We start from the raw sequence: 144179 nt of genomic DNA on the forward strand, positions 1-144179 counted from the left end.
TGTAGGAAGTATATCATCAACTATTACACGAGAAAATAAATATACCAAAACATCCACTACATCCAAATCATCTATTGATTTGAGAAATATTCTAAAACCTTTGTTAACTTTCTCAAGTTCAAATGGATCAACATAATAGAACATACATGCACCTAGTTTGGGTCATTGATCAACATGACATACAATTTGTTCTGCTTCACTCCATGCCCACAGTTTTGAACATATTATAGTTGAAGCATCCCTCAATTTTGGAACTTCTAGAATGATGAGAGTCATGGTGGGTCAAGATGCTCTATCACCCCTCTCACAAATCCTATCATGCAACCAACAATCAACTTGGAAAGAAAAGTGTGGAGTTAGAATTAGAATCATATACACACAATTTTTTTTTTTTTTAAATAGCATCAATCTTTCTCAATATATAAGACTCTTTTCTCAACATCATATTGGAGATGAGAATCTCTTATATTTTCCAAACTGGTCACAAAAAGTACCATATGTCAAAACCCTAGGCCATATGCAGCAAGCATTATAGTAACATATCGACGTAGATCCAAGTGCCAAAATTGCTATAGGTGCTTTTGTCCTCTTGCAATTTTTTTTTTCTTCAAATTGTAAAAAAAATTGACTAACATAAAATTCACAAACTTACATGCCTATTTTTATTGTAAAAAGAGCAACACTCCCATTGAAACCTTAATCTGAAATAGAAAAATGACCTTTATAGACCTAGTTTATACATTCTCTTCACGACCACCAGATTTTTGTTTTGATTTGATTCTTTAGAAAATGTACCTTGGTCTTGTGATATTTTATACATCCAATATTATTTAGTCTAGAGTTCGATAGGTGTTGTGATGTGATCATGAAAATTATGGTTTGAATTTGTTCCAAGAGGATACAATACAAACATGTGACTATGATAGGCTTCACCATGGATTTTACATCTAAAATACCAATCTCATTGATATCTCATACAATCTCTATAAAAATTTGCAAGCCCTTCAAAACTCACACAAACCTGAATTTCATATTGTAACTATCTTAGACTACCACTAACCAATTCCCTCCTTTTTTACCCATTGGCATGCCTTAAAACACTTTCATGCACATGGCCCAATTCACTCAAGGAATCCATGGAGAAGGAATCTTACTTTGCTTTAAAGTATTTTACCCATAAATTGTATGGGAGCAAGTCCCTTTTTCATGACCTTCAATTTGCATGATTTCCTATACCAATATGATCGATGTTTTTTCCAAGTATGTACTACCTCAAATCAACATTTCTGCCCATATTTGATATTTTTTTATGAACGACCCCGCATCATGATTCTTGAAGTGGTTTCTCCTTATCACAAATAATACATGATGACAAGTGGTTTTTGGATGACCAAAAACCTTCACTACAAAGTGGCTTTTAGACTTCATGAAATTTATGGGGTTACACTTCACCTCATCAAGCAAACAACAACATATCACTCAAGTACATAAAATTTCAACTTTTCATTTCCTTAATGAACACATGACCAAAACTATTTTCTATCCATTAAAAGCATTATCAAGGAGGAGGAATAAACTTTTAGAGATGTTATGCTTCTTGGATTTATTGTATCTACATCTCAAAAAGCACACAATACTTTTATTTATACCTTGCTTCACTTTTCTTTCTTCTTTCACTTTTTCTTTGTGTCATTCTCTTTGTTGTTGCATCATTCTCTCCTTCCTTTTATCCTTTTTATATTTTTCCTTTTTTTTCTTTAAATCCTCTTTCTCATCCTTTTTTCTTAAATTTATTTTTAATTTGTTTCTCTTTCCTTTTCTTCATTTTTTCAAATCTAGGAGTATTCATTATACTTTCTTTTCAACTCATTTTTCCTACATCATCTCTATCACATTATGCTTCTTTTTTCACCTTTTTTTATGGAATTTTCCTTCTACTAAGACGTTTATTAGTCCCTTCCTTGCCAAGGATTATAATATTCACCTCACGATCAAATTTCATTGACCGTGCATTATTTTGTGGTTTTTTTGCAATTTTAACCAAAGTTTCAGGAAAATGCTGAATATTTATATTTTCCATAAATTCAAAAATAATTTTCTAATTTTATGGAAATCTTATTTCTAATTTTTGATTGGCCTAGAAACTTCCACTAGGACATAATTCCCCTGGTGGGGAGCGATTTACTTTTTGTATTTGTCAGTGCCTAACAATCGATGTAAAAATTAAAAAAAAAAGTTAATTTTTTGAGTGGCCATTTCGTCTGTGAGTGCTCTGACACTAACACTGGCACATACTTTGTTATGTTATTTATCTTCCCAATGATGATAGAGCTAAAATGGTTTCATGTTATTTTTGTAGGTGGGGTGGGGGTGTTAAAATTGGCAACTAGGGCCAAACTCCATGTGATAAGCTTATTTATGGTAGCTGTTATTTTTATTGGATCCCTCTTGTAAAGAGGTGTAGGATTGATCTAAAGATCATCCGATTCCGATAAGTATTTATGAAGTTATGAATTTTTTTTATGTTATGGACAAATTGTTAAGTCGGCCAGCATCTTACGTAGGCTCAGAAGCCCAATAGACGTGTCTATTCATCATCTATGTTTTTAGTATAAATAGGTGTGGACTTGAAGTCATTTGGAGACACATTCTTGAAGTGATCTCCTCCTCTCCACGTCTTGGGTTTTTGGAGAAGGAGAGACACCAAAAGAATACGTTGGCCTAGCTGCAGATAATGCCCTAACCTTATCCACTGTAAATGAAGACATACGCAGGTCATGAAGGTCCCTACACGCAGTCAATGGAACAGTCCTGATCACAGTCAAGTGATGCCCTAAAAATGATGTCTAGATGTCTTATATGGAGACCCTATTATGCTGTGCAGATGCCTTATACGGAAGCCCTAAATACATTGTCCATATGTCTTATATGGAGGCCCTAAATATGCTGTCCAGATGTCTTATACGGAGACCCTAAATACACTGACCAATAGCCTTATATGTAGGCCCTAATACGCAGTCTAATGCAATCCATCTTCGCTGACCAAAGGAGGCCCTAACCACAGATAAGAGAGGCCTAATACACACTCCAAGGATAGACACTATCACAGCTAAACGAAGCCTGTTGACAACATAAAAGAAGAAGGAAAGTTCGAGTTGCTGTAGGTGACAACACCGTCATAGAGACAGGATTGTTTGCGTATCCTTTTGTGACTACATGAAGTTGTTCTCTTCTTGTAGGAGAACCGAGTTAGAGGAGCTAAGGGATAGATCTGTTGGGATCTCATTGGAAGGACAAGGAGCAAGGTTTATGCTGCCTGGAAGCTACAAAAAGACTGTGTGTTAGGTCGCAGGCCATAACACCACAGTCAAGGATTGTGTATGAGTATTTGAGGACTTGTATATATGCCCAGATCAATAGCATAACCAAAGAAGTGTCCTAGGTTGTTTGAAGGACTGTTTCAATAGTGCTTGGTACCCTAACCAGTCATCATGATGACAACAGCAAAATATGTGCAGCATGATGATGGAGAGCAGTAAAGTTGTGTACAAAAACTCAGCAGTGGAGTAGTATGATGCAAAATGATGGGCATGCATAATGATGATTGAGGCAACATGATGATGATGATGAATGATGCAGCATGATGGGCATGCATAATTATGATTGAGACAACATGATCATCATGAATAATGCAGCATGGTGATGGGAGCAGCGTAGTGATGAGGGCAGCTCAGTGACCAGGTGTAGCACAATGACGGGTGCAACAGGAGTATGAGTTAGAACACCATAATAGGTGAAGCAGTCACCTTGGAGAATCAGTTGAAGAAATATGTCTTCAACTGATCACATGTAGATATCATAAAGTCAAAATGTTGACTTCTATTGTAAATGTACTATCTCTTTCTCAGTTGAAATTTGAAGAACATAAAGGAAGAATTGATCAAGGGTTTCCCCACATTGGGGTTTGTCCCTGGCTGGCGCCACATCTTGTGTCCTCTTGTCTTGGCTTGTCTTCTGCGATTTGTATTTATGTTCTATCTACAGTTTACTTTAATGCTGATGTGATTGCTAACTGTGAAAATTTAAATAAATTGCTCTAGCATATAACATACCTAAAATTAACATGGTATCAGAGCTGAGGGAAGACAATTCTCGAGCAAGAGTGAAAGAGAAATCACCAAAGACAGTTGGGACAAGATAAAAGGATCAATGGGTTCCTCATCCCTCTTCAAATTCACCTTGGGTGAAGTCGAGGTAGAGAATATTATCAGAATAGCGCAGCAGAAAGTTCTGATAGCCTACCTAAAGATCACTTCTTTGGGAAGTTCTGATCTAAGGGTGGAAGGAAAGACAGATGCCTTGGTTACAATAAGTTAGGCCATTATGCAAAGGAGTGTCTAAATGGCCGAGACATTTCTCTTGATGAAGATAAACAAATCATTCCAGGGTTAAGGGAATGATAGTTAATATAGTTCATCAAGGAGAAATGGTCAACTCTTCAAAGAAAGCAAGGAACCCCAGGCACTTCATCGGATAGATAATTGTGGGATTATACTTGGAGCCGATACCACCTATCCCGAAAAGGGTGCGGGGAATGTTACCCCTCAATGGAACGGGGATAACTCGATTCATTTACAGAATCTCTTTTATGTATCTGAACACAAGAAGAACCTACTGTCCATGTCAGCAATAGAAGTCAAAGGTTACAGGGTGGTGTTGATGCCTCGAAAATCGCTGCATCAACATCGGGGAAAACCACCCAGTCCGGACCTTAAAAGAAGCTCCTTTTCCGTTTGGTGTGGTGGCTCTGACTGGATATAATGGGACCAGTTTCCCAATGATTTATAAATGGGATGGATAAGTGATTGATTTTCTAATATCTAATGGGAATGATGGATGATTTATTCTAATATGCAACAATATAAATAACTAATCTATCCTAGGAAGTCTTTCTCTTAGTGCAATTTTTGATGATTCTTATTGACAAGTAGGCATATAGATGACTCTACTTATAAACAAAAATATTTATTCATATGATAATTACTTTGTTCAAGTAGTTGAACAAAGTAATGATTAAAACGTTATCACACTAATCTTTATATATTACTGATACAAATATAATGAAAAATAACAACTCTTAAACATTCAATAATGATAAGTGAAAGAATTACTGTAAGAGCATATACATATATCAATAATAGCAAAATTAAATAAATGTTGGTTCACATAAAAGCATGAAACAAAAACATAGATAATAGTACCATATGTGTTTGAGTCTCCTCCAATATGAATTGCATTCAGATCTCGCCTTTCAACTTGGAAACACTTTTACAAGAAGCAATAGTGCATATCACATAAAAGTATTCTTCATCAAAACTCAGAATTCAGGTCCAGTTTTTATAAAAATAAATATATCAGAAGTACAGTAGTGCAACTTCCAATCCAAGTCTTAATACAAAAATTTGAGGACCCTTTCTAAAAACATGAAAGGGTCTATAAATACTATCTAAATAACAAACTATGAAATAAAAATGCTATGTGCTGGTATAACCAAATCACAAATATGTGAAGATCTTCTCGAAATAGGTGTACTGCAGTCAGTCAGAATGATTCACTGTATTGGCTGCTTATCTTGTGACTTGAGTTGACAAATGGAAAACATCGGTTGAATTCTGGTGGATGACTCATTCGTGAGTGTAACTGAGCTGTGTAGATGGCATCAAAAATTTTGGGAATCATATGGCCGATTGCATCGGTGAGGCATTTCATCGTTGTTCGCTGACTGTGTGGTTTAACAAGGAAAAACCAAAAGGTTTCCCATGTTAAAGTTTGAATACCTGCAATCAATCTTTCCCTCTGTTCCATCTCCTGTTTCCATGTCTGTTCCAATGCTTTTATTGATGGAAGTTTCCCCGGAGAACACTCTGTAATTAAATTTGACAAATAAAGTGTATCATTAATCAATTCAACTAGATTATTCGTTGTCGATTGGCATCTTGAAGTCACTCTTTCTGCCTTCATTAGTTGAGATTTCCATTCAATGAATAGGATTTCTTTATGCGATTCCAGAATTTGGGGTAGATTAGCAGCTTTTCCTTCTTTGGTTTCTTGCCAGGAGAGAAAATCTGTTAATCTTTCATCTGCTTGCTCCAAATTTAGTCTTGCATCAACTGATTTATCAATCATAGATGAGGAAATTTCACATAGAGGAAGAGCGAGTGAGATATTATGACACAATAGGCTCAATTGTTTAGACAATGCCTTGGTAATTTGTAGAGCCTCTGATCTGAATTCTCCCACTTGGGGATATTCTTTGAATCTTTCAATCTGGAGTGATAGTTGAGCGATCTGTTCTTCTTTTGATTTTCTCAACTGTTTGTTTATTGATTGCAACTTTCTCAATGCTTGGGATAATTCATGTTGCTTCTGAATTGCATGTTGATCAATCCTTTGTTTTTCTTTGAGCAATTGCTCGTTCAATTGGTTATTTAACTGCCTCTGGACTGCTAACTGTTGTTCGAACTGCTCTATATTTTGTTGTTTCTCTTGTGCCTGTGTTTCTAGCAAAATGATCGCTTGATCTTTTTCATTGAGCAAGTTACTGACCTCCGATGCTTTTTCCATTGTTGCTGCTATGTATGCTCCAGCATACTGAGAAAGTTTAGTGAGATCTTCACAAGAGTTAACTTCTTCTCTCCATACCACTTTTGTTATCTGCATTTGTGAAGTTAAAAGAAGAGAATGATCAACATTCCTCTTTTTCCTGTCTTTCGACTACAACCCTATGCTTAGGGCTGTAGAAGACATCCAGTGGTGGTATTTCTTCTACATGCAAAACAATTTCATCAGAGCGGTTTTCAGGGATTATTTCTACATCCTTGTGAGTTATGGGTAGGCCGCTAGTTCCTTCAATCAGAACTGTATTGATTACTGATTTTTGACCAGTTGTCACCTCAGGTGTGCTGAATTCTTGAAAGCTCTCAATATTGCTAATAATGGAATCAAACTGATGCCATTTCTTGATCAGTTTTGGATCAACATAGATACTTGAATCAATGAGTTCATCACTTTTTCCTTGTCTTTGTTCCTGCTCTGGCAATTTTTATTTTTCAGGGATCTTCTTCCCTACAGGAGTCTTGTCGGTAGCTTTCTCTTCACTTTGACTCTGTGGCTGATCAATCGGGGCTGTAGCTAATAGGTCCAAAGGCAGAGTTTGCAACCTCTGGGCTCTGAGCCTATTGAATGTTTCTAACCCTTCTTCTCCATATTTGATCCTAGCCAATCCTTTAACCTGAAAAAATATTTCGGCTGAAGCAAATAAATCATCAAAAACATCTGCTTCATGATTGAATTTAGCAAGTTTAGCTTGAGAGGTGACATTATAGGCAACCTTCCTTGGGTCATATTGCCTATTCGGAATGGTGGCAAGATTCAGCATTTGAATCTTCTCTGCATGCTTGTAATCATGCAAAGTAAAAATGCCACATCGTAGGGGGAATATAGGCCACATTTGTTTCTTGGAATCCTTAAGGGTTCTTGATGTTCTTGAAACTGTTATCTGATATGCCAATTCTCAGGCTAACAATTTATCAGGGACATATAGAGGAAGAACATGAGGATTAGTGAGACTGTCGAAAAGCCTCACATAGGTAAATTTCTCCTCCCTGAACAAGCTACCTACTACTGTCAGGTTAATTACTGCTTCTTGGGATATCGTGGGGGCAGGCTTATTGAAAATAGAATAATATACAGGTGAAACAAAACCATTGAAAATTCTGTATAGGTGATTTTTATAGTGTGCCTTCCACAACTGCTTGTGATAGATATGAATAGGGTTGGGATCTTGGGAAGTCCACTTCCATCTGAGTATCGGGAATTCAGAATTAAAACAAATAATATCCAGAATATATGCACTGTAGTAGAAAGGGGGAATGATCCGGGAAGTTGTAAATGATTTCCTTCTGTATTCTAATATCTCAGTGGCTAGTTTATCAGACAAAATATTTGCCCAATCCATAACATAACCATTAATTGCAGCTTCCATTAACGGGACCATATCTATAGAAAATTTTGCAGAATCATGTTGTCCCCACAGTCTACACATCATAGCTCCAGCATAGCAATAAGGAGAAGCTAGTGAGTCGACAGAATACTTACCCGATGAATCATGCTTATGTTTTTCTGGGAAATGCCTCCATTGCTTGATTGGGTCTGATTCCAAGTCATTTTCCTTTGCAAACGCTTCCAAGAATGCCTTGTTATAGTGCTTCTTGGGCTGAGGTAGATGGTACATTTGCCTGAGATCTTCAGGTTTGAATGACCCGAATATCCTTCCATCAGCCATGGAAAATGTTCTATCTGAAGTTGGGATTTTCTCAACAACCCATCTAACCACATCAGTGTATGGCAAAATTTTGGCCCGCGCTGCTATTCTGTGAAGGTATGAACAGGCCAATTCTTTGAGAGTCCCCTCTGACTTGTTGGTTGAATCGGTTGTGGCTTCCTCTGATAATTCTTTGGGTTCCTCTGCTTCTATCAGATTATAGATGCTTTCCCAGCTTGTATTTCCTAGACCGAGACATGTTGTATATGAAATTAATCCCTTCTTGCTTGGTCCTGGTTCTTTGGCTACAGGGGTTGCTTTTGCTACAGGGGTTGCTTTGGCCTTCTTAGATTTCTTCCCCATCTTCTCTGGATTCATGAGTTCTGAGAAACTCTGCACAGACAATTTCAAACCGTAATATAGGGATTTGCCGCTGAAAGCTACTATGAAAATGAACAAAATTAAGGTGATTGTCGTATGATAAATCGGATGTACAAAATTACCACGAATGAAATCTTTTGAAGGACACACTCTTAACTGTAAAATTTAATAGCCGTTCGAGCCACCAATCATGATGAATTAATACCATAAATGCCCATCTCATTGATTATTATCTCAAGCATGTCTTCAGATTTCCCCGATCGGTGATCGGCTATAAATTGCAAATCACAATCGGGAGTTTCAAAGGGATAGGCTTCTTTATTTGCAACGAATATATCCGATTGCCGATAAAGTAATATTATAATAAAGCAGAGTATCATGCATGCAAACCGTTTAAGTGTATGTTTTCCTCTTGAGATGCGCGCCCTATTAATTGATCACAATCGGGGGTTTGGTTTACGCTTTTATCCCCTTGTCATGTGATATCCCCGATTGCCAATTGTGATTACTTTATCGGATCGGGGGATTTGTTGAGGCCTTTCTTTTGTGTGAGTCCCTTTGTCTTTGATATCTCCGATTTCCGATTGCGATTTCCTTTATCAGATCGGAGAATATGTTGAGGCCCTATTTGTGTGTGTACCTTTGATATCTCCGATTTCTGATTGCGATTTCCTTTATCAGATCGGAGAATATGTTGAGGCCTTGTTTGTGTATGTCCCTTTGTCATTGCGATATGCGATCTCTGATCGCTTTATCGCAATGTAGAATTATTCATAATGTTTTTTAAAGGAACACTTTGTATTTTTCAAAAGGCTTTACAAAATGAATCATTTACATCGGGTTTTTGATAAATATTTTTCTTGTAAAGAGGTCAATACCAGTTTTATTTATCAACTCACAAATCTTAACTAAGTTTATTTAAAAAGGGACCCATTTCTTATTAAAAATTTTATGTAAAAGTTTTTTAGAAATGGGGGGTTGTTGTACAACACAACAATTGGCGATTCACTGGGAGAAACAGTTATCTCTGAGAAAATAATATAATATTTTAACCTTCTTAATCTGAAAACCTTAATGGATAGAGAAAATCTAATATAACTAGGTAATCATAAACTCTGAATATAATGAAAACTATTTTTGTTATTTCTTTCTCATCTCAAAATTAAATACATCCTAAGTTTAAGTAAACCTTAATTGGTTGATAATGATAAAACAAGAGACTTCTCCAACTTAGCTTGTATAATGACTCCTTTGTCACAGGTAGAGCCACTGCTGCCAGCAAACGTTCATAGTCTCGGCAGGGTTACCTTTTAACCATTTGATCATTCATTGTCCCATCCATTTCAGAGTATAATTTAAAAGAATGAATCCAAAAGATATGTTTCCACATTTTTTGTATTGCATTTTTTTTTTCTTTATTTCTTTATTTTGTAAGATAAAAAGCCATTGTCCTGGTTTGGTGGCCAGCTGTTGACAATGCCATTCATTGGTTGTAATTTAACTGAACAAGTTGGCTGGTGATGAGACCCCTTGTCTTATAGTTATAAACCATTACCTTGTTTCGGTATGCAGTGTTGGTAATGTAAGTTGAAATAGTCCCCTATGATTATGGTAAGTAGGCTCGTGATGAGACCTCTTATCTTTTATATCAAATATATTTTGGAATTACACTTTGAAAAATCATAAACTTTGATGGATGGGGTGAATAATTTTCTCCTTAAGAGAACATGGATGACAGTTTTGAGAGTTGAAGATGCTAAGATTGGATCAGTCTTTGCTTTGTATTGATAACCTTTTTAAGCTTCTAAAACTTAGAATGATTTACAGTATTTTCAAGTTTTGAGAAGATTTCACAAAAATAAAAAGGGTTTTCAGAGTTTACTTATACCTAATTTCCTAGAATTTTCCTTTTCCTTCAAGGCTTCCATCTATCAAAAGTAAATATTAAGACTATTTTCTTTTAAGTAACCTTTTCAAAATAGTAAAGACCAATAGAAGACTATTTACAACTTTATTTTCTAAGAAAGAAAATAAATAATTATTTACACAAATATAGCTAAAAATTGAATATTTACAAAGTGAGAAGGGGTTACCTCCTCAGTTGAAGAATTTTTTCAAAATAAGCCCATTGACAGGAAGAAAATCTCTCTTTCCTGATAGATCTTGCAATATGAATGTTGATGGGCCTATCTTTTCACTGATCTGAAATGGTCCGAGCCACATTTTCTGGAATTTAGTGTGTTTTCCTTTATCCTTGTGGGCTTTGTCCCATTTCAAAACAAGATCACCAACTTGTAAATGTTTTGAGCCGCTTGAAGTTGTATCAAAAGAAGACTTAATAATTTGTTGATGCTTTGCATGTGTTATTTGGGCTTTCTCCCTTTCTTCCTCTAATTTCAGAATCTAATTATGTCTCAATTGAATAGAAGATGAGGGGTTTTCTTCAATAAACTACACTACGGCTAGTGATGGAAGTACTAAGTTTGCTGGTATGACAGCCTCCTTTCCATACACTAGATTAAATGGAGAAGTGCCTATTGAGGTTTTATGTGTTATACGGTCTTCCCATAATGCAAATATCAAAGACTTGTGCCAATTCTTATGATTCTGATCAATAGTTCTCTTAATGATTTTGATAAAAATTTTATTGGTGGATTCTACTAAACCATTATCCTGAGGGTAGTATTTTGTAGAATATTTCAATTTGAATCCTCTTTTGATAGCAAATTTAAGTATAGAAATACCAGAGAAATAAGATGCATTATAAAAAATAAGAGCATTTGGGACACCAAACCTGGTAATGATTAACTGATCTATGAATTCAATGATTGCCTTAGAGTTTCTGTCTTCAAAGGAATTGCTTCTACGCACTTAGTAAAATAATCGGTAGCTATAAGGATATACTTATGCTGTTTGGATGAATGTGGAATAACTTCTCCAATGATATCCAATCCCCATTGTTCAAAGCGTTGTTCAATGTTGACTGGTTGCAGAGGAAAAGCTGGCTTCCTTTGTCTTCCATTGGTGGTTTGACATGTCTTGCATTTCCTTACATATTCATGAGTGTCTTTAAATAAGGTGGGCTAATAATACCCAGCATGAATAATTTTTTGCGCTGTTGTATCAGCTCCAAAATGTTCTCCTGCTGGACCATCATGTAGTTCTTGCAAGACCTTTTGCACTTCATGTTTTTCTAAGCATCTTAACAAAATTGAATCATAATTCTGTTTAAACAACACATCATCAACAATCATGAAGTTTTTTTCTTTCAGTCTTATTGCACGTTTATTTTTATAGGAAAGATTAGAAGGAGCATATCCATTTTTCAAATAGAATATCAAATCTACATATTGGGATTCAGGATTAATGGTACTTAACTCATTGATTTCTTCGATATTTTTTGTACCTTCATGTTCCTGAATATTAGAAGCCTTGGCCTTTGACAATCTTTGCTGGTCTAATGTCCAAATCATATTCTTGTAATGCTGTGACCCAGTTTGCCCTTTTTTCTCCCAATTCCCTTTGAATTAGTAACTGTCTTACTGCTGAAAAAGGGACTATAACTTTTGTGTGAGCCTTTAAGAGAAAGGGCCTAAAGTGTTTGATGGATTTGTATACAACAAAGGCTTGCTTTCAAATTCGGAGTAATTAAGTTCAACACCTTGAAGATTTGAACTATAAAATGAAATTGGTGCTTCCAAGTTTTGTTCATTGATTTGTGTGAGTACTGCTGCATAAGATGAATAAGATGCAAGAGTATATAAAATGAAATGTTTTGAAAAATTGTAAGTGTTTAATGCGGGAGCATTTATGATTGCCTGCTTGATTGAATTAAAAGCCTCCCTTTCTATATGCCCCCATTTAAACACTGAGTTTTTCTTGATCATGGTTTGTAATGGTAAAACAATCTATGAAAAATCTGGAACAAATCTTTTTACAAAGTTAATTTGACCTAAAAATGATTGCATTGATTTTTTATTATGTGGAAATGGTATATCAGAAATCTCTTTGATTCTATTTGGATCAATATAAATACCATCTTTCGAAACAATGAATCCCAAGAGTTTACCTTGGTCAAGAGAAAAAAAGGACTTCTTAGGATTGAGTGAAATGCCATACCTTTTACAGCGTTCAAAGATTTGTTTCAAATCACGTAAATGACTTGATATTTTATTAGAGAAGACAATGATGTCATCCAAATAGACAACTACCGATTTATTGATTAGACCTTTGAATGTTATGTCCATCGCTCTTTGGAATGTAGCTCCAGCATTGATTAATCCGAAAGGCATTTTTTGATAGGCATAAGTTCCCCACTTAGTTCTGAAAGTAGTCTTAAGTTTGTCATCGGGGTGCACCAAAATTTGGTTATACCCTAAAAAACTGTCTAAGAAAGACATTAGTTCAGAACTAGCTACTGAATGGAGAGTTTGCTCCATTGTTGGTAGAGGAAAATTATCCTTTTGACTTGCTTTGTTAAGATTTCTGAAATCAATACAAATTCTAATGTCACCATTTTTCTTTCTTACTGGCACCAAGTTGGACACCCAATTTGAATGTCTAACAGGGAAAATTATCTTAGCCTTCAAGAGTTTGTTTAACTCAACTTTTATCTGACTTTCAAGGTTGGGATGAATTTTCCTTAATTTCTGCTATACTGGTTTTTCTTTAGTTATCATTGGAATGGTATGCTGTATGATAGAGGTATCATATGTTTTCAAGTCATCAAGCGAAGACATTTTTATATCTATTCAATAATCTATAATAAATGCAATTCTTTCTTCTGAAGTAAGTCCTAATCCAAAATTGATGTTTTGTGGCTTGTCCTCTGTACCAAAGTTTATTAATTCAAATCTCAAAGTAGAACTTTGGAGCTTTGAATTAGTAACATGTTTAAACCTATCTTTGATGTCATAAAGATCTTCAAGTTTGACCACTAGTTTAGGTATTGAATTTTCTTCAAAATTTTCCTTCATTTGAAGATCATGCTCACTTTCATCAATAATTTGATCATCATAGGACTTATCAGAAGTTAAGAAATTTAAAATGTCATCATCATGATTGAATACTCGCCAGTTAGTGACATTATTGGGAATTGATGGTCTGAAAATTAACTCTACTGAAAATCTATCGAGACTGTAATCTTCAAATGGAAGGAGCTTAGAAGCAACATTGGCTAGCAAATCTGCTGCTGCATTCTGAGTTCTAGGAATGGGAGAAATATTAAATGCTAGAAAATGAGATACAAGGTCTTGTACCAAGGATTGATAATGTTTAAGGTGACTAGAAAGACAATGTATAGTATTTCTGACTTGTTTTATAACAATTTCAGAGTCACCAAACACTTTCAAATATTGTACCTTAAGACCAATTGCTTTGTAAAGTCCTTGAATCAAGGCTTCGTATTCAACAGTATTGTTTGTGCACTCAAATTCTAATCTACATGATAGCATGGTCTTTTCTCCCTCAAGACTAACTAAAATACATCCTGCTCCTGCACCTTCATTAGATTTAGACCCATCAAAATATAATGACCAAAATAAAGGTTTATCTACAGTTTTATTTACAATTTCCTCAGCAATTTTAACACACCTTGATGTATCTGTTTGGGAAAAATTTTCAATTTGAGATGTGAAATTATTAACTGAGAAAGGTGATGATTGAGCAGTAAAATTACCAAAGAATGATTCAGATGAGTAGTTACCAAGAATGTTATTGTTGAATGCTATAGGCTGGTTTTCTTGTTCAAACTCTGTTACAGTATGAGTCATATGCTTCTCCCGATCAATCTTAATCTGATTTGGCTTTCCTTTATAGGGCAGCCACATGTGAGACCAATCGGTAGAAATGTAACCATGAAGTTTCTCAGACCAGTCTCTACTTAAAATCAAACCATAGAACTCAGGAATATCAGCAATTAATATGTCAATTCTCTGAACCACTCTTGGATCAGCTGATAACCTGATGGTAACCAAGTTGATTTCTCCTAATACTTGGACCTTAGTTCTATCCAACTGGACAATATGCACTGCAGACTTTTGGGGCTCAATATTCAATTTAGAACAAACCGAGGTCGGCATTATATTCGATGAAGCCCAGAGTCTATTAAGCAATTGTGCAGATTTCTATTATAAATTTCGTAGGTCAAGAGAAAAGGAGGAGTATGGGAATTTGATCTATCTCCGATTAGAATAGTATCAGTAGCTTCTATTCTACCCGGTGGTGGTTTACCTGCCTCATTAGCAGCTTTGGACAGTACAACATTCGGAAGGGGAGAAGAAGGTACTGCATCCAATTCCTTGAGCAACAATTTTTGTTGATGTTTGAGTTTACTAAGCTCAAACATAGTGATATTTGCTTTCGTTTTCTTCATGTCTTCAATGATGTTGTAATCCATAGAGTCTGTAACTACTAATGTTTTAGATGTTGAAGGTGGATTGGAAGCTGATGGCTGATTTTGAGTAGGAGTGACTGTAGACTTCTTTGTGGGAGTCTTTTCCTTAGTAGTAGTACCCGTGTTCTTTTTCTTCTGAGTTACTTGAATAGGTTCTGGAGTGCCTTTACTCCTGGTACTTACTGGGAAAGCTTCCTGTTCATTTTCAGTATCAGAATTGGGCAAAATGAAGTCCCACATCCCATGACATTCTACTGTTACCTCTTCTTCTGGTTCTTCAAATGATAACACTGTATCTTCTTCTTCATCGTCTTCGATGTCTGACTCTGTGTTGGATATAGCATTAGGAGGTTTTGATTCTGGATTTTTAAAGTTTCTAAATGGCTTTCTAGTTGAAGTCTCAGCTACTTGTTTCTTGATTTCTATCATTTCATTTGACATAGTCTTAAGAACTTTTTGGAGACCTTCCATATCGTATGGATCTTTAGCCATTTTCTTCTTTGACTCATCTTTGAAGGAGACTTTTTTAGATTTTCTATCTTCAAGAGCAGATTTCTTTTCTAAAGCGATGATACATTTTTCCATAGCAATTGCCTCTTTCATATTTTCTTCTGGAGTAGGTTTTCCAGCTCTATCTACAAAGATATCTATGTTTGAAGGTAAATCTGTTATATACCATTCACTTCTAACTTGTTCAATAGGCTTAAAGGTAGTAGGAATCTTATTTAAGAGTTTATTAAATTGTGAATTGAACTCTTTAATAGGTTCTCTAGATTCTGCTTTAAGATTTGAAAGATCATTGATTAATGTTGCTACAGATCTGTCATCACCGTATTTAGTTAAGAACTGTTCTTGAAAAATATTCCAACTAGTAATGGATCCTGATGGTAGGGAAAAGTACCAAGACCCAGCTGATCCTTGTAGGGTATAAGGGAAAAGTTTGACAACCACATCTTCCTCAGTAACTCCTTTTAAGTTGACTGACAACATAAAGTTGTTTATGTGTTCGTCTGCCTGTATGCCTGCATCTGGATTGAATTTTGGCAACCATTTTTCAGGATGAGCTGGCAATGCATTCAAAGGTGCAGGCATGGCGACTGCACCAGGACTACTCCATGGGTTCTGTGCCATTGTCAAGCTACTAATGGATGATAGCACAGATGAAGTTCTAGATGGTTGGGAAATAGATATCGAAGTTTGAGATGGCTGAGAAACAGATGTTGAAGTTGCAGTTCCCTGTTGAACGACAATCTAGAGTGGAGGAGTGGATGGTTGACTTCGCAATGGAGAAGATGAAATGGATGATGATGATGAGAAGGTTTCACTATCATATCCTTCAGTTGTTTTCCTTGCTCTTTTCCTTTTAGGCAAAGGTAACTCAGTAGGTTCAATACCAAGCTTTTCACTCTGAAGTCTGGTGAGGGGGTGAGAAGGAACGAATTGCGAAGTCACACTGCCTTGAGATGACTTAGATTTCTGTGGTGATATCAAGAATCCTTGAAGTTTGTGGATTAGAGACTGTACTTTAGGAGATTCTAGAGTCGATTTATCTGAGATGTTTTGGGGTTGAGTAGTGGTTGTTGTTTCCTCAACCTCTCGCTTGAACACTAAAGTTTTAGCATGCAAGGGAGAAGTCGGAGGTGAGGTGGAGGGATATTTACTCTTAGAATGGATTGTAGATTTGGATTTTCTCGCCATTCACAGTTCATGCCCTCCTTCTAGCACCAAAAATGTTGATGCCTCGAAAATCGCTGCATCAACATCGGGGAAAACCACCCGATTCGGACCTTAAAAGCAGCTCCTTTTCCGTTTGGTGTGGTGGCTTCGACTGGATATAATGGGACCAGTTTCCTAATGATTTATAAATGGGATGGATAAGTGATCGATTTCATAATATCTAATGGGAATGATGGATGATTTATTCTAATATGCAACTGTTATCTCAAAATCAAGCTCTGGAAGGCTGCAACCCAGGAAGACTTCAAGTAACTATTTCACACCAATCTTTTGACTAAGGCTTAGCCTCCTTAGCCTGAGAGGGCTCTCTCAAAGGATTATTGATTTTGACTATCAGTAAGATGGCTAACTCTTGTGAATAACATTGACAAATAATGAAGGCTGGACAAATATTACATAAGTTTCCATTGGGCCTATGGAGTCAAACATACTACAGCAAACAATGATGATGCCTTACATAGAAATCAGGGCACTTAGCATTTGGATGTTCAGAAAACCACTTATATAAAACCACAGTTTACAAAGGCATACAGGAAGTCAGAGCATGATCAATGAATTCTGAGTGATTATGCATTTGTACAACTGTAAAAGAACACTAAAGAAAATATACCATCACACATTCTGAACAAGTAAATCCCTTATGAATCCTGAGAAGTAAAACTATCATTTATATTACTGAACTCTGTTTTTTACATAAGCCAGAACAGTCCTCTATTTTATAAAATATCCAACCCTAAGTAAGAAACATACAACGAAAACAATTTGCCACAGACTTTCGACATTGAACCAGGACAAAGGATTATATGCAAATTTTTTTTTTTTTTTTTTAAATTCTAAGTGATAACAGTAAAAAGGAATGTCTATGGAAGCTTTCCCAGTGAAATGTAAAAGCAGCTTGAAGTGATAAGAGTAGACCTTATTGTATCTTCCTTCACAGGTCAAGTATTTCTGAATACAGGTGAGAAGAAGGGCATAATGCTCCTTGACATAGTTTCTGGGCACTGCTTTTGTTAGGTCTTCATTCACATATGCCTCTTTTAAAAACTCTTTGCATGGATTCATATCAAACTTAAAGTTCTTAAACCATTCTTGCCGCCCTCTTGGAATCTCTGTTACAGCAGCTATTGCCTCCGGAGACACTTGAACTTCCAACATAGCTATTTTTGAATTTAAACCGGTGAAGTTTAAAGCAAACTCTTTGGTTGCCTGCGCATGTCCTCCTTGCAGCTTTTTACAAAAGTTCCAGCATCCGGCATCTTTGAATGCTTTCTTCACACCTTCATCTCTCAATGCTATATCCAAACCTTCGGGTTCGGTTCTCTGGCATTTTCCAGTTCATGCCCTCCTAGCACCAAAAATGTTGATGCCTCGAAAATCGCTGCATCAACATCGGGGAAAACCACCCGGTCCGGACCTTAAAAGCAGCTCCTTTTCTGTTTGGTGTGGTGGCTTCGACTGGATATAATGGGACCAGTTTCCTAATGATTTATAAATGGGATGGATAAGTGATCGATTTTATAATATCTAATGGGAATGATGGATGATTTATTCTAATATGCAACAATATAAACAACTAATCTATCCCGGGAAGTCTTTCTCTTAGTGCAATTTTTGATGATTCTTATTGACAAGTAGGCATATAGATGACTCTACTTATAAACAAAAATATTTATTCATATGATAATTACTTTGTTCAAGTAGTTGAACAAAGTAATGATTAAAATGTTATCACACTAATATTTATATATTACTGATACACATATATATGAAAAATAACAACTCTTAAACATTCAATAGTGATAAGTGAAAGAATTGTTGTAAGAGCATATACATATATCAATAATAGCAAAATTAAATAAATGTTGGTTCACATAAAAGCATGAAACAAAAACATAGATAATAGTACCATATGTGTTTGAGTCTCCTCCAATATGAATTGCATTCAGATCCTGCCTTTCAACTTGGAAACACTTTTACAAGAAGCAATAGCGCATATCACATAAAAGTATTCTTCATCAAAACTCAGAATTCAAGTCTAGTTTTTATAAAAATAAATATATCATAAATACCGTAGTGCAACTTCCAATCCAAGTCTTAACACAAAAATTTGAGGACCCTTTCTAAAAACATGAAAGGGTCTATAAATACTATCTAAATAAAAAACTATGAAATAAAAATGCTATGTGCTGGTATAACCAAATCACAAATATGTGAAGATCTTCTCGAAATAGGCATGCTGCAGTCAGTCAGAATGATTCACTGTATTGGCTGCTTATCTTGTGACTTGAGCTGACAAATGGAAAGCATCGGTTGAAGTTCTGGTGGATGACTCATTCGTGAGTGTAACTGAGCTGTGTAGGTGGCATCAGAAATTTCAGGAATCATATGGCCGATTGCATCGGTGAGGAATTTCATCGCTGTCCGCTAACTGTGTGGTTTAACAAGGAAAAACCAAAAGGTTTCCCATGTTAAAGTTTGAATACCTGCAATCAATCTTTCCCTCTGCTCCAGCTCCTGTTTCCATGTTTGTTCCAATGCTTTTATTGATGGAAGTTTCCCTGGAGAACACTCTGTAATTAAATTTGACAAATAAAGAGTATCATTAATCAATTCAACTAGATTATTTGTTGCCGATCTGCATCTTGAAGTCGCTCTTTCTGCCTTCATTAGTTGAGATTGCCATTCAGTGAATAGGATTTCTTTATGTGATTCCAGAATTTGGGGTAGATTAGTAGCTTTTCCTTCTTCGGTTTCTTGCCAGGAGAGAAAATCTGTTAATCTTTCATCTGCTTGCTCCAAATTTAGTCTTGCATCAACTGATTTATCAATCATAGATGAGGAAATTTCACATAGAGGAAGAGCGAGTGAGATATTATGACACAATAGGCTCAACTGTTTAGAAAATGCCTTGGTAATTTGTAGAGCCTCCGATCTGAATTCTCCCACTTGGGGATATTCTTTGAATCTTTCAATCTGGAGTGATAGTTGAGCGATCTATTCTTCTTTTGATTTTCTCAACTGTTCGTTTATTGATTGCAACTTGCTCAATGCTTGGGATAATTCCTGTTGCTTTTGAATTGCATGTTGATCAATCCTTTGTTTTTCTTTGAGCAATTGCTCGTTCAATTGGTTATTTAACTACCTCTGGACTGCTAACTGTTGTTCCAACTGCTCTATCTTTTGTTGTTTCTCTTGTGCCTGTGTTTCTAGCAAAATGATCGCTTGATCTTTTTCTTTGAGCAAGTTACTGACCTCTGATGCTTTGTCCATTGTTGCTGCTGTGTATGCTCCAACATACTGAGAAAGTTTAGTGAGATCTTCAGAAGGGTTAACTTCTTCTCTCCATACCATGTTTGTTATCTCCATTTGTGAAGTTAAAAGAGGAGATTGATCAAATTTCCTCTTTTTCCTTTGTCTTTTTACTACAACCCTATGCTTAGGGCTGTAGAAGACATCCAGTGGTGGTATTTCTTCTACATGCAAAACAATTTCATCAGAGGGGTTTTCGGGGATTATTTCTACATCCTTGTGAGTTATGGGTGGGCTGCTAGTTCCTTCTGTCGGAATTGTATTGATTATTGATTTTTGACCAGTTGTCACCTTAGGTGTTGTTTAGTCAATTTAGTGTTCCTAAATTGATGTCATTAATTGTCAACCCGGGGCTCGTAAGCTGATGAAGTGAAGGTGTACTATATGTACTTAAGCAACCTCTTAGGACTTTTTGTCGTTTGGGGGTGTTGTTTGTGGTTAATTTATCTTCCTAAGATGGAGTGATGATTTTATAAATAGATGAGTGATAGTGTGTGTAAGGTGAATTCTAGATGAGTGAGGGTGTGTGATTGGTGGTTTCTAACTACTTGCTGAAAAGGAAAAGCTTGAAAGAAATAAATAAATTGAAATGAACTGAAAGCAAAGAACCACTTTCTAATGGCACTAGACACCATTCATGCTGCTGCAAATAAAAGGTAAGAAAATCACTTTAAAAACCAATGATAATGTTTATCTCTTCCTAACTCTCTGCTTCCAACACATAGTACTGTGTAAAACACGATTAGGAAGTAGCTAAAGATGAGTTTAAAAAGTGATCAAAAATGAGAAAAATCTACTTTAAAGACTAGTTATAATGTTCAGCTCTTCCTAACTCTCTACTTCTAACATATGGTACTATGTAAAGCACGATTAGAAAGTAGTTAAAGATTAGTCTAAAAAGTACTCAAAGCCAGCTGAAATTTATTAGTATTCTGATCTCTAAAAGATGAACAATTTGTGATAAAGAGACCATCAATATGTTAGCAGACAACTTTGAGAAACTAAACTAGAAATCAGCTATGAAAATAAAGTAAAGGCAGCAACTTTGAATCTGTCAACTGAAAATGCCATCAGATATAAAGCAAATACATAAAGACAAAAACAATCCCGGGTTAAAAACCTGCAAAAGAACAATACTGATCAGTTTAAGTGAATGCTGCAAATGAAATGACAATGAAAGTGAATCAAGCTGTACATGTTTCAAAGAAAAGGAAATGTTGAATGGAAAATAAGGAAATAGCAAGAATATGAACATAAAATACTATACAAGGGCGGTCATGAACGGGGGCCCTCCATTCATACAACCCAAAGAAGACTCAAGGATTTGAAAACGTCAGAACAGCACTGTCTTCTATTACTCCATATGCAGAAAATTACAGTCAAGAGTGCTAGAACAGCACTATCAAAACAGAGTCTTGAAATGCACTAAAATTATAACAAGTTCATAAAACACAGCAACTAAAAGTAACATTAAGCATACACAGACGCAAGTTTTTATAGGCATCTAAACGATTGCCTAATGCGTAAAGCTAGAAACTGAAAATTAACTAATCTGTCATGCGTAATAAAGGTTCAGCAACACGTCATAAGCCTCGTGGATGAGCTGGAGGTTCTGGTCGTTATGGGAATTGAATCCAGAGTTGGATTATGTTTCCCACAACATGCGTAACATGGACAAATCACCAGTTGCATTGACGTGACCCAACAGCTTACGTAACACCGTTTAAGCTGCCTTTGTTGACCGTGGCTTGACCCTCATTGACCGGAGGTGTAGATGATGTGGCTGACCGAACCAATAGCACAGGAACCTTGAGCACCTTTATTCCCACGTGCCCATGTGGCTCGTTTTGCAAAATGACACGTGGAACCTTGAGATTAACAAAAAGGCTGCGGAATCATCAGATGGCTGCGGAATCGCTGAATGGCTGCGGAATTGCCAGACAGCTGCGGAATCTCTGCAAATATGTCAAAATCTAAAAAAAACAGTCACACATTAGCAAAGTTCACTTAATCATGCTTAAAGACATCAAATGTAATGATCTGGGTAGGTTTGCAAGGAAAATGAGGCAAAAGAGAGAGATGAGTGAGGGAAAACTGTAGGTAATGATGGATAATCAAGTGCAAGTTAGAGGCTCTACAGGTGTGCTAAATTCTTGAAGGCTCTCAGTATTGCTAATAATGGAATCAAACTGCTGTCATTCCTTGATTAGTTTTGGATCAACATAGATGCTTGAGTCAATGAGTTCACCACTTTTTCCTTGTCCCTGTTCCTGCTTTGGGAATTTTCTTTTTCAGGGATCTTCTCCTCTACAGGAGTCTTGTCGGCAGTTTTCTCTTCACTTTGACTTTGTGGCTGATCAATCGGGGCTGTACCTAATAGGTCCAAAGGCAAAGTTTGCAACCTCTGGGCTCTGAGCCTATTGAATGTTTCTAACCCTTCTTCTCCATATTTGATCCTAGCCAATCCTTTAACCTGAAAAATATTTCGGCTGAAGCAAATAAATCATCAAAAACATATGCTTCATGATTGAATTTAGCAAGTTTAGCTTGAGAGGTGACGTTATAGGCAACCTTCCTTGGGTCATATTGCCTATTCGGAATGGTGGCAAGATTTAGCATCTGAATCTTCTCTACATGCTTGTAATCATGCAAGGTAAAAATGCCACATCGTAGGGGGAATATAGGCCACATTTATTTCTTGGAATCCTTAAGGGTTCTTGATGTTCCTGAAACTGTTATCTGATATGCCAATTCTCGGGCTAACAATTTATCAGGGACATATAGAGGAAGAACATGAGGATTAGTGAGACTACCGAAAAACCTCACATAGGCAAATTTCTCCTCCCTGAACCAGCTACCTACTGCTGTTAGGTTAATTACTGCTTCTTGGGATATCCTGGGGGCAAGCTTATTGAAAATAGAATAATATACAAGTGAAACAAAACCATTGCAAATTATGTACAAGTGATTTTTATAGTGTGCCTTCCACAACTGCTTGTGATAGATATGAATAGGGTTGGGATCTTGGGAAGTCCACTTCCATCCGAGTATCGAGAATTTAGAATTAAAACAAATAATATCCAGAATATATGCACTATAGTAGAAAGGGGGAATGATCTGGGAAGTTGTAAATAATTTCCTTCTGTATTTTAATATCTCAATGGATAGTTTATTAGACAAAATATTTTCCCAATCCATAACATAACCATTAATTGCAGCTTCCATTAACGGGACCATATCTATAGAAAATTTTGCAGAATCATGTTGTCCCCACAGTCTACACATCATAGCTCCAGCATAGCAATAAGGAGAAGCTAGTGAGTCGACAGAATACTTACCTGATGAATCATGCTTATGTTTTTCTGGGAAATGCCTCCAGTGCTTGATCGGGTCTGATTCCAAGTCATTTTCCTTTGCAAATGCTTCCAAGAATGCCTTGTTATAGCGCTTCTCGGGCTGAGGTAGATGGTACATTTGCCTGAGATCTTCAGGTTTGAATGACCTGAATATCCTTCCATCGGCCATGGAAAATGTTCTATCTGAAGTTGGGATTTTCTCAACAACCCATCTAACCACATCAGTGTATGGCAATATTTTGGCCCGCGTTGCTATTCTGTGAAGGTATGAACAGGCCAATTCTTTGAGAGTCCCCTTTGACTTGTTGGTTGAATCAGCTGTGGCTTCCTCTGATAATTCTTCGGGTTCCTCTGCTTCTATCAGATTATAGATGCTTTCCCAGCTCGTATTTCCCAGACCGAGACATGTTGTATCTGAAATTAATCCCTTCTTGCTCGGTCCTGGTTCTTTAGCTACGGGGGTTGCTTTTGCTATAGGGGTTTCTTTGGCCTTCTTAGATTTCTTCCCCATCTTCTCTAGATTCATGAGTTCTGAGAAACTCTGCACAGACAATTTCAAACCGTAATACAGGGATTTGTCGCTGAAAGCTACTATGAAAATGAATAGAATTAAGGTGATTGTCGTATGATAAATCAGATGTACAAAATTACCACGAATGAAATCTTTTGAAGGACACACTCTTAACTGTAAAATTTAATAGCCGTTCGAGCCACCAATCATGATGAATTAATACCATAAATGCCCATCTCATCGATTATTATCTCAAGCGTGTCTTCAGATTTCCCTGATCGGTGATCGGCGATAAATCGCAAATCGCAATCGGGAGTTTCAAAGGGATAGGGTTTTTTACTTGCAACGAATATCTCCGATTGCTGATAAAGTAATATTATAATAAAGCGGAGTATCATGCATGCAAACTGTTTAAGTGTATGTTTTCCTCTTGAGATGCGTGCCCTATTAATTGATCGCAATCGGGGGTTTGGTTTGTGCTTTTATCCCTTTGTCATGTGATATCCCCGATTGCCAATTGCGATTACCTTTATCGGATCGGGGGATTTGTTGAGGCCTTTCTTTTGCATGAGTCCCTTTGTCATTGATATCTCCGATTGGCGATTGCGATTTCCTTTATCGGATCGGAGAATATGTTGAGGCCCTATTTTTGTGTACCTTTGATATCTCTGATTGCCGATTGTGATTTCCTTTATCGGATCAGAGAATATGTTGAGGCCTTGTTTATGTATGTCCCTTTGTCATTGCGATATGTGATGTCCGATCACTTTATCGCAATGTAGAATTATTCATAATGTTCTTTAAAGGAACATTTAGTATTTTTCAAAAGGATTTACAAAATGAATCATTTACATCAGGTTTTTGAAAAAGAGTTTTCATGTAAAGGGGTCAATACCAGTTTTATTTATCAACTCACAAATCTTAACTAAGTTTCTTTAAAAAGGGATCCATTTCTTATTCAAAATTTTATGTAAAAGTTTTTTTTTTTTTTAGAAATGGGGGGGTTGTTGTACAACACAACAGGTGGCACTCATCGATGGAAAGTTACGTGCTTGAAAATAGATTTTTCAAATATGTTTTTAAGTTCAGGGTTGTATCAAGTTGTAGGAAGTCCAGTGGGAACCATGTCCATTGACACAGCGCCAGAGGTCTGTGAGTCAAATGGTGACAGGGATGCCTGAATTCAAAAAGAGCATGAAGGTACATGTCTGAGATGTACCGAAGGAAAATATTATAAGGGGACCATTCCCCTTATGCCACAGGTCCACAGGTTTGGAACAATCCAAGGAGTTTGAGATTCATGATTGGGAATCTCATGTATGCAGGTGGTAGAAAGCCCTCTATGGCTTGAAGCAAATCACCCCGGACATAGTATGAGAGGATCAACAGCTGTCTAATGAAGTTGAGATTCACTAGGAGTGAAATCGATCCAAACCATTACTCGAAGGTTGTGGATGATAGACCTCTCATACCAGCACCTATGTCTGACAGGTACAGACCCTCTCATTTGTAGGAGACAGAGGGAGTTGGATTCCGGACATATGTTTTGCAATTAGCATGGTGAGATCATATTTGGTTGAGCCTCACTGGATTGGTGCCAAGAATATTCTGAGATATCTTCGGGGCACAATCTCTCATGGATTGAGATACACTATCAAAAATATGAAAATTATATGATTATTCAAATGCTGATTGGGCAGGCAGTGTAGAGGATCACTAGGGCACTCTTCAATGCTGGTTCTCTATGGATTCTGGTTCGATATCATGGATGAGCAGAAAGCAGAAGTCAATTGTTATAAGTACCACTGAGACCGGATACATAACTACGAGTATGACCTCGTATGAAGTTGTTTGGTTGTGGAAACTCTTCAGTGAGTACACATGATGAATACCATTTTGATTCTTTGTGACAACCAGAGGTGGGATTCGATTATTGAGGAATCCTATATTCAATGATTGCTCCAGCAGATAGACATCAGATACTGCCTTATCTGGGATATGGTAAGTCGATGAGCAAGGTGGCTCCATCGCACTAAGATGATGTACATGTCGCTACACTTTGTCAGAGCCCTGGGAAAAGATCAAATTTGTGATTTTCCCGAATGACTTGAAGTCATCGAGAGACCCTTGTAAAAGGGTCCTGCATGTTGCATACATTGAGCTCTGAGAGCTCTGGGGGCTTGTAGTTCTTACTGGAGCAACATATGACCACAAGGTGACTCACCCTCCCCTGGTGGTGCACTGGGACAAGATGATTTGCTCTCTTGTGGGACAGGATGATTCGCTCTCCTGTGGATAGGATGATTCGCTCTCTTGTGAACAAGATGATTCACTCTCTTGTGGGACAGGATGGTTCACTCTCCTGTGGATAGGATGATTCACTCTCCTGTGAACAAGCTGATTCACTCTCTTGTGGAGCAAGATGATTCGCTCTCTTATGGGATAGGATGATTCTCTCTCCTGAGTAGCAGGATGATTAGTTCTCCTGTGAGGTCTGGCTGATGTGTTCTCCATGACGATTGTGTAGCAGGATGATTAGTTCTCTTGTGAGGTCTAGATGATGTGTTCTCCATGACGATTGTGTAGCAGGATGATTAGTTCTCCTGTGAGAACAGGATTGATTAGTTCTCCTGTCAAGGCATCCTACCCATGCAGTCTGGGACTCATGGGAAGTACATCTCATCTTATCAATGAGCAGGGAAATGAGGATAGGGACCATAGTAGTACCGATGGACACATCGTTGTATCTACTATACTCCTTATGCTAGGATGACCTTCATTGATCTGGGATCAATGATATTGGCCTGGGACCAGTTGTAGGAGTTGTACCTACTATGACGTTGACTTCGGGTCAGTTGAGACTGGTCTGGGACCAGTGGTACATACTCTGAGACTGATTCGGGTTAGTGTAGGATTGGTTTGGGACCAGTGAGAGTGGTACATACTATGACGCTGACTTCGGGTCGGTTGAGACTGGTCTGGGACCAGTGTTAGGAGTGGTACCCCCTATGAAGCTGACTTTGGGTCGGTTGAGACTGGTATGGGACTAGTGGTATACACTCTAAGACTGACTTCGGGTTAGTGGAGAATAGTATGAGACATTCTCGATCAATTTTTCTTCTTCATGGTTCAACAGAGAGTAAGCTGAGCAGAGCTTAGCAAAGCCAGCAGAGCTGAGTAGAGCCAACAGAGTTGAGCAGAGCTGAGCAGAGCCAGCAAAGCAGAGAAGAGCCAGTAGAGCTAGCAGAGCTGAGCAGAGTAGTGTAGGGCACTGATCGCAGAGACAGTACAGTCGTACATATGGATCAACAGATGGAGTTCTCCCTATTTGAGAGGGAGTGTTAAAATTGGCAACTAGGGCCAAACTCCATGTGGGTTAGCTTATTTATGGCAGCTGATATTTTTATTGTATCCCTCTCATTGAGAGGTGTAGGATTGATCTAAAGATCATCCGATTCCGATAAGTATTTATGAAGTTATAAATTTATTTATGTTATTGACAAATTGTTAAGTCACCCAGCATCTTACGTAGGCTCAGAAGCCCAATAGATGTGTCTATTCATCATCTACGTTTTTAGTATAAATAGGTGTGGACTTGAAGTCATTTGGAGACATATTCTTGGAGTGATCTCCTCCTCTCTACATCTTGGGTTTTTGGAGAAGGAGAGACACCAAAAGAATACGTTGGCCTAGCTGCAAATAATGCCCTAACCTTATCCACTGTAAATGAAGACATACGCAGGTCAGAAGGTCCCTACATGCAGTCAATGGAACAACCCTGATCACAGTCAAGTGATGCCCTAAATATGATGTCCAGATGTCTTATATGGAGACCCTATTATGCTGTCTAGATGCCTTATATGGAGGCCCTAAATACACTGTCCAGATGTATTATATGGAGGCCCTAAATATGCTGTCCAGATGTCTTATACGGAGACCATAAATATGCTGACCAGTAGCCTTATACGTAGGCAGTAATACGTAGTCTGATGCAGTGCATCTTCGTTGACAAAAGGAGGTCCTAACCACAGATAAGAGAGGCCTAATACGTACTCCAAAGATAGACATTATCATAGCTAAACAAAGCCTGTTGACAGCGTAAAAGAAGAAGGAAAGTTCGAGTTGCTGTAGGTGACAACACCATCATAGAGACAAGATTGTCTGCATATCCTTTTGTGACCACATGAAGCTATTCTCTTCTTGTAGGAGAACCGATTTAGAGGAGCTAAGGAATAGATCCATTAGGATCTCGTTGGAAGGACAAGGAACAAGGTTTATGTTGTCTGGAAACTACAAAAAGATTGTGTGTTAGGTCGCAGGCCATAACACCAAAGTCAAGGATTATGTATAAGTTTTTGAGGACTTTTATATATGCCCAGATCAACAACATAACCAAAGAAGTGTCCTAAGTTGTTTGAAGGACTGTTTCAATAGTGCTTGGTTCCCTAACCAGTCATCATGATGACAACAACAAGATATATGCAACATGATGATGGAGAGCAGTAAAGTTGTGTACAGCAACTCAGCAGTGGAGCAATATGATGCAACATGATGAGCATGCATAATGATGATTGAGACAACATGATGATGATGAATGATGCAGCATGATGGGCATGCATAATGATGATTGAGACATCATGATCATCATGAATAATGCAGCATGGTGATGGGAGCAGCATAGTGATGAGGGCAGCTCAGTGACCAGGTGTAGCACAATGACAGGTGCAACATGAGTACGAGTTACAACACCATAATAGGTGAAGCAGTCACCTTGGAGAAACAGTTGAAGCAATATGTCTTCAACTGATCACATGCAAATATCATAAAGTCAAAATGTTGACTTCTATTGTAAATGTACTATCTCTCTCTCTCTCTCTCTTTCTCTGTTGAACTTTGAAGAACATAAAAGAAGAATTGATCAAGGGTTTCCCCACATTGGGGTTTGTCCTTGGCTAGCGCCACATCTTGTGTCCTCTTGTCTTGGCTTGTCTTCTGCGATTTATATTTATTTTCTATCTGCAGTTTACTTTAATGTTGATGTGATTGCTAACTGTGAAAATTTAAATAAATTTCTCTAGCATAGAACATACCTAAAATTAACATGATATCAGAGCTGAGGGAAGACGATTCCCAAGCAAGAGTGAAAGAGAAATCATCGAAGATAGTTGGGACAAGATAAAAGGAACAATGGGTTCCTCATACCTCTTCAAATTCACCCTGGGTGAAGTTGAAGCAGAGAATATTATCAGAATGGCGCAGCGGAAAGTTCTGATAGCCTACCTAAAGATCACTTCATTGGGAAGTTCGGATCTAAGGGTGGAAGGAAAGACAGATGCCTTGGTTACAATAAGTTTGGCCATTATGTGAAGGAGTGTCTGGATGGCCGAGACACTTCTTTTGATGAAGATAAACAAATCATTCCAGGGTTAAGGGAATGACACGTAATACAGTTCATCAAGGAGAAATGGTCGACTCTTCAAACAAAGCAAGGAACCCTAGGCACTTCATCGGATAGATAATCATGGGATTATACTTGGAGCCAATACCACCTATCCCAAAAAGGGTGCAGGGAATGTTACCCCTCAATTGAATGAGGGTAACTCGATTCATTTACAGAATCTCTTTTATGTACCTGATCGCAAGAAGAACCTGGTGTCCATGTCAGCAATGGAAGTCAAAAGTTATAGGGTGGCACTCATCAATGGAAAGGTATGTGCTTGAAAATATATTTTTCAAAGATGTTTTTGAGTTCAGGGTTGTATCAAGTTGCAGGAAGTCCACTGGGAACCATGTCCATTGACACAGCACTGGAGGTCTGTGAGTCAGATGGTGACAGGGATGCCTGAATTCAAAAAGAGCATGAAGGTACATGTTTGAGATGTACCAAAGGAAAATATTATAAGGGGACCATTCCCCTCATGCCATAGGTCCACAGGTTTGGAACAACCTAAGGAGTTTGAGATTCATGATCGGGAATCTCATGTATGCAGGTGGTAGAAAGCCCTCTATGGCTTGAAGCAAATCACCCCGGGCATAGTATGAGAGGATCAACAACTGTCTGATGAAGCTGAGATTCACTAGGAGTGAAATCGATCCAAACCATTACTCGAAGGTTGTGGATGATAGACCTCTCATACCGGCACCTATGTCTGATAGGTGCAGACCCTCTCATTTGTAGGAGACAGAGGGAGTTGCATTTTGGAAATATGTTTTACAATTAGCATGGTGAGCTCATATTTGGTTGAGCCTCACTAGATTGGTGCCAAGAATCTTCTGAGATATCTTCGAGGCACAATCTCTCATGGATTGAGATACACTGCCGGAAATATGAAAACTGTATGATTATTCGAATGCTGACTGGGCAAGCAGTGTGGAGGATCACTAGGGCACTCTTCAGTGCTGGTTCTCTTTGGATTCTGGTTCGATATCATGGATGAGCAGAAAGCAGAAGTCGATTGTTATAAGTACCGCCGAGACTGGATACATAACTACAAGTATGACCTCGTATGAAGTTTCCTGGTTGTGCAAACTCTTTAGTGAGTACACATGATGAATACCATTGTGATTCTCTGTGACAACCAGAGGTGGGATTTGATTATTGAGGAATATTGTATTCAATGATTGCTCCAGCAGATAGACATCAGATACTACCTTATCTGGGATATGGTAAGTCGATGAGCAAGGAGGCTTCATCACACTGAGATGATGTACATGTCACTACACTTTGTCAGAGCCCCGAGGAAGATAAAATTTGTGATTTTCCTGAACGACTTGGAGTCGTCGAGAGACCCTTGTAAAATGGTCCTGCATGTTTCATACATTGAGCTCTAGGGGCTTGTAGTTCTTGTTGGAGCAACATACGACCACAAGGTGACTCACCCTCCCATGGTGGTGCACTGGGACAAGATGATTCGCTCTCTTATGGGACAGGATGATTCACTCTCCTATGGATAGGATGATTCGCTCTCTTGTGAACAAGATGATTTGCTCTCTTGTGGGACAAGATGATTCGCTCTCTTGTGGGACAGGATGATTCACTTTTCCTTTGGACAGGATGATTCGCTCTCCTGTGAACAAGATGATTCACTCTCTTGTGGAACAAGATGATTCACTCTCTTATGGGACAGGATGATTCGCTCTCCTGGGTAGCAGGATGATTAGTTCTCTTGTGAGGTTTGGATGATGTGTTCTCCATGACGATTGTGTAGCAGGGTGATTAGTTCTATTGTGAGGATAGGATTTATTAGTTCTCCTGTCAAGGCATCCTACCCATGCAGTCTGAGACTCATGGGAAGTACCTCTCATCTGATCAATAAGCAGGGAAATGAGGATAGGGACCATAGTAGTACCGATGGACGCATCGCTGTATCTACCGTACTCCCTATGCTAGGATGACCTTCATTGATCTGGGATCAATGATACTGGTCTGGGACCAGTTGTAGGAGTTGTACCTACTATGACGCTGACTTCAGGTCGATTGAGACTGGTCTGGGACCAGTGGTACATACTTTGAGACTGACTTCGGGTCAGTGTAGGACTGGTCTGGGACCAGTGAGAGTGGTACATACTATGACGCTGACTTCGGGTCGGTTGAGACTAGTTTGGGACTAGTGGTACACACTCTGAGACTGATGATACTGGTCTGGGACCAGTGTTAGGAGTGGTACCCCGTATAATGTTGACTTTGGGTCGGTTGAAACTGGTTTGGGACCAGTGGTACGCACTCTAAGACTGACTTCGAGTCAGTGGAGAATGGTATGAGACATTATCGATCAATTCTTCTTCTTCATGGTTCAGCAGAGAGTAAGCTGAGTAGAGCTGAGCAAAGGCAGCAGAGCTGAGTAGAGCAGAGCAGAGCCAACAGAGTTGAGCAGAGCCAGCAGAGCAGAGTAGAGCCAATAGAGCAGAGTAGAGCCAGCAGAGCTGAGTAGAGCCAGCAGAGCTGAGCGGAGCTAGCAGAGCTGAGTAGAGCAGTGCAAGGCACTGATGGCAGAGACAATACAGTCAAACATATGGATCAACGGATGGAGTTCTCCCTATTTTAGAGGGAGTGTTAAAATTGGCAACTAGGGCCAAACTCCATGTGAGTCAGCTTATTTATGGCATCTGATATTGGATCCCTCTCGTCGAGAGGTGTAGGATTGATCTAAAGATCATCCGATTCCGATAAGTATTTATGAAGTTATGAATTTATTTATGCTATGGACAAATTGTTAAGTCGACCAACATCTTACATAGGCTCAGAAGCCCAATAGATGTGTCTATTCATCATCTACATTTTTAGTATAAATAGGTGTGGAATTGAAGTCATTTGGAGACAGATTCTTGGAGTGATCTCCTCCTCTCCACGTCTTGGGTTTTTGGAGAAGGAGAGACACCAAAAGAATATGTTGGCCTAGATGAAAATAATGCCCTAACCTTATCCACTGTAAATGAAGACATACGCAGGTCATGAAGGTCCCTACACGTAGTCAATGGAACAACCCTGATCACAGTCAAGTGATGCCCTAAATATGATGTCCAGATGTCTTATACGAAGACCCTATTATGCTGTCCATATGCCTTATACGAAGGCCCTAAATACATTGTCCAGATGTATTATACGGAGGCCCTAAATATGTTGTCTAGATGTCTTATACGGAGACCATAAATATGCTGACTAGTAGCCTTATACGCAAGCCCTAATACGCAGTCTAATGCAGTCCATCTTCGCTGACCAAAGGAGGCCCTAACCATAGATAAGAAAGGCCTAATACGCACTCCAAGGATAGACACTATCACAACTAAACGAAGCCTGTTGACAGCGTAAAAGAAGAAGGAAAGTTCGAGTTGCTGTAGGTGACAACACCATCATAGAGACAGGACTATCTACATATCCTTTTGTGACTACATGAAGTTGTTCTCTTCTTGTAGGAGAACCGAGTTAGAGGAGCTAAGGGATAGATCCGTTGGGATCTCGTTGGAAGGATAAGGAGCAATGTTTATGCTGCTTGGAAGCTACAGAAAGACTGTGTGTTAGGTCGCAGGCCATAACACCACAGTCAAGGATTGTGTATGAGTTTTTGAGGACTTGTATATATGCCCAGATCAACAATATAACCAAAGAAGTGTCCTAAGTTGTTTGAAGGACTGTTTCAATAGTGCTTGGTACCCTAACCAATCATCATGATGACAACAACAAAATATGTGCAGCATGATGATGGAGAGCAGTAAAGTTGTATACAACAACTTAGCAGTGGAGTAGTATGATGCAACATGATGGGCATGCATAATGATGATTGAGACAACATAATGATGATGAATGATGCAGCATGATGGGCATGCATAATGATGATTGAGACATCATGATCATCATGAATAATGCAGCATGGTGATGGGAGCAGCATAGTGATGAGGGCAGCTCAGTGACCAAGTGTAGCACAATGACGGGTGCAACATGAATATGAGTTACAACACAATAATAGGTGAAGCAGTCACCTTGGGGAATCAGTTGAAGCAATATGTCTTCAACTGATCTCATGCAAATATCATAAAGTCAAAATGTCGACTTCTATTGTAAATGTACTCTCTCTCTCTCTCTCTATTTCTCTCCTGAACTTTAAAGAACGTAAAGGAAGAATTGATCAAGGGTTTCCCCACATTGGGGTTTGTCCCTGGTTGGCGCCACATCTTGTGTCCTCTTGTCTTGGCTTGTATTCTGTGATTTATATTTATGTTCTATCTATAGTTTACTTTAATGCTGATGTAATTTCTAACTGTGAAAATTTAAATAAATTGCTCTAGCATAGAACATACCTAAAATTAACAGGGGGGCTACATAATTCTCCACTTAATATTTCATTGTGCGAAGATACTTTTACAAATTTCCACATCTTATATCATATGAATGTTTATTGAGGATGGGGTATGTGTAGGAGAAAGGGGAATATTATTATCTTTTATTGTGCACAAGGATGGGGTATATGCGGGAGAATGAGCGTGCATAGGGAAATTTATTCGGCAATGACGAAATTAATGTTAAATGCTTTCCTTGTGCGGAAATTTTACTGTGCAGAGGACGAAGTATGTGTGCGAGAGCAGTTGTGTAGAGCTATGATTTTAGATCTATGAATATTTGCGGAGGACGGGGTATGTGCGGGAGGAAATAATAATTAATATTGTTTATATGTTTCAATGTGTGGATCTTTTACCGTGTGTAGGATGGGGTTTATGCAGGAGAACAGGTGGTGCATAACGAAATTAATGTTAAACTATTAATGTTAATCTATGCGATTTTTGCACATAATGGATTTTCTATGACATCATGCACATATGCATTCATTTTATATTGGAAGTATACAAGTTTCCTATTTATCAGATGAAAAACATCAGGTTGGTAAAAATATGGAAAATGGGGTATGTGCGGGAGAACGAGGGGTTTCACGAGTGCTCTGACAATTTGTTATTGCTCTAAGCATTGGTGTTAGCATTGAATCTTTGTGGAGGATGAGGCATGTGCAAGAGAACATAATAATTAATATTATTGTTTTTCTTTGTGCAAATATTTTATTGTGTTGAGATTTTATATTCGGAACTTTATTTAGCTAGGACAAAATTAGGATGGGGTATTTTTGGGAGAACGGGGGTGTATAGAGAAATTAATGTTAAACTATTAATGTTAATATGTTATTATTATTATGTTTCATTATGAAAAGCTTTGATTGTGAGGAAGATGAGGTATGCATATCGATTTCCTGAATGCTCTTCCCAATGATGACAGATCTAATGCAGTTGCAAGTGATTTGCATAGGTCGGGGGGGTTGTGCTACACAAATATCCACTTAATATTTCATTGTGTGGAGATAATTTTACAAATTTATACATCGTACATGATATGAATGTTTAAAGAGGGTAGGGTATGTGTGGGAGAACAAAGAATATTATTATGTTTTTTTGTGTGGAGCTTTTATTGTTTGTAAGGATGGGGTATGTGCGGGGGAATGGGGGTGCATTTTATTCAGAAAGGTGGAAATTAATGTAAAAATCATTTCTTATGTGGAGAGATGGGTTATGTGCAGGAGAACGGGGGTGCATAGGGAACTTTAAGTACAAGGAAAATACCTTCTAGTGGAGGTTATAATGGAGGTTTTTAGTGTTATATATTTAGCAAAAATTGTCAAAAAAACCTCCACTACAACATCCAATTGTGGTAGCAGATGTTTTTGCGGAGTTGATAACTGAACTTCATCACAACTAAAAAATCTGGGCGACCAGAGGTTTTCAGATATTTTCGTAATGGTGCACTTACGAGACAAATCACATCAGTGCGCTACTAATATAAAAGCACAGGTGCTATAAATTTAAATAAAATCACCAAGACTATAAAAAAATGCATTGAATCGTACAATCTATGATACCATGCATTGGGCCAATGAATGCAAACAACATTAGTGCCTGAAAAGTATACCACCTTAGTGCTTATGTATTCTGAAAGTGCCTTGGGCAGTAATTTTTAGGAAGGGCACTAGGGCAGGCAAAAAAATCTTGCAACCCCAGTGGTTTTATCTTCTCCAACACACCGAGTAGTTATGTGTAACAATGCACCGGTGCTGATGAGTTTCATAAAAAACACAGGTGCTTCAAAAGTATAATGCCTCGGTGCTTATGTGCTTGTAAAAGCCTCGATGTTGTACATTTCACAAAAGGCACCGGGGTAGGAAACAAATTATTGCAGTACCGGTGCTTTTACATAATCTAATGCACTGATGCGTTAAAAGTAATGATGCACTAATGCGTTAAACATGAATCACACTGGTGCATGAAATGTATCTTCCCGGTGTGTATTTATTTTACAAACACACTGGGATACTACTTTTTATTATTCTATGTAGATTTTTACTTGTAGATTCAACAACTTATGTGATATGCTAAAACACAAGACAAGAATATACTCTACTCTTCAGTAGAAACCAAAATTGATCGATGAAAACAATAAGAAGAAAGGATGAATATCAATCACACATAACACAATATTTCTCTGGGGAAATCAACTACTAAAAACCCCGACTATCTATATTGCATTAACTAGAAGATCTGAGAAGAAAATACAATGCATGTTGAACCCAAACAATTCATGCACTAGTACAATCTACCTCTCTGCCTTACAAGTCAGCTCAAGCCAACACTTAGCCAATTATGTTTCCTGCCAACCCCCTACTTCCTTGTGCATTTCCTGGTAGAACTATCCAATATTTAATTGGTAAATCGACTCTCCATAACTGTGCAATCCAAACATAGGTCCTCAACTGATTGCATGCACTATCTATATAACTCATAAAATTATACAGTTGATAGTACATTGTCCCTAAAATCTAATCTCAACTGGGTCTTCCTCTGAAATGACATGGATGAGTTATTTATGAGTGAATTTTCAGTTAATTGGTGTGGCACTGAGGATGCACTGGTGCACTTCCCCACTACTAGACTCCTACTAGTTCCTCCAACATTTAGAACTAGTTTAATTGACTATAACTCTGTTAGACCGAGTTATCTAATTGCAACTCAAAAGAACTCAACCTGGGCACCTAAAATTTAGGGATCACTCTACATGACTCTAAATAGACTTCCAACTTGAATTTTCTAAGTCAATTAAGTCATTTTAACTTAATTAACTATTACAAGTTGCTATGAGAATAGAATTTCACTTTAATTCACAATTTAATTCAAGGAAAAATTAAATTGGAATTTCTTGTTGCTATTTTTAACACTTCCTCTCAACCAGAAAGGGATTATCAACTACCCCGATCCCTTCTCTATGAAACTTGAATTTTCATCTTGACAAAGCCTTTATCAAAATATTTGCATCCTGCTCCTTTGTGGGAATGTACTCCAACAACATAATTCTCCTCTACACACAATCTCGAAGATGATGATACCAGATATCAATATGCTTGGACTGATCATGAAAAACTAGATTTTCATAGAGTTTGATACAACTTTGATTGTCACAGTAAATCACAGTTAGATCCATCTACTGACCAAACAAACCAACCATAATCTTCCTCATCCAGATAGCCTCACAAGATTCTTGACTAGCAACCATGTACTCTGCCTCTATTGAACTGAGTGCAATTGATCTCTATTTCCTGTTGTACCAAGAAACAACTACTAACCCAATACTGAATATCCCTCATGATGTGCTCTTCCTGTCGGATGGAATCCCTCCCCAATCTACATCGATGAATCCTTGAAGCTTCACTCCCTCTATCCATTTGTACCATAAACCATACTGAGTAGTGCCTTTGAGGTATCTCAATGCATGCTTGGTTTCCTTCCAATACATCTTGGTAAGCTTAACCATCACTTTACTAAGTTGGTTAACTGCATAGCACATGTCTGGTGAACCCACAAGCTACCTGTAAATAGTAGCTTCCACTACTTCACTGGAAGTAGCATCCTCCTTCCTCCAATTACCTGCTAGAGAAGTCTCCATGGGTTTACTTCTCTCCATGTGGAACCTTTTCAGTATCTCGTTGGCATACTTTCCCTAAGAGACAAAAATTTCCTCATCACCTTGCCATACTTCCATGCCTAGAAATTAGTGCATGAGCCCCAAGTCCTTCATTTCGAACTCTCTTGCAAGATCCTCTTTGCAAGACTAGATCATCTTATCATCACCTGTCAAAATCAAATCGTCAACATATAAAACAATAATCAACAATTTACCTTCAACCACAATTTGGTAAAGGTTCACATCTGCTTCACTTTTGGTGAAGCCCAACCCAATGAAGAAGCTATCGATCCTAGTGTACCAAGCACGAGGTGCTTTCTTAAGCCCATACAATTCTTTCTTGAGTTGGCACACATGCGACTCTCAGTCAAAGGTCTCAAAACCTTTAGGACGCTAAATATACACAGTCTTCCTCAATCATGTCATTGAGGAATGTTTTCTTTACATCCACTGATGTATCTTCCATCCCATTTATGCTGACAGTGCCAAAATGGATCTGATTGATGAGTACCTTGCAACAAGAGAAAAAGTCTCATTGTAATAAATCCCCTCCACCTGAGAAAATCCTCAAGCCACAAACTTGGCCTTGTGTTTCTCGTAAAGCCATCGAGAACTCACCACTGACTTGTCCGCCGGCCTTGGGACCACATCCCAAACATTGTTCCTGACAATGGAGTTGTATTCCTCAACCATGGCATCAACCCAAACTGGTTGCTGCACTACTTCCTCAAAAGAAGATGATTCAGTCTCTACACATCCACTCACAAGAGCCATGTATCTAGTGTACCTCACAGGTGACCTCCTCTACCTACACTGTGATGTGGGTTCTCCCACATTATCTCTAGCATCATGCAATAACCTATCATCCTCTCTAGTGCGCTTTCTCCCATCTCTAGAAGAATCTGCAAGAGTGGGTGTCTCAACCTCCTGCTCATTTATATGTGGCTGCTCCACATCATCATGATGTTCCTCCTTAGGAGCTAAGAGCTCCTCAACCTCATGTAGTTGTAGCTCCCTCTCAAGGGAACATCTCATGGCCTTCTCTTCATCAAATTTTACATCCCTGTGAACCATTGTCATCTTGTTGGTCAATAGGTACACCCGATAGTTATGAGGTGTATCAGTGTACTCCACAAATATCCACAACTCTGTTGTTGGCTCAATATTCTTCCATGCATCTTTGGTTACAGGGTAGTAGAATGATGAACCAAAAATCCTGAAGTGTCCCACATCTGGTTTCTTCCCTGAAAAATATTCTTCCGGTGTACTCATCCCAAGAATTCAATGAGTTGTTATGTTCTACAAATAAACAACTATGTTGCATGCCTCAGACCACAAGTGTAGTGGTAGGCCCTAATCATGCAACATCACCCATTTTGATCCCACAATACTCCTGTTCTTCCTCCTAGACTCCCCATTATGTTGTGGGTTATGAGGTGCTATCAACTACCGTTGAATTCCTTCTAATGCATAGAATTTTTTAAACTCATTCGAAACATACTCTCCACCATTATCACTCCTGAGAGATTTAACCTTCCTGCCAGTATCTTTATCGAACAATGCTTTAAATTCACAAAACTTTGCAAAAGTCTGATCTTTCTTCTGCATGAATAATATCCAACAATTACGAGAAAAATCATCGACAAATATAACATAATACATGTGCTTGGTCATGGATGCTTTCGAGAATGGTCCACACACATCTGAGTGGACTTGATCGAGGATCATTTGTTCTCGACTGTCTTTGTCATCATGAAAGGAAGCCTTGGTGTACTTTCCCAATGAACACCCTTTTCATGTGTCAACCTACTCAAGTCTACCCTTGGGAAGACCGATAGAAATTTGTTGCATGATATGCGACGAATGCGATATTTCTTTAGGATGTATTATAATGATGTAGCTGGTCCACATACTGATATTGCAATTAGGGTTTTAATGTGACATCCATTTATGAATTGTGTTATGAAGGTTCCGATACATGCAGATGCGATATTACAATAGGGCTATTACCATAAATTGTTCGAGTTAGTGTATTATATCGCAATCGGGGATTTTAGTGTAACAACAACTTCAATACTTGCGACACGACGGATGCAATATTTTATAGGGTTGTTGCCATAACATGTTTCGGGTCCACAGTACATATCGCATCGGGGGTTTTGGGTAGTGGCACATAATAGAACGGTCTGCCGATATTATATACGGTTTGCGGGACTTCAACTGGCACTTGGATTACAACCGCCCTTAACCCCCACAGTTGACCATGATCTGAGGGTTGACTATTAGATCGACGGCTAGGATCGAGTGTGGGACTTCAACCACGATCAAGGAAGTTCATACTTTCCTATCCCCGCTCTTCCGATAGCTGTCTTCTTTACTCTTCTGATAGGTTAACTCCTCTGATGTTTCTCCGGTATTTCATGTGATATTACTGTTAACTCCTCCATTAACACTGTTTATGCACCTCCACCGATGTGTTCCTCTTTGTGGCTCTTTCCTCGCTGAGTGTTCCTCTTTGCTCCTTCTGATATTTCATGCGATATTTCTGATATGGCTCTTACTCTTGGCACATGCGATAGATCTGCTTTGTCTTGGCTTGTCACTCCTATGGCTTCTCTTCACTCCTATGACTTCTGATACATTGCTCTGATAGCTCTGTTTATGACTTCCGATGGCTTCCTGATGGCTTTCAATGAACTCTTCCCCTCACTTTTTGGCTTCACAATGGCTTCTCAATGACCTCTTCCTCTTACGATTTGGCTTCATGATGGCTTCCAATAGACTGCTTCTTAGACTACTCCTGTTCTTCACAGATCTGCTCTGCTTCTCCTTGGCTTCATATCATAATTTAGTATCTTAGAATATTGCCATATTGACATCAATGACAATCTAGATCAACAATCTTCCCCTTTGTCATTGATGGCAATATTCTTCTTCTCTCCCCCTTTGACATTAATGGCAAAGGAGTGCTCAAGGACTCCCCCTATTATAGTGCTCTTCTTTTTACTCAAGATACAAGCATTGTTGCCTTATCATCAACTAGAACATTATCCCTTATTCATGTCTCAAAAAAGAAACTACTTTATCATGGCTTCAACAATGCTTTAGTTTTGTTAGATGCTGCCAGCTGCTCTTGCTTCAAGCTTCATTTCCAGATGTATCTGTTTGTTTGAAGGTTACCTCTATTTGTGTCCATAATTTACCTGTTCTCACATTAAATCCCTGATTTGAGACATAAACTTCTGTAATAAAAACAACATAGTTAATTTCCCTATTTCTCTAGTATTAGATGACCTTCTCCGCTGCTCCAATTTTTACTTAGTGATCAAGTGGAAAAACATCTTCAACAACAGTCCAAATAATAGTTAAGAGATCATGTTCTTCAATGTAGTGCTCCTGAGTAATGATCTTTATCAAAGAATTATTGTTAATATAGTTCAACAAGGATTTCATAAGGACCCTTTCACGAATAGCTTCTACAATAATGATCAAGAATCATAGGCTCCCCCCTAACTGTATGCATGATTTTCCTTTTGGCAGAATCCCATCATCAAACACTCGAAATACCAAGAATATCTTCATCAAGTCAACAACATGTGTTGTTGGTTGGAGGGTTCAGGAGACTTTCGAATTGTATTTGCTTCCTTCTCCATACTTGTGTAACTTTCTTATCTGACATAGTTCTAGCTTGAGAAGGTGCCCAAGTCAAGTTACAATTATGTGTCATATGACCAATGTTATGACACTTGAAGCATTCTATGTTGTTCATGAATAAGAATTCATGACTTATTCTTGCAAAATTGTTCCTCAGAGATTGTTGGGGACCATAATATCTATCTTTATGATATTCCCTATAATCTTTTGCCATGTGTCCAAAGTTTGTACAAGCATAACAATAACCAAGAAATAAACTTTGGTACCTAGGAGATGGAGATTTTCTTGATGTACTTCTGAAGTCTTTCTGCCTTGAGATCCTTTGATGATAACCGTTGCTTCTCACATTCTTGACATCATCCATATTTCTTCTTGGAGCAGGATTTCTTCCATTGTTTCCTTGACTCTTCTCCTTGCCTTTGTTGGAACTAGGAGCATCAACATTTCTTTATAGCTTCCTCACATCCTTTTTGTTTGAAGCATTATCATTCTTGTTTGAGGATTCACCTTCATAGCCAAGACTTGATTTATCAAATGGGAATCTTTGATGGCTAAGCATGTCATCTAAGGCTTGATAACTCTTCAAGATTTTGTCCATCCCTTCAACCTTTTCCTTGAGGGAGACAATCTCTTCTTCCAATCTTTCACAATCATTATTCTTCTTAGCAAGTTGTTTCTCAGTTTCTTCCTTGATACGAGTAGCTTCATTTGCTTCTAATTTAAGGGAGATGATATCTGGCTTCATTTGAAGATTTCTTCATTTTCCTTTACTAGACTACTCTCCATTTCTTCCTTGATCCTTGTAGCTTTACATGTTTAGGCCTTGAGAAGGTTGATGTTATATTTTAATTTGAATATTTCTTCATCCTTTGCTTTTAGTTGACATATCATGGTGTTTCTCTCCTTTTCTGCTTCATCAACCTGTCCTTCTATGATTTCCAATGCTTCCATTGTCTTCTCAGCTCCTTGTGCTAACTTTCTTTCTTCTTGTAGTTGAGATTTGAGAGAGGAGACCTCTACCTTGTACTGGCCAATCTCTTCTTCAAGTTTGTTCAAGCTCTTGTGCCTTTGTTCAAGTTGACTTGACAAGGTATCTTCTTGTTTATTTGCTTTATCCAATTGATTTGTCATGGATATGACTTCTTCATGATGTTTTCATTTGCTTTGATGAAATTCCTTCTTAAGCTTGGCAAACTCTTCATCCCTTTCTTGTACTTGAAGCTTGACAAGGTCAACTTTCTTCCTTGTTTGGTCTTGGTCACCAGCTAGTGCTTTCTTCTTAAGTTCCTTGTTTTCCTTTTTCAAATTGATAATATATTTCATGACAGCCATAAGTTTAGCAAGGAGATCTTCTACATAATCTTTTTCATTCTCTTCATCTTCTAGGTCTTCTTTAGCCTTGATGTCATCATTCTCATCTTCAGCTTCCTTGATGGGCTCTTTTCATGACTAGAGATCATTGTCAACGCTCTTTCTGAGTGAAGATCATGAAGTTTCTCCCATATACCCTTCGCTGATGAACATTTTCCTAAATTGTTATTTATAGAATCTGGTAGCCCATTCAAGATTGTCTTCATTGCTTTTGCATTGTACTCCTTGGATTCTCCATCCATCATGTTATCAACAATCACTGATTTCTAGATTTCAATGCCTTGAGTTTGTAATAAATTTCTCATTCTTGCTTTCCATATATCAAAGTTTCCATTGAACCATGGAGACTTCTCAAATTGATTTTCTTCTATTTCAGTTGTTGAGGGAGACACTTCTTTAGGAGGATTGGAGACTTTCTTTCTTGGATTCGCCATTTGTGTTCTAAATATCAACCTTCAGGCTGTTAAGCTTTGAGTGAAGGTACTGGCTTTGATACCAATTGTTGGAAATACTGAGAGGGGGGGTGAATCAATATTTCTTTTCGATTGTTATTTTTACCAGTTAAATCATTTATATTTAGAACATAGAAATGAACAATAGGAATAAATCCTCCTATTCATATAATCTTTACAATAAATCAGATACAATATATATAAGGCTTCAATATGTTTCCAAGCACCAACTTGGACTTTTTGTGAGGCTCCAACCTCCAGAGCACCAACCCTGTCTTGTCAAGGCACCAACCTTAGATTTAGGAGCACCAACTCCCAGGAAACCAATCCTTCCAATTTTGAGGCACCAACCCCAAGGGCTCCGACCCTATCTTGTCAAGGCATGTCTGATAGTAATTATCTACTCCCAAAAACTTCTTTGCTGAATTCTGTCAATTTACAACTTCACCATAGTCTCCATGCTACAGCATTAATGACAACCTGTCTTCATATGAAAGAGCCTTCACAACTCTTCATACTGTCTACACAGAGTCTGTAAAGTTACCTCATGATGATATCAAATAGCCATCATGATCTCCAATAATGTCTCCACCCAACTTCAGTGTGTCTACAATGATCCGCACTAAGCTCTGCACAAAAACCAACTCTCTGTTTCAAGCCTCTATTCTCACTGTCACAGTGAATGATTTCGGCGTGATTGCTTCTCACTGTCACAATCTCTTACTTCCCAGAAACAAATTCACATACGCTTCAATGCTGGTGCTGGCTACTGCTCCCTTCAAGCGATGTCAGATGAAACTTTATTTTTCCCTTCACATAAGTGTTCTTCAGGTTGCGTGCATTCTCTCTTTCTTCCATTTCACCCTTTTTGAACTTTCCTTGTTTTCTGTTATAGATGTATGATACACCTGACCTTTGGCTTCCTTTTCGTTCGCTTGATCTTCGACTTCCTCTGCGCTCACTCAACCTTTTGGCTTCCTTCTTCAATTGCTTGATCTTCAACTTCCTCTATGCTCACTCAACCTTCTTCACTCACTTGATATTCGGCTTCCTGATATTCGACTTCCTTTGTCTCTTTGAGTTGACTAATACTCAAAAGACACGTTCATTCAGAAGAGAGGTCGAATTACAAAAGTGTTGCATATGAAAATTATATCAGAGAGGCCCTTTTTAATATTCATACAATAGACTCATTATTTAATGGAGGATTTCATATGGGAGGCTATACCCACAGTGGAGATCCCACGTGCCACATCATTCCTTTAATCACAATCGTAACTTCCAGAGGTCTTGTACAAGTCATGCCCATAACATACTCTGTCCTCCGATAACAACATCATCGATCTTCACATATTAACATATGTAAAACCATATAATGGGTGGTCCCACCATCCACATCATCACCTTAAATGCAATCGCAATTTTTCGGAGATTTGCACATAACAAAGTGATTCCACTACTGCCGACAGAGAAAACGCGATGCGATCTTAAGCAATTTTTAATAAACCCGTCGGGTCCACGGTCTTATCGCAATCGGCGGTTTTCCATTGTTACATCTCTTCAAGACTTGTGATATGCAATGGATGCGATATTTCTTTAGGACATATTATAATGGTGTAGCGGGTCCGCATACTTATATCGCAATCGGGGTTTTAATGTGACATCCATTTATGAATTGCGATGTGAAGGTTCCGATACACGCGGATGCGATATTACAATAGGGCTGTTACCATAAACTGTTCGGGTTCGTGTATTATATCACAATTAGGGATTTCAGTGTAACAACAACTTCAATACTTGCGACGCGACGGATGCGATATTGTATAGGGCTGTTGCCATAACATGTTTCGGGTCCACAGTACATATCGCGTCGGGGGTTTTGGGTAGTGGCACATAATAGAACAGTCTGCCGATATTATATACAGTTTGCGGGACTTCAACTGGCACTTGGATTACAACCGGCCTTAGCCCCCACAGTTGACCGTGATCTGAGGGTTGACTATTAGATCGATGGCTAGTATCGAGTGTGGGACTTCAGCCACGATCAAGGAAGTCTGTACTTTCGTACCCACGCTCTTCTGATAGTTGTCTTCTTTTTTCTTCTGATAAGTTAACTCCTCTGATGTTTCTCTAGTATTTCATGCGATATTACTGTTAAATCCTCTGTTAACACTATTTATGCACCTCCGTCGATGTGTTCCTCTTTGTGTCTCTTTCCTCGCTGAGTGTTCCTCTTCGCTGAGTTCTCCTCTTTTCTCCTTTAGCTATTTCATGTCATATTTCTGATATGGCTCTTACTCTTGGCATGTGTGATAGATCTACTTTGTCTTGGCTTGTCGCTCCTATGGCTTCTCATCACTCTTATGACTTCTGATACATTGCTCCGATAGCTCTATTTATGACTTCTGATGGCTTCCTGATGGCTTTTGATGAACTCTTCCTCTCACTTTTTGGCTTCATGATGGTTTCTCAATGACCTCTTCCTCTTACGCTTTGGCTTCATGATGGCTTCCAATAGACTGCTTCTTGGACTACTCCTATTTTTCACGGATCTACTTTGCTTCTCCTTGGCTTCATATCATCATTTAGTATCCTAGCATATTGCCATATTGACATCAATGAAAATCTAGATCAACATGGAGATCCTTCTCCTCCAATTTACTAAAGAGCTCTTTGCTACCAGTCATGTGGAAAGAAGCTCCACTATCTAGGTACCATACATTATCCATCATCAATGACACCATACAAGTGATGAGGGTAAAGTCTAGTTCGAATTGTGAGGGCTTCTTATCGGCCTTCCTGAGTGGAATCTTTGTGGCAAAATGTCCCAGCTCGTGATAGTGAAAGAAATTGACTTTCAACTTGCCTTTCTTCTTGTTTCCATGACAAGAATTTGATTTAGAATGGGATGACTTCCCCTTCCCTTTATTTGCCTTACCTGCTAAGGCACAATTCTCCTCATCATCACCATTTGATGAGGATTTGTCTCTGGTGTTCCTGAGAATCTCTTCTTGCACCAAATACGACCACAGTTGCTCCCAATCTGGTAGCTTCTCCCTCCCATTAACAGAGTCTTGGTAACTATTCAAGCTCTTGGGAAGTCCTAGAAGATCTAGGCTCACCATATCATCTTCGCCAATAGTAATCCCGACACTTCCAAGCTCATCCCGACAATGAGTGAACTTAGTCAAGTACTTAATAATTGAGTCACCCTTCTCCATCTTGATCTTTCTAAGTTTTTCCTTCAGTGCCACCTTCCTATGGTCACTTCTATTTTGAAATAGGTTTTTCAATGTCTTCCACATTTCATAGGGAGTATCCTTACCATGGAGGCTCGAGACAATGTGATCTCAAACTCCTTCAGGGATAATCCTTCTCACCTTTTCCACACACTTTCTCCATTCATCCAGACCTTTAGCATTTGATGTTCGAGGCTTAGGAATGTCATGATCTATGAATTCCTTGAGACCATTGTCTTCCAGCAATACCTCCATCATGTCCTTCCAAGCTATGTAATTCGAGCTGCCCTCCAAGGCACACTCAAGTCTCAAACCGCAGAAAGCCATATTTCTAATTTTGAAGTATGAAGTGCAAATTCAATTTCACCTGCATAAAAAACTCAAATTATCCTCTTCTATATTGTCTTCAGCTCTGATACCATGCAAATATTTACTTGTAGATTCAATAGCTTATGTGATATGCTAAAACACAAGACAAGAATCTACTCTACTCTTCAGCAGAAACCAAAATTCATCGATGAAAAAAATAAGAAGAAAAGGAATAATATCAATCATAGATAACACAATATTTCTCTGGGAAAGGCAATTTCTAAAAACCCTCACTATCTATATTACATTAACCAAAAGATCTGAGAATAAAATACAATACTTGTTCAACCCAAGCAATTCCTGCACCAGTACAATCTATCTCTCTGCCTTACAAGCCAGCTCAAGCCAACACTTAGCCAATTATTCCACCTTCCAAACCCGTACTTCCTTACACAATTTCTAAGAGAAATAACCCATATTTAATTGGGAAATCCACTCTCCATAACTGCACAATCCAAACATAGGTCCTTAATTGATTGCATGCACCATCTGTACGACTCAGAAAATTATACAACTGATAGTACACTGTCCCTGAACTCTAATATCAAATTGGTCTTCCTCTGAACTGACATGCATGAGTTATTTATGAGTGAATATTCAGTTAACTGATGTGGCACTAAGGATGCACCGGTGCACTTCCCCACTACTAGACTCCTACTAGTTCCTCCAACAGTTAGAACTAGTTTAACTGACAATAACTCAGTTAGACTGAGTTATCTAATTACAACTCAAAAGAACTCAACCTGGGCCCCTAAAATTTAGGGATCACTCTACATGACTCTAGATAGACTTCCAACTCAAATTTTCTAAGTCAATTTAGTCAATTTAACTTAATTAATTATTACAAGTTGTTATGAGAATAGAATTTTGATTTAATTCACAATTTAATTCAAGGACAAATTAAATTGGAATTTCTTGTTGCTATTTTTAACATTCTAAATATCATTGTTGAAAAAATCGTATTCGGAGTGACACACATTAATATAGGATGCCCCCGTATTCGTTTTCTATTTTTTAGAAACATCGAACTATGAGAGTGCAATTATTGTGATATTTTAAATCCGTTATTCATCGAAAAATCGACATATATCTTATAACAACATTCTTATAAATTAAATTTTGATTAGTGCATTTGTATATGTTGTTGGGATTAATTTGTTATATCATCAGATTTCACATCTCTTCATTATGATATTTAATCATCCATATATTTAATTAGTGTTGTAACATTTCACAGTGACATTAGACAATGCAATAGAATAAATTAAAATGTATTTTATTATATATGAATAATAGGCTCTTGTCATACAAAATGGGATAGTTATTGGTAACCCCTTGTCTTTCAATTGGGACATTATGTCCATTATATTAAACAAAATGTCTGATTTTCACAAACAATTATTTCAAAAAATACAACAGCTTGCATTGATATCCAAATAGATCATCATCCTTCACTGGAATTGCTATCAGTCCTCGAGTTGCTTCCATGACTTGGGTTATTTGGATGAATGTTTTGTTGATTGCATTGATTGTTTTCATCTTCTTCAAGTTCCATCTACAAACATAAAAATAAAGTGTAATGAGTGTTTCTACATTGGTGAGAATAATGAAAATTGAAATAAATAATATACATCAATGTAAATCGAAAAGCAAAGTACCATAACAAGAAGTAAGTCCTGAATTATACACATTCTTTCAAAACCAAATCTCATTCCTTCTTTCAACAACTCTTCTGTTGGCTTAGTTCCATACTTTGTTTCTTGCAAGTTTTATATCCCATAATAAATCATAGATTTAATATAAAGGATTTTTTTTTCTATTAATTATAAAATCATAGAAGTAATACAACATAAATACTTACAAGTTCTACAATTAATTTTCGATATGCCAACATATACTCACAACCCATATTTAACCCAATGTCAATCAACTCTTCTGATGACTCTTCTTTGTATGTTAGCACCTATTTGAAGAAATTCAAGGATGGTTGGTGTAAAACAACTTAAAATATACAAAAATGAAATCTTAAGTTGTTACAAGGAAATATTAACAATTGCTCACAAACTTTGATATCAACCCTTTTCTTCCTTGTCATCTTGTTTTATGTGCTTAATGAGTTCCATTTTGTTTTCTTTTCTGCAAGGAAATACTTGAAAATTAATATTTAATGCTAAATTATTTGTTTATATGTACCTAATACAAAAAATCAATGATTACATACATTTGAAGCATGTTGTTGTTGAGATGACTCCTCTTATGATGTAATTATGTCCATTTCTTTGGCCATCTCTTTGTACACCTTTTTGGACATTCCTACTAGCATGTTTCAAATATCAGCTCGTCGATTCTTTGGGATTTTCATAATCTTCATGAAAAAGTAATAAACTATTTTTATATTGATATATGAAAACTAAATATAACAAAATTGATATTAATAAATGAATTCTTTGTAGTAATATATACATATAATTCTAGAAAATATTTTTAATTAGGAATATTACTTTTTGAATGAATTTTTGTTGTTGTTGTATGTTTTTTCTAATACAAGTTTGACACGTCTCATTGACAATTGCTCTGGAAACACTTCCTATAGTTTAAATATAACTTGGTTCTTGGAATCATTGGATTGATTTCTATATTGTAAGTGGAAAGTAGTCTATATGTTTGTTCCACTATATCCCTCATATTTATGTAAAATATTTCCCCCCTTTCATTAACCTCTAGCACCACTCCAAATGAGCTAAAGACCAATTCATCATCATTTACATGTTCTATAATTTGTTTTTTCTTAGAACGACAATCTTTTCCTTCGTCGTTGGTCCCTATAGAACATTAAACATATGTGAATTAATAGATTGTTTGAAACATGCTATCTAATATTCTTAATTATACTATTAATGAAAATTCAGATTAAAAAAAAATTGATATTGAATAATATTTTTTCATTCACCTCATTCATCCTTCTGCAATTTTTCTATCAGGATTTTACACTTTTCTGCACATAGATCAGAAAGAATCTTATCGAGCTTCCTCATTTTGTGGCTCTAAATGACACACACTAACCAACACATATTAGTTAAACTTACATATAGTTCAAATATATTAATTTTGTAAAGAATTTACAAAGAACTTGTCTTTTCTATATTTTTGTTACTTGACAACTTCTTGGACATTTTCTTATCAATATACAACTTGTACCATTCAATACAAAAGATATTAAATATATTTTATAAATGAATCACATAATTTTTAGCCAAAAAGAGGTTTGGTAACCAGTGCGGTTATATTCATAAATGCACCAGTGCATTTAATTTAGTAAATGAACCAGGGCATTTAATTGTTGAGCACCGACAAAGACAATTAATTTTTTTAAATAACTTTAAATTATGACGGTGTGATATGTAACACCATCATAGTAAAAAACGAAAACATAAAATATTAAACACAAGTTTTTTGGATTTAAGAGTGCTACTTGGTAGAGACAAACTAGTGTATTATATTACACAGGGCACACCGATAAATAGAAATCATTTTAAAAAAAAACAGATAGGGATGACAATGTTTGGATCCAATTCAATAAGTAGTCCCCCTGCCTTACATGTCAAATGCCATATATATAGTAACACAAACTCATTAAATATAAAATGCCTAAAATAAAAAGCCCTAATTATGAAGTGATAGAGGGAGTTGAACCCTAGGGTGAAATTTTTCAGTCACATAAGAAAAAAGAAGCAAGGGTTTAAGGTAAGTATTGATTTTTTTCAATTTTAATTAAATTTAAATAGGAAAAAATATTATTAGTAAAATCAATAGTAATTTTTTTACTATGCAGGGTTTTTAGTGAATCACCATACCTTTCAATTTCTAACCTTCTGAATAATTATGTTGTTCCAAACTATTCTGTTGCTCCATAGTGCTCCCAATATGTCTCTCTTGCAAATATTTTCCTTGAAATTTTGGGAAAAATAATGAAATTGTGAATAGCTTCTTACTATTTATAAGACTTTATGAAATTAGGTTTCGAAAAATAAATTACCACTTTTTTTAAATTAAAAATAAAATAAAATCGCACCTTTTTTAAATCTATTTTTCAGTTTTTCAGAACATCGGTGTGTTTCATAGTAAAAAGCATCAGTGTGTTTAAGAGTAACGTGCACCAATTAAGATAACTTATTAGTGTGCTAATTTTTTTAACACATTGATATAATATAATTCCTTTTTTATTTTCGAAATCCTAGAAACCAGTGCGGTTATTATTTTGACGCATTTTTGTGGTTATTATTTAAACCCATCGATGTAGTTAGTTTTACAAGAGAACCGATATGCTTTAAAAGTTGTCTGAATTTTTATTTTCACATAAAATGACATATTCATCTCAAATTATCCTTTAGGATCCATCCACATGAGTTACAGTAGTTCATAGTATACATTTTCTACTTAAAGTCGTGTTATTCATGAAAATGGTTTGAAAACTATATTGAAATTCAAATTGTGGTTATACGGTTCTCGAAATTAATTTTAGGTATATATACACAAAAATTTATTGTTGATTTTTCTCAAATGCAAGGAGAAAATCTCATAATATGAAATGGCCAATGCTTCAAATTCCAGCTCGTTCCATATTGCTCAAATTCCTTCGCGGAGTTCTCCCTTTCCATCTTCAGTAAGTTCGGATTTTATTTATATTTTGATTATCTAATTGATTTTTTTTTAATCCATATCAATTTGGATAAAATTACATCTAAATTTGTAGGAACCTGATTCAGAATCGAGTTCAAATGAAAAAAATATTCCACTAGTTCAAAAACGCCAGAAGCTCTTATTAGGAGCAACATACCGCAAGCAGTTGGTAAATGAAAATGGACAACCACTTTACCTTGCCAATTGTAACATGCCATCTTCTAGTTGCAATCATAGATCAACGATAGTAATTGTTGTTTGGTATAATGTAATTTCAACAAACCAATTGCATTTTGCTTACTAATATCATTGATGTACTAATGTTCAATATTTTTTGAAATTAGGATTCTAGTGATGATGAGTGACCCACCTACCATATTCAAGTGCACCCCACTACAATGTCAAATTGAGAGAAGGCTACATTAAGAGAAAAACTTGGAGAGGAAGCATAAAAATAATGGTTGAATCAACCACCTATTCAGTTCCATCAATGTCCAAATTCACCAATTAGGAATGACTGTAACAATAGTAGTTCTTCATCAATAATTGGCAATGGAGGAAATGAAATAGAGGTTGGTATGGATGATTACTTATGGGATATGAATGTCATGGAGACAATGTTGTTAGATGCATTTCAGAACTATGAGCTAGGGGACGATGCTCATATCACTGATACCTTTTTCGAAAGCCTAAAATCTGCTTCTACCACCCCTCTCTTTGAACTTGGTAGCCAATCAAATTCTACCTAGATGGGGAAAATGATGTTATTGTACAACTCGAAAGAAAATTTTGGCATGTCTAATGCATGTTTCTCGACAATATTGAGGTAATTGACCATGATCAAGTCCCTTATATTTTGAAAAATCTTGTCACACAATCAACATTAAAAATGGTCAATTTTATGAACATTAAATATTAACATTTACATTTATATTTCCCACCAAATATAGGTTGTTCAAAGATAATTTTCTTCTGACTGATAATGTCTTTCTCAGTAGCTACAAAGAGGCAAATCAGTTGTTGAAAATGTTGGGTTTTGGGTACATATCATATCATGTATGTCTGAATGATTGTATACTATATAGAGGAGAATATGCAGACAAAGAGATGTGTCTGAAATATGGGCATGGAAGGTACCATAAAACAGAAAAAATGGTAAATCACATGGTCCTCCTCATAAGATATTGAGGCACATGCCTATAATCCCAAGGATTCAAAGTCTCTTTCATTGCAAAGAATTAGCTATGTTGCAGGGATGGTATGCCTCACACAGAAGTGATTTAAGGAGTTATGTGAATCCCAACAGATTTGATAACCATGAAGCATATAGAGGATACATGGCCCAAAAAATTCAAGGATGTGTAAGAAGTCTATGACTCAGCATATCCATGGATGGCATCAATCCATATTCCCCCCACAACAACAACTATTCTATTTTTCCTGTAGTAGTGATCAATAAAAATATCCCCCCATGGGTGTCCATGAAGAATTAACATCTTATGTTGGATCTCATAGTCCCTAGTAGAAGACAAGTGAAGAATATGGATGTCTATTTACAACCATTGGTAGATGAATTGAAGGAATTATGGGAAGGGATACATGTACATGATGTATCAAGACCCATCACAATAGAGAGGAGTTTTATGTTGTATGGCATATGTGCTTACACGACACATGATTATTCAGGCTTAGGAGTTTTCTCTATTAAATTACATGTTTATTGATTTTTTATATACGTAACAATATTGTTTTCATATTAATTTAATTCACTGCAATTGTTCTGATCTTCATGATTGCTAACGTGCCTTGTATACAATAATTTCATAGGTCTTGTAACAAAAGGGTATCATAGATGTAATTTTTTTGGACATTCTCTGAAGGCTAGGTGGTCCAACCACCTACGAGAGCCAGCACATGACTCCTCCAAGGTATTCCTCCCAGCAAAACACCCTTACAAAAGAGCAACATATGTTTTTAATGGTAAACCAGAGAGAACCCAAAGGCCTCCAATAATGACACTAGCTAAATGGCTTAGAGCATATGAGAGAGAGAAGGAGAAGGAGACTACATAAACTTTCAATTAAAATGGAGAGCCTATGTTCGATGATCCATAATTGTTCGACACCTATGTTAATAAATTTCAGATTGGGATGGTAAGGAAAATTGTCTTTTATGAGCTCCCATATTGGGAGAATATTAAGATTGCACACTTACTATATCCCATGCATTTATTGAAAAATGTTTCATCTTCTTTATGGACGCACATATCATCGAAAGAAAATGACACATTAGCTGTTAGGAGAGATCTTATTTCTTCAAAAACTGAAAAGAAACATTGGCAAAGATAAGAAAGTAGAGGAGAGGTTGGTCCCTCTTGGTCTTCCAAAGAAGGTGATGTCCCATGTATTTTAAATAAAGATGACCTTTCTTTGGAAAATGAAGTTATAATGGATGTGAGGGTGCCTTATTTATATGGGTCTTCACTACGATGTTGCTTCATTGTGGAAGACCATTTGTCAGGGTTGAAATTGCATGACCATTTGAACATTCTAAGAGTACATATGTCAAAAACATGATTTTATTATTTGTTATTATTTTTATGTCATGGGATAAAATATAATTAATTTTTGTATGTGTTTACTTTGTAGTGTCATTATCCTTTGCTTGTGCATGGATATGTGAACCATGACTTCCCCCAAGACCTATGACATGCCATATCTTAATTATCTACATTTGTAAGTTGGATCACATCAAAGGAGATCCATATGGCTAACATTCCATGGTGGCATCAAGAGATAGCTGAGATTGTTTGTATGTTTGAGAAGGAACTTCCGATTATTTTCATGGACTTGCAAGTTCATCTTCTAATTTACCTAGTAGATGAGGTTGAATTATTTGGGTTGGTTTCTTGTCATTGGATGTTCTTCTTAGAGAGGTACATGAAGAAATTGAAAGGTTTTGTTTGAAAAAGGACAAAACCCAAGGGGTCTATGGAATAAGGGTACATATCATATGAGTCTTTCTATTATGCCAATGAGTACATCAAGTAGATCGACAACACACCAAGTGTGGTGATTTGGGATGATGAAAGGGATGAAGACAAAAGAGAAGGGGAGATTCTCGAAACGAATGGAAAAAGGCACATGATAAAGAGTAAGTAACTTATCATTTGTTAAATTTCTAGACAATAACTATTCACACTGAAATTCATAATGTATATATTGATCTCGTACGTACTATATATGTCAGTTTGATTTCATTAGCGAATTCAAAAAGTGAAGCCATCAACAAATTCATTCTTTACAATTTGGAAGCGACATAGCTGTGGGTAACATTGTATGTACAAAAGAGGGAAAAATGGGATAGTGACAAGAATGAATTCATATAGTTGAATTGTAGAAGCATTCCTTATCCTAATCATTTAAAAGAAAATATGCCAATGATATGCCCCAATAATTGGGTTGTTGACTAAGTCAGAGAGAAATACGGTGCATCTGGTGGTTACCTGCATGCTGAAGAGGATATGTTAAACATAGGGATTGGGTGCAACAACTCAGTAATAATATCTTTTTGTACATTTTTAATTTCATAATGCACCTTTGAATTGTAAAATATATTTTATATTTTAATTATGTTCAGGTTATTAGACACATGACAGTTTTTTATAAGTTCATTTGTTCCCATCTATATGGACATATGGACATAATTTTCATTCGGAGGATGTCGATGATGGACGCATGACACAACACTGTGGAGTGGAAGTTGAGTTCGACCAATCTAGTCGTGCTAGCCACCGCGATCAAAACTTAATATAAGGGATGTTAAGTTAAGTATGAAATATACAAGAGATCATTGAAGTGGACATATATTCATCCAATGTGTTATTTTTAGGTGAAAATGGTGGGACACCTTTGATCGGAATAATGTAAAGGAATATCGCGATAGTGGGTTGATATCTATCAACTCTAGAAAGATGTGGCATGAAGATAGGGAGCCTTATGTTTTCCCCAAACACTGCAACAAAGAGTTTTTTTACCCATATGTGTTGGATAGGGATTGGTGTGTCATATTAAGACACAATCCTAAATCAAAACATGTTTTTAGAACCTATGACATAGCATGTGTGTTTATGGCATACTAAACAATACCCTTAATTTGACTACATATTGGAAAATACCTCTAAAAGTCACATTATTTAACCCCATACCAATACAAACCCAATACACCTTCCCCACTTAAAAAAACCCTAATTTCACTAGATATTGTAGGTATCCATATTTTCATTAAAAAAAATTATACCCCTTCATATTTTTTCATTAACTTTGAGCTCCATTTTTTATACCTCCCAATATAAAAACCCTTTACCCCTTATTATATGCTCAATATATTATGTCATTTTTTCCTCAATATATATCCCCCAATATGAATGCACGTGGTATGGTATTTCTCCCCCAATGAAGCCCCCGTGGACACATTATACAATTAACAATGCCATATGAAAAAGGGAAGATAGATGGTGACATTTTTGTTTATGACTAGATACGATATATATTGAACATAACTATATGCATATGGTTTGCTGACATTCTAGTTATTGTGTTTGAATTTCATGGGTTCGAGAAAGACATAACGATATTCCATATTATGCAATTTGGTACTAGTGTAGGTCATTTTCATTATGAACCTCTCAAATAGATACTACAACAAAAAAAAATTTCATGTCCTATTGAAGCAGTTAATGAAAAGCAATGTATAGAAGAATCCAATAAAAAAAGCAGTGCATTAATATGCATCAATTTGAAAACATGGACATGAATGAAAATGGCATACAAAATGACAAAAAAATTATGAATGCAAACAAGAGATCATTACTATCAATGCATTGAATCAAAAACATATAATAAACACAGACATTTTTGAAACAAGTGCTCTTAGAAAATTATGCAAGCCATTAAATTCTAGATCTAAGAACCTGGACATTAATGAAGATAGTATGGAACTTACTACAAGGCCTATCAATGTAAGAATAATACCATGTTCTTTGTTGCATGAAAATAAAAAAATGCATAAGAAAAAAAAATCATTGAAACAAGTCGAATTACAAGACGATCGAAACGATGAAAGTCAATATAGGATAGCATATTTGCTAAAGAACATAAAGAATTGTTATAGATTTTTTATTATACATCTGAAACAATGGATGAAAAATAATACTTTAAGAAAATATAAGATGTTCTTGTTTATGAATGTGTGATTTGCAATCAAACTTGGTTTAAAAGAGATGTCATATAAAAACAAGCCAACAATTTGTCCAAAATTGAGTGCATATTCAAAAAATGTAGAAAGGCACTAGACAATGACAAAGTTATCAAATTTGCAGTAATAAACAACTTTCCATAGTGAAAAAAGATTATGAATGGGAGGAATGACTGATATCATTGTGATTACCATTTTTGCAAATACGGGAACTTATACAATGATTTAGAAAACCACAATTAGCATTGACTGGTGGACTAATCAATGTACCTGCTGACATATCTTGAATTCAAATTGCACTTCCTCATGACATAAATGAATATAGTATTGTGGCCATGGTAATTAAAGGATGTTTAGTGTTTAAAATAATATTTTTTGTTAGGCGAATATGTGTTCATGATGTCATGAGGGCATTGAGACGATTGTGTAAAAATCCACTCTATAGACTAAAGAATGTCAAAATAAATGAAAACTGGAAACAAGTCTTTGATCAAAACAAAGATGCATATGCATGTGAGATAGATGCAGATACAAAAATCAGTGATGATAATGATTACTGTGATCAAGAGGTGGTAACAAAAAATGCAATTACATGGATTTAGTGATTCATATAGTATTTATGATCTTCGTAATAATCAAATGAACATTGCTCTAGGTGAAGGCTATAAGCCTTTAGGCATATTTAGAGATAATTATTCAGAAGAGATGAGCTTTCCCACATTGTTTTACAGAAAAAAATGATTAGAAAGTGTTACGAGAAACTTTACATATAAGGATATTTCTAAGTGGGAAGTTTTGCATCACGATCATGATTTTGTGTATCATATAACGAATTTATTTTACAAAATAGTGTGAATTATCCTCAATCAAGTATTCAGTTGTATTTGGATTCATATAAGAAAATGACAATTAAAAGGAAAAAAACTAATAGCTAAGGAAGTTAAAACAACGACAAATTTGAAACACATTCTTGCATCGAACATTTCCTATATGGATTTTAAATGAATACGAACATCATCGAACTATTTTTAACATTTGCGCAAGAACTTATATGCAATGATTTGAAAGTTAGGTCCACCCACTTTCTTTGTTTCATTTAGCAGTGTTAAACATATCTAGGAGCCTTTAGTAAAGACTTTGAAACAAATACATCGAGAAAAAATAAATCATGTACTGAAAATGATGTAGATGAAGATGATATTGATAGCAAGTGATAAGAAATGACCATGTTAGATGTGTATGATATTACAGAAGAAAAATGAATGATTTACGTTAGTTAATTTCACATGAATCCAAGTACTTTGGTGATGTTGTTGACTATTTCTTTGTAACAAAATTCCAAAATCGAGGAAGCCAACATGAACATGGATTGATATGGATTAAAAATGCTCCCATATATGGAACAAGTACAAATACTAAAATCGAAAACTTTGTTGACAAGTACTTGTCATGCGATTCAACTGTACTACCTACAAATCTAAAAAATATTCAACATCATTGTCACACAAGCACTTGTAGGAAAGGAAAACAGATGCATCGCAGGTTCAATTTTCCAATACCACCAATGCCAAGAACACAAATACTTGAGCCTATGGGATTCGACAATGAAAAAATAAAGGTGAATGCAAGAGCGATATTTGATTCACTAAAGCATATGGAACATGATGAGACATATACATTTGATAGTTTTCTAGAAAAAATAGGTATAATTGAATATGTTTATATCCATGCAATTCAATTTACTCTGAAATGAAAAATAATTTTGTTGAAAAGAAAAACAAGAGAGATTTGGACTAATAGCTTTTCTCGACATATTTTGTTAATCTGGGGTGAAAATATTGATGCTCAATTTGTACTTGACTCATATGCTACAACTAGTTATTGTAGTTCATATATGATAAAGCTAGATAAAACAATGACATTGATTTAAACATGTGCGAAGTGAGTGTAAAAAAAGATGGTGATATCATAGAAACAATTGCAATACTTGGAAAAGATTTAGTGAACTTACAATAAATTTTTTCACAACAAGTCGCATGTATGTTGATGCCACTGAAAACTAGTTCAAGAAAATGTATATTTATTAATACTTCAACAATATATGATAGAACGTTTTTACTAAAGAAACTAAAAGGCCTAAAACGTGAACTGGATGATTTAGAAAACATAACATGTTTATGAATTATGGATCACTATGTTCAATGACCATAAAACATTGAACATGTATGTTTAGTGGAATTTGCATCATGTTATACACTACTGGGAAAAAAGAGAGGTGTTGAGAGATCATATGTTATAATGTACGTAAAGTATAATAAACATATTGATGTTTATAACTATTACATAGAATGATTAATGTTATATGTCCCATATCGTATTGACGATAACATATTTAAACAATGATATTCGAGTTGGGAGAATGCATATTTCTTAGTTAAGAAAATCATAAAATGTAATGAGCAAAAATTCACGAAGGAAACAATGACAATGTGGAATGATATTGATAGCATAATTGTTGAGCTTGAAAACAAAGAGAGCAAATTGTTTGAAAGAAATTTACCTCCATGTGAAGAAATATAGAGTGAATAATGTTATTAAGAATATGATATCGAATTAGATATTCAATTTTTACAAAAGACTAAAAATGAAAAATCAATTGTTGAGAGACCTTACCAACTTATAAAGCAGCCACAAGTACTAGAAGAAATGAAATTCTATGAAATTATGAGAATGCTTAACCAAGAACATGAAAAGATAGTGAAATAAATAGTGGATGAGAAAAAAAAATCCAAATGACCCATTGTATGTACTTGTAATAGGTGGTGCAGGCATTGGAAAAATGTTTACTATTATAGCAATATTCCAATCTCTAATTCACTTGTACAACATGTTTGGATATGACCCAACTCAATTAAAACGAATCATCACAACATATACAGGGAAGGAAATGTTCAATTTCGGTATTATAACATTGCATTCTAAATTCCATTTACGATTTAACAAATCAGAATATATTTCACTTAAAGGTGAAAAATTATACACATTAACAAAATATTGTGGACAAATTTGTGTTATGTTGATTATTGAGGCATATTTGATAGGTTCAACATTATTATACCATGTTGACATATTCTTACATAAAATTAAGCATACTCCATTGACTTATTTTGGAAATATTGATGTAATATTTTTAGGTGACTTGTTCCAAGCGTAACTGATCAAAGATTCTTTGATTTTTGAGCAACCGATTTTATCAGATGAAAAACAAGGAACTATAATACAAAAGATGGCTTTGTTAATGGCATTGATGGAATATGAAAAAAATATATGAAAATAGAAATAATATTGATGTGTTATGGATAAATTTCATAAATCCAGATATCAATAAACTTCAAAGAAACAAGTATCCTAAATTGTATTGTTGAAATATGAAACTAGGTTCGATCTTCATAATGACATATGTAATCATGATTTTTTGTATTTGATGTAAAGATAAAATAAATTTATCATTGTCATTCTTGAGGCATGGGTTTCACGCTTAAGGGAAATTTATTTATAGGTCAAGAACCCATTGAATGCTTCTATGGCTTTTCATTGAGTTTACAAGTCAATTGATTCATTGTCATGTATGGGCGACCCTTTTGGGCATGTTACATATTGTAAAGAAAAAATTATTTGTGTCAAAATAGAGTCAAATACCCTCCAAGACCTTGTCATAATGCTACAACAAGTCGACCTTCAAAAGATGAATAGTTGGCCTAGGAACAGTGACAAGTCAGCTTACAAGTTGTGACAGGAAGCCTATATATATAGAGCTCGACCTCATTTGTAAAGGGCATCAATCAAGTTCATTGGAAGCATAAGACGCACAAATATATCCAGAAAAGAAGAGAAAATAAAAAGAGGAAGAAAACCAAATCTTTGAGGACTATTTTGGGGCTAATTCCTTTCACACATGCAAAGAGGCTAGGGTAGAATTTGTTGCAGTAGAGCTGAAGTACAGTCACCATATAGAAGCCGAATTCAAGATCAAAAGAAAACTAATTTAAGAAGTTGAATTATCAAGGAAGGAAGTACTTCCCAAGTGAAGAAAAGGAAAGATCAAAATTGCCTCAAAATTTGTCACACGTGCGAAGTGTAATAATTGCAGGAGGTTGAAAGTTACAGGTAAGAGAGGTTGAAATTACAGTTAAAATTGCAAGTCGAAATTCTTGGTCAAAAGAGAAGTGGAGGTGGCTATAAGACAAGATTAATTTGGTTTGACTTGGTAAGAAGGAAGTGCTTCAAGGAGAAGTTTAACTTGGCCATGGAGGGGTCTCTGTCAAGGGTCATAGGTCTTGTAATTCATCATTTGAAGTTCTATAAGAAGAGAATAGTTCTTGTGGGTTTTCCTCTCAAGAGGAGAGGTTTTGGCCCTATCTGATAGCCTATATCTTGTGTCCTCTTGTCTCATTGTTATTTATTTTTTTGGTAGTTGTTTTATGATAAGAACACTAATTATAATCAAGTGAAAGAAGAAGCTAATCATGTTAAGTAAAATACATCACAAGTAGTTATCAAATTAAGAGAAATCACTTAATCTAGTTGCCCCTAGATTTATCAACATACATGACGGAAACATTTCATCTAATTAGACTCCAATATTGTGTGTTTCAAAACAATTGACATGTAATAGAAATATCTTTACAACTATAGTGTGCAAGCAATTTTTGATACAACTAGCTTGTACTAGAACAATTCACCAATCACAAGGTGTAACATTGAATGGACTTGCATTTGATCCAAGTGGCATATCGACACATGGACTAGTTTACACAACACTATCAAGTGTTAAAACGATTCCATCATTTTATCTTATTCAGAACCTAATACAAAAGAATTTTTATGTGAATAAAAAAGTATTAGAAGAAATGAAATTCTTAAGAACTAAAGCATCATGGAAATCAGTGTACATAGAGAAGACTATAGCAAGTGCAAATACTTTAATGATTGCAAGTTTGAATATGTGAAACCTACATGCTCATGTGAATGACATTGTGCGCAATGAATATTTAATGAATGTTATGATCCTCTGCATCTAGGAAACACATTGAAAATTGCCACTGTCCAATACTGAATTTCATAAATTCAATTTGAACATATCAAATTGTCTTCATGGAGTACTTACTTGCATACAAGAAAACATAGAAATCGTATCAACGAAAAACATTTTCAATAGTATAATTGAACTTTTTTTGTTGGAAGTATATGTCCAATGTTGGATATGCATAATAAATCTATATGTTGATCCATTTGTATCTGTTTCTGCAATCATTGTTGAAGAAATAGAAATAGCAAGGGCACAATTCAACTTGGTGATTCATTAGAGAAATTCTGAGGTAAAAAATGGGCCTCAAAACAAAAATGTACAATAAAAACCAACTTTATAAGAACCAATAGGATTCAATATGATGATGTTAACCAAGGGGGATGATTCACCATTTTTAAAGTAAAAATGTAAAAAGATTTAAAAAAAATACTACTTTTTCAACTCATATTTTCAACTTATCTCCCTACAATTTTACTCAAATTTCAAGTGGGAGCACTCGTTGGATGCACAATTCAATTTTGCATCCAAGGAGTACCCATGTTGCATACTTCTAATGGACCCTAATTCAAAAAAAATGTGAAATACATGAAAAAAAGTGATTGCAATCACGTTTTTTTATGTATTTCACATTTTTCGTGTAGTAGGGTCCATCGAAGGTATGCAATATGGGTACTCTGATCCAGGTGGATATTGGTGGCCACTCGCCTATTCCACTTGTACCCCCAACATTCTCTCTTTTGGTTTTTCGGTTTCCTTAATTGTAGCAAAGTTTACTATTTTTGGCAGTTTTTTGGGCACTGAACTTTCGAAGCCATTTTGAGGCCCTAAACGACATTTTTAGGAAAATCTTAGAGACCGAAAATGTCCCAAACTGACTTGCAAGTTTGTTTTCAACATTCTTTTTGAGATCTTCGAAACGAGGTATTATGATAGCCAAACGGAGATCATATTCCAAAGTTACGATCTCGGGAAGTTGATGTACCAATTTACCCAAACAGAGCCCACAGTTTTGGCACTTCATCTCCTAGGGTTAGGTTTGTGGATTTTTAGGGTTTTCCATTGTTTCTCAATAATAAATAGGCCTTTGAGCCTCATTATAACACAATTCAGAGGATGTAGCCACCACATCTCGTCTCATAGATAAGCTACCATCGCTCAAGCTAGTCTCATTTTCATTTTGTTTGTAAGCATATCTCATTATTTGATATTAATGAAAGGAAGTGTTATTTTTGTTGCATCTCTGTATTTATGGTTATATATGTAATTTGTTGCGTTCTTGTTTAAATTCGGATCAGTGGTATCAGAGCGGTCTACTCTTTCTTTGTTTTTCTTTGCATGTCCCCAACGAGGTCGGGATATAAGGAGATAGGGCTCGATCTGGTTGAACCTTTGCAAGATCAACCTCGCAAATCCCGATGGCCTCCCATTGCGGATGAAAAGAAAGACGAGGGGGCAGAGGATCCTATCAAAATGTTGCTCGAAGAAGCCCTCGAGCGACAAAGGAACGCGATGATGGACAACTTTGCCTAGATTCTTCAGCAGCTACCCAGGGGCGATGCATCTACTTCCATCAGCTACTCTGGAAGAGCCACACCCTTTAAGGTACATGTTAATTTTAACATTCTCATATTTGAGGGTCAGATAGATGCGGATGTCGTAGATAAATGGTTAAATCTTCTAGAAGGATATTTTTCTGTTCATGACTTTTCCACCCGAGAAAAGATACTTTCATACTTCTCAAAGTCGCCCCCCACGTCAAGGATTGGTGGGAAACCCACTGCGAGCAAAAGGATGAAAGTACAACCTCACTATTTTCAGCTCCACCCACTTGGAATTCATTCTGGGATGCCATCAAGGAGCAATACTACCCTGTCAGAAGCTATGAGGATAAATACATAAAGTGGACCACACTACGGCAGGGAAGGGATCAAGACGTGCCGAAGTTTACCAATATTTTTCATACCCTCCACACAAAGTTGGGTATCAAGGATTCAGAGCGGCATTTGGTACTCAAATATCCCGGATACCTACATAGGTACATCTAGGAGGAGATGGATTTCTTGGACATCTCCTTGCTTGGCACGATGTACCGACACGCTGTCAAGATCGAGCATAAGTTTAAACAAAAGAAGAGAGACTTTGGATCTACAAATATGAGGAACAAAGAACAAAGCCAAGGCGGGGTGACTGAAGACAACCCATCGAAGTTGCAAGAAAAGAATTCCACCATGAATTCAAAGAACGACACAGGAAAGTGGTGTGAGTTCCATAAGAGCCCCACTCACAGCAAAAGTGAGTGTTAGACCAGGCAGTCGTTGGTCACTGAGTTGAGGGATTCAGAATCAGATGCATGTTTTGACCCTGAGTTAGAACATGATAAGAGGAATGACAAAGGGAAGCAGATTATTGATGGCGAGCCCAGCACCACTATTGCCACCACCAAGATCTTGAAGAACGAGCCCAACAATCGAGAGGAGGGGGAGTGTATTTTCCACTCACAAATGTGGGTGAAGGGTTTGCCGCTGCAATTCATTGTCGACAGTGGCAGCCAAACGAACATCATTTCAATAGAGGTCGTGAAGCAGCTAGGCCTACTGACCATACCACACCAGAAGTCGTACAAGATCGAGTGGCTTCACCATGGACAAGATCTCCGAGTCAGCCCACAGTGTCGCCTTCCCTATAGCATCAAGCCCTTCACAGATGAGGTATTGTGTGATGTTGCTCCTCTCGAAGTTTGTGATGTATTATTAGGACAACCATACTTATGGAAGCAACATGTTGTATATGAGTCTATACCTTGCTCTGTGATTACTTCTTTGGGTGATACGTTATACAGGATACCAGAGGTAACCCCACCTCCCGCCACCTCTTTGATCTCTACCAAAAAATGCAGTAAGATCATCTCCCAGACTAGGAACTTTATTTTCTTTCTGGTTCTCTCTCAAAGTAAGGGGAATATCATAGCCACATCCACGACCCCTGAGAAGGGTTCCTCCACGCAGCAGAATGAGGTGGATATGGTCATGAAAGAATATAGGGACATCTTCTCCTCACCCATAGGGGTATCGTTGCACCAGCAGGTCAAGCCTTCATTCGATATGATTCTTGGAGCACCTCTACCCAATGGGCCAATATATCACCACTCCAGTGTGGAAAATTCCAAGTACAAGAAGCGACATGATCAACATCAAGTGCAACACAGGTTTTAGGTAGGAGACAAAGTCTCGTTACATTTGCATAAAGAACGCCTTACAAGAGCCCATCGGAAACTCAGACCACTCCGATATGGTCCTTACACCATTACCAAGGCTGAGGGAAACAATGCTTTGCAACACATCGTTCATCCATTCCTTGGCTTGCACTGAGTGTTCAATGTGGACCGCCCTCGACCATGCTTCCCACCATTACTAGACACATCATAGATTGCAGAACATCTCACCGGGGACCAAGTTCAGCAGAAGTTTCCCCATCTCATGGAGGCACTTGATGCAATGGGGACCATTACTTACTAAGGGGGGGTGGAATGATCCAAGTGGATATTAGTGGCCACTCGCCTATTCCACTTGGACCCCCAACATTGTCTCTTTCGATTTTCAGTTTCCTTAATTGTAGCATAGTTTACTATTTATGGCAGTTTTTCGGGTTCTGAACTTCTGGAGCCGTTTTGAGGCCCTAAACGACGTTTTTAGGGAAAATTGAGAAACTAAAAATGTTCCAAATTCGTGAGCCAATTTATTTTTGGCCTTCTATTCGAGATCTTCGAAATGAGGTATTATGCTAGCCAAACAAAGATCGTATGCCAAAGTTACGACCCCGGGAAGTTGATGTACCCATTTACCCAAACATGGCCCACAGTTTTGGTGCTTTGTCTCCTAGGGTTAGGTTTTTGGATGTGTTATGGTTTTCCATTGTTTCTCAATAATAAATAGGTCTTTGAGCCTCATTGTAACACAGTTCAGAGGATGTAGCCGCCAAATCTCTTCTCATAGATAAGCTACCATCACTTGAGCTAGTCTCATTTCCATTCTGTTTGTAAGCATATGTAATTATTTGATATTAATTAAAGGAAGTGTTATTTCTCTTGCATCTCTATATTTATAGTTATATTTTTAAATTGTTGCATTCCTGTTTAAATTCGGATCATACTCGGATGCAAAATTAAATATTGCATCTAATGAGTGATCCCACTTGAAATTTGAGTAAAATCATAGGGAGATAGGTTGAAAATACAAGTTGAAAAAGTAGTCTTTTCTTTTTTCCCTCCAAAACTTGATGAGGTAATCTAATCTTATTTTATTATTTCCACTACTATTCTATAATATTCCTTAGGAGGCCTAATTTATACCTCAAATTTTCACTAATTCCATTTTTATACTTATTGGAGATTCCAATATGTACATTAATTCAAATAACAAAAAAAGTAAACAATTATTAGAATAAATGTGGTGTGAGCAGTTGCAAGAAATAAAAAGAAATTTATTTCTGGGAATAAGACAATTATTGACCACATTTGGATAAATTTCCCTCTTCAGCAATGCCATGTTCATGTTTCACATTCATACTAGAGTGATCATGATGCAATTCATGCTTCGTAATACTTTGAGTAATTGTAAGACTGCAAAAGCTATACATTTTTGTTTTGAAGCAATAAAGTTCATAGGCAATTATAAATGCAATACAACACATTTTTGTAAATTTTAGCTATTTTCATATAAGTTGTAACAATAGATTTGTTTATTCATTTACATGCAGAGTACAAAATGAATAGGTAATTAATTTAATTGTTGGAAGACAATAACAATTTCATATTTATTAATTGTATTATTATAACTTAAGCCAATTACTAATTGCAAAATTGTAGAAGATAGGAAAAATGTACAAATGTTGTGTGGAACTTGCAAATATGCAAATTTAAGTGTTTTTTTAATTGCATCTTCCTTTCTCCATACATACTCGCTACTTTGCATATTTTATCCATATATTCTCATTTTTCATGACATTTATTCTTTACGATTATGGACTTTTTAAACAATTCCATTAATTTTTGAACCGACCTTTATTTAGGTTAGCATATAAGAGAGCGAAGAAATTTGCAATGATTGGTCAAACTGCATGCATCTCTAAGTTTTTTTCAAATGTGTGTGTTAGGTTATTTGTAATTCAAAGACAATAATGATTAAGTAGTGGCCACTTGCCATGCGGCCCTGTAGTTTCGTAATAGGCATAACTTGGCACATTTTTTTTGCAGTGGGAATTATTATCGACAGTCTATGAGATAGATGCCATTATTGTAAAGAATTTATAATAACAAAGAAGTTATATACATAATAAATGGGCGAGATGGTTTTTTAGCTTCGAGGTATATTTTCACTGGTTTCCCTAAATGTTAGCTTTGGTATCTTCAATTGTTGTTTATTGAAAAATGTTCTATGTAACAAATTTCATAGTTGCAATAGTTGGAGCTAATTTTGCATTTGAAAAAGTAAGATCTACTAAATATATACAAAATCGAAAAAAAAAAAGTGTGTAGCTCAACGATGTTGAGAATATTATTAATTCAGAAAGTGTTTTCAGCTACAAATTGAACATGGTCAACAGACAAAGAAGATAAGCTATTTGCACTGATACCGTTAATTTACTTGGTGTTGTCGATGAGAACTTCCATTGGTCAATTGCATATGAGTGTTATGCTAATCTGCTAATGGAAGAGAAGAATAGTAACAAGATTTGGACTAGTGGATTAGTGAATGTTGCATGTGTGCCAAAAGTATTTTTTTCAGGGATATTTTTTGTTTGTTCATAAAAAAATTGATTTAGAAACGAGAACAACTATGCTACTAGAAAAGAGGATTCCTTTGAATGCGAAGAAATTTGGATGAATATTCAAGTTACCAGAGGCTAATATTAGCTTGGCATTTTCTGAAGCAAATAGTTTTGTGATATCAGAAGCAGGTGAGGCTAATTCGTTGGGGATTTCTTTAGGCCAAGTTACCAAGATCATTACGATATTTTTGTTCTAGAAATCTCTTTGTTTAAATAACCATTTAGGGAATTTTTTTGGCTTTATCCAAGTGTCATGGGCTAAGAAACTACAAGAAGTGTTCCAAAATGCATTCTTTATATGCTTTATCACACATACAAAAAGGATTGTGTATTCGACTGGGATGATATCATTTCTAATGAATTATCTTATTAGTTCACAAATTTATCCAAGGCTAATCGGTTCTTCATGGTGGCGTATCTCATAATAGATTTGATTTTTAGCAATGGATTTAGTGGTTTTCCATGTAATCTTAAATTCAGTGTGAATCAAGAACCAATGCAATTCTAGTATCCTATACTGTGGAAGAATAATTCTTCTTTAAAAAAAATTCTAATTCAAGATGTTTTTGTAAGGAAAATCAATTACATCATAACTAGACAAGAACCTCATTGTATATCTAGAAAAGAACAAGTTTTTCTATGGGGCAAAGGTATGCATGAAGAAAGAGAAATTAATATGCTAATTCGAATATATGGATTTCAAGGTAAGCCATTACTATTGCCAAAACTTGTTATCGACAGGTACTTTGTTTTTTAAGTCCTTAGGCAATACCTCGACTCGATAAAGATATTTCAAAGAAAAAAGAGAAATCATAGTGAAAATCATGGCTCAATGTACAGAGCTCGCAAAGACTTTGCATCATTTTAACTTAAGTGAAGCTGAACCAGTTAAAGTCTTTGATGAGGAGGGTCTCTTTGGCACACAATTGGAAACAATTGGATACGAAAACTTGTTTCCAGAAATTAGAGAGTTTAGCAAAGAATGTCAAAACGTAGCGACAAAAATTATGTGGCTAATCATAGATGCTGAAGAAATCATGGAAAAATCAAGTATCAGTACTTCCAAAGATCAATCTGTAGGTTGCATAAACGATACTCATCGAAATCAAAGGTTAATAATAGATGTTGAAACAATCACCAAAGAATCAGGTATCAATACCTTTGTAGAGAATTCTATATGTTGGATAAATGATACTGATGTGAGTTCATCGTCAAGTGAAAATAGAACAAAAGATACTCCAAATATGAAACGGATTCATGACAAGCTATTAGGTAGCGAGAAGCATAAAGGGCATGATTGAAGTTTTATTTTAGAATAAGTGTATACTAGTGAATCAACTAATTCCATAATTTCTATTAAAACAAGAAGTGTTGAATAAGCTATAAATGTAGAAGTTGACAATGTTATGCTACTCAATTGGATTAATGTTTGTTTTGTAGAAAATCAGGAAATAATGGTGAAAATTGCCAAGGAATCTATTATTTTTTATGATCGTTCTGTCATATTGAAAAATGAAATGTATGATAGCAGCAGTAAAAAAATGATGATCGAGAAGGTAAATCTTCACAAAAATAATTTTTTAGACCAAATAGAAATGCACAGTAATCTGTCTAGAGTTGCAACCACATCGGGCATGGAGTTGCATCAAGTTACCAGTAACGTGTTTCCAGACTCCCTTAGTCAACAGGTAACATAGAATTTGAGACCAAAAAAAAAGAATAAAGGATTGTTAAGATGCTTTAAATATGGGTCATTTGTTGATGAATTCATTGGAAATACTAATAGCAGTACCGAAAATTACTACTCGTCGCACATCATATACATTTGCTAAATCTATCAATTTCTTTAATGCGGTGAAAGCATATATTATTAACAATATATGTCAATGATTAAGAATCATTTAAAATGCATGGCAAGAAGCTTCCAATCAGGAGAATTTAGGACAATGAACTAAGTCATTTTTTATTGCATTCAACGTGATCTCGAAGGAGACAACTATTTCATGAACAACGACTTATTTTCTTTCAACCCGAGACTTGGATTACTTTCTGATGCAAAGAAAAAATGGTAGAAATTTTCAAATGATAATCGAATGAAGCAACTCAAAGTTCCATGGTCTCAAGGAATCGGAAAAATGGAGAACAATATTTTTTAATATGGAAACATAAATAATCGAAGAGAGAATGCATATGTCAAAGTTGAATATATTGTGCAGAATCTAAACAGTCCACGTATCACATGTGACTCTGGATTAATTTCAAGACTAACATTAGTAGTTGAATTAGATAAGTTGAAACAATCAAACACAATAGAATTCATGATATATCTTATTTTAGTACACATGAAAACAAGGAATGACTAGTTAGCTTTGCTAATATTAATGAATAGAACTCTACTTTAGCTACTGAATTGCAAAGAGAAACTAGGGTCATTGAGAAGGAGATATTCATTCAAGGTGTCAAAATACATATTAAATTTTCTCCTGTGAAGGATTGCATACATGAAAAGTTAAAGAAGTTGCCTCAAGAAGCCACAAAATATGAAAATATTTAACATTTAAATAATTAGGACATATGCTTTTACATACTATTCTTAAATATTGGAATATTTGTTTTTCCATTTACTAGTGATTAAATGTTCAATTTTATATATATGTTATTATTAATTGAGTCAATCTCTGGATGTAGTTTTTCGCTTTTCATTGAAAATTTCTTTTTCATAGAATGGTCATGGGAGTCTAATTCATTTACTTTTGCAGCTAGGTATAAATATTTTGAAAAACTCATTAGAAATAAAATGTTATTTTTTGTACCCAAAATTTCCAAGGTGGTTTACAATTGCACATGGATATTTTTCCCCACATATCTTTGTTTCAAAGTTACATTATCATTTATTATATGTATTTAATTGATTTTGGAATAATTATTACTATTTTGTTGAAATGCAAGAGCACAAAGTTAAAGAGACACAAAAACCGAAATGGTAGTCGTGAATATGCTAGTGAACTGGGATATCAGGAGAAGTCTTACCATGGACAAAATAGCTATTATGAGTAGAAATAGAGTATTATTATTACTCGAATAGTATACGTTATTATTAAAATTTGATTGCTTTGTGCAAATTTTGACAATGTTTACTAATTTTGTGAACAATTCAAAGATGATTGATCTTTTGTTGATTAAAATGAAAACGAATATTCAATAACTATTTTTTATTGTCGGAAATTTGTTTTCTATTTGATGTTTATTTTAATCATAACTATGGTAAATTTGCATACAATTCTTGTTGCTGTAACTATTTTCATTATTCTTGTTACTCATTCGTAGTATGTTTTGCATATTCATTTTACCACAAAACACTTCTTTGCCACACAAATTGAAAACAAAATTTATTTAATGATAAACACATATAACAAAGTCCAATTTTAGTTTGAATATGTCCATGTATCATTGGCCAATCTTTGCAAATTGCTTTGTTCTCTTATCTGTAGACTATATAAGATGAACATTAAAAAATTGGTTTCACAAACAATAGGAATTGACATCTAATGTCTAAAATAATTTTATACTCCATATAATGAAAGTTTTGCTTTCAACCCCTGCTCCATTTTTTCAAAGAACCTGCAATTGCCTTAATCCTGCCATAATTGAGCATAACATATATGAAATGAAATTTAACTATTATCAATTTTAATGGTATTCATTAACTAGTGATATTCATCAATTTTGCTAGTATTGATTTGCATGTTCTTTGATCTAAGTATACTACTATAAAATCACTTTAAATCATATTCATTTTACCTAAATTCCAATTGGAAGTAGTCCAATCGATACAATTATATTTGATGATAGCTAAGTTTTTCATGCTTTAGAAATCAATAACAGGATACTATTTTATTAATATCCTTAATCACATTCTATTTTGATTAACTAGAGTTCTCCTATCAATAAATACAAGTTTTTTTTCCATTTATTCACTAAACTAATGCGTATTCAGGACATTCACTATGTAAAATTGTTTTATATTTGCTAATTCTCGATTAGATAATTGCACATTTAGTGATTTTACTCATATTATTCAATATTAAAAAAACTTAGTTCTTCATATTAATAATAATAATTTCATTCTGTAAAGGTTATTTTCACAAAGTAGAAAGGCACTTCCGATTGTGGAATTTCAACCTATCATATTCTCTTCTTTGCAGCTTTTTTGATGTCCTCCAATATAAGTGCAATGAGAATAAGAGCTCCAACTCGTAGTCCCAACAACTAAAAAAATTCATACGTCAATAGTCTGATCATGTTCAAGCTCTGCAGTAAACCATCCAAGCAAAGGGATAAATAATAATAATTTCATTTTGTAAAGGTTGCAATGAGAGATTTGTAGAATGAAGCTCTCATATAAAAAAGAATGAGTATCAAAATAAAATTGTAAAAGGTTTCTATTCCAAATGGTTTAGATATTAGCAATTGTAAAACTGAACATTATAGCTTTTTTGAATTGTGGCGTATATAAAACTCTTTATGTTTATGCACATGCATTTGTTCTCCACGCATGTTTCATCTAGAGAACCAAGTCCACAAAACCACTCCCGCATAGCTTTCTTCACATGTCTATTTTCATAGTTGTGAAATATGTTCATAAATAATAATTAAAAAAAACATAACACAAATGCATATGTGCAAAACTGCAGAGAAAATTCATAGTATGCAGAATTATCTTGAGCATTCATTGTACTAACCTCTGCACTTCACACATTCTATTAATAATAAAATAACCATTGGTCTTGTACAAATACAACCACTTCCACACAGTTTTTTTCAACGAGATAACACCAAATAGTACTCCACAACTGACAACTCAAGAAAAATGACCATCCATATCCATATTGCATCTTCATATTAGAACAACATAATAGAAATGAGTCTCAAACAATGTTTAGTTGAAAAATAATATGGGAAATGGGCTTAATATGTGATGCAAGGAATGAAAGTAGGCTCATTCACGTAAACACTATTTAGTCTCCATCCTAATCTCTAATTCGTTTATTATACTTTCTCTACATGTACTCCATTAATGAATTGCTTCTCTAACTAGTCATGTATAGATACATGCTACTCATTAGTACACTAACAACACTAGCACCAGCTACCCCAACAAGTGGCACACCAACACTAGCACCAACAACACTTCAAACCGAAACTCATAGATTTTTCTCTAATTCAGGATGACTCAATTGAATGCTAAATACTAGTCTTTTAAAAGTGTTATATATACTTGAATTCACCGAATACATATAGAAAAGAGTATTTTATAATATTGATAGATATGGCCTCATTAATATATTTTCAACTAGATGTGATAACGTGATTGCATGTGGATTTACTGAACGGATATTAATAGTAGTACTTACAATTGATAAGTGTGAATACCAAGTTTATGTATTAGGAATGCAGAGAATTCTTTTAATACTTTGTACGTTGTATGTTATAATTATAATGATTATGAGATATAATATAGTATTAAAATGAATATTAGTTTCACTAAAATTCACTACAATACACAACACTAAGATTGATAAATGAGATTTGATATTGTGTATGTCTTTGACATTTCTGCACTTACTCTTTGCATCCAAACAAAGTTCAACACTTTTGTACGTGTTTGGATAAAAAAAAGACAGAGTGCATAGTACTTGGTGCAGAAGAATATGATTTTGTGAGAATGTAGAAAAATCATTATTGCGCAGTTCCATCGATTTGGACATTACTGATTATAAAATTAAACCAGATTTTAATGATTCAATAAACCAAAAAAATTATTCAATAATAGGCATTTCCATAGATTCATACATTGTTGATTATAACCTTAAATCAGCTTTTAAGAATTCAATAAACCAGAAAAGCTATTCGATAATAGTCAAATTCTTCAACCAAATAACAAAGGGTCATTAGAGGAAATTTCAGCCTAAAGGTGGCCTCCTAAGGAAAAATAATTAAATAATAGTTAAAATAATAAAATAAGAGTTATGAATTTTAGAGGGAAAAGAAAAAAACTTCTTTTCTAATTATATTTTTGGCTTATCTTTTTATAGGTTTACTCAAATTTCAAGTGTAGACACTTGTTGGATGTGGAATTAAATTTCGCATCCAATGAGTACCCATCGTGCATACTTTTGAGAAGACCCACACTGACAACAATTGAAGATACATTTTTAATGTATCTTCAATTTTTGTCAATGTGGGTCTTCTCAAAAGTATGCATGATGGAAACTTGTTGGATGCAGAATTTAATTCTGCATCCAATGAGTGTCTACACTTGAAATTTGAGTAAACCCATAAGAATATAAACCAAAAATACAATTAAGAAAAATAGTTTTTCTTCTTTTCCTTCCAAAATATTTACATGTACCTTTTTTAAAATTTAAAGGATTTTGAATTGTTTATATATTGACATTGAAATTACATGAAAATTTCATGGGCAATTTTAGGCTACAAATTTCCTCTAATGAATGTTAAGATTACTTCTCTTGGTTTGCTTTGTGTGTGCTTTTGTCCTTTTCCATACCCATCTTTCTAATTTTAACGTTAAAAATCATATTGGCACAAGAGCTTTAGTTAACCAAAATAGAATGAGTTTTAGGATATCAATAAAATACTATGCTGATATCGATTTCTAAAGCATCTTAAACCAAGCAATCGTATCTAGTATTCATGCAGTTTTAAACATTTTGATCTGATCTATTCTCTCATTAATAAAAAATAATTTGATTATTATAAAAAATTGTCGTCATTAAATACCAACCCTAATTTTATTGTGCAGAGATGGCTTTATTCTGCAGACACAAAATTAATTTTAAACATATGCAAGAGACGAGATATGTGCAAGAGAACATGAAGGTTGTACAAAAGGATATTTTAATAGTAATGCGTTTTAAATTTGAGACTAAAGAAATAAATTTATTGTGTAGAAACAAAATTAATTTTAATCTGGTTGTTGAAAACTGGGGGTTCTACGTTGGGAGGAGAAAGCGCAGAGCTAGGGTTTGCAGCAGAAGTTCAGTGTTGGGGGCCATGGAGAGGCGAGATGGAGGGAGTTCCGCAACCTCCTACAGTCAGGCAGTTTCTAATCGATTCAAGAAACCTCTGGAGGCTGAAACCAGAGTTTTAGGAGGAGGGAAACAGGAAAACAGAAGCTCACAGGGGAAGGAAACTACGCAAGAGGAAGTCAGAAGAGAAAAGCGATTAGAAGGAGAAAATTAGAAGGTTGACACCAGAAATAGGACTAGACCTTGTAAGCCTAGGGCAACAGTGTTAAGCGATCCAACGCTACAGGCACATAGGGAACACATGGCGACTTATGCAGTCTGTTAGAGTCGGTCTTGAGCCCTCCATCAGCGATCAAAACTTTTTACATTTGCATAGGTAGGTGTCTCATCAGTGTTAATTTTTGCATCCCATTAGGCATGCCATAACCCTGATGGAGGAGCTGGTGTGTTTATACCCCTCTTGGCATTGCTGGTTCAGGTCATTTCAGTCATTAGGCTCTCTCAAAGCTTGTCTTGTTTTGTCATAAGGTCAAATTCCTAGGTCTAGGGTTTTGGTCAAGATGGATTACAAGGTCATGTCTCTGAAGGTCAAATGGTGCCCAGCAAGCCAGAGGGATGATTTTAAAAAGTGTTTCTTCACAAATTTCAATATTGTACAGTTAATTTTCACCTTGGATTTAAAAACTCTGTTTTTAAAGCCAAGGTCATTTTAAATTTTTGTAAAAAGTGATGAAATTTCAAAAGTGTTCAGCGGACAAAATGCAACCCTGGTCCCCTTGCCTAGATCCCTCAGATGATCTACCTGCAAAAAGAATCAAGTCAAAGCACTAAATGAGTCAATTTCAGGACAAAGGAAGCCAAAAAGTCAGTTTTGTAAAGTGTCAATGAGAAACTTTAGAAAGTGGGTTTGAGCATGAAATTTTTTCAAATGGAGTTTATAAAAACCCAATCTCCCTCCTTTTACTCTAATTATGCATCCAAGGCATTGGCAAGTGCGAGTGAGCAAGTATCCAAGAGCTTTGGGCAAAATTTGGTCAAATTCGGGCTCAAGACAGGCGCGTGACCTGTCAGGGTAGGCGCGCGACCCATCAGGTGCGCGCGACCCGTCAGCGAGCATCCAGCAATGTTGTTTTGTAACGGGCGCGACCCGTCAAGCGCGCGCGACCCGTTGGGTAAGGCGCGCGACCCGTCAACGTTTCCCCTGCAAACTCAACTCAAAATCGCTCAAACTCCCTCCAAATCTTCAAGTTGTTTGAGGTAGGCCCTCTACACTTCAATTTGGTTGTTGGTTATGATTGAAGGCCCTCATGCTTGTGTTTAAGAATCAAATTGTGCAAGTGGAAGAGGCTTCATATGACTGCAATATTAATGGTTAAAATGTGCTAGGGTTTGTGTTGTTTCAAGGTTTTTTCCCTTTGTAATTGTTTCCCTCCTTCCCCTTTCCACTCACATTTGTATTTTCCCATACTATTTTATAAATAAAATGCAAACCCTCCCTTCTCCCTAATCACTAAAAATGCAAACCCTACCCCTCTCCCAAAGCATCAAAAAACTCAAACCCTAATCTTGCTGCACCATATGCATGTGTAAACACAAGAATTTGTTGGTGAATATGTAAAGAGTTTTGTAAATATGTTTCCCTATCTTCCCCTGTTAATGCATGTATTCATATTCCCATATGTTCACTTTCTATACATGTATTCCCATATGCAGTGACTTTTGCAAATGATTTCCCAATATTCCTGATTATAAACATGTATTCCTATATGCAATAATTGTTTGCAATGTTTTCCTTAAATTCCCTGTTATATTCATATATTCCCAATTCCTTGTAAAAAGGTCCCTCCCCTAACATTTCCCTCATGTCCTTGTCCCCTTGAAACAGCATAGAAATCAGCATTTTATAAAGCAGAAGCAACAATACATTTTGTCCACTTTGCTCTTTTAAACATGTCAGAAACCGAAACCTATGAGCAAAGTGATGACTAGTCATCAGCTTCAGAGATTTAGGTACAGAGGAGCCCTCATAAGGGTGGTAAGGGTGGACATCATAAGAGAGAGGAGCCCACTTCTTTAGCAGAGTTACAGGCTTGTCCTATGGCAGTCACATGTTTTCAGTATATGTCTTGCTATGAGTTTTGTGAGAGGATCTCACGGATTCAACACCATAGAGAGTTGGCTCGCCTATTTGTCTTACACTTGCATGATGGACATGTCAACCTTGCAGGGGTAAACTTTACATTGACACCTGAGGTGATCTCACATGCCACAGGGATACCTAATGTTGGGGAGGTGTGGAACAAGCGCAAGGTGCTAGATTATGTTCATTTTGAGCCTTTTGTCCGGCCACCATTCATGAGACATTTGGCAGGTGTGTTTCCGTTCAGGTTTCTCAGGAGCGAGTATGATCCCATGATGAGGCTCATTATGCACTATTTTACCTGTGAGGGCAGATTTTCATAGGTATATTCATATCATATTCGCCTCATGATGCACTTCACCTGAGTGAGGATGATGAACATCCCGGTTTTCTTCTATCAGAACATTCAGAGGATGGTGCCCATGTTGCAGAGGAAGAGCCTGGCACAGGAGTATAGGAGCCTATACCATTATGGTTTGATTCAGCTTGTAGTATTGCATCAGTTGACTCAGCAGGGTATCTCATGGGAGGAGTTCATCTCTCGGGAGTTTTTCACAGCACCACCCTCGCCACATCCCGAGGTTGTTCACGAGGAGGGAGGACCATCTCAGCAGCATGACATCCCTGTCACTAGACATGTCAGCTCCTCACCTCTGATTACCTATCAGAAAGGCCCAAGGGCCTTATTTGCAGCAGCTCGGCGAGTACTATCTCCACAGCAGGTGGAAGGGGTCTCGCCTTCATCATCAGCTCAGCGAGTGTTATCTCCACATCAGGTGGAAGGGGCCTCGCTTTCTTCACCAGCACAGGTACCAGGGAGGGGCAAGCAACCCATGAGTCATGAGGGGCCATCAGGAGTTCCAGATATTGAGCTTGTGGATCTTGAGACCAGTTCTCCTAGCCAAGAGGCAAAGGAGATCATTCAGCATCTCAGAGCTGAAAATGATGCCTTGCAGAGGAAGTTAGAGGGAGCACAATGGACAATCTCATACCTGGAGCAGCGCAACAAACAGTTGGAGGATGAGAAAGTCCTTGATGAGCTATGGAGGATTAGAGGAGACCGAAACTTGAACAGAAGGAGGCCCAGTGACTTATTGCCTGCTGAGAGGGAGTCCATGCTCATCCGGGTCAATGCACACTTGGAGAGGCTATTGGCTAAGGCCAACCAAGAGAAGAGATTGCTAAGGAACATGAAGAACCATTACTGGGCAAGAATGCATGTGTGCAAGGCAAAGATGAAAATGTTTCAAAGGCAGTTGACCGAGGCACTGAAAAGGACAAAGAGGCCAAATCCCCTCCGTATCTTGGCTGAGGCTTCACTCAAGGATCAAGGCACTAAATAGCCCAGCCACAGCACAAATCCCAAATTTTTTTGAGAATTTTGGGTGAATTTTGGCATTTTTAGGCAATTTGCAGGTTTTTCCCATTAACGGGTCTCACCCCCCGCGCGACCCTACATTAGGGAAACTTCTTTTGACCAAAACTCAGCATTTCCAGATTTGTCATGCAAAGTTACATATGCTCATGGATGGAATTGAGATTTGGTGAAGTTTTAGGCCTCCAGAAAGTCAAAATACATGCAAAAATTGACTTTCTGCCACTTTTTTGAATTGCAGAAAGCAGTCTTGGGAGATTTGAGTTTTGACACGGCAAATGAACTCCAAATTCAGAAATTCCAGTTGGGTTGGAAAGTAGACTCACAGACCTTTCCAACAAGCCCACTTTTTAAGTATGGGGGTTCACGCAGTGCATTATATTAGATATCATTTTGGGATTCAACTGCGTTAAGTAAGTCATTCATGTATGACCATTTCCATGAACTATTCAAAAAATCATGAGAAATTAGTCAGTTACGACTACCTCTCATGGAAATGGTCATACATGAATGACTTACTTAACGCAGTTGAAGCCCACTTTTGCTCAATTTGGCCACCTGCAAGTGCCCCAAACATGGCTCCAAAGGCGCGCGACCCGTCAGGCAGGGGCGCGCGACCTGTCAGGCAGTTTTGTCCAGAAATGCACTGTACAGCCCAGAAAACGCAGATTTGACTCAGTTTGACTTTTTGAGATGAAATGTGATCCTCTTTGATGTAATTATTGTACTTTTTAGACACTTTTACTCTTATGTAACACTTCTAGAACATTCATTCATGAAAAGGGTAAATATTAAATGAATGAATTGGTTTCCAAGTTTATAGAGGCAAGTTGTTTTGACTGCCTAGTTTGTAGTGCTTAGTTTAGAAGTGGTTGAAACAGCTCCTAGGATAGTGTGCTCGACCCATGGAGGCAGGGAAAGAGGTTAGATCATCTATATTATGTACTTTCTTGCTCATTTTCATGGTTTGGCTCTTGAGGGAGAAGCTATCATTGTATTTTCACTGTATCTCTGCAATTTTTGGCTAAGGAAGACCAGGGTTTTGCAGTCCTCTTTGGGATTCTTGTGGACTCATGTGTTGATGGTGTGTTTCTCAATGTACTTGTAAGCTTGTTATGTGATTCATTTCCTTTTTTTTACTTCTGCACATTAAACAAATGAAGTGTTAAAGTAAGAATTCATGCTTGCCATGCTCTGCTTTTAAGTTTGTTTAATTTCAATGTTTTCTTTTGTCTAAAGAGAATTCAAAGTTATTGTTTGCTCTCTTTAGCTCTTCATCTTTCATTCCTGACCTTCCATCTCAATTTAAGGCATCAATACTATTTCCTACCTCGCCCCAAGGAACCCCCTGCAGAAACTGTGTCCAATCCCTGCACCCGAAATTGCCCTCTCCTCAATTTGCCACCAAAAACTCAAAAAACCCCAAATCAAACTCTTTGTTAAGTTTACTAGCCTAATATCAATGTTACCTTATTGGTCATCTCATCTATTGAAGATTTTACCGAGATAGACCGGAGAGAGCCTTCTCCTGCCCCATAGGGCTAGCTACGAGGCTAAATGGTTTGATGTTGCCTTGAGGTTTACCTTTCTCAGCCTAAGGTGAAATTTCAAGCGCTAACATACTAGCGACCATACTGGGGAGAACAAACTAATTGTTTGCTCATTGACGTGTTATTTCATAAGTCTTAGACGGAGCCTGAAGTTATGCAAGGTAGCCTTCGAAAACGCTCTTGTTTTACATCAACGTTAGTAGATAAACGCTGCTTCAGTCAATCTTCGTGAGCTTGTGAACGTAGCGCTTCATTGACACTTTATCCCAGTATAATTGTTAACTCTGAGCCGTGGATGATAGGTTGAGAGTTTTCACAGGCTGAATGGTTTTTCTTTCCTAGTCTTTTTGAGAAAACAAGCTGGCTACAGATCCTAGACCCATTTTCAGATCTCATTCATGCCCAGCTATTTTTGATTATCTTGAAGATTTAGATTTTGACGAAAGCTTTGAGTTGTCTCTGTTTAAAGCCAAGTCTAAAAGTGTGCTCGAGTCTCTAGTCCTTGACCCTGATTTTGCAGCTGCTATTGAATTTGAGAAACATAACAAATTGGTCGAAAATTTCATCTTGAGACATCTCTAGACACATATTCAAGCTACTACCCTTGCTGATTTTGTTGAGAATATCTCTAATCATATTGGATCCACTATCACGGCTCACGAAGAATCTTACCCTCCTTATGTTTCAGTTTCGCCTATAATCACATATCCCGAATCCACAGTCGGTTCTCCTCCTACACCCCATACTCCTCTTACTTCTCCTACCCCTCCGACTCCCCCAACTCCACAAAATACACCTCTGCTTATTATAGTCCCTGCTATCACAGCTCCTCCTCTTCATACTCATCCTACTCCTCCTCCTAGAGCAATGGCTGCTCGGTTTGCCCCACTTGTTTTGCCTGCAAACCTTCATGATATGCCAGCTGATTATCAAAGTAAAATTCCTATGTTCAATGGCACTCCGCAAAGTATTGCCGCTCAGCAACATATCGACAAAATGACCACCTTCTTCGATCTATATGAGTTAGATGAAGAAGATGTTACCATGCGGTTGTTCGTGCAAACATTTGCAGGAGAAGTTAGAAAATGGTTCAGAGGGTTGACAACTAACAGCATTGCCACTTTGGAAGCACTTCAGAATCAGTTTTTAGATCGATGGGAAATCAGAAAAGATCCGCTTCAGATTAATGCCGAATACAACAACCTCAAGCGTAATCCGGGTGAGTCAGTTCAAGATTACATAATCAGATTCAATACAGTTTACAATGCTATTCCCGATGACTTGAGGCCATCTAGAAAATCTGCACTTCTTAAGTTCCCGGATGGTTTTGATCCGGAGATGGCTTATTCATTGAGAGATAGAGATCCTCCTACCTTGGAGGATATGCAGAAGATTGTTGTCAGCGTTGAGGCAAATTTGAATGACAAAAGAGCAAGGATGAAGGCAGAAAAGCGAGTCACAATCAAAGAGGAAGCATCCACTTCAAATCAGCTACTTCGTGATGTTGAACAGATAAAGAGGGCACTTGAAAAGGTTACTATTGATAAGCCGGAGCCTCAGATTCGTAATCCCAATTTCAGAGGTCAACAACAGCAACAATATAGGATCAAACAACGTGAAACAAAGGCACAAGAGGCAGCAGTTCAGCAGCAAATGAAACCTCCTTTCCAGCAGAATTTTGTTAGCCAAGAATCAGAGGATGAAGGTGATAATGTTGGAGAGGAAAATCACTTCTTCACGCCTGATGATATGCCCACTTATATTACAGAAGAAGATGAGTTGGTGAGTAATTCTATCATTCCCCAAGATGAGCATTATATTTTGTCAAATGATGCAATACTTGAAGAAGAATCCGAGGAGTATCAAAGAGGATATTTGCATGCTTTATCAGCCCAGCAAGGCCAGCAAAGGCAGTTGAGAAACCGAGCTATTCCCATAAATCCCATTCAGAAAAGGAAAGATACTTCAGCAAAGAATGATTCGGCTTCCTCACACGCAAAAGGAAAAGACATAGTCGGTCCTTCAACAAGTCAATCATCACCAGCAGCTAAGACAGATCAGCCATCAAATCCACCAAGGGATAGAGTTGAAAAAAGAGACACTCCGGCTAAAGAAGGTGAGAAGGTTTCAGTTTTCAGTTTGGAGAATGAGATTGCAAAGTTGAAAGTGCCCATTCCTTTGACAGAAATCATGAAGAATAGCACCTACCGAGGCCAGCTCTCCAAGATGTTGAATTTTGATCCAATGCTAGACACGGTGAATGTACAAGATGATCAGCCGGAATTGATTTTTGGGCCAGCTTTAAATGGTGAGTCTCCTGAAAGTGATGTTCCCCCATTCTATATCAGTTTGCGATTACATGAGTATGTGCTGCACAATGCCATGTTTGACTCGGGAGCTTCGCACAATTTGATGCCGAAAGCGATTATGGAGAAGTTGGGACTTGACATCACAAGAAAGTATCATGATTTGTATTCGTTTGATTCCAGCCGCGTGAAATGTATTGGCTTGATCAAAGACTTGGTGGTGAGTCTTGATCAAATTCCAGCGAAGAATGTTTTGATGGATGTGGTAGTGGCGGATATCCCTCCGCGGTTCAGCATGTTGCTTTCGAGATCATGGGGAGCTAAGCTAAAAGGTACACTTCAGCTTGATTTTTCATATGCCACAATTCCAGTTTTCGGTCAAATGAGGAAGTTATATCGGGAACAAAAAATGAAATACATGATCACTAGTAAGGAAAAGCCCGTCAATCATCCTGTAAATTATGTACAAACAGATTTAGAATCTTTTGTTTTGTTTGCGGATAATTTCAATGAGGTAGATAGTCAGTTAGTTAAAGTAGAAGATATACCAGGCATGTCAAAAAATTTCAGAGAAGTTTTGACAAAGGAAAATGAAGAAAGGTCTGTTGTCATAAGGCCAATTGCTGAAACAAATGGACAGCAAACAGAGAATGCATCAACATCAGATTTTCAGCACTTAGATGATGATGAGGATGGTCTTTGGACCATGGATTTTGATGGCACAGTGGGCAGCGATGGTGCTGGTATAGGTGTGTGGATTCGAAGCCCGTTTTCAGTCCAAAACCAAGTTCCAAGCAAGGTACGGGTATGTTCTTATAAATTGGCATTTGATTGTTCAAATAATGAGGCGGAATATGAAGCTCTTATTGCTGGTCTGAAAATCCTTCGGAAGTTGAAGGCAAAGAAGATAGCGGTATATGGCGACTCCGAGTTGGTTATCAAGCAAGTGAAAGGTGAATTTCAGGCCAAACATCCTCGTATGCGAGCATATAGGAATGTTGTCCTAGATATTTTAAAGCAGTTTTCAAAACATACTTTGACATGTGTGCCCCGGATTCAAAATGGTGTTGCGGATGCATTGGCAAAGGCAGCAAGTAATCTAAAAATACCCATGAATTCCAGCAATAAGTTTGAGATATATGTGAAGCATCGTCCTACAGTTCCAGATAATCAAAGGTGTTGGCAAGTTTTCCAAGATGACGAAGAAATCAAAGATTTTCTGCAAATTGAGGGTAAATTCGAAGACATTTCAATAGACACGGAAGCTGAAGGAGTAAATCATATGGATGTTTTGCAGCTCAAGGACAATTACATTCCTAAAGGATTAATTCCTTTAGAAGAATTGTTCGATCAAGATGATGTGGCCCGCAAGCCAACTTTGAGGCCAACGGACGAAGGTGTTGAAGATGTGAACCTTGGGACAGCCGAAAATCCAAAGATGGTGAAGCTCTCGAAAGCATTGCCGCCCAAGGTAAAGAAGGAATATATCAGATTGTTGTCTTCGTTTTCTAATGTTTTTGCATGGGATTATTCAGATTTGAAAACTTATGACACAAGTATCATTCAGCATACCATTCCCATAAAGCCAAATCAAAAGCCTTTCCGACAAAAGTTGAGAAGAATTAATCCTAAATTGCTACCATTAATCGAGAAGGAAGTCAACAGGTTGTATAAGTCTGGAATCATAGTGCCAATCCGATTTTCTGATTGGATTTCTAACTTGGTGCCCGTGAGAAAGAAGACCGGCGAGATTTGCTTGTGCATAGACTTCAGAAATCTGAACAAGGTGTCATTAAAGGACAATTATCCGCTGCCCAAAATGGATCATATATTGCAGCGGGTAGTAGGGGCATCAAGGATGTCATTGCTTGATGGTTATTCCGGATATAATCAGATTTTGGTGCATGAAGATGACCGTGACAAGACAACATTTATTACTCCATGGGGTACATTCCATTATGCCAAGATGCCGTTTGGATTGAAGAACGCGGGTGCCACATTTCAGCGGGCAATGGACATGGCCTTTGCAAATGAGAAGGATGTCTTTTTAGTTGTTTATCTTGATGATCTGATCGTGTTTTCTAAATCAGATGAAGAGCATTTGTTTCATTTGACTAAGGTGTTTCAAAAGTGCAGAAAATATGGTATCTTATTGAATCCGAAGAAGAGTCTTTTTGCTATGAGCGAAGGCAAGCTGCTGGGCCACATCATTTCTAAAGATGGCATTTGTATAGATCCTGCACGAGTGGAAGCAATTCAGCAATTAGAGCAGCCCCGTAGCAAGAAAGAAATTCATTCCTTCAATGGTAAATTGAACTTTCTGCGTCGCTTCATCCCCAATCTTGCTGAACATCTTAGAGAGATAACCAATATGCTCAAGAAGGACAGCGAGCTCAAATGGACCAAAGAGGCGGTAAAATATTTTAATTTGATAAAGGTAATCTTATCTTCAGCCCCAACTTTGATCAGCCCAGATTATACACAGGATTTTATTTTATTTTCATTTGCTTCTGAGCATACGTTGGCAGCCGTATTGATGCAAAAGAGAGATGGGGTTGAGAGGCCCATCGCTTTTTTCAGCCGTATCATAAGGGATGGAGCGCTGAATTATAATATTATTGAGAAGCAAGCATTGGCGTTGATCAAAGCTTTGAAACATTTCCGGGTATACATATTGAATTCTCATATTTTAGCATATGTTCCCAATGCAGCTGTTAAGGATGTTTTAGTACAAACGGAACCGGAAGGAAGAAGGGGTAAGTGGATTGCTGCACTATTAGAGTATGATGTAGAAATTAAGCCTACCAAGTTGATTAAAGGTCAAGGTCTTGCTAAGTTGATGGCTGAAACAAATCTTCACGTCCTTGATATCAATTTGATTGCTGCCTTGTCCGATGAAGATGAAGAAAATTCAGTTCTACAGGTATCCGATATCTTTGTGTCTTCTCCTTGGTATGCTGATATAGTTTATGTGCTTCAAAATTTGTCTTCACCCCCTGGGATGCCTAAAAACAAAGCTAGAACATTGAAGCTAAAGGCTGCCAAATTTTGCATTATCAAATCAGCGCTTTATTGGAAAGATCACGGTGGCATATTGCTGAACTGTTTGGTCGAAGAAGAAGCTAAGACAACAGTAGAAGATTTTCATAAAGGTGACTGTGGGGGTCATTTGTTTTGGAAGACCACGGCTAATAAGATTTTGAGAGCTGGTTTCTATTGGCCTTCTTTATTTTCTGATGTGTATAAAGCGGTAAAGAGCTGTCACGAATGTCAAATTTTTCAAGGAAAGCAAAAATTACAGCCGTTGCCTCTCAAGCCCGTTGAAATCAGCGCACCATTTCAACAGTGGGGTTTGGACTTTATTGGCGAAATCCACCCAGCATCTTCCGGGCAGCATCGATGGATCTTGACCGCCACAGATTACTTCACGAAATGGATAGAAGCCATTCCCACCCGGCAAGCCACGGACTCGGTAATTATTTCTTTTCTTGAGAATAATATCTTGTCACGTTTCGGCTGTCCACACAAGTTGATTACAGATAATGCAGCAGCGTTCAAATCAAAGAAAATGGTTGATTTTTGCTATAAATATAACATCAGCTTGGGGCATTCAACCGCCTACCATCCTCAAGGTAATGGGCTGGCTGAATCTTCGAACAAATCTCTAGTGAACATCATAAAGAAATTGCTGGAAATAAATAAGAAGAGCTGGCACAAAAAGTTAGTAAATGCATTATGGGCTGATCGGGTAAGTCAAAAGAAGTCAATCGGTATGTCACCTTTTGAACTCGTTTATGGAGTTGATGCAGTGTTTCCTACTTCACTTAGTGTTCCAGTAGCCAAGTTGTTTCAAGAAGCTGGTGGCGAGGAGGATCCTATGCAACGGCGGATCAGTCAAATGATTCATTTACAGCAGACACGAGAGGAAGTTCATCAAAATTCCCTTAAGTTGCAGGAGCGCATAAAGAAAATCTCTGACAAAAAGGCCAAATCAGATGATTTTCAGATCGATGATGTTGTGTTGAGATGGGATGCCCGAAATGAAGACAAAGGGAAACATGGAAAATTCGACAACTTGTGGAAAGGTCCCTATAAAATTACAGCATACCGTGGTCCAAATGCTTTTCTTCTCAAAGAAATGAACGGTGATGAATGTCTTGGTGGGTCGGTTAATGGCCGGCTGCTCAAAAGGTATCATGCTTGAGCATTTTCTGCTCTAATCACTCTCATTGTAATTACCATTTTACTTTCATTCTGCAGCAAGTGTGAACTAATCTCCCATCTTCAGTTTGGGGCCCGCGGTGAAGGCTATAATTCTGAAAATGGTGATTAGTTGGTGTGAGTTTCTGAAGTTGTTTCGGTCAGTTTATTTTCTGCATAAAGTGAGTCAGTTAGTGTCAAAGTAAGTTTAGGATTTCAGTCAATTGTCCAAGTCAAATAAAGTTGTTCAAGTTTGGTCACATGAGTAGAAGTTGACTCCATTGCCCAATGTTAATAAGGCACTGGTCTGCTCTCCCAGAGGTCTAAGGTTCTTGGTACCTCCAAGAAGCTCCCATCCCCATTGGAGCCAATGTTAGAGTCGGTCTTGAGCCCTCCATCAGCGATCAAAACTTTTTGCATTTGCATAGGTAGGTGTCTCATCAGTGTTAACTTTTGCATCCCATTAGGCATGCCATAACCCTGATGGAGGAGCTGGTGTGTTTATACCCCTCTTGGCATTGCTGGTTCAGGTCATTTCAGTCATTAGCCTCTCTCAAAGCTTGTCTTGTTTTGTCATAAGGTCAAATTCCTAGGTCTAGGGTTTTGGTCAAGATGGATTACAAGGTCATGTCTCTGAAGGTCAAATGGTGCCCAGCAAGCCAGAGGGATGCTTTTAAAAAGTGTTTCTTCACAAATTTCAATATTGTACAGTTAATTTTCACCTTGGATTTAAAAACTCTGTTTTTAAAGCCAAGGTCATTTTAAATTTTTGTAAAAAGTGATGAAATTTCAAAAGTGTTCAGCGGACAAAATGCAACCCTGGTCCCCTTGCCTAGATCCCTCAGATGATCTACGTGCAAAAAGAATCAAGTCAAAGCACTAAATGAGTCAATTTCAGGACAAAGGAAGCCAAAAAGTCAGTTTTGTAAAGTGTCAATGAGAAACTTTAGAAAGTGGGTTTGAGCATGAAATTTTTTCAAATGGAGTTTATAAAAACCCAATCTCCCTCCTTTTACTCTCATTATGCATCCAAGGCATTGGCAAGTGCGAGTGAGCAAGTATCCAAGAGCTTTGGGCAAAATCTGGTCAAATTCGGGCTCAAGACAGGCGCGCGACCCGTCAGGCCAGGCGCGCGACCCGTCAGCGAGCATCCAGCAGTGTTGTTTTGTAACGGGCGCGACCCGTCAAGCGCGCGCGACCCGTTGGGTAAGGCGCGCGACCCGTCAACGTTTCCCCTGCAAACTCAACTCAAAATCGCTCAAACTCCCTCCAAATCTTCAAGTTGTTTGAGGTAGGCCCTCTACACTTCAATTTGGTTGTTGGTTATGATTGAAGGCCCTCATGCTTGTGTTTAAGAATCAAATTGTGCAAGTGGAAGAGACTTCATATGACTGCAATATTAATGGTTAAAATGTGCTAGGGTTTGTGTTGTTTCAAGGTTTTTTCCCTTTGTAATTGTTTCTCTCCTTCCCCTTTCCACTCACATTTGTATTTTCCCATACTATTTTATAAATAAAATGCAAACCCTCCCTTCTCCCTAATCACTAAAAATGCAAACCCTACCCCTCTCCCAAAGCATCAAAAAACTCAAACCCTAATCTTGCTGCACCATATGCATGTGTAAACACAAGAATTTGTTGGTGAATATGTAAAGAGTTTTGTAAATATGTTTCCCTATCTTCCCCTGTTAATGCATGTATTCATATTCCCATATGTTCACTTTCTATACATGTATTCCCATATGCAGTGATTTTTGCAAATGATTTCCCAATATTCCTGATTATAAACATGTATTCCTATATGCAATAATTGTTTGCAATGTTTTCCTTAAATTCCCTGTTATATTCATATATTCCCAATTCCTTGTAAAAAGGTCCCTCCCCTAACATTTCCCTCATGTCCTTGTCCCCTTGAAACAGCATAGAAATCAACATTTTATAAAGCAGAAGCAGCAGTACATTTTGTCCACTTTGCTCTTTTAAACATGTCAGAAACCGAAACCTATGAGCAAAGTGATGACCAGTCATCAGCTTCAGAGATTGAGGTACAGAGGAGGCCTCATAAGGGTGGTAAGGGTGGACATCATAAGAGAGAGGAGCCCACTTCTTTAGCAGAGTTACAGGCTTGTCCTATGGCAGTCACATGTTTTCAGTATATGTCTTGCTATGAGTTTTGTGAGAGGATCTCACGGATTCAGCACCATAGAGAGTTGGCTCGCCTATTTGTCTTACACTTGCATGATGGACATGTCAACCTTGTAGGGGTAAACTTTACATTGACACCTGAGGTGATCTCACATGCCACAGGGATACCTAATGTTGGGGAGGTGTGGAACAAGCGCAAGGTGCTAGATTATGTTCATTTTGAGCCTTTTGTCCAGCCACCATTCATGAGACATTTGGCAGGTGTGTTTCCGTTCAGGTTTCTCAGGAGCGAGTATGCTCCCATGATGAGGCTCATTATGCACTATTTTACTTGTGAGGGCAGATTTTCACAGGTATATTCATATCATATTCGCCTCATGATGCACTTCACCTGAGTGAGGATGATGAACATCCCGGTTTTCTTCTATCAGAACATTCAGAGGATGGTGCCCATGTTGCAGAGGAAGAGCCCGGCACAGCAGTATAGGAGCCTATACCATTATGGTTTGATTCAGCTTGTAGTATTGCATCAGTTGACTCAGCAGGGTATCTCATGGGAGGAGTTCATCTCTCGGGAGTTTTTCACAGCACCACCCTCGCCACATCCCGAGGTTGTTCACGAGGAGGGAGGACCATCTCAGCAGCATGACATGCCTGACACTAGACATGTCAGCTCCTCACCTCTGATTACCTATCAGAAAGGCCCAAGGGCCTTATTTGCAGCAGCTCGGCGAGTACTATCTCCATAGCAGGTGGAAGGGGTCTCGCCTTCATCATCAGCTCAGCGAATGTTATCTCCACATTAGGTGGAAGGGGCCTCGCTTTCTTCACCAGCACAGGTACCAGGGAGGGGCAAGCAGCCCATGAGTCATGAGGGGCCATCAGGAGTTCCAGATATTGAGCTTGTGGATCTTGAGACCAGTTCTCCTAGCCAAGAGGCAAAGGAGATCATTCAGCATCTTAGAGCTGAAAATGATGCCTTGCAGAGGAAGTTAGAGGGAGCACAATGGACAATCTCATACCTGGAGCAGCGCAACAAACAGTTGGAGGATGAGAAAGTCCTTGATGAGCTATGGAGGATTAGAGGAGACCGAAACTTGAACAGAAGGAGGCCCAGTGACTTATTGCCTGTTGAGAGGGAGTCCATGCTCATCCGAGTCAATGCACACTTGGAGAGGCTGTTGGCTAAGGCCAACCAAGAGAAGAGATTGCTAAGGAACATGAAGAACCATTACTGGGCAAGAATGCATGTGTGCAAGGCAAAGATGAAAATGTTTCAAAGGCAGTTGACCGAGGCACTGAAAAGGACAAAGAGGCCAAATCCCCTCTAAATCTTGGCTGAGGCTTCACTCAAGGATCAAGGCACTAAATAGCCCAGACACAACACAAATCCCAAAAAAAATTGAGAATTTTGGGTGAATTTTGGCATTTTTAGGCAATTTGCAGGTTTTTCCCATTAACGGGTCTCACCCCCCGCGCGACCCTACAGCAGGGCAACTCCTTTTGACCAAAACTCAGTATTTCCAGATTTGTCATGTAAAGTTACATATGCTCATGGATGGACTTGAGATTTGGTGAAGTTTTAGGCCTCCAGAAAGTCAAAATACATGCAAAAATTGACTTTCTGCCACTTTTTTGAATTGCAGAAAGCAGTCTTGGGAGATTTGAGTTTTGACAGGGCAAATGAAATCCAAATTAATAAATTCCAGTTGGGTTGGAAAGTAGACTCACAGAACTTTCCAACAAGCCCACTTTTGCTCAATTTGGCCACCTGCAAGTGCCCCAAACATGGCTCCAAAGGCGCGCGACCCGTCAGGCAGGGGCGCGCGACCTGTCAGGCAGTTTTGTCCAGAAATGCACTGTACAGCCCAGAAAACGCAGATTTGACTCAGTTTGACTTTTTGAGATGAAATGTGATCCTCTTTGATGTAATTATTGTACTTTTTAGACACTTTTACTCTTATGTAACACTTCTAGAACATTCATTCATGAAAAGGGTAAATATTAAATGAATGAATTGGTTTCCAAGTTTATAGAGGCAAGTTGTTTTGACTGCCTAGTTTGTAGTGCTTAGTTTAGAAGTGGTTGAAACAGCTCCTAGGATAGTGAGCTCGACCCATGGAGGTAGGGAAAGAGGTTATATCATCTATATTATGTACTTTCTTGCTCATTTTCATGGTTGGACTCTTGAGGGAGAAGCTATCATTGTATTATTCACTGTATCTCTGCAATTTTTGGCTAAGGAAGACCAGGGTTTTGCAGTCCTCTTTGGGATTCTTGTGGACTCATGTGTTGATGGTGTGTTTCTCAATGTACTTGTAAGATTTTTATGTGATTCATTTCCTTTCTTTTACTTCTGCACATTAAACAAATGAAGTGTTAAAGTAAGAATTCATGCTTGCCATGCTCTGCTTTTAAGTTTGTTTAATTTCAATGTTTTCTTCTGTCTAAAGAGAATTCAAAGTTATTGTTTGCTCTCTTTAGCTCTTCATCTTTCATTCCTGACCATCCATCTCAATTTAAGGCATCAATACTGTTTCCTACCTCGCCCCAAGGAACCCCCTGCAGAAACTGTGTCCAATCCCCGCACCCGAAATTGCCCTCTCCTCAATTTGCCACCAAAAACTCAAAAAACCCCAAATCAAACTCTTTGATCAGTTTACTAGCCTAATATCAGTGTTACCTTATTGGTCATCTCATCTATTGAAGATTTTACCGAGATAGACCGGAGAGAGCCTTCTCCTGCCCCATAGGGCTAGCTACGAGGCTAAATGGTTTGATGTTGCCTTGAGGTTTACCTTTCTCAGCCTGAGGTGAAATTTCAAGCGCTAACACAGTCATTTGTAAATTTATGGGGTTATGGCCAACGGAGAGGGCTTTACAGGCATGGATAAAGAATCATTGGAAACCCAAGGGAGATATAGATCTGCACCTTGGATCTAAAGGTTTCTTCACTGTAGTTTTTACAAACACAGAAGATAAAGACAGGGTGTTTGAAGGAGGGCCTTACTTTTATGCTATTGCAGGCCTCTATATGCGGCCTTGGGTGATGAATTTTGTCTCGGAGTGTGAGACATTCACTTCAGTCCTAGTTTGGTATGGCTATATTCCCTACCTCTGGATTATTGGCAGCCAGAATCATTAAAAGCAACAGGAAATAAACTAGGGCATTTTGTAAAATTTTCGGAGGCCACTATGTGGGGAAAGTATACCTCCTTTGCCCGTATATGCATAGAGTTGGACCTCTCTGGAGCTTTACCAGATGCAATAGTTTTATAAGTTTTTGATGAAGAATGGGTGCAAGCGGTGGACTATGAGCATGTTCCTTTCAGATGTCGCAAATGCCATGAACATGGGCATCTATTCAAAGACTGCCCCTTAAACAAAATGGAAAGCAAAACTAAAGCTTTAACAAAGTAGGGAATAGAGGTAAAGGAGGGAGAAAGTACCAAAATAAAATCAACGAGGAAAAGCAGTTAAGTCAGAATAGGTACAAGGTATTAGAAGAAGAAGAGGAGCAAGATAAAACGAACCAGTCACTGGAGGACAACCCTGTAGAGAAGGAAAAGGAAGAGAGCATGGAGGATACACATGAAAACAATCAACAAAAGGAGGATTGGCTTAACACTATGGAACTTGATAGGGACCAAGAGATGACCCTGAGTGAGGTGGTAATAGAGGATCATGAATTGCAAGATATTCTCGATAGGGAGCATCTAGATCTGGAAAAGTTCCTGGAGTAGGGAACCACCAAAGGAATGGATTCACTACCACAAGAGGAGTTTAATAGAGTGCAACAACTATTCCTATGGAGAACTCAGGCAAAAGGTTTGGGAGTCAAAAGAAACCATGATAGTCAGGACAACGAAGGGGTGAAAACAATGAAGGCAACATTAGGACTAGCTCCTAGGAACCCAGGCAAGAAAAGAGGTAGGAAAAAATAGAATGAGTTGCTGATAGAGTGTGGAAAACTCATGATCAATTCAAGTAAGATGAAAGACCTAACTAGTTACTCATTTACAAATCTTTCTTAATGAAGCTCACAACATGGAATATTAGGGGTCTAGGAAGTAAAAGGAAACAAAGGAATCTTAGCAATAGAATGAAAGAAGAAAAACCAGATATGATTTTCATCCAGGAAACAAAATGTTTAGTAGAAAAAATAAGAGAGATACATAGCAAATGGCTTATCAAATATGAATATCTAGAAGTTAAAGCAGACAAAGCAACAGGAGGGATTCTCACACTCTAGAACCCTCAGAAACTAGGTATCCTAGATGCTGAAGCATCCAGGAACTATTTATCAGTGGTCATCCAACCTTTGGGGGACAAGGAAGTTTATTTGCTCACTAATGTTTATGGTCCACAAAAGCCGGAAGATAAACTCAGACTTCTAACCTCATTGGAGGAGTTAAGAGGAAGACATCCGGGTATCCCCTGGATTCTGGGAGGGGACTTCAACATGATCAAATCTCTCACGAAAAAAAAGGGGGAACCAGATCACTAGGCAGAGATTCTATAGCATTTCATAATTTCATAAATAACATGAAGCTTGTAGATACAGAAACAAGTAATGGTATCTTTACCTGGAATAATAAGAGGGGAGGAGCAGCTCAAGTGGCCTCTAAACTGGATAGATTCATTATCTCGGAGGACCTCATCCTCACAGGCCATAACTTAGTAGCAATGATACTTCCTTTTGGAGGCTCGGACCACTGGCCTATTCAACTTGAAGTGTCCTTTATAGGAACTCCAAGAAATAGACCTTTCTGGTTTGAAAACATGTGGCTTACCCATCCTGAATTCATCAGCAATATTGCAAGATGGTGGACAAAGGATATGCAAATTCAGGGTACTAAAATGTTCCTTCTGCAATAGAGATTGAAACATGTTAAACAAAGGCTAAAAGATTGGAATAAGAATGAATTTGGAAATATATTCGAAGCTAAAAAAGTAGTAGAACAAAATCTACAGGATATTGACCAAACCCTCATTACAGAGGGCTTCACCGAGGAGAGTAAGGAAAAAGCTGATTATTTTCAACAAGAATGGGAAGGCTTATGCAAGCAAGAGGAGATTTTCTAGAAACAAAAATCGAGGGTTCAATGGTTAAAAGAAGGAGAAAGAAATACAAGGTTTTTTCACAAATCTACCATGGACCATAGGTCGCAAAACAGGATTTCTAAAATCAAAGATACTCACGGAAAATAGCTCACTACACACCAAGAAATAGAAATTGTTCTGGTTCAGCACTTCCAAGGCATAACTGAGGAGCCCCACATAGAGAGATCTCAATTTATCAAGGATTTCACTAAGCACATTCCTAAGCTAGTGACAAGAGAAGACAATTATAATCTTAACAGGCCAGTGAATGAAGAGGAAATCAGCGAAGTTATCAATGAAATGCAAAATGGAAAAGCTCCAGGTCTGGATGGCTTCAACATTGACTTCTTCAAATCATGCTGGGAAATAGTCAAGCAAGATATCCTCGATGTGGTGGAGGACTCAAGGAAAAACAAAATTGTTCTGAAAGTGATCAACTCCTGTTTCATAGCCCTAATTCCAAATAAGGAGAATTATATCACACCTGACAGATTCAGACCCATAAAAGTATTTCAAAAGAAATTGCGAACAAACTTAAGCCCCTGCTCCCAACTCTTGTGTCTGAGGAGCAAACTGGATATGTGGAAGGCAGGCAAATTCTTAATAACATCATTCAAGCTCATGAGGTGGTTCACTCACTTAAGAGTAATAAGCAGGCAGGTATGATCATTCAGCTTGACCTAGAAAAGGCATATGATAAGCTGAGCTGGGCTTACATCAAGGAAGTACTGATAGCATATGGCTTTGACCATAACTGGGTAAGATGGGTAATGGCCCTTGTAACCACCCCAAGTTTTTCTATCCTGCTAAATGGCTCACCATCAAAGACCTTTAAGCCCTCGAGAGGACTCAGACAAGGTGATCCGCTCTCACCCTTCCTCTTTATTCTCATGATGGAAGGGCTAGGCAATGCGATTAAATATGCCAAAGGAGAAGGCAAAATCCAAGGGCTCAAACTCACTTTAAATGGGGATGCCTTGACCCATCAACAATTTGTGGATGACACCATGCTGCAGGGTATACCCACAGTCAAGGAAGCTCAAGCCTTCAAACAAATCCTGAACGACTTTTCTATGGCTGCGGGGACAAAGGTAAGCCTAAGCAAATCAAAGTTTTTTTTTTTTAATACTAACATTGCTATTCAGAGAAACCTCACCAGAATTCTAGGCTTTCAAAGGGATATGCTTCCCTCCAGATATTTGGGAGTACCTTTAACAGAAAAACCTCTCAGCAAGGCAGTTTGGGAGCCGATTACTAATAAACTTTAGGACAAAATCAAGAAATGGACTATCAGATATTTGAATATAGTAGGACAGCTAGTGCTTACAAAAGCTATCCTACAAACTGTCCCCATCTTCATGCTCTCAGTCCTTCTAGCTCCTAAAGGAGTAATGCAACACATCAGAAATATCCAAAGGGATTTTCTTTGGGGCAAAGGGGAAGAGAAAAAGAAATGGGCTTTGGTAGCCTGGGATAAAATATGTAAGCCTAAGATATATGGAGGTTTGGGACTTGATGACCCTGAAACACTAAACAAAGTCTTGGGGGCAAAACTATGGTGGAGATGGCTAAAAGAATCGGTTTCCCCTTGGGCCAAAGTATGGAAACAGAAATATGCAAGCAATTGGCAAGAAAGGGATTACATTAGGATGACGGGACTCATCAAAGGCTCCCACATTTGGAACAAAGCTTGGGAAAATAGAGCCATAGTTCAGAAACACAGTTTCTGGGAAATCAGAGATGGAAACCTCGCTTGGTTTTGGGAGGATAATTGGCAACAGGAACCTAGACTGTTAAAAGAAGAATTTGTCAACCTCAAAAATGAAACTGACAATAAAGGGTTACTCAAAGTAAATGACTTTTGGGATCAGGAAAGAAGTGATGGAAAATGGAGAAAATGGAAGAACCTAGTGTATAGAGATGACTCCCCATTGAAATCCCAGGCAGAAGCTCTAACAGTCATCTTGGAACAGAGAAAGATTCTAATATCAACATCTCCAGATCAACTAAGATGGGGTAAAAACAATGAAGGCAACTTTAACCTCAAAGAGGCCAAGCGAATAGCCCTGGGGCTAGACCTCCCAAACCCTGATAAGGTATGGAAGGACCTATGGCAGAACCAAAACTGGATGAAAATTAAACTATTCATGTGGTTAGTGCATCATAAAAGAATTCTGACTTGGGAAAATCTTAGGAAAAGAGGGGTAGCTGGACCATCCAGGTGCCAGCTATGTGAATTACAGGAAGAAACTATGGATCACCTTCTCAACCTTTTCCCTTTTACCTCCACCTTATGGGATTGGGTGGCTTCAATCTTTAGACAAACAGACAAGGACATTGGTAGCATTACCAATACTTCAAAGAATTGGAGGAAAAATTTCTCAGCAAATGAAATAATCAACAAAGCGTGGGCTTTGGTTCAAGGCTTCATAATCAAGGATGTCTGGAAAGAGCGCAACAACTGAATCTTTAAGAACGAGATTGGGTCACCATAGAGCATCATGACTCAGATTATAAGACAGCTCAAAGAGACTATAGGAAACATTTTAAAAATCTCCCTGATAACCAACCTCAAGATCAGGATGAGCAAATACTTCTAAATTTGGGACTGCAGGGGCTCACCCCCAAGGGCAACAACAAGACAGTAAGTAATATAACAGTTGATAAGGAATTCTGGCAACCTCCACCTCAGGGTTATATGAAATGCAATATAGATGGAGCCTCAAAAGGAAACCCGAGATCGGCTGGGTATGGAGGAGTCATAAGAGATGAAAGAGGTTTCATAAAAACCATATTTCACTGTCATTTGGGGAAGGCCACCAACAATATGGCAGAGCTCATGGCCATGGAACATTGCCTAGAAATCCTAAGGGACTCAAATCTACATAATATCATAATTGAAGCTGATTCCGAATTGATAATTAATTCGGTCAAGAAAATTGGTAATGGATTAGCACCAAACAAAGTGTCAAGACATTGGAGGTTATTGCAAGTTTATCAATGCATTAAATCCCACTTGCAAAACATGAGAACCATTAGTTTTATCCATGTGCGAAGAATAGCCAATAAATTAGTGGATATCTTGGCAAACGAAGGCATGCTTTGTTCAAAAAAAAATATAAGATATGACTGGACAAGGACACCCCAAGGACATTTGAGGGAAGAATGTTCTAGACAGGTGACCTTAGACAGAGAGCTCTATCAGAGCAGGGAGAATAAGCAGGATGAAGACTGTGGGAGACAAAGAAATTTGGTCCACAGGGGATATTAGTACAAAGCAAAGTGTGCGAAGGAGGGTAAGTTTCCATTGGGCCTTCGGGCAGGAAATTGGGCCTTCGAGCAGGAAATTGGGCCTTCGGGTAGGAAATGGCTCCTAAAACTTTACACATTAATGGTGCTCATACTGGTGAATACAAACAAGATTAGGTAGGCCAAAGTTATAATTATGGACCCTAATTACATCAAGGTTAGAACACAGAACATGTTTCATTGGGACCCGGATGCAGATAAAAGGGAAGCAGGTCATCGAAATCGCAACAATCCCATGCATTTCGCGTGGAGAACAACAAGTAAGATAACGAGGAAACCGGACCCAAAATTATATAGGCGGGAGATTAATACAACTTCGGGTCCGAAGCAAAGGTTAAATTTCGTGCTAGTCGCACGGACGCATCGGGATTGCATGCAAACGATGGATTTCGAGCAGATAAAATGCTCGGAGGTTAGAGCCCTAGACGGACCCGATAGACTTATTAAACATGGTTCATTGGGCTCATCGGGTCCGAATTGTTGGTTAAAGGGTGTGCTTGTTAGGCACCCGATATAAGTCACGGCCGTTAGATCTGTGGGGGAGGATCGAACGGTCTTAGGAGGCTCGAATGGTTTTGTGGGCCCTCGGCCCATTGTTTGAGATTATGTCTCGGGATCTTGGCTTTGGTGGGTCATACCCCCTTAGTATTTATGTAAATTTTGTTTCGTTTTGTAAATAAAAGATTAGAAGGATCCACTCTTGCTTAAGCAAAAAAAAATAATAATTTTAATCTACTTTCTACATAAAAAACTTTTATAGAAGATTCCATTATTATAGTTGACCTTCTAATTCCTGAAACTTTATAGCAAATGATATCATGATTTTGAATGTCCATTTTCAATTAATAATTTTGTATATTGGAATAGAATTGATTTATGAGATGATGAATGTGCAACTGAACAATTAAGAAGAGAAACCAAGAGGCTTTTGGATTATTGTTTTTTAGCTATGAATTTGTGCGAAATGAAGCATGTACGGAAATATCTCTTAATTGTAACGTGTTTTATAGTGGTTACTCTATTAATACAATGTGAAAAGTGTAGACATTCGCACAATGAAACCCTGAGACCTTCTTTCATGTAATGGATTTCCTCTGCACATATGCATTTTTGTTATTTTTTTTGAAAGTATATGTTAACTAATATTTTAATGCTTTGAAAATCATGGTTATTATTAATATATTGTGCGAAGTGCGACAGTTCAAATAATGAAAGCTTCTGTCAGACCAGGAGGTAACTCCTCAAATGTAATCGTATTATTCATTCAGGTTGTTCATTATTATATACATGAGGGAGAGACTGTTTAGTTCATCTCCCGATGACTCTCCATTTCCATTATTATATATTTTCACTAATTATAGTTGTTCACCTAATCCCTATGATTAGGTTTCAACATTTCCCCCCCTTAATCTAAAGGAATGTTGGTGAGTCCAAGCATCGTTCCTGAATCTTTCAAGATTTTCTCTTCCAAGTGCTTTGGTGAATATTTCTGCAATCTTCTCATTAGTGGAACAATGGTGAAGATGGATTGTTTTGGCCTCAACATGATGTCAAATCAGATGATATTTTGTATTGATGTGCTTCGTTCGATCATGGAACTTTGGGTTCTTGGCCAACTTTATTGCCAAGATATTGTCAATCATGAGTGGAGTCGATTGTACTTGTTTTACTTGCAAATCTTCCAGAATTTTCCTGAGCCACACAATTTATTTTGTTGCCTCAACTGCTGCCACATATTCTGCCTCTGTTGTGGCATCTGCTGGAACTGATTGTTTGCGTGATCTCCAGGAGATAGCTCATGATCCAAGACTCATAGCATAACCCGAAGTAGATACCCCAGCTTCTTTGTCTCCATCGAAGTCTAAATCAGAGTATCCAATCAAGCTGAAGTCGCCCACCTGTGTATACTTGATTCAAAAGTCTTGAATTCCCTTCAAGTACTTTAGAACTCTTTTTGCAACAGACCAATGTCCCTCACAAGGCTTTTTCATAAACCTGGAGAGGATTCCAACAACAAACGAAATGTCTGGTTTGGTAGTAGTTAGGTAGTTCAGACTTCCTACAAGTTGTCTATACTTTGTCGCATCCTCAAATTCTTTTCCTTCAATGGATGTGAGCTTTAAGTTTTGTTCCATTGGAGTAGTCAGAGGATTGCATTCAGTCATGCCAAACCTGTTCAATAGATCTCCAATGTACTTCTTTTGAGAAAGGAATATGGACTTCGGATGTTGAGTTACTTCAATACCAAGATAGTAATGAACATAACCCAAATCAGTCATTTCAAAACCTTTCCTCAATTCCTTCTTTATGGATTAAAAGTAGCTCTCATTGTTCCCTCTCATCAAAAAATCATCTACATATACCACAAGATATACAACTGTTTTGCCAACCTTCTTGACAAACAAAGTTGCATCATCAAGATGATAATATTTGAAATTGAGTTTCAGAAGATGCTTAGTTAGTTTTTCATACCAGGCTCGCGGTGCTTGTTTGAGGCCATACAAGGATTTCACAAGTTTGCATACTTTATGTTCATGTCCTTTTACAACAAATCCTTCAGGCTGGGACATAAAAAAATTCTATTTTAGATCTCTATTCAATAAAGTAGTTTTTACATCCATTTGATGCACTTTCCAACCATTCTGAGCTGCTATGGCAAAGAGTGTCTAGATGGTAGCCCATTTTTCTGTGGGGGCAAAAGTTTCCTCATAATTGACCCCTTCCTTCTATGCAAAACCTTTTGCCACAAGCCTGTCTTTGTGCTTGTCAAGTGAGCCATCAGCTTTATACTTGTTCTTGTAGGCCCACTTGCAGCCAATTGGTTTGGTTCCCAATAGAGGATCAACTAGCTTCCAAGTGCCATTCTTTATCAAGGTTGCATACTCCTTTTGCAGTTCTTCTTTCCATTCATCATGAGAAGCAACTTCTTTGAAGGAAGTTGGTTCAAAATGTGTAGACAAATTCGATTCACAATCATAAGAAACATCCATATCAACAGGTGAATTAGAGTCATCTACATCACCTCCATTTTTTCGGGTTGAATTTCTAGTTCCTTTCTTTCCAACCTCATCAGGATGAACACTTTCAAGTGTCTTTGTCAGCCACTTTGGGGGACCTTTCTGAGATGGTCCAGGCTGCTCCATTGATTGAGTTGGGACTTAATCAAGATTGAGTCTCCCAATTCAGTCAATCACATCACTCAAAGTATCATCCGTTGTTGGAGTTTCATGCGGGGGAGAGAGTGCTTTAGAAGAAGATTCCACAGGTTGATCTAGTATAGGAATCCCCCCTTCAAGATGTGGAATCTGATTATCAAATTCTTGAAATGATTTTGCATTTGCGAATCTATCCAAGCGATCAAGTTTCCACTCAACAACATTGTTGGTTTTGGATGATTCGGGAAAGATTACATTTCTATATACAACAAACTTTTTATTGACTTCATCATAGAGACGGTATGCTTTGGAGGTGTTTGAATACCCCAGGAAGATACACTTACAACTTCTTGCACCAAGTTTATTTCTATGTACCTTTGGTATCAAGGCATAACATGTGGAACCAAAGACCCTAAGATGCTTTACCGAAGGAATGTGCCCATACCACATTTCATAAGGAATCTCATTTCTAATAGCATTAGATGGACATCTATTATTTACATATACAACACATAGAACTGCATCAGCCCAAAACATCAATTTTACATTTTTGAAAAACATCATGGAGCGCACCATATTTAAGATTGTCCTGTTCATTCTTTCAGCTACTCCGTTTTGTTGGGGATTATAAGGTACAGTTGTTTGATGTTTGATCCCATGTTGGTGAAGATAGTTTTTAAATTCATTTGAAGTGTATTCTTTTCCATTATCAGTGTGAATAGAGCAAATATGAGATTGTGCATCATTTTCAATCCATGTATGAAAGTTCTTGAATGTTTGAAAAGCAACATATTTTTTCTTCAATAAATAAACCCTACACATTCTGGTGTAGTCATCAATAAATGTCATCATATATTTATTTCCATTTGCAGAAGGAACAAGCATTGGACCACATAAATCTGAATGAATGAGTTAAATTTTTCTATGTGCTCTGGAATGTGAATCATGAAAAGATTGTTTTCTATGCTTTCCTAGAATGAAAGCATCACATTGCTTAAGTTTCCTGGGAATTGTAGGCAAACCAGTGACACCATTTTTCTTCGACAAGTTGAGGCTATCATAGTTCAAGTGTCCAAATCTAGCATGCCATAATAAACTTGATGGAAATATACCTTCTTCATCATGAGAATTGTATGAGAAATTTTGTGCATGAGTAGAGGTACCCTGCAGCTTGAGAAGCCTTTCTTCTTCTATCCCCGTCATGACAAGTGAGTGGTCTGATGCTTTTCTCACCTCAAGATTTCCATCAAACATATGAATGGAGTGTCCTTGCTGGCAAATGTGGACCAAGGAAAACAAGTTTCTCCTTAGCTATGGGAGATATAAAACATGATGCAAAAGAAAGTCTAGAAGGCCAGGCAATTTAAGCGTGATTGTACCAAGCCCTGATGGCTTGAGTTTTGATTTGTCTGCAAAGTATACTGCTCCATCAACATTGTCAGTAAATTCTTCAAAAAAATCTCTTCTAAAATTCATGTGGCAAGTTGCTCCTGAATCAAGCAACCAATCATAATTCCAAGAAGCAAGTGAAGCATTAAATAAGTCTTCATTTACTCCAATATTACAGTGTGCCACAACATAGTGAGTGGATTCAAGTTCTTTACCTTCTCTTTGTCATTAGTTTTACTTTTGGGTTGGTTTCTTTCCTACTCATTTCTGTCCCAAGGAAACTTGCATGTGGATGCATCATGTGATCCATCTCTTTTGTAGCGTATGTAATGCAAATCTGATTTTTCTCCTTGAGAGTGTATGCCCCCCTTGCCTCTGAAATTTATTCCTCTTCCTCTTCGACCACCTCTTCCTTTGGAAGAATCTTGAACAAGATTATTCTCTCTATGTGCAAGACACACAGCCTCTTCAGAAGATTGAGGAGTTGTCTTCTTTCCAAAAGCTTTCTCTCTTTCAGCAAATTTTTTCACAAGGGAGTCAAAGGTAATATATTTGAGGTTTCCATTTGCTTGCAATGACTCAAGATAATTTGAGTAAGTGGGATAAAGTGCCTTGAGAAAATATATCAGAGGAATGTCCAGTTCAACATTAGTGACTTTGATATCATGCATAATAGATTTTACTTCTGATGCAAGAGCAAGAGGATCATCATTTTGTAATTCAAGGGTGAACAATTTAATCATGAGTTGAACAACTTCAAGTGTAGAGTGTGAGTCATAGAGTTCCTTCAGTTTTTTGTAAGGCTTTGAAAGCATTTGAAAATGGTGAAATATGGTGACTCATCTCTTCATTTACTGATGGTGCAATCAATACATAAGCCTTGCTATTCTTATTTTCCCAAATGACGAATTCCTTGTCTAAGGTAGGCTATGCTGGCTCTTTATCTCTGTTTCCAACACACACTCCTTTCCATAGCTCATTAAAAATGAGAGTGTGTTTTATTTTCCGAGACCAATCAGGATAATTTTCCTTCCCATTGAGGACCACCCCCACAATAGATATTAATGAGTACCATTTTTTTAAATATACTTCTACTGCCAATACAATGTAAGAAATTGCACTTCTGCTTGTAAAAAAAAACTACAATTTTAATGTATATAACAGAGGTATGGACATGCTCACAAAACCCAACAGATGAGTACAGATGTAAGGCTTCCACTTCAGAAGGTTCGATTTAGAGATGGTCCACACAAAAATTGAACCTCAATGTCTAACTATCAACAAAGCACACATTTCGAACCTGTATCTCTGATGAAGACAAGCACATTTTTGACAAAATAAAATGTCTCTTTCAAAATTCACTAGTACAACCCACTTAAAAACATCCTATACAGGACTCAAATAAAATGCCTCTTTCAAAATTCACCAGTACAACCCACTTAAAAACATATTAGAATAGATAATAAGGCATGTAATCTACAGGTTTTCTTCACCGTCAATCTGAGAGTCACAGTCTAAAACTTCGTGTCAAATTTTTTCAGAAGGGAGTCAAACCTGCAGAATGGTTTTGGGACAACGTATATGGAACAACGCGATATGGGACAATGTATGGGACATCATCTACAGTTGTGTGAGCAGTGTAATGGAGGATAATGAAGCTGCCGGGTATGGTGCGTTTAGGCCATAAGGGCGTATAACAAACATCAAAAATATAATATTACACAGAGATGCCAACAATTACATAGAGATGCCAATGCATAGTCTAAAAAACATTGACATACCATGAGAGGTATATTGGTAGGCAACATGCATGCAGGTGTGGGAGTGATACCTCAACTGCGCTTGTGTAGAAGTTGCCTCACATAACCAGCCGAACATCTACAGTAGTTTCCAGAGAGGGGAAAACCTGTAGAACGGTTATCAAATTCTTGACAGAGGCACACCTGTGGAGTGGTTGCAAGAGGTCAGTTCTGCAAAATAGGCAGAACATAGGCAGAATAGGCAGAAGGGAGTTACAAAGCAGAGAGGGAAGCCAAAAATGGCACTGGCTCTGATACCATGTCAGACCAGGAGGTAACTCCTCAAATGTAATCGTATTATTCATTCAGGTTGTTCATTATTATATACATTAAGCAGAGATTGTTCAATTCATCTCCTGATGACTCTCCATTTCCTTTATTATTTATTTTCACTAATTACAATTGTTCACCCAATCCCTATGATTAGGTGTCAACAGCTTCATAACTTCTTCCATACAACGGATTAATATATGTAGTTCCATGCATCTACATTTATGTTATTTGGAAAGTATACATTAGTATAAGCTACAGGGAAGAGAACCTACATAGGATTGTGTGAAGTACAAAATTTTGCACAATGAAATCTTGAGAGCTTCTTCAACTAGCTGTGTGGAAGAAGTTGTCCACAATTGCTCACGCATATATGAAGATGGTTGTGCAAACGGATTTTTGTAGAAGTGGTTGTGCATATATGAAATAATTTGTGCGAACATGGTTGCGCATATGCAGAAGGGGTTGGTGGGACAAATATTCAACTCGACAGATCTTATTTCAAATGAATTATCTTTTCAATTATTGAACTTTTATAGATTTAGCATTGACGTGCGTGAGTGCAGAGCTTTGTTTGAGTGTGAAGAGTGAGTGCAGAAAAGTTCAAAGCTAACATACAATGTTGCACAATCAACTTCTATGCATTATTTATTAAAATATTGCCAATAATACATCCCTACACATATGCTTAGTTCTTTAATCACTTGATTTCTAAAGCCTTGAGCTCAAAAGAACTTGATTCTGCTACACTACGAGAAGTGTTCACTGACAAATGTGCTTATGTAGAGAGTTTTCTACACTAAAAATAATAATATTATGTTGTCACTGAATGTTACCAATAATATCGTAAAGATAGCGATATGTCATGTCAAAGTGCATACATATGTGAATGCAGAGGTTTATGTTCATTATTCCACACACCATCCTTCGACACATATTTGAAGCCATTATATTTTCATTTTGAAGAAATATAACCAACTTCTGACCTAATTGTAATAACGATTACTTAATAATAGTTGAATTTAGCGACTACCGTGTGCAGTGAAAGTTGTACGAAGGTGTCTTTGTTCCCCTAAGATTACCAGATGACCTAGGTTCTATTAGGAGAAAGAGTGTGTGAAGAACAAATACATGTGCATATTTCTTTGTCTATGTCCACTAAAGGACATTATTGAATACAAAAGCAGTTGTCTAAGGATGACTTTGCCCAAATCTTTGTCCAATATTTAGAAAAATAATAAGTATACAAATCTTTTTTTTTAATTATTATTTAGTAATCTATTTCGAAAGCATTGCTTCCTCCTCACAACATCTGGGACTCACATATATTAATAACAAATTCATATGTCAATGAATCACCGTTGTGCGGAGGAATTTGTATGCCAATGTTTAGCAACATGCTTTAGTGTCAATAAAAGAACTAATTAACAGCCATCATTACAAGATTCAATGTAAACCATTTTGGCATTTTTTCGGTTGATTAATTAAGGGTCATCATTACAAGATTAGTTAGAGATAATTGGCGCTACATATAGAACATTACTAAGGCCATGGAATCATTTTGTGTTAATGTTAAGTGATCCTGTTTGTACATGATATTTTTGTATCGTTGTATTGAATACCTGTACAATAATTTATATGATCACAATGAACTCATACTTATTTTATTTTGTACATCCCTACTATTTAGTACACATGTATCGACAGCATTAAAGCAATAATCGCTAGCAAAATAAGAAAGGAAATAATTTTCGATTTTCAAGATTTATTTTGCCACCTACCCTTAATGTTTTCTTTGGTATTTTCAATTACTATTTATTGAAAGTGTTAAATGTGTTGATAAATCTAAAAATTAGATCCGAATCTTGTAATGGATAAGAAAAAATGTGAGTAAGAACTACTATGATTGGATTATTAAATTACGATTGATAGCTTTAGTAAACGAAAACCTTTGTCATAAATCATGACAAAATGTGTACGCAGGAAGCTGGAATGTGTTATGGCAATTAACTTTGTATCGTGATCTTAAAAATCATGTATCAGAGTGTTCATAAATCAAGTTTCGTTCATAATTTTTCTACTACAATATCAAAATAAAATGGATTGTCAACGATCTAGTGGTGGAGGCCAACTTAGTAACTAAATCAATTCGTGAAATAAATAGTCGAGCATGTCTACATAAGATTGTTTACAGTTATTGTTGGCAGTTTCAAAGTTAATTGTCGTCATTTTCATGAGATTTATTACTACATATATGCAATGAGTTGTTTCAAAAGCCTGTACGACAGTCAGATTCTGCAAAACATTCCACCCAAAATCGCGAATCTAAGAAATCGTTGATAGATTTTGAACAATTTAAACGTAAAATTCACTGGAAAACCTTTCAAAACATAGCACGAATATACAAGGACCCTATATTCTATCGCAAATTTATGTTTGTTGACACATATTTCAATGATATTAAATTAAGAGAAAAATGTGCAGTAAGTGTACAAGATGGTTTTGCAATATCGATACTTATTTCTATTACTTCCTATAAACATTGGCTTTGATATTTTCAGTTGCTATTTATTAAGAGTGTCATATGTGGTAGTTTCCAAGTGAAGAATAAAAAACCCAGCACAGTAGGGGAGGTCTCCTAATATGGGGCAAGGGGAAAAGTCTTGAGGGGTGAAAAGGGTCTTCAAAAAATAGTACCAACAACAGTTGGTAATTGGGACTAGAGCAGAAAATTACAAATTTACGTGACATTGGAAACAAATATAAGTACCAGATAAACGAAACAAGTTATTTGCACTTATACAATCAACCAAGCGGTATTTGAATCTGCCAATGGAAAAGAAGATAATCACAAACATTTGTAGTAGTGAATACTTTCCTAGGCTCACAACTAGGTGGAATCAACATTCTTCAATAGTTCATTTCATTAATTTCTCACATTCTTTCACAATAATCTCTATAATGTATTTATTTTTCTGCACAATTGTTTAGGGGTTTGTATTTGCTCATTTGACACTGTATGTGTTGAAAATGCAGCAAGAAAATATAGTTTTGACTTTTCCTTGGTCAAACTAGATTAAAATTCGAATTTCAATTTCAACAGAATACTTAGAGGTAGAGGTGACATGGCTCTTGTCACTCAGTTAACTCAGTAAATTTGAGTTGGAGACACTTGAGTTCAGTTCTAAATGATTGATTGCTAATTTGTAGCAATCTATTTTAGTTAATTTGAGTTATTGTCAGTTTAACTAGTTCTAACTGTCAGAAGAACTAATGGAGGTCAAGTTGTGGGTGTGTAACTTCAACCACATTGAGTGATCAACTAGTTAACTGATCAATCATCCCAAAATAATTGTTGCATGTACAGAATTCGAGTTACCCAGTTGAGATTGGAGTTCAATGGTAATGTACAATCGGTTGTAAGCCAATCCAAATTGTACAAGTGGTGCATGCAATCACAGGATTAGCCTATGGTAATTGTGCAATTCCTTGGTGTGAAATTCCTAAATAATAAGGGTAAATTTCCCAAAGGAATGACGCAAGGAAATAAGAGCTTGGGAAAGCTTGAAATTGGCTAAGTGTTGGGCCAGGTTTAGTCAGTGAGATAGAGGGATAGACTATACACTTGTAGGGTGTGCTCAGGCTTGATAAAACATTGTATTTCTTCTCTATTCTTTGATTAATGCTACACATATAGTAAGGGGTTTTGAGCAGTTTATTTCCCCTAGATAAATCTTTGTGTGGGTGTGATATTTCATTTTGCATGTCAATGATTCTTGTTTTAGATGGTGAATTAAATTCCACAGATAAGTAAAGTAGATTTGAGGCTTGTGATTTAGTAAATTTCATGAGAATGTTTGAATTTGCACATTAATTTATACAATATGAATACAATAACTCTAGCAAATGTTTCAACACATGCACTAGTCATTACATCTTATCAAATCTATCAATTTATTATTGCTTTCTCTTTTGCCTCTGGTGTTTTCATTTTCTTTGTCCTAATAACCTAAATTGCATCTAAGCAGATAACAAATGCACTTTTTTCATGTCATGATGTGCAAAGAAAATAGTGGCTCTAAATATTTATCTAATTCAAAATATGTTTACACACCACATAGTTTATAAAATTTGCAGAAAACTAAGTATATAATATCGACAATGGATGCCGAAAGAGTATCTCAAGGAACCATCATTAATAAGGAGTCAAGACAGAAACAAAAACCCCTAAATATTATACAACAATCTTTAGCTTCCACACCAACTACTAGTGCAACCTCATCTACGAGTCTAGGAAAAAGAAAAAATCTTGGTTATGGAAAACTAGTTATTGGTGAGCCAACAAGTCGTCGAGATGAGCAAGATAATCTTTGCAAATTCTTTCCAGACCAAATGTCTATAATTTAAATAACCAAGTCCAAAAGTGCCTTAAATAAAGAAAGCATTCCATAGGCTATAGACATGGAAAGTTATAGCAGTGTACCACCTAAATTGGTTGCTACTCATTTACTAGAGAATCAAAAGATAATGGAGAAAATTGCAGATGAGGAAATTATCTTCAATGAATGTCCTGTGACATTAAAAAATGTAAAATATGACAAATCCAACAAAAAATTGAGAGTTGAAAACATAAAAGTTGAAAATAAAAATATTATTTGTCAAGAACACGTGGATAATGATTTGTCTAGCATTGACACAATGAGGCTCATGGTATTACATCAATCTACCAATGATGTAATTACTTAGTATGTTACCAACGTGCTTGCAGAAAATCACACACTGAAAAGGAAATTAAAAGAACTACAAGACATTGCAAATCCAGTTCCTTTGTTAGTGACTCAAGTGGCAATATGATCACCGCCATTATCAGGTACTATTGTTGCAACATTGCAAACATTTAACAAGGCTTTGAATCTACTTAATTAATTGAAGACATATATCCTCGATAACATATTGCAAAGACTAGAAATTATTGATCATGCATGGAAAGATTTTTTTGATTTAACGCATTTACAAGAGAAAATGGTGATATTTATGAGGTTGGTTAACAGTAATCTTCAAGAAGACAGGAAATTTGTTAACAATGAATTATTTACTTTTAAGCAGAGGCTATAACTACTCTTTGATATCAAAAAGAAAAACAAAAAAGTACCAGATGTTGGTCGAATCAAGCAATTGGAAGTTGGATGGGCAGATAGGATCAGTACACTTGAGCATATCAATTTTTCCTGTAGTGACCTATGTAATAGAAGAGGTGATTCCTATCTTAGGGAAATAGATATTGTAAAACGATTGGATGGTTTGCGCATTTCGCTAGGTTCTGAATTAATTTAAAACGACATGTTATAAATTGAATTAAAGTAGAAAAAATAGAAAATGGCAGCGGATTTTGACAACTTCACTCATTTTACTTTATAACATATTGAAACATGGAAAGTTACTTTTGCTAAGTTCAATAAGAAGAATGTTGAGTCATTTTTCGAGGTGTAAGAAGAAACTAGGGAAATTGAAAAGCAGATTTTCACTAAAAATGTGAAAATGGAAGTTATAGTTGCACTTGACACGAAATATATTAAAAATACATTAAACATATTTCTTCAAAAAGTCATTGATTCGTAATACATGCAACATAAGCGTAGTCACGCCAAACAATTTTGCATAGTGTGAGTGTTTTCAAATTGTTAAACATTCATTTTTTTTGTTAGCTAATATAAGAGAATTTATCTTTGTTGATTAATTTATGCTAATATTTGCTAATTACTACATACAAATTGTTGTTTTTTGGTTGCAGATGCCTTTCAAAGAAGTGGGAACCCAATTTCCGCTGAAAAAATGGATTTACTTTACACTTTTCTTTGCATAATTTCGACTATGTTCAACAACTTTGTCTTTTACGACTATGTTTTGAATATGACCTCGTACATGTCCGAATTATGGCTATGGTCATTGAAATTTTATTCTGAATACAATTCTTATTGAATGTGATTATGAACCAATGTTATGATAATGTTTTCTATAAATTTCCAAAGATATGCTTTTAGATTTTCTATTATATTCAGAGTTATGTTGTTGCTTTAAACGAAATTGAACATTTGACAATGGTTTTGCATCTTAGACATATATCTCTTAATAATAGAATACAAAAAATTGGTGAAACTTTTCATTGTAGTTGATCTGCATGACCGCATTTTGCACAATCAAAGCTCACTTTAATTGTACCTATGCGTATTAATTAATTAATTATGCTTTTAGCACACCCTTTAATTAACCCTGTTGAGATTCATTTGATAATTCTTTTTTAATTAAAATTTTTAATCAATTGGTAAGCATAAATTTTACTCTTGATTTCCTTGTATAGATTTTTCATTATGCAGAGGTTACAATGAAAAGTTTTGTTGTGCAGAGCAAGCTTCTACTAAACAGTGAAATCTCTACACAAGGAATATTGTACTTAAGAAACTATAAATCCAAAAAACATAGACATAAATTAAATTAAATTAGTTCTGATCATGTTGAGAAAAATTGTTTCCAATGCTTGTGGCTTGAATCTAAACAAGCTTCGAATTATTTTCTATTTACAAATTAAACTACTGTAACTATTTTCCATTTAAAACTATTTGACTCTATCGATTTTATGATAACTTTTTTTAGATGTGTTCGAATACATGCTTTGAGAATTTATTTTATTTCTAATATTGTGTTATTGATTAAAATGAAAATTAACATTTGACAATAATTTTGGACCTGAGACATATATCTCTTAAAAATACAATTACTAACTGCAATTCATCTGGGTTGACATTTGATTATGCCATTAGAACTTTTAATCAATTAATGAGCTTCTTTTGCTCATTCTATGTTAGTTAACACTTTTTAATCAATTTATAATAAAATACTTTACTTCTTAGTTCCATGTATAGAGTTGTCATTGTATGAAGGTTACAATGAAAAGTTTCATTATGCGAAACCAAAAACTTTGCTCAAGGAATGCCCTACTTAAAAAACTATAAATTTAAAAATCATAGATATAAGTTATATTAAATCAGCTTTATAAGAAATCAAATTTATTTAATGATGAATTCTATTCACAACTCTATGCAAATTAACTATCGAGATATGCATTATTTATTATTAATTGGTATTTGTGTTTATGTTTTGACATTCTAGAGATGTGATATATTTTATATAATATGAACAAAGGTTCATAATAAATAAATATATGTAGGGTAACACAATCCCTTATCATTTTTACTATTTATATGTACTACTAATTATTTGGATTTGAATGGTTAGTTACATTGTTGCATGTATAATGAAACGGGGCTTTCAAATTTTATTTTATTCATGGTTATATGCATATAGAGAATGAATATCAACAAGTAGAAAAATATTACGAAGAGAAAAGAATGGAATTATCATTAAATACAAATACTACAGGGGTGATATGCAAACAAATTGATGCTCATTCGCAATATGGAGATATCTTAGCAATTGAGCCACAATGTTTGTGCGGCATGGTATTAGCTTTGAACTTTTCCACACTCAGTCTCTGCACTCAAACAAAGCATTTGGTGTGGATTGTGAACATTGGCATAATGAAATCTTAAAATATGCATTTTCCTAATTTTTGAGAAACATAAGCACAAAAAAAGCTTATGTTCAATGATCTGAAAATTGGACTTGCCAACAACAACTATGTATTATTTAATACTAAAATATTAGCAATAAAATCCTTTAGCGCGGAATACATAGATCCACACAATGAACTAAATTGAAAGGAGAACAAAGAGATATGAATTATTTTAAACTACAATATTACCAATAGTATTAGCAATAAAATCTTTTAGTGCGAAGTGTGGAGATCCGCACAAAAATGATTTCTCCATACAATGGAGTTCCTACGCACTTCCGCACAAAATCATAAAAAAAAAAGATCTTCGAAAATATGAAGATAAGCATATTTACAATTTAAATAATACCAATAATATCATATATGTCAGTTGAACTTATTTATAAATTAACAACAACTTCCAATGTCAATGTGGAAGTGGCTAGAGCTTTTCATTGTGTGGTAAGCTTCATGCAAAGAGAATCAATTAAATAGCAATGGTATGCATTACTTACAGTTAAAAATATTATCAATAATATAAGCATAAACAATGTTATTCCAAACATAAAATATGTATTATGTTTTAATACTAAAATATTAGCAATAAAAGCATTTAGTGCATGGTGCGAACAACAACACAATGAAAGCTTGAAAGCTTCCTCTATTTTCTCTGCACTTTGGCACATCTGTCTAATTTCAGAAACATAACCATAAAAAACCCTTTTTTCAATGAAATGTGGTTTTGTATAGAATTTTATTCACATTATGCATAACTTTTATTCAATTTACTATTGAGACACAAAGAGTATGGAGAAACTAGCTCCCGTTCTTGTTGGAATTTAACATGCTTGGGAATTTTCAGCAATGGTGAAAGTTTGACAAAGCAATGTTGCGTGAAGTAAGAAGGCCAACGCATAATGAAATTATTTTATGGAAGAAAAAATGATGGTATCTGAGGTTACGATATGAAAATAAACATCATTTAAGGTTGTCAACTCCTGCTTGAAGCAAATGCACAAGAAGTTGGGACTGTAAGAAAAAATAGTGATGGTCTGATGGAGAACATTTCCATGGGACTATGATATGCAAAGAAACATCATCAAAAGTTGAAAACTCTTGTTTGGAGCAAATGCATGAGAAGTTGTGACCATAGGCACAACTAGAAGCGTACATGTGATATTTGTTGTAAAATGTAACTAGGTTTGGTCTTCATAATGACATGTAATTATGATTTCTATAAATGATGTAATGAAGAAAATAATTTATTATTGGCTTGCTTCATGAGTTTCATGAGAAAGGGATTTTTGTTTTTAAAGTCAATATCATGTATGACCCTTATTGGGCATATAAGGAGTGTATCTAGGTCTACAAGTTGGCTAGAAGCCCTCCAATAGACAAGAACAATCATCCTTTTTCTTGATGTCGGCCTCAGAATGTATAAAAATGATAAGTCAGCTCACATATAGAGACACACCCTTTCAAATGACCATGTCAGCTCAAATGGAGGGGCAAACAACTATATATAGGATCCTATACCCATCGCATTTCCATAGTGACAGTTCGATATATCTTAGAGATTTTGGATGGGTACAATAGAGATAAGGTGCAAATCATCCAAAACAATCTTCTCGGCATATTTTCTGAGGTTCGCGGTGGTCAAGACAACAAGGAATTCGGTTACCACAGTGATCATAGTGCGGACTAGTTTGGAGTGACATTACAATGATATCTTCCTGATTGTCTCTGTGTATATTCACTGTAATGTGGATGGACATATCACAGTGGTATATTTTGGATAAGGTCTCGGTGCTATGCTAATATGATGATACTCAGTGATGCTCAGTGCTAGATCTTAATGATACCAGGTGCTGTACTCAGTTGTGATATGATGAACAATGATACATGATGCAACTAGGTGTTACATGGTGCAACTCAGTGCTAGTGACAGTATGAAGGTATCATGCACAATTCTGTGAGGCCAAAGTTTAGAGATATATCACAACATTTGGATGTTGTAGTCATCATGTTTTGAATAAATTGAAGAATCAAGGAAGAAGGATGACTGTATCTTGGTCGAGGAATAGAAACATAGGTCAAGGGTCTTGGTTTTAGTATTCATCAATTGGAATCTTTATAAGAAGAATTTGTGCACGTATTCTTCTCAAAGAGTGAGAGGTTTTGGCCCCGGTAGAAATCCAACATATTGTGTTCTTGTCTCTTTTGGTAACTATTTCATGAAGTAAGAAAACACACTCTGATAATAACAAGAGAAGATTGTGCTAATAAGAAAAAGTAAAAAGTACCTCACAAATAGTTATCATTGTGAGAATAATCTTATTTACCTAATTGCCTTAGATTATTGAACATGGTATCAAAGCTAAGGTGTTGAAGTCAAAGGCAAGGCATAAAAGAGACATTCAAGGATCAAGTTTTAAAAAGGGCATGAAAGCAAGTTGAAGGTTATCAAAATAAGAGGATTAAGATCTACATCAAAGATTGAAGAATCATTCTACAACTACCCATAGTCTCGGTGCTATTGGAATCTCAATGTCACAATATAATATCACAAGATGATTAAGTAATCTCAATCAAAAGATGAGGTCTCGATGTTAGATCACAGTGCTCAAAACTCGGATACATGGAAGCAGTTTCGATGCCTCACAATATCGGTCTATGTCATACCACAATGATCTCAATAATCTCACAATGGCATGATCTCAACATATCAGTGACAGTCACAACCTCGGATTGAATCGTTTCTATAAAGAGAATAGTTTTGAAAAATCAAATTCCCAAATCTTGATGATACACATTTGATGGCATACAGAAGCGGATCATCTACGACATAATGCTCAGAAATAGGTCTCACTATACCTTAGTCATAGTTTGTAGGGAAAATACTCAATGTAGAATGAAGGTGTCCGTTGATACAGCCATAGTAGTACTAAGTGATGGGTCTCAGTACTATAAGATGATAATCATGGCAAGTGACCTCAATGCTCTATGGCTCTAGACAATGTTGTAACTTCAATAGAATGCTACAAGGTTCCATAGTCCACTTGTGTAAGAGCAATATTAAGCCATATCAAGTATATCAACAATTTGTTAATCATAAGGATCAAATGTATAAGTTGAAGTGTCTTGAAGGAAAGAAGGCAATCTTTCTCTCATTACAACAAGGATCTCATATAGAGGAATCATCAATGCATCTATTTCAACCACTTTCAACATGATCAAGGTGAAGATTTCATCTTCACATGACAAGTAAGTATTTTTCATTCTTTAATCAATTTTGGTTAAATGACTTCATTTTGCAAGGAAATTGATAAGTTGGTAGGGTGACCAAAGGTCCTTGCATGAAATAAGGAGGACTTTAATAGTCCTCGTAGATAAGTGAAGTCATGAAACATATCAATGAAAATGGTCTCATTTGAATTCATGGGAAGTAACTATTAAAGTTCTCTCATATAAACAATATTGAAGACATCAAAGAATCTAGAAGAATAATTATGAAGATTACAATAAAATAAAGTTCATATCACTAAAAGGATAGGAGGATATGAGGAAACAAATTCCATTATAAGAGGGAGTAATAAATCATTAAGATAGTCTCTCTCACTGGCTCCTAGATCCTGCATAGGTTATGTCTATAATAAGATGCAGTATGACATCTTAGAAGCATTAGAAATAAAGACTCGTGACATCATCACAGGAATAACAAAATTCATGGGATAAGTTCAACTTGTGATTTCTATGCAAGATAGAAAAGGAAAAGTTGAGGGAAAAAGTGTTGAGGACTCAAACATTTTCTGGAAGGAAAGGAATTTTGGAAAATTTTGGTACTCAGAAAAGGGAAAAAGAGCATAGCTGAAATTCAATGTTATGGAAGGTTATATACTTTACAGGAAATATTTTCCTTAGCTTAAGAAGGACAATAACAAGAAGAATAGAGAAGAAGCCCATTTCATCGAAGAAATGGAGGAAATAGAAAGAATAAAGAACAAGAAAGGAGAAGTATTAGAAGTAACAACTCGTGACATCACCATAGGGAAATATAAAGGACCGTTGGAACAAAATATATGGTAGTCAATATAGCTCTTGGTGACCTCATTGAAAGATCAAAGGAAAAATTCATCTAGGACAAGTCTCATCATACATCAGTCAAAAGAGAAACATCTGATGAATAAGAATATGTGAGATCCTCAAGATTATTTGATGGAATCCTCGTCGGAGGATTTACAGACCTAGAGTGGAAGCAAGTGTTTCATCAGGAACTCCAACTTATGGAATTCACAGGATGATGGTATGACGACATAAGCAATGAAGCAGATCAAGGGGTTGAAAATATTTTCAATTAAGGAAGATTTTGGAAGAAGCCTAGATGACCTAAAGGTAAAATGAGGTATGTATACTTGTATTTAATATTATAAATTCATGTCATATGGTTGTAGGTAACATGGATCTCTACTTCTATCTTGAAAAGAAGGATCAAGGGAAAAGGATATCTTCCTCTGAAAGAATGTGGGAAGTCATAAGTAACACTAGATGAAATCAACATAATGTGTCCTCATATGAAATATGAGATGGTTGACTACAATTAAGGAACTCTTATTGGAAGCTCATGGGAATCGAATTTGTAAGAGGAAGAGATCATGAGATATGAAACCATGATAAAGGAAATCAACATCCAAAATACCAAGAATATTTTACTGGGAAATCTCCCAGAAAGATATGAAGACTCTGATGATAGTCTGAAAAATATAGACACCCTTAAGAATGGGTATCTTTGGGAGATGTGTCAACCTGTATGTAGGATGTCGATACCTACAGGAAGATGTCATGATGAAGAGTCATCTTACAAGGTACTATTTGATTTAATGTTATGTTTTGATTTCTTGAATAATATTTGGATGAGTTCATGGATGGATACTGGAACAAGAGTTGTAAGTGCAAGTACAACTAGCATTCATGTGGTGAATCGAAATTCCTAAAAGAAGCATGATGAGAAAGAAGTAGCCATATGAAGAAGGTTCTAGATATGTACCAAGAGGGCCACTTTCCATGAATAAATGAATGGCATGACGAACCAAGTAGGAAAGTAATCAATGGCTAATGCCCTACAAGGAAGAAGCTCGACTAAATTTCATGACATCGAGGAAAGAAATTGATCAATCAGCTGAAGGACCTTGGAAGAACAAGCTACTAATGAAAAGGAGAGTCCCTAGTTAAGAGAGATCTCTGAGAAGTCCTTAATTAAGAGGGAGCTTGGGCAAGTTCATGGCCAGAAGGAGCTTGGATACATTCCTTTATAGGAATAAGCATATCTTCCCTAGTTGAGAGGGAGAGATAGACACAACATTCGTGTCTTCACTTGGGAAGAAATAATGGAGGATTTGGTAATCATCTGGAATTTGATGCTCTTTCAGGATGTGTAGGGAATCCAAGATAAGAGTAGGCAAGAGGACTGATATTATTTAAAGGCTGGGAACCCAAGATAAGAATAGTCCTAAAAGGTCATACTCAGTGAACACTCGGGTGGGTATGTACCTTGAGAGACAATGATGAAGGTGTCTATAGTCATTGGTCTCGCCAACATTGTGCTATGATCTTATGAGATATAGAGCTATCAATTAAGTCCTTGTTGTGGAAACAATGTTGGTTACTATGATGCTATACAAATGGATTACCAATCTGATTCTTCTTATAAGAAATTCTTCAGATTGAGAATGAACAAGTACCATTATGAATACCTCCCTAGTTTAGAGGGAGTGTTGTAAAATGTAACTAGGTTTGGTCTTCAAAATGACATGTACTTTTGATTTCTGTAAATGATGTAATGAAGAAAATAATTTATTATTGGCTTGCTTCATGGGTTTCATGAGCAAGGGATTTTTTTTTTTTTAAATCAATATCATCTATGACCCTTCTTGGGCATATAAAGAATGTATCTACGTCTAAAAGTTGACTAGAGGCCCTCCAATAAACAAGAACAATCATCCTCTTCTTGATGTCGGCCTCAGAATGTATACAAATGACAATTTGGCTCACATATTGAGACACACCCTTTCAAATGATCATGTTGGCTCAAATGTAGGGGAAAACAACTATATATAGGAGCCTATACCCCTTGCATTTCCACAGTGACAATTCGATATATCTCTGAGATTTCGAATGGGTACAACACAGATAAGGTGTGGGTCATCCACATCAATGTTCTCGAAATATTTTCTAAGGTTCTCAGTGGTCAAGACAACAAGGAGTTTGATTACCACAATGATCACAATGCAGACTAGTTTGGGGTGACATTACAGTGATATCTTCCTCATTGTCTTAGCATATATTCATTGTAATATGGATGGATATATCATAGTGGTAGACATTAGGGGAATTTTGAGGTATAAAATGGACCTCCTAAGAAAAATGTACAATCAAAATAAACTTTATAAGAACCAATAGAATTCAATATGATGATGTCAACCATGGGGAATGATTCACCATTTTTGGAGTAAACAAGTAAAAAGATTAAAAAATAATAAAATAATAAAACTACCTTTTCAACTCTTATTTTTAACATATCACCCTAAGGTTTTACCCAAATTTCGAGAGGGAGTAATTATTAGATGCAAAATTAATTCCTCATCCAAGGAGTACCCATGTTGCATACTTTTGATGGACCCTACTACACGAAAAATGAGAAATGCATGAAAAACGTGATTGCAATCACGTTTTTCATGTATTTCTCATTTTTCGTGTAGCAGGGTCCATAGAAAGTATGAAACATGGGTAATCCTTGAATGAGGAATCAAATTCTACATCCAACAACTATTTCGCTCGAAATTTGAGTAAACCCATAAGAAAATAAGTTGAAAATACGAGCTGAAAACATAAGTTTTTCTTTTTTCCCTCTAAAATTTGATGATGTATTCTAATATTATTTCATTATTTCCACTATTATTTTATAATTCCTTAGAAGTCCCATTTTATACCTCAAAACGCCCCTAAAAGTTTGGTTAAGGTCTTGGGGTTGTGCTAATAAGATGATGCTTGGTGATGCTCAGTGCTAGATCTCAGTGATACCGGGTGTTGTGCTCAATAGTGATATGATGATTAGTGATACATGATGAAGATAGGCGTTACATGGTGAAACTCAGTGCTAGTGACAGTATGAAGGTATGATGCACAATTCTATGAGGCAAAAGTTCAGAGATACATCACAACGTTTGGATTTTGTAGTCATCATGTTTTGAAGAAATCGAAGAATCAAGGAAGAAGGATGACTGTGTATTGGTCTGGGAATGGAAACATAGGTCAAGGGTCTTGGTTTTGGTAATCGTCAATTGGAATCTCTATAAGAATAATTTGTGTGGGTTTTCCTCTCAAAGAGTGAGAGGTTTTGGCCCTGGCAAAAAGCCAACATCTTGTGTTCTTGTCTCTTTTGGTAACTATTTGAGTAAGTAAGAAAACACACTCTAATAATAACAAGAGAATATTGTGCTAACAAGAAAAAGTAGAAAGTACCTCACAAATAGTTATCATCGTGAGAAGAATCTTATTAACCTAATTACCCTAGATTCTTCAACAATATTAAATTTGATGAATGAAAATTGATATTGTATATTGGCTATGAAGTGTTATTGTCGCATTGTATCTTAATTTTAACTTTTTCACACTCAAAGAAAGCATTTAGTGTGGACTACGAACTTGAAAGCTTCCTTTCCCTAATTTCAGAAACATAAGCAAAAATAAAGCTTCTAGTCAAGGTTGCGAGAATTGGACTTCCCAACATAAAATATGAATTATTTAATAATAAATATTAACAATAAAAGACTTAGTGCAAAATACAAAGATTCACACAATGAATGTTTTATTTATAACTAAAATAAAGCACAAGAAGAATACAGACATGTGCATTATTTATAACTAAAATATTACCAATAATAATAGTAATAAAATCTTTTAGTGCGAAGTGTAGAGATACACACAAACAAGCTTTCTCTTCACAATGGACTTCCTATGAAGTTCCACACAAAAACATAAATAATTTGCACACAGTGGACTTTGTTGTTTGGAGGTAGCATGTGCGGAGAAAAATTTCTTTGTCCAACATTTATTAAAATGATAAATATACAGATATATTCTCTGATTCTTATTTAGGAATGTATTTCACAACGAATGTAGAGAAAATTCATATGCGGCGTGAGAGATGTGTGAGATTTGAGCGGAATGAGGGAAGTGCAGAGCGATCTTGTATTTATTCGAGAATAAACATTAATGGAAGAGATGTGTGTATAACTATAGCCAACATTAAGATTATAATTTCAAATGATTGGAATTGGAAGATGGCCCCATGGAGAATGTTTCCATGGGGCTATGATATGAAAAGAAACATTATTGAAGGTTTCCTACCACTACTTGGAGAAAGTGCACGAGAAGCTACAACTATAGGCATTACTCCGATACGGGTCAAATTTTAGTGGAGTCAGAGAACCAAAGCTTGTCGCCAGAGAATCTATGTAAGACAACAAGTAAAATGAGTATCGGATCCTATGTTCTTATTCTTCATCAAGATCACCTTTAGATTTATATTTATTCATTAATTTTTGTTGTGTGTTTTGATGGTTTTTTGTGCATAGTGAGAGCTCAAACAAAACCTCGCACTTCCACACTTGTTCCCAAAAAGAAAAAATAAAAGAAAAAACTAGGGTGTGGAGTTCTTAGTGCGTAAGCATATGAACAATGCATGAGAATAGATCATTGTGTGGACAAATTTAAATGCTCTGCACTTCCTCACAATGATTTTCTTCCACAATATATTACAGATTCTTCTTAATTTAGTAATGGTGACAACTTTTGTTTTTTTTTTTTTTTTCTTGTTTATTTATTTATTTATTACGAAGCATTGTTTTTTAGAAATAAATAGCTTTGTTTTATTTTATTTCTGTTGATTTCCCTTTTCCTATTTTAAGAAAATATTAATCTTCTTAATTAAAATAAATAATATTTATGAATAAGAGGTAAAATTATTAGTAGTTAATAACATATGAATGAAAATTGACTAGTTGTGTGGAAGCGGAAGAAGATGTGTGAAAGTGGCTTTCATTGTGTGTGTGTTTGGAGGTGACAATAATGACATATTTCAAGTGCCAAAAGCATTCTCAAATAAGGATGAAATGTGGACCCCATGCTAACAATGAAATGTAGATCCCATGGTGCCTTGATCAATTAATTAGTGGTGGAGGCAAGGACTATTTTGCATCGCAACTATTTCCCCTATTTCATTATCCTTCCTTCGAGCTTCATTGTGTTCACCTTATTCTCTTTCTTTCAGACTCAATGTTCCTCTTCTTTCTTAGATTGTCTTTCTCACCTTGCTAGATACCTCACCTAGGTTTTATTTTCCTGTGAACCTAACCATCTGGTATTTATGGTCCTTATTCACCTTGGACCCTCTCCTTGAACTTTCACTTTGAAGCTTTGATAGTTATATGTCTTCTTCTTCTTGTCACCAAATTCTCTTCTAGTATACTTCTTGCTTGTACTTTTCTTTGACATCTTCTTTATCACAGAGTTATCATTTTCATCTCTTTCCTTCATCTTCTTTCATCCTAATTTCATTGCGTGATCTTTATTAACTTGCAATTTTATTCATTCACTTGAAATTACATGCTTATAAAAAAATGGTTCTTTTTGGCTTGTACAATGTCTAACATGGAAAATTATGACCTGGTTTGGAAAAGTTAAATGACCCACCAATGACATGATTTGACATGACTTAAACTTGACTTTAAATTTTACTTGGGTGTTGGGAACTATTGATCATGCACCCTTTTTCATCATTATATATTTACTATCTTCATTATGACATCCCTTGATTAATATTTCTTTATTGCAAATAAATTATAATTAAATAAAGGGTTGAGAGAAAGGGACACAAATTCCAGTCTCCTAAGGAAGGAGATTGCTTGAGGAAGTGGGTTATTTTAAATATCAGTCATGGGTTGACTGAGTGGTTTTTAATGAGATGATTGTGTATTAATTCAATTGCAAAACAAGTATGTGTCTATGTTATCTTTGGGCAACAATTACAAGCAAAGAGAGGACAATAAATTAAATGGGCAGTATGTGCTACATTGTCAATGGGTTGGCCTGCATAGACCACATAAGAATGGGAGAACCATTGTGGCTAAGATAGAGGGGGCATTCATTATTCTCTTGAGGTACATTCTTCATGCATTGAAGGAAAAGACCCTATGCACATAGAGAAGGAGGAGGAGGCTAGGAGGCTCCTATTGAAACGAACAAAGGATACCAAGATGCTCCTATTGAAGAAAGAAGTGGATGCTGAGAGGTGTTGGAAAATCAGAAAGGCAGTAAATATTTTCTTGATCTTGATAATTACTTATAATTTTTCTTATTATTATGATTCTTTATATATTATTTCTTTATCTCATCAAGCAATTACCAAAAGTAGCAACACATAAAATAACACAAGATGTAGGCACATGCTAGGGAAAAAACCCCCTGAAGGGGAAAACCTAGTCAAAGTAATTTTTCCTTTTAATAGTATTCTTTGAGACTTTTCACCCTAGACCAAGACAAGACCTTCCCTCCACACCAAGTCAGCCTCAATAAGATTGACCTCTTCCCAACAACTTCGACTATGTAGCAACTTGCAACAACTAACATCTTCTAGCAGCAGTCCAACTTGGAAGACTTTGATCTCCCAATCCAGAGCACGAAATAGAGAGATACGAACACCAAAATTGTGGTTTTCCTTGACTCCTTAGACTCACCCAAACTTGCATTCACTATCGTCTTCCCGCCAATAGACTTTCCTAGCTACCCACTTCACACTTCTTCCCAGCAACAAGATTTTCGCACTTTTGCCCAATAGAGAGAATTCAAACTTGATGAGAAGTGATGCTCCAAATGAATTAGATGTCCTTCATTTTATAGGATTCTTGTGGGGTCGAATAGGTTCTTAGGCCGACTTGATATTCCCTTAGGCCGACATGGTGTGGAGGTTCCATAATTCATATTTGACTCAATACTAAACCTTTTTACATGATTCAAAATCCCATGAAGGGTCTCTTTAAATGTACAATAATTCTATAGACTCAAAATAAATCCGAAAAGTCCTCAATGGGGACTTTGACCTAAAGCATGGTGACCCAAGCATGAAATGTGTGCTTTAATAAGTCACAATAATAATAATAATAACAATAATAATAATTCTTTTCTTTATTCTTTTGACAAGTACATTATTGAAGACCGAACATAGTTACAATTTCCAACAAGAGGCTCCTATGGAAAAACACCCATGACTCATACACATGCAAAGAGAACGAAACAAGAAAAGATAAGGAGGCCATGAGGTTCTTGGATGGTCAAGCACATCGCTGAGAGGGCAAAAAAGATACGAGGGCTGAGAAAATTTAGGGAGAAGAGAAGATTTGATGATAGCTAGTTGAGAAAATCATGAGGCTTGTTGAATGATAATCACAAAGCATAACTCTGATGATACCCAGCTGAGAAACCCATGACGCTTGCATAATTATAATCATTGAGTATTTGTTATGCCTTATAACGCTGATAAATCCACTGGAGGTTATGATGGTCGATAACCTTTGACATATGGAGGCACCTAGGGCTAGTGGGTTGATAATACCTGATGCTAGTTTCATGTGATTGAGCTGAGAACACAGGTGGGAGATTCCACTAAGATACCGGAAAGTGCACTCTTATACCTTCAAATGGAACATAACTGATAAACCCTCCATGTTATTATATATATATATATATATATATATATATATATATATATATATATATATATATATATATATATACATATAATAACATGGAGGGTTTATCAGTTATGTTCCATTTGATACCGGAAAGTGCACTCTTATACCTTCAAACAGAACATAACTGATAAACCCTCCATGTTATTATATATAGATATATATATTTGAATTGAGACTCTCTGTGTTAAAACCCCTAGAGATATTGGGAGGTTGTATTATAAGTCTCTTTTTCTAAAGGAGATTGTTCCTTGCTTGAGGTGAAATAGTTGAATAGCTTGTGGGTGAAGGTAGTGTGGCCTTGAGACTCCCTATTTTAGCTAGTAATATCGGTTTCAAAATTACTCTAAAAGAACTCTAACTCAAGCTTTGGAATATGGATCGAGGGTGACATCTGCAAGAAATACTTGGCTACAACTCATCTATGTTTGGGTGGAGAGTCAAATTCACAATATTAGTTTCTAGATCTATCAATTTAAGGTAAGTGTTCATTATGCCTTATGCACCAATAAATGATATATAAATGTTTATGGTGCATTTTAAATGCCTTTTGAATATTATGCTCATGCCTAATGTGTTGGTTCAATTATTACATTAGTGTTGAATATTGTTGATTCCTATGTGAATGTATGGAAACTTAATACTTGAGTATGCATTAGTTAACAATGGTTTGATAATGCTAGGAAATAATGAGTCCTTGCATGGTTTTGGAATGGTGTGATTCCATGTGTTATTCTAAGCATCTACTCCAGTGTAATGGCATGTATGCATATGATAATATTTTATTTATTGAGTATGGGATATTTCCCAAGTTTCCTGAATGTCAGGAGATGGGTAAATATCTGTAATATCTACCATTTTGTTGCGTTGTTGGAGGAATGGTTCAAATCCATGTGTTAACTCCAAGCTTGAATTTGATATAATTATTTGAGTATGAAGGATGGGAACATCCTTATTGTAAAATAATCTCTCACTGTTTAATGATTGCGTAAATGGCCTATATATATAGTTGGTATTTATTTTATAAGTTCAAGAAGGAAAATGTTACTTATATAAGTAATACACACACACACACACACACACACACACACACATATTTGTTGAATAGGCTGGGTTGAGCCCTGTGAAAGCTTAGGAGAGATATCCCAACCCTTATAATCTCAGGAGGAATGACATTAATACCAAAACATAGGCATGTATTCCAAGCTTAGAAGGGATTACCCTGGAAGGGTTATTTTATACTCTTTTATATGATCTATAAATTGTGCATTGGTAGCTTGGGCAAAGGCCATTATATGAGCATTTACAATTTCCAAAAATGGGGTTGGAATTCTTAAGATCGGATTGTTGGACTTCAGATAGAAATGGTGTAAACCCCTTCGCCCCCGTGATCAAGTGCGTTGATCTAGAACTTATATAGGAGAAATATGGGCCATCGATGAGTGAGCACTCATGGTTATCATATGACCTTATCAGTTTGGTACTGAGGATGCTTCAAGGGAAGCACCAAGGGAAACTCCCGTGATTAAATCCCTGGGATGAGGTCATAGTGGGGCCGCTATCAATTCTTGGAGAAACCCATAGTTATAAGTCACAAGACTAGGAGGTGTGACATAGGGTGATGTCACCCCGATGTTTAGAACTAGTGATGTAACCCCGAACGCTGTTCCCCAGATATTTTGGATGAAGTACTTTGTATAACATGCCAAGGTTAAGGTCCCAGGATGAAGTGGTGCATGGGCCTATTTAGTGGGATAAGTGCCTCATGGAATCAATGGATTGGTGTATGGGAATAGAGTGTGGTGATGTTTAGCATGAGGTATGTAATGTGGCATAGCCTAGAAAGGTTTTCACTAGAAGTTTTAGGAGGGAGCAGTGTTAGGACTTGTGGGGATTTAACTACCGGGGTGACGTGGCCTTGGAGGGCCTACACCACGTACTATGTCCATCACATATGTGTATTAAGTAAGAGGACTTGCTAAAGAGTTTTAGTGAGTTGGTGTGAGTTTTCAAGATTGTGTGTGTGTGTGTGTGACTCCAAACATGAACGAGTTGGCAGTCGCCATGTGGCTCATGAATTGGCATATGTATCTAACAATCACATGGGTGCCACATGGCATATTAAATGATGTGGCACTGTTTGATAGGTTATATTTAAGTAGTAATATGTTTTGATCTGGATTTTGGGTTAGAGAAACTTTATATCGTTGGAAAGGTCTCATTGAGATGAACACAAGGATGTTATCCTTTTTATGTTCTAATATAGTTGTAAAAGAGAAAAAAAACTTGACCCCATTTCCATAATTGGACCTTGGAGATTGGATCAACATGGTAACTTCCTCCTTCAAACATGTGTTTTGGAATGGGGTTAGTTGGGGGTATGTTCCAGAGTGGTATCAGAGCTTCCAGGTTCAACACTTAGACTAGATGGGTGTCATCCTAGAAGAAATGAAGGTATAGTGTTTGTGACTCTATTAGAGAGTCAAGTGGTTTGATAATTGATTGTTGTACGTGTTGGTTATAAAACTATAATTGTGGCTTGTATATTGATTATATGCATGCACAGTGAATGTTGAGCTTAACAATGTAGTGAATGGTTATGTGTTAGCTAGGGATTGCTTGCAAGTCCTATGATGCATCTTATAAGTGTGAAAAAATATAAGTATGATAGATATATGTCATTTATAACTGACTCCATTAGGGTTGCAGATGCCATGACTGTTGGCCTTAACCAGAAGGCCTAATTCTTCTAAAGTGTTTAAAAAGTTTATCTAAAATGATAATGGTAGTCTCAATAAGGAGGTTGACTAAATTATGGTGTTGATCTAAATTAAAGACTAAATTCTATACCTTGTGATGGCATGATGGTAACATGTAAATATGTGTAGATATATTCCAATTTTTCAAACCAATTTAATGTATGTGATTAAAATTGTGTCTCGGGTCGAGACATGTGACTAACAAATAAACGAAGACATATGTACAGTTGCAGGGTAACATGCTTAGCTTGGCATCGCAAGATAATGGTCGATATAATTATTATATTTCATTAAAACACTAGCGACTGAGTGTATGTGGTGTCATAACAATACTTTGTTGTAGTGAAAGAAGCCTATATCATTGTGTTTTGCAACATGGATGAATGGTTGGAAACTTCCTGAGCTTTATTCATGAACCATTAGGAACACTAGAATCATGGTGATTGAGTTGATTTTTGGGACTACCTTGTTTTATGCTTATTTGTTGTGGCCTTAAATCATTGGCTTCATGGATTTCTTGTCTTTTTATTGTTGAATTTCACATGCGGCCATGGTATTTTGTTTTGTGATTTTATGATTGTTATTATGAATTTCTTTCTTTTTACTATTGCCCTCTTTTCCTTTGGATTATGCCTTTCGTTTTCATGCTTTGGGGGCATTGGGAACATTGGTTGGGCATGGAAGGAAAGCCACGAGGATATGGTAAGAGAGTTGAGAAAGACCAACAAAAATTACGACTTGAGAAAGGCCTATGCATGAAGGAAATAAGGAAGGTTGGGAATGGGAAGTGCATGATTTGCATGGAGAAAAATATGTTGATGTTAGGCAGATGGGCCGAAAATAGGACATACTTGAAATACCTAGGAGTGTTGCTCTTGAGTGTGACAACAGACATAAAAGAAGAAATGCGCATGTCTAGAATTAAATTGTGCAAATATTGCTAGCAGGAAATAAAAATTGGAAGCATTGAAACTAACAGCAAGCTGAAAAGGTAAAGGGAAGAATTCAATCAAAGGAATTTCTCAACCATGTTGGAAATTGTTGTTGAGAATTCTATATAGGATGTGCATGATCGAAGGGAGTTATCTAAACCTTAGGTCTATGAGAATACCACAAAGGAGGTACTATTGGCCTTAACTCAGTGTACATGTAAATATTTGATATGTTCATGATCATGCCTATGATTACATACATATATGAATGTCATTGTGATTGATAGGTTTTGTCAAGAGTCATTCTTGTAGAAGAATTGTAGTTATATTCATTTAATGCAAATGTGGATGGCATGTAAAATTCTTGGTTGTTTGAGGAACCAAGTGGGAAAAAGAATCCTTGGATTATCTATGATTTTAATATCATGTGAATATGATCCTTATATTATTCTCATGTTTATATTATGAATAGGGAATGCTAAAGGATATATCAACAAAATGAAATCAATTTGATTTGCAGGATGTTGGGAAAAGCATGGATAATTAAAGAAACCACATGCCCTAGATTTGAATTGTGGATTCACATGGTAAAGTGTGGGATAGGCACTAGAGGTAGTGTTTCCTAGTGTTTGAGGATATATATGGTGTGGTCTCCAGAATTTCAACATTTTTGTGTACATGTTATAGTGTGCCATGTGTATTGTCTACATATTGTGTTGTACCATGTGTATTCATTGTGTTGTATCATGTGTATATGTATATGTGTTGTGTTCTACACTATGCATATGTGCATGTGTTGTGTAATGTTTTGGGATAGGTAGGTATGGAATTGTTTAGGCCCTTATGTTGTGTAATTGTTTAGGATATGTAGGTATGGGATTGTCTAGGCCTGTGTTGATTAGGACAAGTAGATTACCCAGAATGGGGGTTTCTTGGGCCTATGAAGGTGTGGAATACACCTATATTCCTTTCAAGAAAAGACTACTAGGATTAGTAGTGCCCATATTCACGGGGTAGTGATTGGGCTCATTTATATTTATTTGTTTCTAAGTGGTCACCTTGGGGTCAATGAACCACTTAGTAAATTTGAAATCAAAGAGACGACAAGAGAAGGAATTGGGTGCTTAGTAGGTTTGGAAATTGATCATGTGTGTGTATAAGGTTGAAGATAAGAGAAGGCATTGAATGCTTGTCGGGTTTGGCAAATGATCTAGTTTATGTACGAGAAAATAAAAGGCAACTGGATGCTTGCTAGGTTTGGAAATCAATCCAGTGTGTGTAAAGAAAGAAATAAGAGAAAATCAAGATGAATATCAATATTTCAATCTATTTCTAAATTTCTAAATTATAAATGAAATTTAATGCTCTGACTTATGATTGGTTGGTTTACAATTTATCCTGGTTTTGTTGTGATAGGAATCACTGTAAAATTCCATTTTCACCTCATTGATAAGCTACCAATGAGGTATGATCTAAATTAATTAAAATTCATTATGACAAGTCTAATGGAAATTTATGTGCTATGGTGTAGGATAGCATGGAATTTCTTCGTTTGGGTGGTTGGATAGCAAAATGAATTAGAGCATGCAAAAATATGATGGAAAAATATTTCAAGGACAAGACCAATGTGGGACACTAGTACCCAATAGTATCCATTGATTTCCATAAAGCATGCCATGACTAGTATAAAGGTGTTAAGGTAGGGACTTGGCTCGGTTATGAGATGCCTATAATGTAAGGAAACCTTGCTAAGGATGGATTGGTCGGGGGACTAGGAAGTAGAGAAGGGGATGCCTAAACTTGGAAGGTGTGTGACTGCGTGGAAAGGGGTGATCAAATTCTTGAGGGATAGGGAAGTAGAGATGAGAAGACCGAGAAAAATAAATTTGTTTTAAAGGGTGATGTGTATGGATGACTAGAATCAAAATCATATTATGGGATGTGCTTGGAAATAATGAGTCGAGAACTATTTGTTGAAGGAAAAGGAAGCACAATGATAGCAACATTGAACATTAGAGGCAGGAAACACTCTAGAAAAATGAACAAATCCAAGTTGGATTGAGCACATCGAAAGCACCAAAGATTGCAAAAGGGCCATTTGAAGATGGCTAAATGAATGAATTAACGTCTACAAAGTCGCTTGGTAAACCATTATGCATATGAAATGTGTTTTAAAAGTTGAAACAATTTGTGTATATAAGGCTCCATAATCAACAATGCTTGGTCTAAAGCATGTTTTGTTGTATATGGTTATTAAACACCAAGGACGATGTTTCCCCTGAGCAGAATGGGATTGTGACATCCCCTGGTTAATATTCTTTCATTGCAAATAAATTTTAATTAATTAAAGGGTTAAGATAAAGGAACACAAATTCCAGCTGCTTGAGGAAGAATATTTCTTGAAAAAGTTGGTTGTTTCAAATATTAGTCATGGGCTGACTAAGTGGTTTTTAATGAGCTAAATATGTGTTAATTCAATTTCAAAAAAAAGGTGTGCCCATGTTATCTTTGGGCAACAATTACAAGCAAATAATGGACAAAAATTTAAATGGGCAGTATGGGATGCACTGTCAAGGTGTTGGTTTATGCAAACCACTCAGGAATAGGAGAACCATTGTAGCCGAGATAGAGGGGACATACATTATTCTCTTGAGGGACATTCTCTCATGCATTGAAGGAAGAGACCCTATGCACACAAAGGAGGAGGATATTAGGAGACTCTTGTTGAAATGAATGGAGGAGGCCGAGATGCTCCTATTAAAGAAAGAAGTGGAGGTTGAGAGGCTCCTGTGGGAAAAAAACCACAACTTGAATATGCAGAGGTAGAGAAGGGAATAAGAAAATATATGGAGGTCGTGAGACTCTTGGATGGTTAATCACATTGTTAAGAGGGCATAAATGATATGAGGATTGAGAAAATTCAGGGAGAAGAGAATCTTTGATGATAGCCAACTAAAAAACCCATGAGGCTTGCTGACTAATAATCACATACTAGTGGTTGTGCTTTATAGGCCTAATAAATCCATTGGACGCTATGCTAGTTGATAACCTTTGAGATATGGAGGCATCCAAGGCTAGTGGGTTGATAACACCTTATGGTAGTTCCATGGAATTGGGATGAGAACATAGGCGAGAGATTCCACTAAGCTACTAAAAAGTGCACACTTACTCCTTCAAAAGTACCATAGCTAATAAACCCTTCATGTTATTAACTATATATATATATATCTAGATATATATATATATATATATATATATCTATATATATATATATATCTGTGTGTGTGTGTGTGTGTGTGTGTGTGTGAATTGAGACTCTCTATGTTCAAATCCCTAGAGATGTTGGGATGTATCACAAGTCCCTATGTCTAAAGGAGAGTGTTCCCTCCCTAAGGTGAAACAGTTGAATAACTAGTAGGTGATGCATTGTGGCCTTGAGACACCCTATTTGAGTTGGAAATATTGATTTAAAAATTCCTCTAAGAGGAATCTACCTCAAGCTATAGAATTTGGATCGGGGGTGATAGTTGGAAGAAAGACATGGTTGCAACTCATCTATGGTTGGGTCAAGAGTTGAATTCCCAATCTCAGTTTCCATATATGTCAACTTAAGATAAGTGTTCATTATTTCTTATGTTCCAGTAAATTGTATATGATATTTTATGATGCATTTTAAATATATTTTGAATATTATGTGCATGTTTGGTGTGCTAGTTCAATTCTTACATTACTATTGAAGAATGTTGATTCTTGTGTGAATGTATGGATGTTTACTTCTTGAGCATGCATTAGTTAAGAATGGTTTCATAATGCTGGGAAATGTTGAGTTCTTACATGGTTTTCGAATGGTGTGATTCCCTATGTTATTATGAGCATAGACTTTAGTTTAATGGCATGTGTGCATATGAGAATCTGTTATTTTATGAGTATGGGATATTTCCCAAGTTTCACGAGTGTTAGGAGATGGATAAATGTCTCTAATATCTACCATTTTTTTGTGTTTCTAGAGGAATGGTTCAAATCCTTATGTTGATTCTGGGCTTGAATTTAATCTAATTATCCAAGTATGAAGGATGTGTGTGTGAGTAAATAATTATATATTTGTTGGCTAGGTCGAAGCCCTTATAAGCTCAGGAGGAATGATGTTAATGTCAAAACATGCACGAGGAATGATGTTATTGTCAAAACATGCACATGTATTCCAAGCTTAGAAGGGATAGCATTGGAAGGGTCAGTTTATACCTTGTATATCTATAGACTACACATGAGTAGCCTTGGCAAAGGACCTTTTATGTAACATTTACAATTACCAAGTGCAGTGTTGGAATTCTTAAGACTAGAGCATTGGACTTAAAAGAGAATTAGCATAAACCCCTTTGCCCTTGTGACCAAGTGCGGTGGTCAAGTGCTTAGACAGGAGAAATCAGGGTTGTTAGTGGGTGCTAACTCATGGCCATCGAATGACCCCAGAGTTTTAGTACCCTAGATGTTTCAAGGGGAGAATAAATGGAAACTCCCAGGATCAAATCCCCAAGATGAGGTGGCAGTGGAGCCACTGTCAACACTCGGAGAAACCCATAGTTATATGTCACAAGACAAGGATGCATGAAAGAGGGTGACATCACCCTGACATTTATAACTAATGGTGTCACCCTGGAACCTGTTCCCCATATATTTTGGATGAAGCACCTATTAAAACCCATTTGGGTTAATGTCCTAAGATGACGTGGTGTGTGGGCTCATTCAGTGGGATAAGAACCACATGGTATGAATTCGTTGGTGTATGGGAACAAGGGGTGGCAAGCTTCAACACAGGGTGTATAACACCATGTAGCCTAGAAGGTTGTCACCAAAAGTTTTAGCGGGGAGTATTGTCGAGACTTGGAAGGATTTAACTCCTGGGATGATGTGGCCTCAGAGGGCTTGCAATACATACTACATCCCTCACATATGTATATTAAGTAAGGGGACTTGCTAAAGAGGTTTAGAAAGTTGGAGAGAGTCTGCAGCTTGTGTGTGTGTGTGTGTGACCCCATACATGAATGGGTTTGCAACTACTGTGTGGCCCATGACTTGCCACATGTATCAGACAACCATGTAAGTGCCACGTGACATATTAAATGATGTGGCATTGTTTGATAGACTAGATTTAAGAGGCCATATCTTTTTATCCAGATGTCGGGTTGGAGCAAATTGTATATCATTGGAAAAGTATTGACAAGATGAACACAACAATGTTATCTTTTTTATGTTTTCTAATAGTTATAAAAGAGAAAAAAAAAATTGGACCCAATTTGTATAACTAGACCTTGGAGATTAGGTCAATGTAGTAATTTCCTCCTTCTAATGTTTGTTTTGGGCTGGGGTTAGTAGGGGGTATGTTACATTCATAGGATTTAATAAATAATTTAAAATGTTAGAATGACGATTTCCAACATAGACTCAAATTCACAACACTTTCAATGACAATGAACTTTAAAAATCATGACTCTAACTTGTTTTTAACTCCATTGTACTCTTGAATTGTCTTTATTTTGCTTCAAGAAAGATTGTCCTTTTTAATAACTCCTTGAATTCAAATGTCTACCTTGACATGAACTTTTACCAAGATGTTATGAAGCACCCACTTAAGAAATGATAAAAATCCAGTAATTATAGTCCACATCGATGGGGAAAACTCCTTTTGCAATGAATACAATGGATGATACAAGATATGATGATCCTAAGAATAGGTCTCCATGGTATATATATAGGGGACAAGAGTTATAATTATAATGAAAGGGTACAATGAAAGGTTCTGACCTACATAACAAAATAACAATAGAAATGTAATATATAGGGATTAATAAGGGGTTTTGGGTTAACATCGGATTTTTCTATAGCTTAACATACCCTTACCCTTTGAAACAATTTTTTTCCCCAACACTTGACTAACAGTGAGTGTTTCTACATGAAAAAGCCATCTTTGCATGTTGCCTATTCCACTAGTGGTTTCTTTAGTTTTTAGAGGTACTTAGTACTTACTTGATTTCTCAGTTGTTTAATTCTTGTTTATATGATTGTTTCTGGTTCTAGTATAATGCTCCCTTCTTCATAAGTCTCTAGTAAAATAGTTAAGACTAGGATCTTGTCACAAATTACATTCTTTAAGAAGGAAACATGGAACATTGGACATACATGTGAAGATGGAGGAAACTTCAATTTGTAGGCCATAATTCTAATCATCTACAACATCTTATAAGGGCCATAATACCTTGGTGCTAATTTATTTCCCTTGCCTTATTGTTTGGGAGAAAATAATTTTTATGCTTCCAGTCTCAAAATTACCCAATCCACTACTTCAAATTCCCTTTCACTATGATGTTGATATACTTATTCTTTCACCCTATTTTGAGCTATAACCAAGCTATCCTTTAATGGTTTCAGAATATCTTCTTGTTTTCCTATGTGGTCCTCCATTACTTGAGCCTTTGTAGTCCCATTTAGCGGTGATGTGATGGATGGAGGTTGTTATCCATAAAGAGGACATTTTTTATGAATAATAGATGTGTTATACCACCATTATATAAAGGGAAACTACTTGACCCATTGTCTTAGTTTATCATATGCAAAGTAGTGAAGATATCCTTCTAAAAATGTATCACAATCTCATTTTTCCATCGGATTAGGGATGGTAGGATGAGATGTGAACCAATTGAGTACTCAAAAAATAAAATAATTTAGTCCAAAATTTCCAATGAAAATTAATTCTCTATCACTTATAATAATCTTTGAGATTCCATGTAGCTTTTGGATTGTTTACATAATTTTTTTTGCCACTATACTTACCTTAAAAGGATGATAAAGAGATAAAAAGGGTCATTTTTTTCAGTTGATCTACCACTTTTGTTAGTCGATTTTTGTAAACCTATAATAAAATCCATCGAAACTTCTTCCTAACATTGACTTGGTATGACTAATTGTTGCAGGAGACCTGGTGCCTTGATTACATCTCCCTTATTCTATTGGTATACCATACATTCTACCACAAACTTTTGAACACCAAATTTAAGACCTTCCTAGAAAAAATCCTTCATGATCTTGTGGTAAGTTTTCAAAAAATCCTGAATGGCCTCCCATAGGATAAGTGTGTAGTCAAAAAGGACCTTCTTTTTTAGTTGGGAATTCTTACATAAATATAGGTGATGTTGATACCATAATATATCATTTCCTCACAAACATATCTAATGCATTTGGGTCCTCTTGTATTTTTGGAATTATCTTACATACCTTATGATCTTGCTTCCTTTATGTCCTTAGTTCTTTCACCTATTCATATTGTGGAATAGAAACAGGGCATAGTAAACCTTCAATTTCTTTTTCTTTTCTTTAGGGATGTACCACCATGTTATGGTTTCCCTTTTTGTATTTTATTTCAAAATCATAACCTAAAATATTTTAAACTCATGTTTGTTTATCTTTTGAAGATAATTTCTTCTCCAAGAAGTAATTCAAACTATGATGATTGATTTTTACTTTTAAGTGGCTTCTTATTAGGTAAGGGTGCCATCTTTTAACCACATGTAGTATGGCCAACATTTCGTTCTCATAAATGGGTTTGATCAATTCCTTTCTTTCAAGTTGGATGGATGCTTTCAAAGGAAATAGGCCTTCCTTCTTACATTAAAATTGCACCAATTCCATGGCTCAAGGCATCACATTCCTCCGCAAAGGTTTTTGCGAAGTCAGGTGTGGCTAGGACAGGAGTTGTACTCATGTCCTCCTTAAGTTTTTCAGATTCCTTGGTTTCTTGTTAAGTCCAATAAAATTCTTCCTGTTTTAATCATGTTGTTATAGGTGCTACTATTTGACAATAATTATTTATGAAATTACAGTAATAGTCTATCAATTTTAGGAGCCCTCTAGGTTTCTTTAAGATTTTTTGAATTGGTCATTCCCTCATAGCTTTAATTTTGTTACTTTCCACTTTGATACCTTCATAAGGTACAATATTAACCATGTATTCCACTTTTTAAACCCCAAAGTCACACTTAGAAGGGTTTGCATATAGTTGTTTCTCTTCCAATAGTTCTAAAACCATGTCAACATGTTTTACATGCTCTTCCCAAGATTCACTATAAATTAACATGTCATCAAAAAATAATAACAAAAATTTTCTAACGGTTTTAAAATAGAATTCATTAAGCTTTGAATTGTTGGTGCATTAATAATTCTAGATGGAATAACAAAAAACTTATAGTGACCTTTATGTGTTCTAAATAATTTTTGGGAAGGTCTTCTTGCATCATTTTGATTTGATGTTATCTCAAACAGAGATCTAACTTGTTAAAGAAAACTACTCCATGTAGTTCATCTAATAATTGATCATTGACAAGAACAAGAAACTTATCCTTGATGGTATTTTTGTCGAATTGTCTATAATATGAACACATATGCCATGAAACATCCTTTTTTGTAACTGGTGAAGAGAATGCACTTTGGATAGATCGAATTATACTGACCTATAAAATTCATTCAATTGGACACTCAAACTCACTCTTTTGTGCATATGGATACCTATAAGGCATAATGTTAGGTGGTACACTTCTAGGTTGCAAATAAATAACATGGTCATGATCTCTAGAAAGTGGAATACCCATAGGAATCTCTCAAATTACATGGGAATGATTGTTGATAATTTTTTAGAGATCCACTAGCATAGAGGATATAAAATTTAGAACATCTAATGAACACAATTATGAAATTACACCATGGTGTCCCTTATTGAGTAGTGTTTTCATTTTGTTAGAAAATATCTCTATAGGGTTTCCCTTGGATAACTCTATGCTCAATTTCATTTTCTCCTAAGGAAAATATCATGAAAAAATATTGAAAATTAAGGACCATTGTTCCCAATGATTGTAACCATTAGACCTCTAATACAACATCAAAACGATCTGTTTCAATTTCAATCATTACACTCTCCAATAAATACTCCCCCATATTCAGTTCAATACTATGGCACTTCCCTAAAAAATTATTGTACCTCCATCTACAATCATTTCTTGAAACTGTGATGTTGGGAATACAAAGAAATTAAGAAGTTTGTTCAATTATTAATTGATGAATTTATGGGTACTATGTGAATCAATCAACTTTGCTACATGTTTCCTTTTTATATATCCTTCCATCCTAAGGGTTTTTGGAGTATTGATGTCATTCAAGGCATGAAACTATATTATTGGAGTAGCGTGCTTTAGCTCTAAATATTGTGACAGTTCTAATTCTTTGTCTTCTTCATCTTCACAATCTATGTAGAATAATTTATTATCATGGCATTTATGCCCCTTTATGTACTTGTTATTGCAATTTAACTATAGTTTCCATTTTCTAAGGTGTCAACCTTTCTAATTTAGGAGAGGGAGGATGATGTTCTCTATAGTTGTTAGCGACCAATTTTCTGGTAGCCATATTTTTACTTTCAACTTTCATTGATAGAGTGAAATTATTCTCTAGGGATTTATATTCAAAGAGATGCAACTCATGTTAGATGTTTTCCTCTAAAGTTTCCACAAATATCATGTCTAAAAATTTATCCTCTAAAATATTCTTTACCCTCAAGCTCATCTTTTAGAGTAATTGAATGTGCTTTATAATTGGACCTTTTTTTCGAAGATTTACCAATTAACTAAAGAATCTATTGCTCTTAAATAATATACTATCAATACCTCCATAAAATTGGAACAATATACAATATAATCATTTTTCCTTTCACAAAGCTATTGATACCTTACAAATTGATCTTGTTCTCAATAGATAATATTTTTTTCTTAATGACATCATGGAGATGACCGTCTCTTATATTTTCCATACAAGTCACAAAAGGTACCATATTTACTACCTCAAAACTATCACAACCAATAACATATAACTATCTCAAAACTTGTCACACACCTTTGGCTGCAATACCACAATGATGACATAAAAGCCATAAATACAACACTAGACAAATAAGAAGAAAGGGACATTAAGACCATATATGAAGAAAAACCCCAAATGGGAAATCATATTACTAAATCATGCCCATGTGTTACATTTTTGTGTACAAATGGTCCCTTATATAACTATAGGTGACCAAAACAACCATTTCAATTTTGAATATTTAGTTCAGACCATTTCCATAACTATATCCACAATATCTCCATGAATCTCTCAATAGATCTTCATCCCTAACTACTCTCAATTCTCTCCATCTCTCATTCTTATGCATACTTCTAGAATTATTCTACATCATCACAAACCATTACATATTTTTTCATTAATCGTTACGAGTAGGAGTTATTCCTCCATTAACCCCCCCCCCCCTGGTGGGCTCCAGTATTGTAGCAATAATGCTACAACTCCTGGAACTCCCTTCTTTAATTTTATCAACCCGGTAGTTTGTAACAAACTTGGAAGCGACGGTGTTGTATGCACAAGTACTAGCTCTTGCCGCAGCTGTCACTTGGTCAGCTGGCACAAGTCCGCTAGGGGCTCAAGCCAACTTCTATGAGCTCTTAGAAGAATCTTTTTAACTGATGGACGAAAGCTAACTCAAAGGAAGCTAATTTACTTGTGGAAAGAAACTGAAAGCCAAAAAGAAACACAAACCCTAGCAAACCCTAATTCTACCAGCTAGTCCTACTGATGCAAAGGAGAGAATGCAAACTACGAAAAGAGATGCCATTACTTCTAGGAAGGTAAAATGCATGTGTCTAAGTTATCACTATCTGAAGAAAACATCTTTTTGTATTTTTGATTAAGTTATTAGAATTATCATGCATGTGCTTCTAACTAGCTTTTCACTGTGCAGAGGTGGATCAAGGAGGGGAAATGCTTGGAAGTGGTTGGGAAGGTTCGAAGAGGGCCTAAGGGATCCCTAACATTCTTTCCGAGAGTTTCACAAAGTCTGGATGCCATGCAACCGTGTTTATGAACTTCTACAGGAAGTCTGCAGGGGTTTCTACAGGATGTTTAGGATTTCTACAGGATGTTCTGCAATTTTTCTACAGGATGTTTAAGGATGGGGTTTTGAAGCATGGATGGAGGGAAAAAGGTGGAGGAATGAGTATGGAGGTGAAATAGGGGTGTAGGGGAGTTCAAGACTTGGAGGATGGAGTTGAGGAGAAGGTGTAGATGGTTGGACTTGTTCCAAGAAGGGATGAAACGATGTTGCACAAGAAGATGAGAATCATGGCAAAGGAAGCGGATGAGGCAAATGTAAGGTAAGGGTTATAAGTGAAGGGCGAAGCAGGTAGGTTGGATGGAGTATGGGCAGGTAAGGAAGGATAACAGGTACTCTGCAAGTGGTTTTTCAAACTGACCAAACAAAGACATGCAAGAAAACAAAGATCTAGTTATAAAACCTATGACCTAGTTACTTCACTCTAATCTGACCTAACAGCAAAAGGAAATGAACAAAAGTTTATTTGCAGTGAAAGCATGTGAAACAACTATGAAACAAAGTGATCATAAACCTAAGCATGCATCCAAACTGATATCAAGTTCTACGAACGAGATTCAAACACTAATGATTGCATGGTGAAGCAAAGAAAGTGTTTTTGTTTGGGACAGCATGGTTACTTCAACTCCAGCCCCTGATCCAATAAGGAAGAGGTGAAACCAAAAGCGTTTGCTGACCCTTTTTTTGGAGCTTTTTCCTGTTATTATCCTACCAATATATTCTAAACATAAACAACTACTTTAACCATCAAAAGAAATCTAAATAACGAAGCAAGATCTAAATCTAAATAGCAGATTTTATTTTAAGAACGCAGCAAACACATAAAGATAAACGAAGGAGGTACTGGGCGCTTGAGATGGGCCCAACCCCAAGAGCTACAGCCTCCCAAGAGAGATTTTGAGCTGGTGCAAAGCTGGATTCATCTTTATTGATCAAGAAATGAAAAGTTACATCAAAACTGTCCACAAGGAGAACTTGCAAATGGGCTGAAAGCAAAGCTAATCTATTGCATCCAAATCGAATCATAAACTAGCTAACTATTGGCTACAAAAATGACTAACCACTAGCTAACTATCTACTTTCTAACTAGATAACATCCACTGGCTAACCAAAATGAGGCCCTAAGCCTTCTTATTTATACAAATTGAGGACCCAACAGTCCTCCTAAACTTTAGGGACTCGGCTGCCCAAAACTTGGAGTTAACAGCAGTCCTACTTGACTTGCTTGGCTGCCCTTGTGCTGATTGATTCGGTGGCCCTTGAACTCCGAGCTGATGGTGGAGAATTCGAGGTAAGGGCCCATAAATGAAGGGGACACCTTCCTACAAATCCTCTAGCTTGTTCTCCCACGAATTTGGCTGCCAAGTGCTCATTAAGACCTTCAATTTTGTCTCCAAGTTGACCAAAAAGGCTACACAAAGCACCCATTAGACTTGTTGGCATAATGACTAACCAAATTCACTCTATTAACATAAATATAATAAAAAACATGCAATAAACTAATGAGAATGGTGGATTAAGTCAAATTAGGAGGTTGAATGAGCCCAAATAATTGTCCATTTTTGGGGCTCATCATCACCCCCCTACTGAAAGTGTTTCTCATCCTCTGAGCAACCAATCTCTCTCCTCATCTTTGATGGCCCTGGTGGCCTCCTTGGCTAAAATCTCAGCCGATTTCTCCTTTGGCTTTCCTCTTTTCAAACTTCCTGTAGAAACAGTTCGCTGGCTTCCTGTAGAAACACTCCTCTATCTTCTTGTAGAAACAGTCTACTAACTTCCTGTAGAACCAATTTTCTCTGATTTTGCTTGCTTGGCTGGGGGTGCCTTCTCCTTGAACTGTGCTGCTACTTGAAAGCTGACGAATCCAACACAAATGGCAAGTCTAATGTATTATAAAAGCACACAAGTACAATGAACTGCCCGAGAATAGATATTGCATGCCAAAGCTGGATGGGATTCCAGGCCTTTAACTGAATCAAATGGCATTCTCAATCTTGGATTTGAACTTTGCTAAAAATTGATAACAGAAGCAGAACAGAACATAAGATAGATCAAGGGCAGAGAAAATATGACTTGCTCACATATCACTGCTATGAATCAGCATTTCCCTTCAATCTGAAATTGCTTCATTGAGATCTTGATCTTGCTATGAATGTAATTATGCCAAGACTTCCAGCGCTGAGACTGAGGTTGTCCTCATTATTGCACCATTATTACATCATCATTGAGGCCCTCACTGTTGCTTCTTTATCCTATCCATGAAATCTACCTGAAGGTTAGATCTCCATGTGTGTCTAAACTGTGATTGCAACTGTGGAATTTTATTTCAAATACCCATTGAGAGATATCAAATTACAGTTCACACTGAGGTATGCAGGCTAATATAAATTGCATGCTGAGATCCTTGATCATAGGACAGATCCTTCAACTTCATCTCTTTGATGAAAACACTTGCAGGTTGACAAGATGATGTTCATACATATTCCTAGGTTTATACATCCATAGATATTTCCTTTAATCATAGGTATGCTGAGTATCACATATATTCGTTGTGATATTTCTAGACAGATCTGGATATAGATCCGAGATGCAACCCTTGTTATTTTTGCAATATATATACACAGTCTTCTCTGTCCCTCAACTACAAGTTTCACAGTAACAATCCTTCCATCAATGGTTTTGTTTGGTTCCTCACGGGCTCACTTAGTAGCCTCCATAGTCTTGAGAGTCACAAATGCAAATCCCTGGTTGGTTGCTTCCCTGCAATGCTATAGAGCTCTGTCTAACCAACGCTAGGAGACCTTTCAAACAAGTCAAAGCCACAGATGGAAGTCTTTTAGCACATCGTCCAATTGCAGAGACTGCATCTGCGGCAAACTTTCTATCTGGATCCCTAATATAGTCCTGAAACTCTAGCAATATTGTATGAATAGATGATTCCGTTGCAATGAGAGACAAGATCTCCAGCTTGATTGCTCGCATATGGCATGTATCAGAAGATTGAACAAAGAAATCTTCAAAGAATGGCTCAAATAAGGAGGGCATTGCTGCAACAAATGTTGCCAGATTTGATAGTACCACATACTGTGAGTCATAAGAGGACCTGAGAAGGAACAAAAGCAGCTTCACAATTCTTTTCACATCCTTGACTGGAGCCATAAGCCAATGGACTCCAGCAGCAGCAACAACGACCCCACTGTTTTGACTCCATAACAAAGGCAATGTGCATTGCAATAGAAGTCTCAACTCACTATGTAGCTCAATAGTAGGAGTAGCATCATCTGACTCCGATGAATCACTGCTCAAGGAAGTCGTCCTTTATAACTTACGTTGATCATTTCTCAAGTAGCTTGAAACCAGGCCCTGTCCTTCCATTTTTTTGACCTTCCTCTACGTTAGAGGCACTGCTTCTGCCATATCCGTGGTTCATAAAACCCTCTGATGAACTATCAGAATTTTCTGTTTCGATGTTTAGTCTCTTTGAATAACCTGAATTGAATGCGGCAGACATTTTTGAAATTCCATGTTTTGCAACAGCATAACGTAATAAAATCTCAATCAAGATAATCTGGCCCATATGAACTGCTGTGCTATCATGAACTGCAGTGGTTAACTGTGTGTTCTCTGCCTGTAATCTCATCCATCAGTTGCACTGGAGTTTAGACTACCCACACTATCCGTGTTTTTTAGATTTCACGTGCATGACTGACCCATGCATGCTGCGTGACTTTCTCGTGAGTGCTAGAGAACTGGGTGTCTTGCTACATTCATGGCTTAATTTCACCATTCCATTCGTTCATGCAATGCTTAGACTAGATTCATGCAATAGATGAACAAGGTTTAGTCACGTACCTGAAGTCAAACGGCTGCTTGTGAAGCTTTTTGCTGCTGCATGCTCATGTTCTGCTGCTGCATGCTTGGATCCGTTGGTTGCATGAGGGCTTGGCTGATGATTTTTGATTGCTTTTCCTTGTGCAGGTGTCCTCTGACCAGATCTAAGCTGCATGCATTTGTTTCCACGTTCAGATCTGCACGTTCAAGCTGTTGCTGCTGCATTGTCACAGAACCAGAACTTGTTTTCCCCATTTCTCCCAAACGGTAAAGCAGATCGATCTGAAACTTGCTGAGCATGTTTCTATCATCATTATGCATCTCCCATAGCAAAATCGTGATCAATGGATGCACGGATTTAGAGAAAAATGGAAAATGGCTGAAGATTTCAGAGATCGATTTCTCGGAAACCGTGCATCGGAATCGGCTGAAACTGCTTGGGTAGGCTACTATCACCCATGTGCATCTCCCCATGAAACAGGTTTTAAAACGGAAGCACGGATATGGAGAAAATGCAAAAATGGCTGATGGTGATGGAGGCTGATTTCTTGGAAACCGTGCACCGGAATGGCATGAAACTGCTCAAGCATATTGTCATCACCCTTGTACAATTCCCCATAAAACGGTTTGTCAAATGGATGCATGGTTTTCAAGTTATGGCAAAAACAAATTTTGTTCTATGGATTTCTGCCTCAAGGCTTTTTGCAAATGTTTGCATGGAAGGGAAAACTGAGCTTGGGCTGTGATGCAGGTATGGAGACGATGGAGGAGGAGTTGGAAGATTGCATGAGGAGTTCTGAACCCTTGAGGAAGCTACCATGTTTGCCAAACCACTTTTTGAAATCCATGTCTAGTTTCCCACAATTTCTACAGGAAGTTCCTGTAGAAGCACAATGAGAAGCACAAGGAGGTGGAAAAAAAAATGATGGATAAAGGCAAGGGATGGACACACAAGTGCTTGTAGGCCTAATCAACAGATTCCCACCATTAGATTCACTTTTGAAATTGGATTTGGTTCGTCCAAAGGTTCTACAGGATGTTTCCTGTAGAAATACAGAGCTTCCTGTAGAAGGCACAAGAAAAATGCCTTTAACCTTGATTTGAGTGCTCCTCCTGTCATGAAACCTCCTTCTTGCAACCTGCAATTAGCCAATGGAATTAGTTTTATTTTTCTTTTTCTTTTTCTCTTTTTTTTTTTGAAAAACAACTAGGGCGCCTCATGGAGGTTTTCACCCTAATTGCCTGCCTTGGGCGCCTCCAAGGGAGGTTTTCACCCAAAGATCTTATTCCCTTTTATTTTATCTTTTTTTTTTCCAACCCATTGACCGCCTCATGGAGGTTTTCAATCAATGAGCCAATCTAAGGCGCCTCCGAGGAGGTTTTCACCTTAGATTTCTATTTTCCTCTTTTTTTCATTTTTTTCTTTTTCTTTTTTTTTTTTCCTTTTTTTTTCTTTTTTCTACCCTACCCTACTTGAAAAACAAAATCGTTCTCAAGTATAAGAAAACTTCCAATGGAGCCATGTGCACATCAAGATTAGAGACAAAATGATGTGGAGGCTCGAAATGCATGCTTTGACAGGTATCCGGATCTCAGAGACCAAATGATCTGGGTTTGAAGGGATCAAACATAACTGAGGAAGAAAGTACCGCTGCAATTTAGTGACTGTCTGGAACCATGTCTCAATATAGATTTGATATCCATGGTCCTTTTGCTGATCTGGATCATTCTTCATGTCACCTTCTATCATGACCTTCTCATCTTCCTCTTTTTGTTGATCTTTCTCTTGAGTACATGGAGGATTTGATGGTAACCATGAGGGAACTCTCTTGATCTCTGATTTTGATGCCTTCTCTTCATCAAGTGCAGCCCATGGTTCTTTGATCTCCTCTTTTGAATCTTCTTTTTCCTTTGGTCCTTCAATGTTGTCAATATAATCTCTGTTTTGCAACACTCTTCCTGAGCTTTGGTGAACATCATTGAGCTCAAAAGGAGTCATTTGCACATGTTGTGCCTCAGCTTTGCAATTGGGTTGAGCTACTCCATTGTATGGCTTTGGAAATGGTATGGGTAGTTGGGTGGAGGTGTGAAATTGAGATGGAGATGGATGTCATTGTGGTTGGGTAGGCATTTGGGGTTGCCTTGGTGGAGGAGGAGGCGATGGTTGTGGATGAGCAGGTGGTGGAGGAAAATGAGTGGGATGAGAGTTGTACTGGGGCCTCCACTCCTGATAAGGTGCATTCCACTGAGGTTGTGGCTGAGCATAAGAGTGAAATGAATGAGCAGCTGGTTGGGCGTAATATGGATCTGTGAAGGAACAAGGAGGAGGTGTGAACCATGAAGGGTGAGCAAGGGGACCCCAAGAGGGTATGGAAGTGGTTTGATAGGGGTCATAATAGGTCTGGGATGTACCTTGCATTCCCTGCTGGTAGGGTATGGGTCCATGTGGCCTCCTTTGGTTCATATAACAGAGTGGTTCAGTGGCTCCTTTGGCTCTCTGATATGCAACTTTAAGTCCAGGCAAGGAAGGGCACTGATTTGTAGGATGGTATTCTTCACAGATGAAACACACTTCTAGGGAGTGCATTGGACATTCATTCCTAGGATGCTTTCTAGTGCACCTAGGACAAAAGATGACCAAAGCCCTCTTGGCTTCTTCTTGCTTCTTTTGGATCCGCAAGGTATCCAGTTGCATGGCAAGAAACTGCCTCATATCACTCTTGAAATCTTCTATCTGATCTTCAAATTCGTCTTTGGACAAGGGACTGCTCCCAACATTTCTGCTTGTAGCCATTTGCTCCAAAGGAATGGTTTCTTCTTCTTCTCCCCTTGAGGTTCTTCAAATATGTCTTACTGTCCACCTAAGGTTTCTTTAATCACAGCCATCGAAGAAGAGAGAATGTTGGCTGTGTGAAGCAGTGGGGGTGTTGTGCAATCATTTTTATAACTTATCTCTACTCCTACAAGGCATGAAATGAAATATTTTTGGTTGATTTTTGTTTTTTTTTCTACTTCTACCTGCAAAAATGAAATATATT

This window comes from Pinus tabuliformis, chromosome X (assembly GCF_031772625.1).
Source record: "Pinus tabuliformis cultivar Carrire ecotype Pingquan chromosome X, CPIR1, whole genome shotgun sequence".
In the NCBI taxonomy this organism is placed as follows: Eukaryota; Viridiplantae; Streptophyta; class Pinopsida; order Pinales; family Pinaceae; genus Pinus; species Pinus tabuliformis.